Source organism: Papio anubis, chromosome 2, assembly GCF_008728515.1.
Source record: "Papio anubis isolate 15944 chromosome 2, Panubis1.0, whole genome shotgun sequence".
Lineage (NCBI taxonomy): Eukaryota > Metazoa > Chordata > Mammalia > Primates > Cercopithecidae > Papio > Papio anubis.
The window spans coordinates 18,835,692-18,979,870 of record NC_044977.1 but is presented as its reverse complement, the minus strand read 5'-3'; the positions used below and the strand labels follow the sequence as shown (position 1 = coordinate 18,979,870).

General features: G+C 37.1%; 2 long non-coding RNA genes across 2 annotated transcripts; one reads left to right on the top strand and one right to left on the bottom strand.

The window, feature by feature from the left end:
• Window positions 1-67,135: 67,135 nt before the first annotated feature.
• Window positions 67,136-142,994, top strand: LOC103881176. Its single transcript, XR_642539.4, has 4 exons — window positions 67,136-67,962; window positions 68,471-68,582; window positions 132,285-132,369; window positions 142,694-142,994. It is a non-coding gene; the product is annotated as an uncharacterized LOC103881176 (long non-coding RNA).
• On the bottom strand, window positions 70,599-73,002 carry LOC116273704. Its single transcript, XR_004182026.1, has 3 exons — window positions 72,701-73,002; window positions 71,728-71,907; window positions 70,599-71,618 (listed from the first exon to the last, which is right to left on the bottom strand). It is a non-coding gene; the product is annotated as an uncharacterized LOC116273704 (long non-coding RNA).
• Window positions 142,995-144,179: the final 1,185 nt, after the last annotated feature.

Genomic DNA, 144,179 nt, shown 5'->3' with positions numbered 1-144,179 from the left:
TGGAAGAAATAGAAGCAGTTTTATTTTTTAATGTATTATTTATGGTTCTTTTGTATCAGAAATTAATTGAGACAGCTTAAAATCAGACATATAAAGTAACATTAAATGAAAAACAGCAGCTTAATTGTCAAATAATGGGAGCAATCAGAAGACTGATCATTCTTAGCAGCAACCTGAAAGAAAGATAAGTTCTGCAATTTAATATGAAACAAAAATCTGAGCTTTCTGGGAGCCAAGGCACAAAGCAAATCATAAACATGATTGGTCTCCACCTTTGATGAACTTTTGCCACACTTCATGCTATTTTCCTCAGAGTTATTTTGTGATTCATATTCTTAATTTCTGTGTTTCTTTGATTAGGGAAGATAAATTTTCCAGGAACTGAAATCTAAGAAGATATCCAAATGATTTTCTTAAGAAACATTATGTTTCAGGGCAAAATGTTTTCAGTAGTTAATTTTATGGAAGTGCATAAATGTCTCTCATGGGAACCTTTTTTATTTACGCCCAGGATTAATTAAAGTTATGAAGGTGTCTATACATCAATGATTCTCGGCTACATGAGGGGCTGCTGGTGTGTGGTGAGGACAGGGGGTTTTCAAACCGTGTTCATGCCCTCCTGCACTAGCCCCCCAGCACTCCTGACAGTAGACTCACTCATGGAGCCAGTGAGACAGTTGTCTCTCATCGGTAAGTGCTTGTCACTAGATATCCTGTTGGAGAAATAAGGGGAAGGGTTGGAATGGGGATGAGGGGAGTGAGTAGGGAGCTATGAAGGGATTGGCAGTATGAAGAATTCTCTTTCCACCTGCTTGTACAGTTCTAAACAAATATTTTCTTAATAAACTCAGAGGTGATTTTTCTAATTTGCCTCTGGATTTTACATCGGATTGACTGTAGTGTAATAGGTGATGCGACTGATCAGTAGTCATCCCTTTTCCCTACTTCACCAAGGGTTTATGACAATCCTTGATCCAAAGAAACAATTAAAGCTATTAAGTAGAATCATTACTAATATAGATCAAGCTATGATGTAACAGAAAATAAGTATCTTAGATATTTCAAAACCCATGACAATGAATGGCACACTCAGATCAATATGTTCAAAGAAGAATCATCAACAATTTCATGAGCTGATTTTTAGTATTAATCAGGCCAACTGAACGTTATAGTAATCACCTGAAAACAACCTAAAATCATTTCTAACTATAGATTTGGGATTTGGGATTTGGGACAAATGTGGATTTGGGACAAAAATTTTTCCCTTAAAACATCTCTAAAATTAGTGTACTCCCATTCTATAATCTGAATATTGGCTGGCACATTGCTGACATTTAGAAAGAATGCAACTGCTAAATACCATGTGCGATTTCTCAAATCACAAATTTGAAGGATGGTTTGCATCATGTCCCAAGAGGACATTTTTGGGAAAATAAAGTGTTCTTTCTTCATAACTATTGCAGCTAATAAAATTCTAAGCCAGCTAGATAATTTTCTTTCGTTGGTTAAATGCATTGTCACTAGGTATTTTGTTGGAGAATCTTGTTAAGAAGAAGGGCTGGGGAAAGGGGTGAGCTGGGAGCATGTGTGGGGGTGTGGTACAGAGAACTCTCTTTCCACCAGCTTATACAGTTCTAAATCACATATTTTCTTATTAAACTCAGATGTTATTTTTCTAATTTGCCTCTGGGTTTTTAATGACATTTACTCCAAACACAACATTTAATAGCTCTGTGAAATTAATAACAAAATTGAACAGAAGGGAAGTGTTTAGTACGAAAAAGTTGGATTTAAATTCATTTTCCCAGTTCTGTTCTTCCCTTTCCCCTTTCGTGTTTTGCCATTGACAATAATTCCAGTGTCAACAATGTGAACCTTAGGGATAAGTCAAAATATAAACGATCTATATTTATTTGGGTAACTGCTGGAGGAAAGACAACATCCCGTTTGAAGTTCATTATTAATTGAGATTAGATCTAAACCCTCCCAGTTAAAATGGATTTATGTGGACTATTCTGGCTTCCAAAATCAGCTTGGCAAATTTATGACACTATTGTCTGAAAGGAGAGACATAATTTATTGAAACATTTTATTTTAACCCGGGGTTGGGTTCACATACTGTTGTGTGCTAATTGCTCATTGGTAGTCAATAAAAACATTGAAGCTCAAGAATTAGGCATTGTGGTTTATGGCCTGCCTTGCTGTTACTCAAAGTTCCTGTGTTCAGGACAGACCTAGGTACCCTCCGTGGCTCCAGTGTTTTACTACCTCCTGATAACTATCCTCTCACTGCTGGGGGTCACCTGCCAGGGCCCCCTCCCAAGCCACCCTGCTCTAAGTAGTATTGCATATTCCAAGTGACATCATCCATCTTTCTTACCCTCTAGGAAAACTCCTGAGTTGAGTGCAGCCATCTCTCTAGTCCACTTTGTTTTTACAAACCATTCCTTGTAACATGTTACTGACCCTCTCAAATCTATTATAACAACTTGTAAAGTTACCTATAAATGCCATTCCAAACAAGTCTGAATACCTCATTTGAGTAACATTTTACAGGTTTGACCGTTTTCTTTTACCTAATATCATTGCCTTGGCTTTGTTTGCATTATATTTTGTTTCTCTTTCCTCACTAATCAATTAATCTATGTTTCAGTCCTCTTGTTCCTCTACTGTCTTAACTAAGAGTTCACTGACCAACACATCTCCATGGTACTAGTTATTTCGTTACGCTGTTGTCAAATTGATATCCATGTGCCTCTTTAGATGATGAGATATTTGACGAATCATATTCATCCTTGTATCCCCAGCTTTATATAATACCTGGCACATCATAAAGGTTCATTATTTGTGGAAGAAACAAAGCTGAGAAGGAAAGAAAGAAGGAAGAAAGGAAATAAGGAAGGAAGAAAGGATGGAAGAAAAATAAGAAGAAAGAAATGAAGGAAGCAGAGATTCTAAGATAAATACAGTCCTACGTAAATATTTATTAAAATAAAAACAACTGTAGCCACCTTAAAAGAACAAAACCTCAAGAAAGGTTTTATTTTCAAAAGACACTTAGTAAAACAAAAGATAAATTTTTAAAGGTGAAATATCAGGTTCTCTATTACATTGGTAAAACAAATACTTGAAGTCAGGAAGCTTTCCTAATGCTTCTTAAATCACTCCATATTTAGAGCTAAAGTAAATGGGTCTCAGTAAATGGGACCCTGCCTGTGTTCCCCATTTATACCTGTTTGCAATGGAATTTTCAAAGGTTTGGAGAAGAGGACATTAAGGGTGTTCACCATCATACAGTGGATGAACCAGCAAAGTCCCAAATAAAGGTTAACAAGGAGATGAGCAAGTGAATATTGGAAAGCCAATACTTCAAATCAGTGGAACTACTCTTGAGTAGTCCTGGAAGCAACCACTCTAAGTTCTCTGACATTGTCTTGCTCAGCTACCCTTGTTTACCTATTTTCATTAACACCCAGTCTCAGAGAAAGAGGCCTCTGTCCTCTGTCCTAAAGATAAGATTTCTGCTTGGTCTCTTAATCCCAAGGGTTCTCATCTCCACACATGTTCTTTTCCCTGCAATTAACAGTTCAGAAAAATTCTTTAGCATTTTCAGCCTCCCTCTCTAAACCAGCCTCTGTCCTTCTGTCTTCAAACATTCTCAGATCTCCCCCATCTAAAAATAAAATATACAAGCAGTTGAACACAGCTCTTCCTCCTATCAATCCAGCCATCTCTCTAGTCCACTTCGTTTTTACAAACCATTCTTTGTAACATGTTACTGACCCTCTAAAATCTATCATAACAACTTGTAAAGTTACCTATAATGTCATTCCAAACAAGTGTGAATACCTCATTTGAGTAACATTTTACAGGTTTGATCGTTTTCTTTTACCTAACACCATTGCCTTGGCTTTGTTTGCATTATATTTTGTTTCTCTTTTCTCACTAATCAATTAATCTGTGTTTCAGTCCTCTTATTCCTCTACCGTCTTAACTAAAATGATGATTTTCAGGCCTCCATTTTTTTTCCTGTATGAATTCCAACATCTTCTACATTTCTAATCTCAATCTCTTGCTCCAACCTTCAATTACTATACATCCTGAGTTGTAGACTTCTTTGTTTTAGACGTTTGGAGAGCTGAAAGTGACGGGAGTGGGGGAAGGCTTAGGGGAAGAGTATAAAGTGATGCATTATGAATGAAAGAGTCATCTATGTGTTAATAATTCACATGGAATTTACATTGATAATAATGTCTCCTTTCCTATATTAAGTGTTACATGACATGTAATGTTATAAATATTTCAATGAAAACTACTTAAATACCCAACGTGGAAATGTTAGATGCCCCCGCAAAGTTCCTCCTTTTGAGTACTCAAATCATTATTGATTCCCCATCAAAGTCAAGAAATTCTATTGATATTTTCTTTCAATGAGCATCAGAATTTTGTTTCTTTTTACTCCCCATGCTTTGATTGGGGCTTTTATTTGCTTCAATTATGTCAATTGTTTCCTCTTTTGTGTCATTTTTTCCTGTTTCTTCATCTCCCATCTATCCTAAGATACAATGACTGCTTTCTCTTTCTTAGATACCTGTCATGTTTTGCTCCATACTAAGAACTGGAAATGACCTATCCCCAATTCTAAGCTGAAGTTATTCCAAAGTAATTTTATTTATAATTTTGAGGAATGAAATTTGTAGATAAGGAAGAATGTCTTAAAACATTTGACAAAATCTTAAAAAACAAAAAACTTATAAAGTGAAGAAACATAAGCTAGGTGTTGGCAGAGTTAAGGGGATTTGTGTCTGACTGAATAGAAAAAATGCTTCTGGGCTTGTATGTGGCCTTGTCCTGTTCCTTATGTTTATCAGTGATTCATGTAAGGAAAAAAGCATGCTTATAAAATCCTTAGGAGACCAATATTTTGGAGATCTACAACAGCAGGACAGAAATTCAAAACATTCTCTCTGGGCTTGAAAATATGACATGAAGTTATATGATAATGAAGTAAACTGTACTTAGAATAAAAGAATCAATTATACAAGTTCATGAAAGGAATCTGGCTTAAGAGCAATTCTTATGAGAATATAAAGACTTTAGTTGACAAAGACCTTAATATTAATGTTAATAATATGACCTATAGAGTGAAATATAAGACTATCCTAAGAGAATATTTATTTTTGTGCAGAAGAGATAAAAAGCTAATTCAATGGCCCCTAAACTAAAAGACGAGGGCTAGCCTGTTACTCTAATGAAAGAGTGCTGACGTTGGTTCTGTAGCTGCCAGCAAAGGAGAAACACCAGAGGTTCCCAGTGTCATCTTTCTTATTATCCCTATCCCAGTTTCCGGCTCTCACTAGAGGTTCAATACATGTTGCTCACATAAACAAATAAACAAACAGATGGTGATGCAGTGACAGACATAAGCCTAATGGGAACATCATTTACATATCTGAAGAAGTTGAAAATATTTATTTATTTATTTATTTATTTATTTATTTTGAGACGGAGTCCTGTGCTGTCACCCAATCTGGAGTGCAGTAGCACAATCATAGTTCACTGCAACCTCAAACTCAAGTAATCCTTCTTCCTTAGCCTCCAAAGTAGCTGGGACTACAGGTATCCACCAACATATCTAGCTATTTTTTAAAAAAAATTTTTGTAGAGATGGGGGTCTTGCTACACTGGCCAGGCCAGTCTCAAACTCCTGGCCTCAAGCAATCTTCCTGCCTCGGCCTTCCAAAGCAGTGGAATTACAGGTGTGAGCCACTGCTCCTGAATGAAAATATTTAAATATTTCATCTATGTGTATATGCAGTAAATGTGTGCATGTAATGAAGAAGGTATTGACTTCCAAAAAATTTCAAAATTAGGCAACTACAGATGACATGTTTACAGAAAAGTTTCTAAGAGAGTTGGGGAAACATGGAAATAATTATAAGCAAGGTATGAGTCTATCTATTTTGGCTAAAGTTACACATTTTATTCTGAAAGAGAGATTTCAATGAAACTGAAGCTGATAAGGGCTCTTTTTCCAAGTACCTAAAAAATCTGGCCTTTGTAAAACCAAACATAATGAAATAGTATAGCATTGTAGACCAGCTGCATAAGAATAATTGTGGCACTAGAGTCTACATCTCACCACTAAAGATGTACTTCCTGAGTTCCCTTTAAAAGCAAAAGAGTAGAATCTTTCATTAAAATGAGAACTGAGTTGTACAGAACTGTACTTTCTGAATATCATTTATCATTGGCGATGATGTAAGGAGTTGGAGCAAATCAAATGAGTAAGTATTTATTGAGTGCTTAGTTCTCTACCTTCAAATAAAGGATTTTTCAAAGTACTATGAAAAAGTGAGATAATGTGCTATATCAGGGAAATGCTTTTAAGCTAGTTAATCTCCAGCCAAGTGTACTCCAAAGTGTATTGCCAAAAGGTGGCACTAACAAAGGAAAAAAAAAAAAACAAAAAAAAACCTGGGTTTGGCAGAATTTTGTGAGCACTACAAAACAGAGATTTCTTAAGGGATACTTCAAGAGTAGTAATAGGTATACCTTTTGGACTCCAACCAAGCAGAGATAAATGAGCTTTTTAAACTGATTTGCCAACACTAGTCATTCGATATTGACTGCTAAAAGTAATGTGATGGGGAGGATTCTGAAGCCAACTCTAAGCTTATCAGAAAAAAAGCACCATGATCAATGATCATGTCTGGAATGGATGGTAAATCAACAGCATATTTGCTCTGGTAGTTCTAAACCTGTAACATGCTGGTAAGTAATAAAATAAACAAACTTCCAAGCATCCAAAAACATCTTCCGTAAGTCTTCCCAACCAGGATAAACCCAGTTTTACAAATGAAAAATAAAAATCCTGAGGAATGATTCAACCTCCATCTATTTTTAATACTTTTACTTGAAATCTTCTCTCCCTTCCCACCTCCACCACCCATTCCTGCTGGCAGACATCTCCAACTTCCAGTAACCCATCTAAAGACCTTTCTAACTGAAGTTCATGCTCCTCGGGTTTCCCACCAGCCTTCACTCAAATGGCTGTACCTCACATGCTCTGTACCACCCTGTGAGGCTGTAAGATGACCAGCCAGGTAATCTAATCCGCCAGGCTTATTTGGTTTTGAGTAATTATAAATTCTTTTTTATTTATTTATTTATTTATTTATTTTTTATTTTTTATTATTTATTTATTTATTATTATTATTATACTTTAAGTTCTAGGGTACATGTGCATAGCGTGCAGGTTTGTTACATATGTACATATTTGGTGACGCTGCGCCCATCAACTTCGATCATGCCATCAACTTCGTCATTTACATCAGGGTATAACTCCCAATGAAAATCCACCACTCCCCTCCCCATGATAGGCCCGTTGTGCTTTGATGAATTGAAGTGATCTCATTGTTCAGTTCCACCTATGAGTGAGAACATCTTGATTGTTTGGTTTTGTTCTTATGATAGTTTACTAAGAATGATGGCCATCAGAAAGTAAAATCAAAACACAGCCGGAATTATATAAATTACGGAATGAATGGTAAAAGTCAGAAACAGGTGCTGGAGGATGTGGAGAATAAGACACTTTACACTGTTATTGGGATTGTAAACTAGTTCAACCATTATGGAAAACAGTATGGCGATTCCTCAAAGATCTAGAACTAGATGTACCATATGACCCAGCCATCCCATTACTGGGTATATACCCAAAGGATTCTAAATCATGCTGCTATAAAGACACATGCACATGTATGTTTATTGCGGCACTATTCACAATAGCAAAGACTTGGAATCAACCCAAATGTCCATCAGTGACAGACTGGATTAAGAAAATGTGGCACATATACACCATGGAATACTATGCAGCCATAAAAGAGGATGAGTTTGTGTCCTTTGTAGGGACATGGATGCAGCTGGAAACCATCATTCTTAGCACCTTAAGGCTTATTTGAATTTAAAGGGAACTTCCATTTTGTGACACTCCCAGAATCCTTTCTTTCTAAGTAACGTTTCTATCTTTTCAGAGACTATGATTTCCCCCACCTGCTCCTCCCAATCTTAGTATTTAACCCAAAGGAGTCAGTCTAATAGTGGAACTTCAGCAGTATTTCAGGGAAAGGAAAGTGTTAGAATAATTCTATTTTCCTTCCTACATCTTCACAACTGTACTTCCCCTGCCACCATAAGCTTTCCAAATAGAATGTTCATACGTTAATTGAAATGCAATAGGTGTACCATAGTATTGCTTCTCTTGCCGAGATCTAAACACGTGCTGCTCTTAGAATGAATATAGACAAATTATGAGGATTATGTCAATGAAGAGAGCTAACCAAACAGAGTTCCTCCTGAGAAGTTACTATCTGTTCCTTCTGTTTAAAGGCCAAGTTACTATTTTAATGTAGCCAGAGGAACCATAATATTAACTCAAAAAGGCTTCTGATACATACATTTGCTTTGTGAACCCATGTATAAAACATGAACCCAAGATGAGATACCTTCAGTTTTCTTTGCCACAAAGAGAAATGACACCAATACACCTATGGTTTTTATCCTTCTCAAGAGACACATCTTCTTAATATGTCTACCGAGTTACCATCATGGTCACTGGAGTGCCTTCCAAGGAGAGACATCACTCTGGCTACCATGGACACAAATATGGCAGGACTCTAAGTCATTCCCTGACATTATTTCTCTGAAAGCCAATTCACTGAAAAACAATTTGCTATGTTTTCCAGTTTTACTGATTTGACCAAAAAAAAATTAATGCTATCATTTTTTAAATATTGAGATATTTGAGTATAAATTTCTTATGAATATGTATTAATGTATTCTAACTGGTAATTCATTTAAGCATATTTGAGAAGATTATTTATTAAAACAACTTTTTATAAATTGAGTAAATGTGCTATTTGATGAATTAGTCATTCAATATTTGATCTTTTGGCAAATGGGATTTTGGTAAAATTGGCTTTTGTCAAATTGATTTTGGGTGGGTCAACTTGCTTCCATATAGTAGAGACCATTCTGTCAAATATAATAGAGTAGTGTAAAACCAAGATTTATTTAAGATAGAACAGTAGTGTCAACCATAAAAAATCATGTCCAATAGTGGACATTTGTCAATGTCTGGAGACATTTTTCGTTGCCACAACTGGAACAGTGGGAAGTTCTATAGGTATCTAGTGGATAAAGGTCAGGGTTGCTGCTAGACATCTTCTAATGTACAGGGCACACCATCCCCACCATCAAAGGATTATCTAACATTAAATGTCAATAGTTCCCAGATTAAAAGGCCCTAAGATACAAAAGACACCTTTCTCAAAATTCTGTCTACATCTCTCCTACATCTCTCTACACCACCTTGGTGTGTGTGTCCCCATCGCTCAATCTTAAAATTATTTTATTTTAGTTAACTGGTTTTGAGCCTAGTAAGTACTTGGCCCTAGGCAATGAATAGAGAATAGGAGCTGAGCAACTGTGTTGTGTTCTTGGGATTGACAGTCTGAAACAGCTTTCAAACACCTAGCTCTAAGGGAATCATATCTGGAGGCAGAGCCAAGGTTATTAAAAGCCAAGATTCTCTGGGATATATTTTGAGTACCCTCTGACTATCTGTGGTTGTTTGGACACATATGTGTATTTGTATTGGATTTGAGAGGGAACTGGGTGTCCCTTTTTACACTCCCCAACACCACCAATGTGTCATTTATGTAAAAATCTCCAAAATAGGGAGGGGACCTGAAACGGAAGTGGAAGTGACTCATTTTCTCTTCTCCTTTCTTTTCTTTTTTCCCTTTCCTTTCTCTACAAAGTCCGCAATTCCTTTCATTAGAAGTAATATCAGACTCTAAAGGGGCTTACAGATTGTTCTAGCAAAAACATAGAACCAAAGACATAAGAGGGAAAAACCAAATAAAACATGTAATTACTGTGGACACAATGTTGAACTATTTAAACAAGCCCTGCAGTCCAAGAAAGAAAGAGCAATTACTAAGAAAAGAAGAATGTCCCAATTCCCAAAGGCAAGAGTGTGTCATAACCCGTAGTCTTCAGAGAGTCCTCAGCAGAGTCTTCAACAGAGCCTGTCTGGTAAGGTCTGGCTGCTGGAGGTAGAAGAAGCTGCCTAGTCCATGTTCTCCAGAGACCAGCTTGTCAATTCCTTCCTGTTTCTTACCAGGACCACACCAGCTGAAAGTGGCCAAAGGAAATAAAGTTTGCAGGGACCTTGGGAGCAGTTTTCTTCACTGCCCATGTGTCAAAGCAAAACTCTAGAAGTGGAAACAGAAAGATGATTTTGTGGTATTGGTGGACGGAACAAACAGCTTGACTGACTAGGAAAAAGTCAAGTCCAATGTCTTCCTTTATAGGATCCAGCTTCTCCAGAATACCAGCTATGATTTCTTAAGCTCGGATTTTAAGATGAAAAGAGAAATGGCCAGATTAGTGTAAGATAAGTCAGTTGAGCAAGAGAGGAGACAGTGATGTTATCCTGACCTGTCTCCAGCCTGTCTGAATAGAGGAACAGAGAATGAAGCAAATGTCAGAGTTGGAAAAGACTTCAAAAGTTTTCTAAATCTAAGCTTCTCATTTTGGAGCTAAGGAAATAGATAACCAGAGGCTAAGACATTCATGTATTGTCACATGTTAATAAAAGTCATAACCAAGTCTCTCCTCGCCACTTCCAAACTGATGTCCTTTCGACCCCATCGCCAGTTTGGGGCAACAAGCCTACAACCCATGTGCTCTTCACTAAGTCACCTCCCCTCTCTCTACCATGGTTGTTTCGTAGGATTGACAATATTTGAGACCTAAGACATGAGAGTGCACAGATGAAACATAAAGTAAGAGATATTGGCAATTTGTACACACAATTTACTGAACAACACTCTATAAAAGCAAATCTAACTTATTAACCTTATGAAAACTTCTGAGAATTTAATATATAAATATTTCAGACTTTTTATAAGCTAGCCTTCAAATTAGTGTATGAGTAGCCTTCAGCACATGATGTTGATACTTACAATTAATTAAAAGAGATTAAGTTTGTAAAATAAAAACTGGTGATGTGAACTGTACAAAACTAATGTGTCCATATGGAATCTATTGTTTAGTTGGGAAACTGATAGTGGTTGCAACATCTAGAATATCGTGAGGATATAATTAAAATTGGGCTAAGCATGGACAATTAGAATTGAGTCAAAGACTTCAATGCATATTTATATAATCTTTGTTTAATTAAGACTCATAAGATTATCCCCAGACTAATATCACATGTTCTCTCGGGGATAATAAATAGTAAACTGCTCTCTTTTTTATCCAATTTCATTCAGCTCTGTGAACAATAAAATAAAATTAAGATATTGGATCCCCAAATTTTCAGCTGTCCTATTAATACATTTTAATGCCATTTCCATCCGCTTTAAGTCAGCCAAAAATGAGTAGGCTAACATAAGTAAATGTGTTTGCCAAATTTTTTCAAAATCAAAATTCCTATAAAAACCTCACAGAAAGGAATGACAAAAAAAGTCACAAATATCCTCAAATACTTTTTAAAATACCAACTGGGTTATTTCCTTTTTGTGCTGAAAAAGTGGCCAATTTACCTGTATGTCATAATTAACATGTGATATTTTAATTTTTTTATTTTTATTAATATATAATAGATGTGTATATTTGGGGAGTATGTGTGATAATTTAATATATTTACATATATTTGATAATTTAATACATTCATATAACTTATAAAGATCAAATCAGTGTAACTGGGAGATTCATCACCTTAAATGTTTGTGTTTTCTTTATGATAGAAACATTTGAATTATTCTCTTCCAGCTACTTTGAAATATACATTAGATTATTGTAAACTATAGTCACTGTACTGATATATCGAATCCTAGGTCTTATTTCTTGTATTAAATTTTATATTCGTACCCATTAATCAGTCTCTCTTCATCTTCCCTTCCCCCTACCTTTCCCAGCTTCTGATAGTTACCAATGTACAGATATCTCTTGGGTACATTGATTTCCTTTCTTTGGGATTTATACCCAGTAGTGAAATTGCTCGATCATATGGAAATTCCATTTGTCATTTTTTTGAGGAACCTCCATACCATTCTCCGTAGTGGTTGTACTAGTTTACATTCCCACCAACAGCATACAATGTTTCCTCTTTCTCCAGATCCTCGCCAGCATCTGTTATTTTCTGTCGTTTTTATAAAAGTGATTTTAACTGGGATGACATGATATCCCATTGTAGTATTGATTTGCATTTCTCTGATGATTAATAGTGTTGAGAATTTTTTCATGTACCTATTGGCCATTTGTGTATCTTTTTTCTTTTTATTTGTAGAAATTTATGGGCTACATGTGCAATTTTGTTACATGCATAGAGTAGTGGTCAAGTCAGTGCTTATAGAGTATCCATCACCTGAATAATGTACATTGTACTCATTAACCAATTGCTCATCATCCTTCTTCCTTCCACCCACTAACCTGCCAAGTCTCCATTATCTATCATTCCACTCTCAATATCCACGTGAGCACATTTTTTGGCACACCCTTATGAGTGAGTACATGTGACATTTGCCTTTTTGTGCCTAGTTTCACTTAAGATAATGAACTCCAGTTCCATCCATGTTGCTGCAAAAGATATGATTTCACTCTTTTATGGCTGAATAGTATTCTATTGTGTATATATACCACATTTTCTTATTAATTCATCCATATCTTTGTGTTTCATAATGTAAAAAGTGCTATGATAAATATACAAGTGCAGATATCTTTTTGATGTATTGACTTATTTCCTTTGGGAAGATAACCAGTAGTGAGATTGCTGATTGAATGCTAGTTCAATTTTAGTTCTTTTTTTTTTTTTTTTTTGAGACAGTTCTTTCTATGCAGGCTGGAGTGCAGTGGCGGATCTCAGCTCACTGCAAGCTCCGCCTCGGGTTTGCTCTCCTCTGCCTCAGCCTCCCGAGTAGCTGGGACTACAGAGCCATGCCACCTGGCCTGGCTAGTTTTTGTATTTTTAGTAGGCGGGGGTTTCACCGTGTTGTAAGATGGTCTCAATCTCCTGAGCTGATCCGCCCGTCTTGGCCTCCCAAGAATGCTGGGATTACAGGCTTGAGCCACTTGACCCAAAAATTCAATTTTTAGTTCTTTAAGAAATATCCATGCTGTTTTCATAGAGGCTGTACATTCCCACCAACAGTGTATAAGAGTTTCCTTGTTCTACATCCTCACCATAATGTGTTATTTCTGAGTTTGTAATAGTAGCCATTCTGACTGGGGTGAGATGGTATCTCATTGTTTTGATTTGCATTTCTCTGATGATTAGTGATGTCGAGTTGTTTTTCTTTTCCATTTATCTGTTGGCCATTTGTATGTCCTTTGAAAAAATGTCTATTCCTGTCATTTGCCCACATCTTAATGGGATTCTTTGGGGGGTTTTGCTGTTGAGTTGCTTGAGTTCCTTGTATATTCTAAATATTAGTCCCCTGCAGATGAATAGTTTGCAAATATTTTCTCCTATTTCTCAGGTTGTCTGTTCTCTCTGTTGATCGTTATTTTGCTGGGCAGAAGCTTTTTAGTTTAATTAAATCTCATTTGTCTGCATTTGTTTTTGTTATCTTTTGTGGTCTTAACCATAAATACTTTGCCCAGACAAATGTCCACAAGAGTTTTCCCTAGGTTGTCTTCTAGTATTTGTTTATTTTCAGGTCTTACATTTAAGTCTTTAATCCACCCTTCATTGATTTTTGTATATGATGAGAGATATGGGTCCAGTTTCATTCTTCTGCATATGGCTATTCATTTTTCCCAGCAGCATTTATTCAGGAAGGTGTCCATTCTCCAAAGTATGTACTTGTTGGCTTTGTGAAAGGTCAGTTTCCTGTAAACATTTGGCTTTATTTCTGGGTTCTCTATTGTGTTCCATTGATATATATGTCTATTTTTATACAAGTACCATCTTACTTTGGTTACTATAGCCTTGTAATATAATTCTAAATCAGATAATGTGATACCTCCAGCTTCGTTTTTGTTGCTCAGAGTTGCTTTGGCTATTCAGATTCTTTTTTGGTTCCATGTGAATTTTAGAATTGTTTTCTAATTAAGTAAAAAACTGAGTTTGGTATTTTGATAGAAATTGCATTGAATCTGTCGATTGCTTTGGGCAGTATGGTCATATTAACAAAATTAATTCTTCTGATCCATTAGTATGAGATGCTTTTCCATTAGTTTGTGTCACCTTTAATTTCTTTCATAAGTGTTTTGTAGTTTTCCTTGTAGAGATCTTCTTTCACTTCCTGTGTTAAATTTATTTCTATGCATTTTACTTTTTTTACCTATGATAAATGGAAATGCCTTCTTGAGTTTTTCTCAGCCAGATTGTTATTGGTGTATGGAAATGCTATTGATTGGTGTACATTGATTTTCTATCTTGAAACTTTACTGAATTCATTTATCAAATACAAGAGGGTTTTTTAGTAAAGTCTTTAGGTTTTTCTAGACATAAAATCATATCATCAGCAAATGAGGATAATTTTAGTTGCTCGTTTCCAATACCTTTTATTTCTTTCTCTTGCCTGATTGCTCTGGCTAGCACATCTAGTACTATGTTGAATAAGAGTGGTAAAAGTGGGCATCCTTGTTGTGTTCTAGTACTTAGAGTAAATGCTTTCAACTTTTTCTCATTATAATGTTAGCTGTAGGTGCGCTTATATACGGACTTTTGTTATTTTGATTAGAGATTAAATTAGGAATAAATTATAAACCTGAACAGATTAATAATGAGTAGTGAGATTGAATCAGTAATGAAAAAGTCTCCCAACACAGTTCATCCATGATTTGCCTCTCTGTTTGTCTGTTACTGGTGTATAAGAATGCTTGTGATTTTTGCACATTAATTTGTATCCTGGAGACTTTGCTGAAGTTGCTTATCAGCTTAAGGAGACTTTGGGCTGAGACAATGGATTTTCTTAAATATACAATCATGTCATCTGCAAAGAGGGACAATTTGACTCTTTCTTTTTCCTAACTGAATAATTCTTGATTTCTCTTGCCTGGATTGCCCTAGCCAGAACTTCCAACACTATGTTGAATAGGGAGTAGGAGAGAGGGCACTCTGTCTTGTGCCAGTTTTCAAAGGAATTTTTCCAGTTTTGGCCCATTCAGTATGATATTGGCTGTGGGTTTGTCATGAATAGCTCTTATTATTTGAGGTACGTTCCATCAATAACAAATTTATTGAGTTGCTTTAGCATGAAGGGCTGTTGAATTTTTGTCAAAAGCCTTTTCTGTATCTATTGAGATAATCATGTGTCTTTGCCCCGTTCTGTCGAGTATGCTGGATTATGTTGATTGATTTTATGCATCGTTGAACCAGCCTTGTATCCCAGGGATGAAGCCCACTTGATCATGGTGGATAAGCTTTTTGATGTGCTGCTGAATCTGGTTTTGCCAGTATTTTATTGGAGGATTTTTGCATCGATGTTCATCAGGGATATTGGTCTAAAATTCTCCTTGTTGTAAGTTCTGCCAGGCCTTTGGTATCAGGATGATGTTGGCCTCATAAAATGAGTTAGGAGGATTCTTTCTATTGATTGAATAGTTTGTGAAGGAATGGTACCAGCTCCTCCTTTGTACCTCTGGTAGAATCTAGCTGTGAATCCATCTGGTCCTGGACTTTTTTATTGGTAGGCTATTAATTATTGCCCCCACCTCAGAGCCTGCTATTGGTCTATTCAGGGATTCACTTTCCTGGTTTAGTCTTGAAGAGTGGCGTCCAGGAAATTATCCATTTCTTCTAGATTTTCCAGTTTATTTTATGAGGTGCTTTATAGCATTCTCTGATGGTAGTTTGTATTTCTGTGGGTCGGTGGTGATATCCCTTTATCATTTTAATTGTGACTGATTTGATCTTTTCTCTTTTCTTTTCTCTTTATTAGTCTTGCTAGTGGTCTGTCAATTTTGTTGATCTTTTTTCAAAGAACCAACCTGATTCATTGATTTTGAGGGTTTTTGTGTCTCTATCTCCTTCCAGTCCTTGCTCTGATCTTAGTTATTATTTCTTTTGCCTCTGCTAGCTTCGAATGTGTTCTTGCTTCTCTAGTTCTGTGACCATGTATGTTAGGATATGTCAATTTTAGATCTTCCTGGCTTTCTCTGTGGGCATTTAGTGCTATAAATTTCCTCTATACACTGCTTAAATGTGTCCCAGAGATTCCGCATGTTGCATCTTTGTTCTCATTGGTTTCAAAGAACATCTTTTATTTCTGCCTTCATTTCGTTATGTACCCAGTAGTCATTCAGGAGCAGTCGTTCCGCTCCTGTAGTTGAGTGGTTTTGACTGAGTTTCTTAGTCCTGAGTTCTAGTTTGATTGCACTGTGGTCTGAGAGACAGTTTGTTATAATTTCTGTTCTTGTACATTTGCTGAGGAGTGCTTTTACTTCCAATTACGCGGGTCAATTTTGAGTAAGTACGATGTGGTGCTGAGAAGAATGTATATTCTGTTGATTTGGGGTGGAGAGTTCTATAGATGTTCATTAGGTCTGCTTGCTGCAGATGAGTTCAATTCCCTGGATATCCTTGTTCACTTTCTGCTTCGTTGATCTGTCTAATGTTGACAGTGGAGTGGCTGAAGTCTCCCATGATTATTGGGCTGGGAGTCTAACTTTTGTGTAAGCCTGCATGACTTGCTTTATGAATCTGGGTGCTCCTGTATTGGGTGCATATATATTTAGGATAGTTAGCCTTTTCCTGTTGGACTGATCCCTTTACTCATTATGTAATGGCCTTCTTTGTCTCTTTTGATCTTCGATGGTTTAAAAGTCTGTTTTATCAGAGACTAGTATTGCAACCTCCTGCTTTTTTTGTTCTCCATTTGCTTGGTAAATCTTCCTCCATCCCTTTATTTTGAGCCTATGTATGTCTCTTCTGCATGTGAGATGGGTCTCCTGGAATACAGCAGACTGATGTGGGTCTTGACTCTTTATCCAGTTTGCCAGTCTGTGTCTTTTAATTGAGCATTTAGTCCATTCACATTTAAGGTTAATATTGTTATGTGTGAACTTGATCCTGCCATTATGATATTAACTGTTATTTTGCTCGTTAGTTGATGCAGTTTCTTCCTAGCCTCGATGGTCTTTACATTTGGCATGTTTTTGCAATGGCTGGTACCCTTTCAGTTGTTCCTTTCCATGTTTAGTGCTTCCCTTCAGGTCCTTTGTAAGGCAGGCCTGGTGGTGACAAAATCTCTAAGCATTTGCTTATCTGTGCTGATTTTATTTCTCCTTCACTTATGAAACTTAGTTTGGCTGATATGAGATTCTGGGTTGAAAATTCTTTTCTTTAAGAATGTTGAATATTGGCCCCTACTCTTCTGGCTTGAGAGTTTCTGCTGAGATCTGCTGTCAGTCTGATGGGCTTCCCTTGTGGGTAACCTGACCTTTCTCTGGCTGCCCTTAAGATTTTTTCCTTCATTTCAACTTCTCTTTGTGAATCTGGTAATTATGTGTCTTGAGTTGCCTTTCTCGAGGAGTATCTTTGTATGCTCTCTGTATTTCCTGGATTTGAATGTTGGCCTGCCCTACCTTCATAGGGTTGGGGAAGTTCTCCCGGATGATATCCCCCAAGAGTGTTTTCCAACTTGGTTCCATTTTCCCTCTCACTTTCAGGCACCCCAATCAGACGTAGATTTCGTCTTTTTACATAATCCCATACTTCTTGCAGGCTTTGTTCAAGAGTGTTTCTCTTAAGTAGCATGTAATTGGATTATTTTTAAAACTCCAGTAATTCTATATATTTTAAGAGGATTATTTAATCCATTTATTTTCAAGGTTATTATTGACATGTGAGGCTTTGTTCCTGTCATATTAATTGTACTCTGGTTATATAATTTCTTTTCTTTCTTTTTCTCTTATACTTTGCCATTTAGGTTTGGTGGGTTTCTGTAGTAAGACCATTTGAGTCCTTTCAGTTTCTCCTTTGTATGATTGCATGACCAGTGAATTTTATATTTTTGTGTGTTCTCATGATGATAAATGTCATTCTTTGGCTTCCAGTTTTAGGACTCTCTTCCTTAAGCATTCTTTGTATGGCTAGCCTAGTGGTAACTAATTCCTTCAGCATTTGTTTATCTGGGAATGACTTTATTTCTTCTTCATTTATGGAGGATAATTTTGTTGAATGTAGACTTCTTACATCACGGCATTACCTTCTGGCCTGTAATATATTCCTCTAGAAACATCATATTTCCTTGCTTTTTCATGTTTCCTTTGGCCTTAAATTGATATCTGTGCATCTGGTATAACAGTTGCTCCTTCTTATTTTTGAATTTAATTAGTAGAGAAGCACTTTATCTGAAGACATATCTATGGTGTTAGTTGGGTAGGGTATTTCTGCTTTAATTCTAGGTGAATACAGTACTATAGTCTCTGTATGATTTCATTGGTTGTAAAAAGCTTTAGTGGTATTTGTGTTTTCTTCAGTGGGTTAGATGTAGCTATTAGTAGAGGCTGTAGTGAAGTTGTTCTGGGACTGGGAAGCTAGATTGGCCAGTCTGCAGGTCACAATTGTGGCAGCAGCGGGCTGAGCATACCTATCTTTGTGCCCCAGGATGGTGCACACTGGCACCCATATTGGCAGTTACTCGCAGGCTGATTCTTCAGCCTCCAGGTGGCATTCTTAAACACCATTATGGTAGTTATGGACCTGTCAGGTGAACAGATTCTCGGGACCCTGGGAATCAGATGTGGTGTGACCAATGGGAATAGCAATGCATAATAATCCATAACCTCGAGCATTTATCCTTTCTTTGTGTTACAAACAATCTAATTATACCCTTTTAGTTATTTGTTTTTACATATTATGCTAACAGTGGGCCTATTGTTGCTACTATTATGCTCTTTTTGCTTTTTTTTTTTTTAACTTTTGTTTTTGATTTAGGGGTACATGACAGGTTTGTCATATAGGTAAATTGCATGCCATGGGAGTTAGGTGTATAGATTATTTTGTTACCCAGGCAATAAACACAGTACCTCATAGGTAGTTTGTCAATCCTTACCCTCCTCCCACACTCCACCCTAAAGTAGTTCCTGGTGTCTGTTATAACCTTCTTTGTGTCTATGTGTACTCAATGTTTAGCTCCCACTTACAAGTGCAGTAAGAACATGCAGTATTTGGTTTTTTGTTCCTGCATTAGTCCACTTAGCATAATGGTTTCCAGCTCCATCCTTATTAGTGCAAAGGACATTATCTCATTCTGTTTTATGGCTGCATAGTATTCCATGGCATATATGTAACACATTTCCTTTATCCAGTTTACCATGGTCATTTAGGTTAATTCCATGTCTTTGCTATTGTGAATAGTGCTGTAATTAACATATGCATACATGTGTCTTTATGATAGAATGATTTATATTCCTTTTGGTAAATAACCAATATTGAAATTGCTGGGTGAAATGGCAATTCTTTCTTATGTTATCTGAATAATAGCCAAACTGTTTTCACAATGGCTAGACTAATTTACATTCCCACCAGCAGTGTATAAAAATTCCTTTTTCTCAGCAGCCTTGCCAGCATTTATTATTTTTTGATGTTTTAATTATAGCCATTCTGGCAGGTATGAGATGGTATCTCATTATGGTTTTGATTTACAATTCTCTAATGATTCATGATGTTGAGCAGTTTTTCATGTGCATATTGACCATGTGTATGCCTTCTTTTGAGAAGTGTCTGTACCTGTCTTTTGCCAAATTTTTTAATGGGGTTGTTTTTTGCTTCTTAATGTGTGTAAGGTTCTTGTAAATTCTGGATATCAGACCTTCGTCAGATACATAACCTGCAAATGTTTTCTCCCACTCTGTAGGTTGTATGTTTACTCCATTGATAGTTTTTTTGTGCAGCTACTTCATTTAATTAGGTCCTATTTGTCCATTTTTATTTTTGCTGCAAATGCTTTTGAGGTCTTTGTTAGGAAATCTTTGCCAAGTCCTATGTATAGAATGGCATTTCCTATGTTATCTCCCAGAGTTTTTATAGTTTTAGCTTTTATATTTAAGTCTTTAATCCAACTTGAGTTGATTTTTGTATATGGTGAAAGAAAAGGGTCCAGTTTCAATCTTCTACTTGTGGCTAACCAGTTATACCAGCACCATTTATTGAATAGACCATTGCTTGTTCTGGTCAACTTTGTTGAAGATCAGATGGCTGTAGGTATGCAGCGTTATTTCTGGACTCTCAGTTCTGTTCAGTTGGTCTTTTTTTGTAACAGTGCCATGCTGTTTTGGTTACTGTAGCCTTCTAGTATAGTTTAAAGTCAGGTAATGTGAGATGTTTAGCTTTGTTCTTTTTGCTTAGATTGCCTTGGATATTTAGGCTCTTTCTTGGTTCCATATAAATTTTAAAATAGTTTTTCCTAACTCTATGAACAATGTCCTTGGTAGTTTGATAGGAATAGCATTGAATCTGTAAATTGCTATGGGCAGTATGGCCATTTTAACAATATTGATTCTAGCGATGCATGAGCATGGAATGTTTCCATTTGTGTCATCTCTGATTTTGTTGAGCAGTGTTTTGTAAAGCTCTTTGTAGAGATCTTTCACCTCCCTGGTTAGCTGAATTCCTAAGGATTTTATTCTTTTTGTGGCTATTGTGAATATAATTGTGTTCTTGATTTGACTCTTGGCTTGGCGTTGTTACTGATTCCTGTACATTGATTTTGTATCTTGAAACTTTGCTAAAGTTGTTTAGCAGATCTAGGAGCTTTTGGACAGAAACTATGTGATTTTCTAGGTGTAGAATAATGTTGCCTGCAAACAGAGATAGCTTGACTTCCTCTCTTCCTATTTGGGTGCCATTTTTTTCTTTGTCTTACCCAACCGTTCTGGCTAAGACTTGCAGTACTTTGTTGAATAAGAGTGGTGAGAGAGTGCATCCTTGTCTTGTTCCAGTTCTCAAAGGGAATGCTTCCAGATTTTGCCCATTCAGTATGATGTTGGCTGTGGGCTTGTTATGGATGGCTCTTATTATTTTGAGGTATATTCCTTCAATGCTTAGTTTATTGAGGATTTTTAACATGAAGCGAAGTTGGATTTTTACCAACAGCCTTTTCTGTATCTATTGAGATAGTTATTTGGTTTTTATTTAGTTCTGTTTATGTGATGAGTAATATTTGTTGATTTGGGTATGTTAAACCAACCAGCATTAAAGCCTACTTGATCATGGTAGATTTTGATGTGCTGCTGGATTCAGTCTGCTAGTATTTTGTTGAGAAATTTTGCATCTATATTCATCAAGGATACTGGCCTGAAGTTTTCTGTTGTTGTTGTGTCCCTGCCAGGTTTGGGTATCAGGGTGATGCTGCCTCATTTAATGATTTAGGTAGGAGTCCCTTCTTCTCAAGTCTTTAGAACAGTTTCAGTAGGAATGGTACCAGGTCATCTTTACATAATACATCTGGTAGAATTCAGTTGTGAATCCATCTGGTCCAGGGTTTTTCTAGTTGATAGGCTTTTTATTACTAATTCAATTTCAGAACGGGTTATTGATCTGTTCAGGTATTCAGTTTCTTCCTGGTTCAATCTTGGGAGGTTTTATATTTCCAGAAATTTATCCGCTTCTTCTATGTTTTCTAGTTTGTGTACTTAGAGGTGTTCATGGCAGTCTTTGAGGGTTTTTTGTATTTCTGTGGGGTCAGTGGCAATGTCCACTTTGTCATTTCTGATTGTGTTTATTTGGATTTTCTCTATTTTTACTCTGTTAATTTGTGTATATAGGTAGGAGTAGGATTCCTGGATCATATGCTAGCTCAATTTTTAGTTTCTGGAGTAAACTCCAAGCTGTTCTCCGTAATGGTTGTACTAGTTTACATTCTCAAAAACAGTGTGTGATACTTCCCTTTTCTCCACATCATCATCAACATGTGTTATTACCTGTCTTTTGGATATAAGCCATTTTAATTGGGGTGAGATTTTATCACGTTGTAATTTTGATTTGCCTTTCTCTGGTGATCAATGACGTCGAGCACCTTTTCATACACCTGTTTGGCATCTGTATGTCTTCTTTTAAGAAATGTCTATTCAGGCCTTTTGGCAAAAGCTTTTTAGCTTCATGTGATCTCACTTGTATACTTTTGTTTGAGTTGCCTGTGCTTTTGGGATCTTATACAAAACAACTTTGCCCTAGAGAAAGGGGGTGGGTTAAAAAAAAACCAAACTACCAATTAGGTACTATGTTCACTACCAGGGTGACAGAATCTGTACTTCAAACCCCACCATCAAATAATATTCCCATGCAACAAATCTGCACATGTACCCTGTATCTAAAATAAAATTTGAAGTTAAAAACATTTGTTTTGCCCAAATCAATGTCCTGGAGCATTTCCCTAATTTTTTTTTTTCTAGTAGTTTTATAGTTCCAGGTCTTCTACTTAAATCTTTAATCCATCTTGATTTGATTTTTTATATGGTGAGAGGTAGGAGTCCAGTTTCATTCTTCTGCATATGGTTATTCCATTTTCCAACACTATTAATTAGGAGGGTGTCTGTTTCTCATTATATGGTCTTAGTGCCTTTGTCAAAGATGAGTTGTTTGCAAATGTGTAGATTTACCTCTGGGTTCTATATTTTGTTCCGTTTGTCTTTACATCTGTTTTTATGCCAGTACCATGCTGATTTGGTTACTGTATCTTTGTAGTACATTTGGAAGTCAGATAGTGTGATGCCTTAAGCTTTGTTCTTTTTGCTCAGGATTCATTTGTGTATTTGGGGTTGTCTCTGATTCCACATACATTTTAGGATTTTTTTTTTTTCTATTTATGTGAAGAATATTGGTATTTTGATAGGGATTACATTGAATCTGTAAATAGCTTTAGGTAGAATTTTCACCTTAACAAAATCAATTCTTCCAATTCATGAGTATAGGATATATTTCTATTACTTTTTTGTCCTGTTCAATTTTTTTATTCATATTTCACAGTTTCCTTGATAGACTTTCACTTCTTTGGCTAAACTGATTCCTGGGTGTTTTATATTCTTTGTAACTATTGTATGTGGGATTGCTTTCTTGATTTCTTTTTCAGATTGTTCATTATTGGAATATATAAATGCCACTGCTTTTTGTATGTTGATTTTTGTATCCTGTAATTTTACTGAATTTTTTATCAGTTCTAAGTTTTTTAATGGTCTTTGGGTTTTTCTAATTATAAGATCATGTTTTCTGCAAATGAGACTTCTTCTTTTCCAGTTTCAATGTTCTTTATGTCTTTCTCTGGCCTAATTGCTCTGGCCAGGACTTCCAGTATTATTTTAATAAAAGTGGTAAAAGTGAGCATCTTTGTCTTGCTCTAGATCTTAGAGGAAAGACTTTCCATTTTTCCTCATTCAATATGATTATGGCTATTGGTTTTTCATATATGGCCTTTATTAATTTGAGGTATGTTTCTTCTATACCCAGTTTGATAAGAGGTTTTTTATGTTTGCTTGTTTGTTTGCTTGCTTGCTTGTTTGTTTTTTGAGATAGAGTCTCATTCTGCCACACAGGTTGGAGTGCAGTGGCGTGATCTCAGCTCACTGCAACTTCCACTCCCTTGATTCAAGCTATTCTCCTGCCTCAGACTCCCAAGTAGCTAGGATTACAGGTGCCCACCACCATACCCAGCAAATTTTTGCATTTTTAGTAGAGAAGGGTTTCACAATGTTGGCCAGGCTAGTCTCAAACTCTTGACCTCAAGTGATCCACCTGCTTTGGCCTCCCAATGTGCTGGGATTACAGGCGTGAGCCACCGAACCTAGCCCTGATAAGAGTTTTTATCATAGAGGGATGTTGAATTTTATCAAATCCTTTTTCACCATCTATTGAAAAAATTATAGATTTTGTTCTTCGTCCTGTTAATGAGATGTATAATGTTTTTTGATGTGTATATATTGAACCGTGCTTGTATCCCTGGAATCAATCCCACTTAATTATGATAAGTGATCTTCTAAATGTGTTCTTAAATTCAGTTTTCTAGAATTTTGTTGGGAATTCTTGCATCTATGTTCATGGGGGATGTTGGCCTGTAGTTTTCATTTCTTTGTCGTATTTGTCTGGTTTGGGTATCAGGGTAATGCTGGCATCATAGGACGAGCTTGAAAGTATTCCCTGCTCTTCAATTTTTTTGAAGAGTTTGAAGAAAATTGGTATTAGTTCTTCCTTAAATGTTTGGTAGAATTCAGCAGTGAAACAATCAGGTTCTGGGCTTTTCTTTGAAGGGAGACTTTTTATTACGGCTTTGATCTCATTATGCACTATTAGTTTGTTCAGGTTTTCTGTTTCTATATCATTCAACTTTGGTAAATTGTGTGTTCAGAAATTTTATCCATTTCTTCTGGATTTTTTTATTTGTTAGTATATAATTATACATAATAGTATCTCATAATTCTCTATATTTCTGTAGTCTCAATTTTCATGTCTCTTTTTTGGATATGGTTTTACTTATTTGAGTGTTCTCTCTTTTATTTGTTAGTCTGGCTAAAGGTTTGTTGATTTTAGCTATCTTTTCCAAAACCCAACTTTTCATTTCATTGATCTTCTGTACTTTTTTGTCTTGACTTCATTTCTTTCTGCTCTGTTCTTTATTATTTCTTTTCATCTACCAATTTGGGGTTCGACTTTTTTTATTTTCTAATTATTTGAGGTACACCATAAGGTTATTTGAAGTCTTTCTACTTTTTTGATATAGGCATTTATTGCTAAATAATTTCCTCTTAATGCTCCTCTTTACTGTATTGAATGGATTTTTTTTATGTTAAATTTCCTTTTTTAATTACTTAAAGAAGTTTTTCAAATTGCCTTCTTAATTTATTCACTGACACATTGGGTCATTCAGGAGTATATGGTTTAATTTATATGTGCTTGTGAATTTTTCAAGTTTCCTCTTCTTATTGATTTCTAGTTTTATCCCATTGTAGTCAGAAAAGATAATATGACTTCTTCTTTTTTGAATTTGTTGAGACTTATTTTGTTGCCTAAGATATTGTCTACCCTGGAGAATGTTCCATATGTTGATGAATAAAATGTGTATTCTGCAATAGTTAGGTGAAATGTTCTCTATGTGTCAGTTAGGCCCATTTGGTCTATTGTGTAATTTAACTGTATTGTTTCTTCATTGATTTTGTTTATGGATGACCTGTTACTGAGAGCTGCGTGCTAAAGTCCCCTACTATTACTGTACTACAGTCTATCTCTCCCTTTAAATCTACTAATGTTTGCCTTATAAGCTTGGGAGCTCCAGTGTTGAGGTCATTCATACATAAAAATGCTATATTGTCTTGTTGATTTGACCTTTTTATCACTGTATAGTGACTTTCTTTTTTCTATTATACTTTAAGTTCTAGGGTACATTTGTACAACGTGCAGATTTGTTACACATGTATACATGTGCCATGTTGGTGTGCTGCACCCATCAACTCGTCATTTACATTAGGTATATCTCCTAATGCTATCCCTCCCCACCCCCCACCCCACAATAGGCCCCAGTGTGTGAAGTTACCCTTCCTGTGTCCAAGTGATCTCATTGCTCAATCCCCACCTATGAGTGAGAACATGCAGTATTTGGTTTTCTGTTCTTGCGGTAGTTTGCTGAGAATGATGGTTTCCAGCTGCATCCATGTCCCTACAAAGGACATGAACTCATCCTTTTTTATGGCTGCATAGTATTCATAGTGACCTTCTTTAGTTTTTACAATCTTTAATTTGTAGACAGTTTTATTTAATATAAGTACAGCTACTCATGCTCTTTTTTTTTATTTCCAGTTGCATACCATCACTTTCAGTCTATTTTTTTTTTTTGTAGGTAGAGTGGGTCTCTTGTAGCATATAGTTGGGTGTTGTTTCTTTATTCATTCAGCCAATGTTTGCCTTTTAATTGAAGAATTGAGTCAATTTACCTCCACTGTTATTATTGGCAAGTAAGGACTAACTACTGCCATTTTGTTTCTTGTTTTCTGGTTGTCTTGTAAGTTCCCTCTTCCTTTATTTCTTGCTGTCATTTGTTGTGGTTATTTTCTCTGACAGTACGTTTTAATTTATTGCTTCTTATTTTCAGTGAATCTATTATAGGTTTTCTCATTGTGATTACCATGAGGTAAAAAAATGTAGATATAACACATTATTTTAAAGAGATGATAACTTATCTTTGATCACACAGAAAAAAGCAGGGACAAACAAACCAAGAAAAAAAATCTTTAACCTCTACACATAAATTTTATCATCCTATGTTTTGACTTTTAGTTACCCCCATTTACATATTTTTATATTTCCTATCTCTTAGCAGGTTGTTGTAAATATTGCTGTTTTTGATAAATTTTTCATTTGGGTTTTATTCTAATGTTATGAATAGATTGCAAACCACAATTACAGTATTAAGGTATTCTGGGTTTTTCTGTGTACTTAATTTTACCAGTAACTTTTATACCTTTAAATGTTTTCTCTATGCACACTTTTTTTTCTTTTAGATGAAAGACCTGAAATTTGTTGTATTCGTTACACATAACTGTCAATTACTGAGAGTGAGGTGTTAAAGTCCCCTACTATTATTATATTGCAGTGCTTGTTGTAAGACAGGTCTGGTGGTGGTGAATTCTCTCAGTTGTTGTTTCTCTGAGAAATAAAGTACTCCATGTTTATAGAATAGCTTTGCTGGATTCAGTATTATTGGATGACGGTTATTTTCTTTCAGCACTTTGAAAATGTCAGACCATTTTCTTCTGGCTTACATGGTTTCTGTTAAGAAGTCTGTTGCCAGATTAATTGAAGCTCCTTTATATGTTATTTTCTTCTTTTTATCTTGCTGCTTTTAGGATACTCTCTTTATTCTTGACCTTTGAGAATCTATTATATGCCTTTGGGTGGTTTTATTTGATCAGATATGTTTGATATTCTCTGACCTTCCTATACCTGAATTATCTCATGCTCAGTGTTGCCAATATTTTTTCTCCTTTTTTTGAGTAAGCTTTCTACACTTTGCTCTGTCTCAACTCCCTCTTGAACACCAGTAATTCTTAATGTTTGTCTTTTTAGATAATTTTTATATTGTGCAAGTGATCTGCATTCCTTTTCCTTTTTTTCTATCTTTCTCCTATGACTATGTATTTTCTAATAGCTTATTTTCAAGGTCATTGATTCTTTCCTCTGAGCCATTTTACTCTTGAGAGTCTAGTGAATTTTTCAGTTCAGCAAATGTATTTCTCAGTTCTAAGACTTCTGTTTGATTTTGTTGTATTATTTCAATCTCTGTTAAATTTCTCTAATAAATTTCTGAATTGTTTTTCTGTTATTTTGGTGATCACTTAGTTTCCTTAACACTCCTATTTTGAATTCTTAGAAAGTTAACATATCACCATTTTGTTAGGGTTAGTCACTGATTCTTTGCTTTGTTCATTTGGGAAGATCAGGGTTCCTTGTTTGCTGTTGTTTCTTGTGGGTGTGCATTTGTGTCTTTGCATTGAAAGATTAGTTATTTATTCCAATATTCTCTGTGTGGCTTATTTGGGTTTTTAAAATATGTCCACTAGGTCACTCCTTCCTTTTTGGTATGAGATGACACCCTAAGCCCAGGTTTGCCTTGGTTCTAGGAAACTGAGTGCCACCTGTCTTGAATTAGAGAGGTCCCAAAGGGGATTTCCCTGTATTGCCTTTGGGACCTCCCTAATTCAAGGGAAGGTGGCTAGGAGTTCATGTTCAGGGGACCCATGGAACAAGGCTCCTATAGGACAGTTCTGCTAAACAGCCAGTCTGATTTGGCACCTTTTTTGGCTGAGTTACAAATCAAAATTTCCAGGGCTGGCAATGGTAGTCCCACCTCCCCTCTTTGTCTTTGGCTCTCCTTAGAGACATTTTTCGCTTCCGGCACTCCTGATGCTTCCCATGATTTGAGCCAGGGACAGGTCTCCCACATGGAATCCCAAATGGCGGGGAAGCTAATTGCTCACCTCGATCTCACTTTTTCCAGTATAGAAACCATAAGTTGGGGGGTAATTTTCCATACACTTGGTGCTGGACAGATTGGGGAACAGGGGCATTGCAGATTTGGAAGTTCAGTTCTCTTACCACCTGCTCAGAGTTTTTTTTACTGATCTGTGGCCATGGGAACTGTCTTATCCTCATATTTGAGTTCTGGTCTATTGCTGGTGATAATATCTGTGCTGCATATTTGTTTTTTGTTTTCTCTGGGGGAAAATGGAGCCCGCTTATTTCTACACCACCACTTTGGGACTGGCACTTCCCGCATCATATGACAATTTTAATTTGTTATTTCCAGTGCTTTGAAAGATGTATTAATAAAAACTGCGTCTTTGCTGTGATTCCAATAGGGTACAGAAAACTTATCATTTCAAACGAAGATAGATTACTTCATACAATTATAGGAAAGGCGCTAATGATGTGTTGAGTAGCAACAATCTAATGCTAGGCAACAGATGGTGTTTTATAAGAAAGGATCAAATAGAGGGCAAATCTTTTTCTTACCAACATTGCCCTGCTCTGCTTCTCATGTCCTCTCTATGATACCAAAATATGAGCTTAGCTGGCTAAATTATAAAGCATTTTACTGACTTATAAGACATTATTACTATCTCCCATACATGCTTTCCTAGATGTAGAAGGGCATTTAGAATTAGGTTTGTCAGATCTTACACCTGTTAAAATGGCCATTATCAAAAAGACAAGGAAGAAAAAGGAACTCTGGCGCACTGCTGGTGGGATTTTAAATTAGTACAGCCATTATGAAAAACAACATAACGACTCCTCAACAAACTAAAAATAGAACTGCCATATTATCCAGCAATCCCATTTCTGGGTACATATTCCAATGAATTGAAATCAGTATGTTGAAGTGATATTTGCACTCACAAGTTTACTGCAGTATTATTCATAATAGCCAAAGCAAGCAATCAGTTTAAGTGTCCATCAACTGATGAATGTGTAAAGAAAATATGGTATACATACACAATGATATGCCATTCAGCCTTAAAAAAGGAGGAAATCCTGTCATTTGCTACAACATGGATGAACCTAGAGGACATTATGCTATGTGAAATAAGCTTGATACAGAAAGACAAATACACATGGTCTAATTTATATGTGGAATCTAGAGAGACCAAATTTATAAAACTAGAGAGTAAAATGGTGGGTATCAAAGGCTAGATATGGGGTGATGGAAGGGGAGGGGAATGATTAAGTGTTAGTCAAAGGGCACAAAATTGTAGTTATGAGAAATAACTTTTAGGACCTATTGCACAGCATGATGACCACAGTTAATAATAATGTATTGTGTATTTCAAAATGACTTTTAAAAAATAGTTTTTAAGTGTTCTCAGTACAAAAAAATGGATATGTGAATTAGCTTAATACAGTCATTCCACAATGTACACATATATCCAAATATCACATTGTACCCCACTAATATATATGATTATTTATCAATTACAAATAAAACAAAACAAAAGGAGGCAAAACAGAACGAGGATTATCACATAGCCACACAGATACCTTAAACAACTGTTGTTATCCTGATGATATAGGGTCATGTAAAGACCAGGTCAAACAAAATAACTTGATATGGCAAATCCAGAAGCACAGGTATGTATCTGAGGTAGATAGAGAGCCTGCCAACATTTTTTGAGTACACTAACTGCTCTTTAATTTTTCTGCGAGAGAGAGTGATGTGAGAGGTAGATTATCTGGTAACAAAGTGAGTAGAAAAACATAGATTATTCTGACTTGTAGCTTAGAGGCTTGTCTCTTCTCATTATATTTCACATTTGGTTGTAATCTTCCTGAGGTTAGAATTGTATATACTAAAACTTAACACAGTGTCTTATATATAGCATATAAATTGCTGAATTCAATCTTCTGCACATTAACTTACGATATTAAAATAATGGACTAAGGATAGCATAATTTTATGAGGATTAAAAAGAGAATATCTGAGAAGGACACACTAACCTGAATAAAAACATTGTAAATAGTAATTTTAAGTAAAATCTGATTCCTTGTTGGCCAATAATGTTGTAGGAGACAAACATAAGTACAGAAATATTCAGGAGAAAATAAGTGGAAAATAATTTGGTATGATATGGCTTCAGATGTCCAGATGCCAGGGCTCAGGAAATAAGAATGCCTTCAAAATCTTTTAAACAATTAAGCCAATACAATCATCTAGAGATCATTCAAAGTTAATAAGATGAGATCTATCCATTGATATTTCTGGTAGAATAGAATATGAAAAGCATTTGAGAGAGAAAGAAAGGATAATGAATAGTAATAATAATATTTAGTCCAAAACATGTTGATACAAGGAGTTTTCCCAAAATCCTATAGAAAACCTCTTGTGATATAGTAGAAATTATTTTTCAGTTCTTTTCACTGATTAAATCAGCAAGAGGCCAAATAACTTCCTAATTCACTCAGCTACCACATGGCACATACAGGACTCTACTCAATATCTTTAACTACAAATTCTCATCTCTTCTGTATACTTCCTATTTAATTTGGAAGGACACCACAGAGGGCCTAACCAGACTGAAGACATGGTCAAATATTGATTTTGAATCTGTTGGATGAGCAATAGAAGTACTGAATAAAGTCAATAAAATAATCTCTGGTTATGTGATTACTTATCACTTTCCAGTCTCACTGTTTAATCCTCGGTTATAGAATTAATTATCCTGGAATCACAGAACTAGTGTGTGGTAGCTGAAAACTGAGATGGAAATTTGCATGCAACGGGCAATTGAGCTGGATTTGAAACTTTGAGAAATACAGCCACCTGTTGGACATAGTCTGGTATCACACTCTGTTCACCGTTTGTTTTTTAATGTTCTTTGAATGCAAAAAACTTTTTTTAATAACCAAAACATAAAAAAAATAAAAGCATAATTTGTCACTATTAGAAAACATAGATGATTAAAAACAGTTTAATGTCTTATTTTGTCTGTTTAAAGAATAAATCTACTAATAATGTGCTTTCCAAGATATAGTCTGAATAAGCTGAAAAGCTTTCATCATAAGAAGAACCAATTAATAAATAATTTTTTTAAAAAAGTTATTTCCCCTCAAAATAGTAAAAGCAGGAATTTTTTATTTGTTCATTCCACTCCAGCACTGGCCTCTAGAGCAGCAGCTGGCAAATATTTTTGTAATGTTTTTCAGATAGTAAATAGTTCGGGCCTTGAAGGCCATAAGCTTCTTTCTCCTTTCCCTTTTATCCTTTTCTTTTGGAAAGTTAAGCATCTTTATTTTACTTAATAAAAATTGTATATATTTAAGGTGTACAACATGGTGTTCTGATATACATATACTTGGTGAACTAATTAATACTGTCAAGCTAATTAACATATCCATCTCCACATATTTACCTTTTTGCGTTTGTAGTGAGAACACTGAAGATCTACTCTCTCAGTAAATTTCAAGTGTACAGTACAGTATTATCAACCATAGTCCCAACATTGTACATTGGATCTCTAGAATTTATTCATCCTACGTAACTGAAATATTGTACCTTTTAAGCAGTATCTTCCCATTTCCCCACCTCCCCAACAACACACAACCCCACCCCATTCCTGCCCCTGGTAACTACCATCTACTCTCTGCTTCTAAGAATTTGATTTTTTTTTAGATTCTACATGTAAGTAAAATCATGTAGTATTTGTGTTTCTGTTCCTGTCTTATTTCACTTAGCATAATGTCCTCCAGGTTTCATCCATGCAGTCACAGGTGGCAGGATTTCACTTTTTTTAAGGTTGAATAATATTCCATTTTATATATACACCACAATTGTTTTTATCCATTGATCCTTGACAGACACTTAGGTTGTTTCCACATCTTGGCTATGGTGGATATGAGTTTCCACTGCAAATATTCAACTCTGCTGATTTAGCACAAAAGAAACCATATGCAAAGGGAAACAAATGTGCATAGCTTCAAGGAGAACTACAAACCACTGCTCAGTGAAATAAAAGAGGACACAAACAAATGGAAGAACATACCATGCTCATGGATAGGAAGAATCAATGTCGTGAAAATGGCCACGCTGCCCAAGGTAATTTATAGATTCAATGCCATCCCCATCAAGCTACCAATGAGTTTCTTCACAGAATTGGAAAAAACTGCTTTAAAGTTCATATGGAACCAAAAAAGACCCCGCATTGCCAAGACAATCCTAAGTCAAAAGAACAAAGCTAGAGGCATCACGCTACCTGACTTCAAACTATACTACAAGGCTACAGTAACCAAAACAGCATGGTACTGGTACCAAAACAGAGATATAGACCAATGGAACAGAACAGAGTCCTCAGAAATAATACCACACATCTACAGCATCTGATCTTTGACAAACCTGAGAAAAACAAGAAATGGGGAAAGGATTCCCTATTTAATAAATGGTACTGGGAAAATTGGCTAGCCATAAGTAGAAAGCTGAAACTGGATCCTTTCCTTACTCCTTATACGAAAATTAATTCAAGATGGATTAGAGACTTAAATGTTAGACCTAATACCGTAAAAACCCTAGAAGAAAACCTAGGTAATACCTTTCAGGACATAGGCATGGGCAAGGACTTCATGTCTGAAACACCAAAAGCAATGGCAACAAAAGCCAAAATTGACAAATGGGATCTAATTAAACTAAAGAGCTTCTGCACAGCAAAAGAAACTACCATCAGAATGAACAGGCAACTTACAGAATGGGAGAAAATTTTTGCAATCTACTCATCTGACAAAGGGCTAATATCCAGAACCTACAAAGAACTCAAACAAATTTACAAGAAAAAAACAAACAACCCCATCAAAAAGTGGGCAAAGGATATGAACAGACATTTCTCAAATGAAGACATGCATACAGCCAACAGACACATGAAAAAATGCTTGTCATCACTGGCCATCAGAGAAATGAAAATCAAAACCACAATGAGACACCATCTCACACCAGTTACAATGGCAATCATTAAAAAGTCAGGAAACAACAGGTGCTGGAGAGGATGTAGAGAAATAGGAACACTTTTACACTGTTGGTGAGATTGTAAACTAGTTCAACCATTATGGAAAACAGTATGGCGATTCCTCAAGGATCTAGAACTAGAAGTACCATATGACCCAGCCATCCCATTACTGGGTATATACCCAAAGGATTATAAATCATGCTACTATAAAGACACATGCACACGTATGTTCATTGTGGCACTTTTCACAATAGCAAAGACTTGGAATCAACCCAAATGTCCATCAGTGACAGATTGGATTAAGAAAATGTGGCACATATACACCATGGAATACTATGCAGCCATAAAAAAAGGATGAGTTTGTGTCCTTTGTAGGGACATGGATGCAGCTGGAAACCATCATTCTCAGCAAACTATCACAAGAACAGAAAACCAAACTCCGCATGTTCTCACTCATAGGTGGGAGCTGAACAATGAGATCACTTGGACTCGGGAAGGGAAATATCACACACCAGGGCCTATCACGGGGAGGGGGGAGAGGGGAGGGATTGCATTGGGAGTTATACCTGATGTAAATGATGAGTTGATGGGTGCTGACGAGTTGATGGGTGCAGCACACCAACATGGCACAAGTATACATATGTAACAAACCTGCACATTATGCACATGTACCCTGGAACTTAAAGTATAATAATAAAACAAAAAACAAAAAAAAACTTTCCTGACAAAAACAGTTGATAGGCCAGATACAGCCCACAGACTGTAGTTTTCTTATACCCACTTGTGATGGTTAATATTGAGTGTCAACTTGATTGGATTGAAGGATGCAAAGTATTGATCCTGGGTGTGTCTGTGAGGGTGTTGCCAAAGGAGATTAACATTTGAGTCAGTGAACTGGGAGAGGCAGACTCACCCTCAGTCCAGCTGGGCACCATCTAATCGGCTGCCAGCACAGCTAGAATAAAGCAGGCAGAAAAGGGTGGAAAGAGCAGACTTGCTGAGTCTTCTTGTCTCCATCTTTGTCCCATGCTGGATGCTTCCTGCCCTCGGACATCGGACTCCAAGTTCTTCAGCTTTTGAACTCTTGGACCCTATACCAGTGCTAGGGGCTCTCAGGCCTTTGGCTGCAGACTGAAGGCTGCACTATCAGCCTCCCTACTTTTGAGGTTTTCGGACTCAGGCTGGCTTCCTTGCTCCTCAGCTTGCAGATGGCGCATTGTGGGACTTCACTTTGTGATCATGTGTCAATACTCCTTTATAAGCTCCCCTTCATATATACACCTATCCTATTAGTTCTGTCCCTCTAGAGAACTCTGACTAATACACTGCTCTAAAGGCCTTTGCATTGGCTATTCCCTCTGCCTGAATCACTCTTCCCTCAAGAATTCACACAGCTTACTCACTCACTTCCACAATGAAGCCTACCCTAACTACTGCACTTAAAATTGCAATCTGCAGCCCTGCACCCCGTCGCAAGGCTGAGAAACAACCTCACAGGCCACTCCCAATGGAAATGCTTCCAGGCCAGCTGAGCAACTGTGCATCCACGCTCCTGGCCAGAGTAATAACCCCAGGACCCCAACCCCAGAGATCCAGACCCCAAGTCAGCTGACCCACCATGTGCACCTGTCCTGAGAAACCTGGTGAGTCCATCAGCAGCAGAGCCACATGCCTGCTGCCACAAGCCCTTGCAGCCCAGGCCACTGAGAAACTCCCGTGTATCATTAGTGTGAATTATAGCTAAAAAACTGATATATAGACTATACTATTGCATCTACCTAGAACCAGAGGCAATGCACCCCATTTAACTGACACCACCGAGTCCCATCCATATGAATAAGTGTTTCTCTACAAAACCTACTCCATAAAATTGGAAGAGGTGACTATTTCACCAGATGCATTGAAATCAAACTAGAAACACATAAACATGAAAAAGCCAGGAAACATGATGCCTCCAAAAGAACACAGTAATTCTCCAGTAACAGTCCCCAATGATAAAGAGACATACAAAATGCCAGAAAAGTAGTTCAAAATAATAATCTTAAGAAAACTCAGTGAGATCCAAATGAATACAGATAGACAATTTGATGAAATAAAATTGCAACCCTCTACTTCTCTTGTTTTATTTTCTTTCATAATAGTTAACTCATTTTAATGTATTACATTATGTTCATTGGAGCCTATCTCTCCCAACCAGAATGTAAGCTCCATGGTCAACACTTAGAGCAGTGCCTGGCATATAATAGATACTCAAGAAATATTTGATGAACCAAAAGATAGTTTGTTCACATTTGCTCCAAAAACAATTAACAACACTAATATTGTTTAAGGATGTGACTCCTGGCCAGATATGGTGGTTCATGCCCATAATCCCAGCACTTTGGGAGGCTGAGGCGAGCGGATCACCTGAGGTCAGGAGTTCGAGACTGGCCTGGTGAACATGTTGAAACCCCATCTCTACTAAAAATACAAAATTAGTTGGGCATGGTGGCACATGCCTGTAACCCCAGCTGCTTGGGAGGCTGAGGCAAGAGAATCACTTGAACCTGGGAGGCTGAGGTTGCAGTGAGCCAGGATCACGCCACTGTACTCCAGCCAGGCTTGCATATAATTTTTAAAGTTTTGTAAATCTCTTTGCTTTACTCACGAAAGTAATAGAAGTGTCATTTTTTTAAATCAGTGATAATATCAATGAATATATTGCCCATTGTAGTCCCCAAAACTATGTATCATTTTATTTAAACCTTACAATATTCTTATTACACAGACAATATTATCACCACTTCATAGATGACAAAACTAATTCTAAAAAATGTCAATAACTTGCTCATAGTCACAAGGTAGTAACAGAATGGCCTAGGATCCATGTATCTTGATTTTAAAGCCAGTTTTCTTTTCCTGACAATGCAACTGTCAGCCAACTTTGCCTCATTCCAAGCCTCTTGAGGACTCCTTTCTCCATAGCTGAATTAGCTTCAGCAACGTCTCAATTCCTAGGACAAATCTGACTTCAGGTTAAAAGGATTTAATAAGCTTTGACCCAAATTTGTAGAGGTCAACATCATTCACTTTGCATTCAAGACACTTACTTATTTTCCTCAGTTTTGATAACTTGACTTCTTATTTGGCTCAACTACTAGATTCCCACTTCTAATTACTGGTTCTGAATACCTTATAAACTCCTGTAGACTCAGTTCCTTGCCTTTGTCTGGAGACAGTACTGGCTCTTAATAGTCTCTCCAAAGATCTACATTCCCACCCACAGGCTGAGACTCTGCTTTCTGATAACCAATTTCCTAAGTGCTGACTGTTTCCTACACCAGATTTCCAAATATCACTCATTCTAACCTTATGCTCTGTTCATGAGCAGGACAATCTCAGTTCTTTGGAGAACCTTTCCCCCAACTATATTTACCAATTCCTTTCCTGTATTTCTTCTGTATACAGTCTGTAGCCTCTATCCTCTTGATATCATGCTCTCTTTTTGTTCAAGTTTAGGTGCCTCCGAAGTACCTCTACCAAAACAGAATTTGGCATATGAGGCATAAAAGCCATATTCTGCTTTCTGCTGAGGAGTATTAGCTAAAATGTGGCCAAAGGCTCTTTTGTGGTTAAGTGCTTTTCTGTAAGGTAAGACTCCCAAGTGGGAATAATGCTGAACATGCTTCCTGCCACACTGTCTCCTGACTTATTACTAAAGAAGACAAGTTCAACATAGATTGATAGCAATGACGATTGAGTGAAACAGTAAAGCTGAGCTGTAACATGGAGGAAGAAATAATGAGGCTTGATAAAAAAACTGGAGAAGTCAGAAAAAAATGAACAGAAAATTAGAATGGTTCTATAAAATCTCCAGCCTATGTGATTAGAGGAATAGTGGTTCCCCTGCATAGAGAAAAGTAGTTGGAAAGTAGAATCAATGTTGGAGTAAAGATAAATTCACTTAACAGATGGAGATTATGTTAGAATATAAATATATACAGATATCAAATTGAATGTAAAGATTAGTGTCTTCCACCACATAGCATTCTAGAATTTCAAAACTTGTTTTCGCATTTATTTAGTGTCACACAATGCAATCTGAGATGAATAAATTTCAACATATTTATCCTTTGACAAGTGAAATTGAGGCCTAACGAAGAAAATAACTAAAATTCCACAGACCTTGTGTATGAACCCAATGCTTGGGACACCTTATGCTTTCTATTTGATCATTTGGCCTTTCAGGCCAACTATAACAATTGATAACTTTATCTGAATATAATTCAGCCAAAGTCATTTAGTCAATAAAATATAGAGGGAATTGGACCAAGTGGCTTGTTAAGAGCAGAACTGATCGTTTATAATAAAATCCAAGGGTTGTAAACTCAAAGTTTAAAAGCTCTGATATTTTCTTTTATGAAAGAGAGAATAAAATAGATGGGATAAAACACAAAGTAAAAATATTCCAGGGGTAATTTGGCCAATCTGTCCTTCTCCAAACATCCACAAATTTCTATTAACTTTATTAAACTCCATGACCAAAAAGCCAGACTCTGTACTTTCCCATCACAGACAACCAAAAAATTCATTTTACATGATTATTTTATTTTGGATGTCAGTGATATGAATTATTATTTTTAAAATGGTCCAGTTAGTTACATTTTAAGCCAATATTTGCTTGTACTTTTGTTTAATTTCCAAAACAACGAAAGTATTTTGCCCTCTGGAATGTTTCTAATAAAGATAATGGTATTTTAGAAATAAATCAATGCTTGGTACTTACATAAAAGTTTTCACCTGAGAAGTGCAGCATGTCTTGGTGTTACATTTTTATTTCACTGACCTCTGCTTATTTTGGCTAATGGGAGACACTGTTCTCACTTTACCATAAGAGAAACCAAAGTCCAGGACCTGTGTAATGAAACAATGAATTAATGACAGTTTTTGGAAGAGGAATCAATACGTTTGATTTCCAAGGTTTAAACAGATTTGTGATGCCAGGATATAATCCCTGTTCAACAAGAAAGGTTGCCTTCCCACCCCAGGGGCCAAAGACACAGGAGAAGTTGGCATTCTTATGACATTTTCTTAAGAAGTGTTTCTTTTACATTATATGATCCCAAGTGTTTACAACTCCAAAGAAAATGATTTCAAGGTACTTCGGATAAGGAAGAAACTCCCATGGCTTGGAAAAGTTTTCACAAAAATTATTTTCTAACCAGAATTTAGTAGATGTTCACTGACAATAATTTTCTGTTTTCACCAGAGTTTAAGATTAGGAGAATGCTACCACAGATAGAAAAAGAAGAAAGGGTTAGTTTGGGGAGAAAGATAATAAACCTTGATTTGAACAAAGCCTCTCCTGATCAAGCCCTCTTTATTCCATTTGAAGTCTCTTCAAAAATCTTTTTTTCCTCTATCATCTTCCTTACCCTTTCTGAAAATAAGGAGTTCAAGGGTATTTGCTGAACTGAGCAAGGTAGGTGTCCATGCCAGAGAGTGGGGAGCAAAGTGGACCTGAGTGTGCAAAAAGGGCATCCATGCAGGGTGTCAACCCATTAGGAGCTATGAGATCCCAAGCAGGATCAAAAGAGCATCTGTGTAGCTGCAGGGAGCCAGGCTGACCTAGGGTCTCAGGTTCCAAGTTGGGATTAAAGGGGCTATTTGTGCAGAATATCAGAGCTTGAGAGAAGTGACAAGGGTGTCCATGTGGGGATTGACCCAGAACGACGTGTCAGAGCCCAAGCAAGGTGAGAAGGTCATCTTGGCTGGAAGACAGACTAGCTCAGGTTATCATCAAACAGCATGAGGAGCGTTTCCAGGCTGGGGTCCCTCAGCATGGGGTGTAAAGCTTGGGCAGAGAGAGAAGGGTGTCTATGCAGAACAGGGGATATCAGAGCCCAGCATATAGGTGAGCCCAGCACAAGGGTGAGGAAGTCAGGCACATCTGGGTTGGGGCATCATTGGTGACAGTGCCAATGAGAGATTGCACACCTAGGAGATTTCACACACACACACACACACACACACACACACACACTTTGAAGAGGGAGCCAGGTTTCTCACTGTCAAAAAAGGGAAGGACAAATGTGGAAAGAAAACGAGAATAAAGTCCTGTGTCGTTGGATTAGAACTGAAGATGATAGATGGGTAAATAGATATATTAATAAAACATTTTACTTGGCATTTTATAAGCTTCCAGTAATTTGTGTTCCCAAATTCATGTAGACTTTTTTGATCACTGAATGTTTAGGTTGTCAACAATGTGCTTAGTAAAGAGAGTATGCTTTTTAGATTCAGGCTCAAATAATATCCTGGGTTCAAAATTTATCTCAACCATTGGGTGATTGTATATCATCATGGTGAAACCTGTGGGACAGAAAATAAACAAACTGCAAAATATCTTTAAGTTTTTCTAAGACAGTAGTTCTCAACCAAGGGTGATTTTGCCAGTACTGTGATCTCAGGGACATTTGACAGTGTCTAGAGATATTTTTGTTTGCTGCAACTGGGGGTTGCTAATGGTATCCAGTGGGTGAAGGTGAGGGATGCTGCTGAACATCTTGCGGTGCACAGGACAGCCCCTGCAACAAAGAATTATTGTTATAGGCTGAATTGCATCCCCTCAAAATTCATGTGTTGAAGCCAAAACTTTAGCACCTCAGAATGTGACTGTATTTGGAAATAGAGCCTTTGGAAAATGGTTAAGTTAAAATGAGGTCATTTGGGAGAGAGGGTCCTAATCCAATCCCATTGATGTCCTTATAAGAAGAGGAAATTTGCACACAGAGACACCAGAAATGTGCTTGCATAGAGGAAAGACATGTGAGGACACAATGAGAAGGTGACTACCTGCAAACCAAGAAGAGAGGCCTCAGAAGAAACCAAACCTGCGGACACCTTTAAACCTCTAGAACTCTTAGAAAATCTATTCCTGTCGTTTAAGCCACCCAGTCTGTGATATTTGGTAATGGCAGCCCTAGCAAACCAATATAATTATTCAGCCCAAAATGCCAAAGCGCCGAGGTTGAGAAACTCTGGTTTAATATATACAGAAATAGTCTTGACAAGAACATTCATGTGGCGGTGATATAGTTTAAATATGTGTCCCAGCCCAAATCTCATGTGGAATTGTAATCCCCAGTGTTGGAGGTGGGGCCCGGTGGGAGGTGACTGGACCATGGGGGCCGTTTCTCCTGAAGGGTTTAACACCATCTACTGGTGCTGTCCTCACAATAGTGAGTGAGTTCTCCCAAAATCTGGTCGTTGACAAGTGGGTAGCACCTCCCCTGCTTGCTTTCTTGCTCCTGCTTTCACCATATGATGTGTCTGCTCTCCCTTCACCTTCTGCCATGACTGTAAGTTTTCTGAGGCCTCCCCAGAAGCCAAGCAGATGCAGTACCTTGCTTCCTGTACAGCCTATGGAACCATGATTCGATTAAACCTCTTTCTGTATAATTACCCCACATCAGGCATTTCTTTATAGCAATGAGAGAACAGACTAATACAGTGGGAAAGACAATCTGGCTAATATTCATCATTAAAATGGCAAACAGAAGGAAAGAGATAAAACAGTTTTGCCTCCACAAAAAATAGAAAAAGAAATAGTGAAAAAAAATCATTCCCCAGGACTTTATGTGAAGGATGGGCCAGTGCAGTTAACATTCTCTTTTTAGACTGTAAAATTATAAAATGGCAATTAAAAATATATAATCAGTCTGATTTCATGATAAGTACATTTTTACTTATTTGACTTTTTTACAATAAAACTAAATTTGGAACACTCAAGAATGTGATTCCTACATGCATTTTCTCAAAATATTTTCACCCAAAAGACTAAGGAAACCCAATCTTGGCTTAATTCCAAAGTTACTTTCCCTTGGTTTACATAGAAGAATATATTCCTTGATACCACATATTTATTAGAGCTTTCATAAAAGTTCAAATGCTTGATACAATCTAATTTCTTCTTTGACAGCACAAAAGTAAACCCTCGAAATATTATAAATAAGTACCCAAAAGCTAAAACTATAAAATGTCTAGAAAAACATATAGAAAAAGTCACTGTGACTTTCAGTTAGGCAAAAATTCTTACTCAGACACAAAAAGCACCACTTTTATAAGTGGTGTTTATAAGAAAGCAATGATTAGCTCAATTCTGAGAAATTTTTATATTTTTGTTTTTTGAAAGACTGTATTGAGAAAATTGAAAGATGAGACACTTGAGATTGGGAGAAAATATTCTTAATACATATGTCTGACAAAGGACTTGCAGCCAGAACATAAAAGCACCCTTATAATTCAATAAGGAAAAGCAAACAGCTTCACTAACATGTCCAAAATGTTTGAACACAACAAAGAAGATGTATTAATGATAAACACATAAAAAATTACCCACATCACTAGTTATCAACACAATGAAAATTAAAACTATAGCAAGACACCACTACATACCCATTCAAATAGTTAAAATTTAAAAGACTGATATTACTGGCTGGGTGCAGTGGTTTATGCCTGTAATCCCAGCATTTTGGGAGGCCGAGGCAGGTGGATCACTTGAGGTCAGGAGTTTGAGACCACCCTGGCCAACATGATGAAACTCCGTCTCTACAAAAAAAACAAAAAAAATTAGCCGGGCATGATGGTTCACCCCTGTAATCCCAGCTACTCGGGAGGCTGAAACAGCAGAATTGCTTGAACCCAGGAAGCAGAGGTTGCAGTGAGCCAAGATCGTGCCATTGCATTCCAGCCTGGGTGACAGAACAAGACTTCATCTCAAAACCAAACAAAGACTGATATTACCAAGTCTCACTGAGTGTGAAGAAACTGAAATTCATACATTGCTGGTAGATGAATAAACTGATAATGCCATTTGGGAGAAGAGTATGGTACTTTCTCATGAAGTTAACATCTCATACGACCAGTACTTCCACTTTTCGGTATTTAGCCAAGAGAAATGAAAACACAGGCCCACAAAAACACTTGTATATATGTATTAATGGCCACTTCACTTAAGATAGCAAAATCTTGACACAACCCAAAACTTTGTCAACAGAAAACGACATAAACACACATAGTTTATTCATACAATTAAATATGATTCAGCTATAAGAAGGAATTATCTACTGATTAGTGCAATAACATGAATAAATCTCAGTGACATTATGCTGAGCCAAGAAGGCCAGATACAAGAGTATATACCATATGATTCTGTTATTATAAAACTTTAGAACTCATTAAACCAACTCATGTGATAGAAATCAGATCAGTATCTGCCTGAGGTCAGGTTGGAAGGAATGACTAGAAAGGAACATGAGCTTTCTGGGGTGATGGAAATGTACTCTATCTTGATTTGGGAGGTAATTGCAAGCTTGTTTTCGTTTATCAAAACTGAGTTAACTGTATACCTAAAATGGGTGAATCTTATGGTATATAAATTATACTTCAATAAATTTTATTTTAAAAATATAGAGAAGTAACTATATTTATATGTGACCACTGAAAAGACCTGCAAACAGCAACACCCCAAATCAATGAGCACACCTAGTACCCAAACTTCAGTGTTTAAATATAATTCTCATGTAAAGGAACCAGGAATTCTTAGGAAAATGGCTGGTTTCAAGGTTGAGGAAAACACAAAATGAACCTAGAATATCTTGTTGTGATAGAAACTCAAGAATTACTCAAAAAATAATGGACAGTGTCAAAAACGACAAAGAAGCCAACTCTAAGGGACTCCTGCTGGCCAACTCTGAGAGAATCTGAGTATCAAAATGTATAAGGATAGTAACAGGTTATTACCCATTAAATTAAACAGGGAACCTAAATAAGAAATACATCTAGTTCTAGATCCTTGAGGAATCGCCATACTGTTTTCCATAATGGTTGAACTAGTTTACAATCCCACCAACAGTGTAAAAGCGTTCCTATTTCTAATATCCAGAACCTACAAAGAACTCAAACAAATTTACAAGAAAAAAACAAACAACCCCATCAAAAAGTGGGCAAAGGATATGAACAGACATTTCTCAAAAGAAGACATTGATACAGCCAACAGACACATGAAAAAATGCTCATCATCACTGGCCATCAGAGAAATGCAAATCAAAACCACAATGAGATACCATCTCACACCAGTTAGAATGGCAATCATTAAAAAGTCAGGAAACAACAGGTGCTGGAGAGGATGTGGAGAAATAGGAACGCTTTTACACTGTTGGTGGGATTGTAAACTAGTTCAACCATTATGGAAAACAGTATGGCGATTCCTCAAGGATCTAGAACTAGATGTACCATATGACCCAGCCATCCCATTACTGGGTATATACCCAAAGGATTATAAATTATGCTGCTATAAAGACACATGCACACGTATGTTTATTGCAGCACTATTCACAATAGCAAAGACTTGGAATCAACCCAAATGTCCATCAGTGACAGATTGGATTAAGAAAATGTGGCACATATACACCATGGAATACTATGCAGCCATAAAAAAGGATGAGTTCGTGTCCTTTGTAGGGACATGGATGCAGCTGGAATCCATCATTCTTAGCAAACTATCACAAGAACAGAAAACCAAACACCGCATGTTCTCACTCATAGGTGGGAACTGAACAATGAGATCACTTGGACTCAGGAAGGGGAACATCACACACCGGGGCCTATCATGGGGAGGGAGGAGGGGGAGGGATTGCACTGGGAGTTATACCTGATGTAAATGACGAGTTGATGGGTGCAGCATACCAACATGGCACAAGTATACATATGTAACAAACCTGCACGTTATGCACATGTACCCTACAACTTAAAGTATAATAATAATAAATAAATTTTTTAAAAAAAGAAATAAATGAATGACTAAATTGAATGTGATGAAGAAAGAGATATTTATTTGGATTTTAAAAGTATCTTCCCTCAAAATACTTTTTAAGTACAAAGGAAAAGGATGTAATGCTAAAGTGAAGAAGCATGGCAGACACCACTTCAATCAAAGGATCAAAGTAAACATAATTAACAATGCAAAAAAATGAAACTGCCACCCAATAGGGCATATGAGGAGACTGCATCAGTTTTGTGACTTTCCTATTAAAGATACATAACCTGAATCTATTCCTAGAGATGTTACCATATGCATCATGCCAACTCTAACTTATAGAAATGCAGCAAAAATCTCAAGTGTTTCCTTCCGGGTCAGCAGATACCCTATACACGATTCATAGCATTGATAACTCTTCTCATTGTACCACTCACCCCTTCCTGCCTTAGAGATATCTCTGATCCATCACCTTAATCTATTTGCTATTATTATATTTTTAGATATACAGCACATTTTTCTAATTAGAGCACTTCTACTTCCTCAGCATTTGGATAAAAACAGATAGCAACATGAATATCTCTAGAAGATTTTATCTGTAGACATATCTCATATCTTTTAAAATACCAGATCTCTGTCAAGGACAAAGCCTCCACGGGACAGTCGATTATAAACATCTGGCACTCAATGGCCAGTGATTCAGTTACTGGCTGACATTTCAACCCTGAACTCATCTAGCTAGTGGTGTCTAAATTATAATTTCTGCTAAGCCTATAAATAAGGAGACAGGAGGCAGCACCTGGAGGCTCCGAAAGCATAAGCTGGGGTCTTTTGTCATGCTTGGTACAGCATAGAAGCTTTGTAGAAAACTTAGTCACCTGGAGGTCAGTGAAAAATGACAGTGGCAGCTGCAATCACTCAAGTACAGAGAGGAAAAAATGTTTCTTTGCTGGACTGCATGGTCGGCTGGGCACTAGCCACTTGTGACGAGAGGAGAATTCAATTCATAACCTCACTGTGTTCCTTGGGCGGCACACGCATACTTCCTGACTTCTGTAAGGGTTACTGGTAGCTCAGCTTCTCAGCTCTTTGTCCTTATTTGAGCATAGAACACTAAATCCCACTTTTAACACCACTGGTAAGAGAACATTAAATCTCCAGTCTCTGGGGCACTCAACAAGCCCGATCTCAACCTGGGAAAGAATAGTTCTCACCTGATGGCGCAAAGGCTGTCATAGAAACAAATACACCATTTGATTTTTAAACTCCAAAATGTGCTTAAATTTTTTAACATTCCATCTCTGCTAATCTATTTAAGAAATGGAGTGACGGAAGTGAATACCTGAAACTGAGATGAGTCTTCTGCCCCAGAGCCAAGCTAACTCACTACTTTAGGAGCAAGGGCTCATGCTTTGTTGTAAATCTAAGAATTCCTTGCAACATTTTTCCATTGTTCATTAAATGAAATGTATACCACTTAATTATTATTCATGTGACAGAATATTTTTATCATAATTATATTTCAACTTAGGCTCATTTCAGAGCTAGAAAACTGGTTAAACAGAAACCCTAATACCTTCAGAATTATTGGGAAGAGAGCCCTGACTATGTAGTCACGCTGCTTCATTCTCTTGTCCTCTTCTGGCGAGACTTCAAAAATGTACCTTCCATTGATCCATTCTCCTCTCCTGATAAGTATGCATATTTAACAACTGAATTCATTACAATCAATGGCCCCTAATATACAAAGGACAGTAGAAATCTTTAAAAACAGGAAAATTGGTGAAATCACGGAAAAGGAAATATAACTGGCCAAAAACACATTAAAAGTGCTAAACCTAACTGATGATTAAGGAAATAAAAATTGAAGAAATTATATTATTAGAATGGCAAAAAAAATTATTCAGTGATAACATCCATTGGTAAAGATGTGAGAAACTAGATAGTTGATGTGAAGCTGATAAAATCTCCTTAGGGAGCAATTTGGCATTATCTTTTAAAATGTAAAACTCATATTCCCTTTGAGCTAGCTCTTCCATTTTCAGAAAGTTATGTTATAAACTCTCATATACACACACTAGTATATATACACATATGTATATATGTGTATAAATACACATGCTAATAGCCATTTTAATTTTTTAATTAAAAGCAACCTAAATGCTCACTCATAAGAAATACGTTAAATATAATATACAGGCAAATATACACACACACATTACAATGTATTGGCATATTTATACATTAAAAAGCTGTGACATCATGAAGACACCAAAGCAATTCTAAATGGAACTGTTTCTCAGGTACACCAAAACAATAAACATATTTTGATAAAAATTAGAGATGTATATATATGTCTCATACAACTACATAAGCTTACATAAGCATACAATGTTTTTGGAAAGATCCGCAAGAAACTCTTTACAGTGGTTGGTCTGGCAAAGAATACAAAGGGTCCAAAATGGAAGGACAGCTTATTTCTGTCATCATGTACCATTTTAAGCTATTTGAATTTTGTTCATGTGAGTGTATTACTTGTTCAACAAAAGAAATGTGTTACATATAATATTTATATTATATATATTTATTTGACCTACAAAAATAGATGTTATATGTAACATGTTTCTAGTTTGGGAATAACCTCATTAAAGTTCTGTGAATATTCTTGTGCAATTTGCTTTGTGGACATATGCACTACTTTTGGCACATCCCAAATATAATATACTCAAAGCTATCTGTATTAACTTCTCCCCTTCATCTTACATCTTCAATTCATTTTCCTGTTCACTAGGATGACAAAAAATTTTTTTAAAAAATATTCAATCCCTAGGATTTTTTTGATTCTTCTCTGCTCTTCACTTTCTGTGCAAAATGACTCTTCAAAGATTATTTCTCTTATAGTTCATATTGGCATATGACAGACTACTCAAAAATGAGTAATGTAAAACAACCACCATTTTATTTTTCTTATAATTATGTGGGTTAGGAATTACAATTGGTTCAACTGGGTAGTTTTCCCTTAGGGCCTCTGATATATTTGCAATCAAACATCAGCTCATACCTCAGTTATCTGAAGGATTAATTAACCTTGACATCCAAGACAGCTCACTCACATTAGCTGACAGCTGGTGATGGCTGATATAGTTTGGATGTTTATCACTTCCAAAACTCATGTTAAAGTATAATCCTCCATGTTGGAGGTGGGGCCTAGTGGGAGGCAACTCCCTCATGGCTTGGTGCTGTCCTGGTGATAGTGAGTGCATTCATGAGAGATCTGGTTGTTTAAATGTGTGTGGCATCTTCCTCCTCTCTTTCTTGCTCCTGCTCTTGCCGTGTGACACACCTGCTCCCCCTTTTCCTTCTGCCATAATTGGAAGATTCCTGAGACCCTCACAAGAAGCAGATGCTAGCACCATGCTTGTATGGTCTGAAGAACTATGAGCCAATTGAACCTCTTTTATTTACCCAGCTGTAGGTATTCCTTTATAGCAATGCAATAAGGGTCTAATACAGAAAATTGATACCAAGGAGTGAGGTCTTTCTATAAGGATACCTAAAATTGTGAAAGCAGCTTTGGAACTGGGTAACAGGCAGAGCTTACAGGGCTCAGAAGAAGACAGGAAGATGAGGAAATGTTTAGAACTTATTTTAGAGACTGGTTAAATGGTTGTGATCAAGATGCTGATAGTGATATGGACAACGAAGGCCAGATGGATGAGGTCTCAGAAGGAAATTAGGAGCTTATTGGGAACTGGAGTAAAAGTTATCCTTGTTTTGCCTTAGGAAAAAAACTTGACTGCGTTATGTTCATGTCCTAGGGATCCATGAAAGCTTGAACTTAAGAGTGATGATTTAGTATATATGATGGAATAAATTTCTAAGCAACAAATGTTTAAGGTATGACCTGTTTCTAACAACCTACACTTTGATGTGGGAGTGAAGAAATGACTTAAAGTTAGAACTTATGTTAAAAGGAAAACAGTGGAAACATGTGCAAAATTTGCAGCCTAGCCATATGGTAGAAAAGAAAAGCCCATTTTCAGGAAATGATTGTATTTTGCAATATGAGAAGGGCATGGTATTTGAAGGGTCAGGGGCAGAATGATATAATTTGGATGTTTGTACCCTCCCGATCTCATGTTGAAATGTAATTCCCAATGTTGGAAGTGGGGTCTGATTGGAAGTGTTTGGGTCATAGGGACAGATCCCTCATGAATGGCTTGGTGCCATTCTCATGACAGTGAGCGAATTATCATGATCTCTGGTGGTTTAAAAGTGTGTGGCACCTCCTAGACTCCTCTCTTGCTCCCACTCTCACTATGTGATATGCCTGCTCCCCTTAGCTTCACCATAATTGGAATCTTCCTGAGGCCTCCTGATGGAGGAGGCCTCTGAAGTAGATGCCAGTGCCATGCTTGTTAGCCTGCAGAACCATGAGCCAATGGGATATTCCTTTCCAGCAATTCAAGAACAATCTAACATAGTAGCTCTACCATATTAGAGAACCTACATGTGTCCTCTTCAGAACGGTGGATTCAAGGTAGTAAGATTTCATAGATGGTGGCAGATTTCCTCCAGGGCAGGCAGGCATTCCAAAAATACCAGGGGGAACTATGCAGTCCTTCTAAACCTAGCCTAAATTGTTAGCCAATTGTTAAACATTGATCAAAACATCACTTAGTTCTTCCTGCTTTGCTTTCTATCTTTGTGAACATGTTGAAAAGCACTTTAGAAAACTATGAAGTGTTTCACAAAAGTTAGAAAATCAATAAAAAATGATTATAGAAAAAAATGGATCTTATGTCTATGACAAGACAGATTGCTGAAATATCAATTAATGTTTTGATCTCATTATATTTTTTACCTTGGATTTTCAAGCAAGGTCATTAGTCTTCTTGTTCTTTTATTCAGAGACATTTATAGGACCAAAGCAAAATTTCATAACAACTTCCCTCCTGTATCTCCTTTTCAAAAGACTAGACTTACTGAAGATTTTGCTAGAGGATGGTAAGAAAAAAGTCAAGTGCCTTTTGAAGGGAGAGTAGGTGAACAGAGAAGAGAGGGATACTAATAGAAAAATCTTCCTTCTCATTCTCTTAGAGGTTTCCAAGGGGGATTACTGCCAGGACATTATAGCATATATCAGGAGTTCACAAACTACAGCCTGCAGGTTGACACCAAGTTTTGTAAATAAAGATTTTTTCAAAGATGACAGATGAGAGGCTTTTAGCATGCCTCAGACACTTGTAAATAGCAAGATAGTACATAAAGATCATCTCTGTGAGTTTTAATTCAAGTAGGAAAATTGGAATCCACAAGAATTGTGAAGGACATCCAAAATCCTGGGGATGAGAGCATGGGCAAACAGCCCCTGTGACAGCATCTGGCTAATCAAAAGATCCTGGTGTAGGGTGGGTTCTCTCCTCTCTACACCCAGGCAGATCACCAGACATTTGGAGCACCTGATCACCTGAATACGCAGCCCTGAGCCAGCCAGTCCTTCCTATACAAAGACTGTGGTGAAGTGGGGTCCTCTTTGCTCCATGCTCAGGCAAATCTCCAGGCATCTGGAGCTCCACTCTCTCACATTAGGAGTTCAGGCTGACTTTCCTCCCCATGGAGAGAACTTGGGGCCAGGGAGGAGGTTTCCCAGTTCCATGCCTAGGCACACCTCTGGGAACCTAGTGGTCACCCATGGGATTCTCCCTCAGCACTAGTGTTTGTGCCTGCCAATTCATATTGCCCCCGTCTCCACCCCCTGGAGCTGAACAGGGAACTCAGACCACTGAGCATTCCACAGATCAACCCATTGTCTGATGCAACAGGGAGTTCCTCCCAGTAAAAAAGGATCAAGTATACACCCAGTTGCACTGGCCACATCTGGGTCTTATCCGTAAGTGCCACTTACAGGTTGAACTGAACAGCCCAATATAAAACCTGCTGACAGAGGTGCATAGGGCTACAGAAATGAAGCCAAAAGACCTTATGCATATTCTCTACAGTCACATCCCCTAGAGAGGGGGAGAAAGGGAAAAGCAAATGAAAAAAAAAACAATAATAATATTATAGGGAAGGAAAGAAAAAGAAAAAATTCCACCCCCACAAAAAAATTACAAAAATTAGAAATTCCAGCATCTTCAAATAATAAGAACCAGCATAAAAATTCTGGCACCATGAAAAATCTTAAGGTAGTGACACCACCAAAGGATCTAACTAGCTCTCCAACAATGATTCCTAACCAAAATGAAAATTCAGAAATGACAGATAAAGAATTTAAAGCATGGATTGCAATGAAGCTTAACAAGATCCAAGACAAGGTTGGAAATCAATACAAAGAAACTTCTAAAGCAATCCAGGAAATGAAGTAAAAGATAAACATCTTTAAAGGAAATCAACCAGAGCTTCCAAAATTGAAACACTCACTAGAACAATTTCAAAATACAATTAGAAGTTTTATCAATAGACTGGACTAAGTGGAAAACAGAATTTCAGAGCATGAAGACTAGTCTTTAAGCTAACCACGTCAGACAAAAAAAAATAATAATTTAAAAAATGAACAAGGTTTTCAAGAAATATGGAATTATGTAAAACCACCAAAACTACAAGTTATTGGCATTCCTGAGAGGGAAAGATAAAATGTAAACAACCAGGAAAACATATTTAAGGGAGTAATTCAAATAAATTTTCCTTATCTTGCTAGAGAGGTAGACACAGACACAAGAAATCCAGAGAACATGTAGGAGATACTATATAATACAAATATCATCAAGGCATATGGTTACCAGACTTTCCAAGGTCAATGCTAAAGAAAAAAATATTAACATCAGCTAGAGAAAAAGATCAGATCATGTACAAAGGGAAACTCATCAGGCTAACACAGGCCTTTCAGTAGAAGCCTTGCTAGCCAAGAGAGATTGAGGACCTATTTTCAGTATCATTAAAGAAAAGAAATTCCCATCAAGGATTTTATATCCCGGTTAACTAAGCTTCATAAGTGAAGGAGAAATCAAATATTTTTCAGACAGGCAAGTTAAAGGAATTTGCTAGCACTAGACCAGCCTTACAAGAGATCCTTAAAAGGGAGTTCTAAACATGGAAACAAAAGAAAAATACCTGCTACACAAAAACACACTTAAGCACACAGCCCACAGGTCCTATAAGGCAACCACGCAGCAGCAACAACACAGTAGCAACCACACAGTAGAAGCTACAAAGAAACCAGCCTACAATTTCATGATAGGATGAAAACCTCAGATATAGATATTAGCTTTCAATGTCAAGGATCTAAATCCCCCCACTTAAATGGCATAGAGTAGTAAGTTGCATAAAGAAGCAAGACCCAACTGTGTAGTACCTTCAAGAGACCCATCTCACAAGTAATGACACTCAAAGGCTCAAAGTAAAATATCGGAGAAAGATTTATCATGCAAATAGAAAATGAAAAAGAGCATGGGTCACTATTCTTGTATCAGATAAAACAGCCTTTAGGCCAAAAACAGGAAAAAAAAAATGGATAAAAAAGGGTAGTATATAATGACAAAGGATTCAATCCAACAAGAAGACTTAAGTATTCTAATTATATGTGCACCCAACATTGGAGCACCTAGATTCATAAAACAAGTACTTCTAGACATACAAAAAGCCATAGATGATGAAACAATAATACAGGAGGATTTCAATACCCAAGTGACAGCATTAGACAGATCATAAAGGCAGAAAACAAAGAAATTCTGGACTAAATTTGACATGTGACCAATTTAACCTAATAGATATCTACAGACTACTTCATCCACCAACCACAGAACATATATTCTTCTCATCTGCACACAGAACATACTGAAAGATCAACCACATGCTCTGCCATTAAGCAAGTATCAATAAATTCAAAAAATTGAAATTATACCAATCATACTATTGAACCACAGTGGTATAAAAATAGAAATCAGTACCAAGAAAATATTTCCAAACCACACAAATACATGGAAAATAAACAACTTGCTCCTGAAAGAACATGTTTGGGTAAACAACAAAATCAAGGCAGAAATGTTAAAAGTTCTTTCAAATAAATGAAGACAGAGACACAACATACCAAAATCTCTGGGACACGGCAAAAGCAGTGTTACGAGGAAAGTTGATAGTACTAAAGTTAGGAACCTCTCAAATTAATGTTATAACAAAAACACCTAGAAAAATTAGAAAATCTAAAACAAACTAACCCTAAAGCTAGCAGAAAAAAGATAACTAAAATTAGAGCAGAACTGAGCAAAATTGAGAACGAAGTATCCATGCATTTTAGCTCAACAAAACCAAATGTTGGCTCTTTAAAATGATGAACAAGATCTATAGACTGCTAGCTAGATTAATAAGGACAAAAAGAGAGGTGATTCAGATAAGCACAATCAGAAATGACAAAGGTAACATTACTACTGATCCCATAACAATACAAAAGATCCTCAGAGACTATTATAAACACCTTTATGCATACAAACTAAAAAAACTAGAGGAAATGAGTAAATTCCTGGAAACACACAACTTTCCAAGAATGAATCAGGAAGAAATCGAAACCCTGAACAGACCAATATCATGCACAGAATTTACTCAGTAATAAAAAACCTAAAAACCAAAAAAAAAACTTCTGGACTAGATGGATTCACAGTCAAATTCTACCAGTTATACAAGGAAGAACTGGTACTAATTCTACTGAAACTATTTCAAAAAAGTGAGGAGGAGAGACTCCTACCTAACTGATACGGTTTGGCTCTGTGCCCCCTCCCAAATCTCATCTTATAGCTCCCATAACTCCCGCATGTTGTGGGAGGTACCCAGTAGGAGATGATTGGATAATGGGGGTGGGCCTTTCCCATGCTGTTCTCATGATAGTGAATGGGTCTCACGTGATCTGATGGTTTTTTAAACAATGGGAGTTTGTCTGCGCAAGTTCTTCTCTTGTCTGTTGGTGTGTGAGACATATCTTTAACCTTCCGCTATGATTGTGAGGATTCCCCAGCCACATGGAACTATAAATTCAATAAGCCTCTTTCTTCTGTAAATTGCCCTGTCTTGAGTATGTCTTTATCAGCAGCATGAAAACAGACTAATACAGTAAATTGGTACCAGTAGAGTGGGGCATTGCTGAAAAGATACCCAAAAATGTGGCAGCGACTTTGGAACTGGGTAACAGGCAAAGTTTGGAACAGTTTGGAGGGCTCAGAAGAAGACAGAAAAATGTGGGAAAGTTTGGAACTTCCTAGAAACTTGTTGAATGGCTTTAACCAAAAGCCTGATAGTGATAAGAACAATAAGGTCCAGGCTGAAGTGGTCTCAAATGTAGATGAGAAACTTGTTGGGAACTGGAGCAAAGGTGGCTCTTGTTATGTTTTAGCAAAGAGACAGGTGGCATTTTGTCCCTTCCCTAGAGATTTGTGAAACTTTGAACTTGAGAGAGATGATTTAGGTTATCTGGCAGCAAAGCATTCAAGAGGTAACTTGGGTGGTGTTAAAGGCATTCAGTTTCCAAGTAACAAAGTATTAAAGAGGTGACTTGGGTGCTGTTAATTGCATTCAGTTTTATAAGGAAAGCAAAGCAGAAAAGTTTGGAAAATTTGCAGCCTGACAATGTGATGGAAAAGAAAATCCCATTTTCTGAGGAGAAATTCAAGCCAGCTGCAAAAATTTGCATAAATAACAAGGAACCAAATGTTAATCACCAACACAATGGGGAAAATGTCTCCAGAACATGTCAGAAGTCTTCACAGCAGCCTCTCTCATCACAGACCTGGAGGCCTAGGAGAAAAAAAAGTGGTTTCATGGGCTGGGCCCAGGGTCCCTGTGCTGTGTACAGCCTACGGACTTGGTGCCTCTCATCCCAGCTCCTCCAACCATGGCTGAAAGAGGTCAGCATAGAGCTCCGGCTGTGGCTTCAGAGGGTGCAAGGCCTCCAGCCTTGGCAGCTTTCACGTGATGTTGAATCCACAAGTGCACAGAAGTCAAGAATTGGGGTTTGGAAACCTCCACCTATATTTCAGAAGATGTATGAAGACACTTGGATGCCCAGGCAAAAGTCTGCCACAGGGGAGGGGCCCCCAAGGAAAACCTCTGCTAGGGTGGTGCAGAAGGGGAATGTAGGGTAGGAGCCCCCACACAGAATCCCTACTGGGGTGCCACCTAGTGGAGCTGTGAGAATATGGTCACTGTGCTCCAGACCCCAGAATGGGTAGGTCCACTGACAGCTTGCAGTGTACACCTGGAAAAGCTGCACACACTCAATGTCAGCCCATAAAGGCAGCCAGGAGGGAACCTATACCCTGTAGAGCCACAGGGGTGGAGCGGCCCAAGACCATGGGAACCCACCTCTTGCATCAGCATGTCCTGGATGTGAGACATGGAGTCAAAAGAGATTATTTTTGGAGCTGTAAGACTGGACGGCCCTGCGGGATTTCGGACTTGAATGTGGCCTGTAGCCCTTTTGTTTCAGCCAATCTCTCCCATTTGGAATGGCTATACTTACCCAATGCCTATACCCCCATTGTATTTAGGACATAACTAACTTGCTTTTGATTTTACAGGCTCATGGGCAGTAGGGATGGGCAGTCTCAGATAAGACATTGGACCATGGATTTTTTAGTTGATGCTGAAATGAGTTGAGACTTTGGCGGACTGTTGGGAAGCCATGACTCATTTTGAAATGTAAAGATACGAGATTTGGGAGGGGCCGGAGTGGAGTGATATGATTTGGCTCTGCATCCGCACCCAAATCTCATCTTGTAGCTCCCACAATTCCACGTGTTGTGGGAGGTATCTGGTGGGAGATGACTGAGTCATGGGGGCAGGTCTTTCCCGTTCTGTTCTCATGATAGTGAATGGGTCTCATGAGATCTGATGGCTTTAAAAAATGGGAGTTTCTCTGCACAATCTCTTTTTTATTGCCTGCTGCCATCCACTAGATGTGACTTGCTTCTCCTTGCCTTCTGCCGTGATTGTGAAGCCTCCCCAGCCATGTGAAACTGTAAGTCCAATTAAACCTCTTTCTTTTGTAAATTGCCCAGTCTCAGGTATGTCTTTATCAGCAGCATGAAAATGGACTAATACACGAACTGATCCTATGAGGCCAGCATCACCCTGATACCAAAACCTGACAGACACAACAGCAATATATACACACACACACACACACACACACACACACATATACACACTGATATCCCTGATGAACATGGACATGAAAATCCTCAACAGAACACTAGCAAACTGAATCCAGCAGCACATCAAAAAGCTAACTTACCACAATCAAGTAAGCTTCATTCCTGGGATACAAAGTTGATTCAACATATGTAAATCAATAAATGTGGTTCACAACATAAACAGATTTAAAAATGAAACCCATATGATCATCTCAAAAGATGCAGAAAATGGTTTTGATAAAATCCAATATTCTTTCATAATAAAAGCCCTCAACAAATTAGGGATCAAAGGAACATACCTCAAAACAGTAAGAGTCATCTTTGACAAACCCACAGCCAACATCACCCTAAATGGGCAAAAACTGGAAGCAGCTGCCTTGAGAACTGAAACATGACACGGATGCCACTCTCACCACTCCTATTCAACATAATACTAAAAGTCCTAGCCAGAGCAGTCAGGCAAGAGGAAGAAGTAAAAGGCATCAAATAGGAAAAGAAGAAGTCAAACTATCTCTCTTTACTGATGACATGAACCTATACCTAGAAAACCCTAACAACTCTGCTAAAAGGTTCCTGGAACTGATAAATAACTTTGGTGAAATTTCAGGACACAAAATCTATGTACAACAATCAGCAGCATTTCTGTATACAAGCATGCCAGCTAAGAGCCAAATCAAGAATGCAATCGCATTAACAATGGCCACCACACGCATACTAACAAGGAATAAATCTAACCAAGGAGGTGAAAGGTTTCTACAAGGAGAACCACAAAGCACTGCTAGAAGAAATTATAGATGACACAAACAAAGGGAAAAACATTCCATGATTATGGATGAGAAGAATCAATATCATTAAAATGGCCATACTGCCCAAAGCAATCTGCAGATTCAATGCTATTACTATCAAATGACCAATTTAATTTTTTACAGAATTAGAAAAAACTATTCAAAAATTCATATGGAAATGAAAAAGAGTTTGAATAATCAGAGCAATCCCAAGCAAAAAGAACAAAGTCAGAAGCATCACATTATCCAACTTCAAACTATATCATGAGCCTACAGTAGCCAAAGTAGCATAGGACTGGTACAAAAAGAGACACATAGACTAATGGAACATAATAAAAGGAATAAAGCAACAGACCCACAGCCATGTGATCTTTCAAAAAGTTGACAAAGATAAGCAATGAGGAAGGATTCCCCATTCATTATATTGTGCTGGGATAGCTGGCTAGCCATATGCAGACAAATAAAACTGGACCATCAGCCTATCATAATACTAGGAGAAAACCTAGGAAACACTATTCTAGACATAAGCCTTGAGAAGAAATGTATGACTAAGTCCTCAAAAGCAATCTCTACAAAAATAAAAATTGACAAGTGGCAAGTAATTAAACTAAAGAGCTTCTGCACAGCAAAAGAAACAATCAACATAGTAAACAAACAGGCCAGAGAATGGGAGAAGATATTTGCAAGCTCTGTATCTAATGAAGGTCAATATCCAGAATCTATATGGAACTTAAACAATTCTACAAGAAAAAAAAAGCAAATAACCATGTTAAAAAGTGGGCAAAATACATGCACAAAGACATTTCTCAAAGGAAGACATATAAGCAGCCAACAAACATATGAAAAAAAGATCAACATAGCTAAACATCAAGAGACATGCAAATCAAAACCACAATGAGATAGCCTCTCACAGTGGTCAGAATGGTTATGATTAAAAGGTCAAAAAACAACAGATGCTGGCAAGGTTGTAGAGAATAGGAAACACCTATATATTGTTGGTGGGAATATAAATTAGTTCAGCCACTGTTAGAGTACTTTAGAGATTTCTCAAAGAACCTAAAACAAAAGTACCATTTGACCCAACAATCCCATTACTGAGTATATATCCAAACGAAAATAAATTGTTCTACCAAAAAGACATGGGCACTCATATGTTTACTTCAGCCCTACTTACATTAGTAAAGACATGGAATCAACACGGAATACTACGCAGCCATATAAAGGAATGAAAATGTGTTCTTTGCAGCAACATTGATGTAGCAGGGGGCCATTATCCTAAGAAAATTAATGCGGAAACAGAAAACCAAATACTACATGTTCACATTTATAAGTGGGAGCTAAACACTGGGTATTCATGGACATAACAATGGCAACAATAAACACTGGAAACTAATAGAGGTGGGAGGAAGGGGCCAAGGTTTGAAAAACTAACCATTTCATATCATGCTCACTACCTGGGTGACAGAACCAATCATACCCCAAACTTAAGCATCATGCAATATAGCCATGTAACAAACCTGTACATGTACCTTCTGAATCTAAAATAAAACTTGAAATTATTTTTAAAATTATAAATCAAAGCCAGATAAAAAATTTTTAAAAATATGTTAGGAACACAGCCAATTCTATTCATTAAGATATTGTGTATGGCTGCTTTTGAGCTACAGTAGTACAGTTTACTAGTTGTGGCATATTTACTATCCACAAAGTTTTGACCATACTCTATGTGAATGGCACCATCTAGAGCTGAGTACTACAAAACTTCCACAATCATGCAGCATCCCCAAAACTACAGATCCCTGGCAAAAATTATCATCCCTACTGTGTCAGGAAAGTGACTTCAAATGACATGTGAGGTTCAATGGGGGCCACGTTAGTGGGACTGTAACAGGATACATTTTAGAAGAGGATAAAATCACAACTGCCAAGATATATTTAACATGTCAAGAGTTTTATTTAACTAAATAATCGAGAGAATCAATAATATATAACAACTAGTTCAAATGAAGATTTGACTTAAAGAGATTTACAGTTTCTATCTCATCAAAGAACACCAGAGCTATACAGTTAAAGGGGTGTATTAGTCCATTTTCACACCGCTGATAAAGACATACCTGAGACTGGGTAATTTATATATAAAGAAAATGAGGTTTAACGGACTCACCATTCCACGTGGCTGGGGAGGCTGCACAATTTATGGCAGAAGGTGAAAGGCATGTCTTACATAGTGGCAAAAAAAAAAGAGAATCAGAATCAAGTGAAAGTGGAAACCCCTTATAAAATCATCAGATCTCATGAGGCTTATTATTCACTACTACAAGAACAGTATGGGGGAAACTGCTGCCATGATTCAATTATGAGAATTATGGGAGCTACAATTCAAGATGAGATTTGGATGGGAACACAGTCAAACCATACCAACGGGCAAAAGCAGATTTTAATCAGGAACTATTGCAATATGGGAAAAGAGACCTCAATATAGAATTGGAATCAATTCTAAATACAACACGGACAACTTGTGGATTTATAGCCAAGGAGCAAGGTCAGGGTTAGTGGATCAAAATTACTAAAAGGAAGATTTAAGTGTAAGGGGGGATTTCTAGCTAAATGGATCCAATAGGATTCTTACTGAAAGCTGGCCAGGATGAATGGATGTCACCTGGGGAACTCAGGGGAATGATAAATTAAATCAGATATCAAGGGTAGGGGTTCTGGTTAAACCAACTTAGCAAGACCATTGCTATGGTTGTGTAATGCATGTCTGATAAGAATAGACACTAAGGTCACAGCCTAGAGGGCTTATAGGCAACTGGCTAGGGTTTGGTCAAGGAGACAGTTTTTGTCCGTTTCTCCTCATGTTTAAGGAAGGAAGAAACATTGTTCTTGAGTAATAAAAGTGCATTACACATTAGGTTGCCTTTTATTCATTAAAGACTAGCTGGGAACTAATAGAGGTGGGAACTAATAGAGGCTGAACCATCTGTTGAGACTTGGTAGTAGAGGATATCTGCTGGATGGTGCAAGTAATCAGGTATTGAAGGAGCAGAGTTTTTAGGAAAACAAAGTAAGACAAAAATTAATGGTTGAAGCAAACTGAAAACCCAGTTTCTGAGTCCAGAGTATAGCCAGTTGACAAGAGTTTATGTTGGGTTCGAAGCATTTTCAGATGGTGGAGTGAGGATGGCAGTGGAGAGCTGACAGATTTCCTGGTTTGCAGTTTGAATGTCTTTGGTGATGATACATGCATCAGTGCTGCAGTTTTGGTTATTTCTCAGAAGAGAGCATGGAAACATCTAGCTTCAAACACAGGGCTTCTTTAGATAGTCCCAAGAAGAACACGGGCAATCAAGTTTTAGTTCTCAGTAATGCCAAGTCAGGAGTGTGGGAGAAAAACTGGAAATGTTCATTTGGAGATATGTAGCCAAATTTCAGGGAAAACTAGAAAAATTGAGCAGGATCCAGTCTAGTTTACAGACAGATAATAAAGCAGAAAGTAAAATGGAGTTACCAGGAGGTGAAAAATAGCAGCTCTAAGACAATGAACACTCAGAAAGGTAGGCTATATAGCTTTCCATGAAAATACAAAATTTCTCACTACAATCACCCTCATTTTGATTAAAGATAACTAAAGTAAGGTTATTCTTGTCTTCAGAATAAGTCTGGTCTCATTAGATCTGGCATGATTGTTTACCTAGGTGCAGCAAGACTATAATTGACCACAAAGACCTTAAAAGTTTGCTTTGCTGAAACTTTTCATAAGGAATCTCGGATTAGACTTCTAAAATCCTCTCAAGACTAGGAAACCAAGCCAAGACCTTGCCATCAGATTTTACCTTCAATACCTATCAATTTGGGTGAATCCCTCTCTCCTTGAAGTCTCCAAAATACTCTAAGTTTCCTAGCCCTGCCTGAATAAAAACTGCATTACTCACATGTAATGCTGCAAACACTGTAAGTTAGCTCCCAGGCCATTTTTTTCTAGAAGGGCTTTTTAAGCATTGATTCCATAAAGTCAACCTTAATTCCTTAAAACTGTCTGGTCATATCTGATTCTATGCCTATTATTCTTAAATATAACATTCCATTCAAGCCTTGGTTAATATAACCAATGTTTCCAGTTATGTCCTAGTAGAATAAAAAAGGTAGATTCTTACTGAACTTATGTAAATATATTTCCATGAAAATAAGAATATTCAATAAGAGCTTTGGAATTCTGAAGGGATCAGGAAGGGGAAAAGATAAATGTTTCATTGCGGTTTGTAAAAGTATAATATACTAAATCATTGTAATTTATGGATAGTTTATGAGAAAAAAGAAAGGGGTTTCTTATATCCAAAAAATAGAGCATTAAAGAACCAACAATGTTCCAAAGAAAAACTATAATCTTCTTTCGCCAGTTCATTCATTCCCATGTTAGTAGTTCTTATTCTACTCAGTCTTGAGTTAATAGTTTCATGAACCCATCAGCTTTTTAATAAAACCCTTGGGACTCACATATGATTCCAAGGAAGATGGGTAATGAATGAGACTAAATTTTCTGCTAAACAGGTGGCTGGGTCTCAGAATCAGAATATATTTGATTTAAAGAAACTAAAGTATGTTGATATGTTTTATATCTCTGAGTATATGAAGGAAAGTTCATATCTGTTGTATTCAAGTTTCTTGAGGACAGAGGCTTTGTCTTCCTTCTATTTTCTTAAAGCTGGTGCTGGATAAGTGATTCAAAAATATTTGTTAAATGGAATTGAAAGAAAAAGTCGATGAACAGAATAAATATAAACTAAGAAACAAAGAAAATTGGATATTTCACATAGTTAAATAAAACTTCATTGGGGGGAAGACTTCTGACTATGGATCATCTCACATGTGAAGTATCCAAATTCTTATCTAACTTCACTGTAGCATGTATGAGAGAAATAACAAGAAGAATCTAATCTAGAAACTTAGGAGCTACGGAGAGAGCCTTACGTCTGCCTGTTTTTCTAAGAAAACTGATGGAGGAAAGAGGATCAAACAGAACATTATTTTCTTCTGCAGGAGAAAAATTACACTGGAAGTTTACACTTTAGAGGACACCTTAAGGATTATCTGATTCAACTATTTTATTGTCTTTAAGCTAGTTTGCAACTCTGTAAATTGAAGATAAGTGGGAATAACAAAATAATTTTTGCCTATTGACATGCAAATTCCATCCTGTTCAATAAAGGTCCAATTGATTTCCCTTCCCTTCTGTAGAAAAACCAATTTGGCCTCCATTTGCACATTCATTTTAATATTTCCGATTTATAAATGTGTCTGGTCTTCAGATTCTCTTCTGAGCCAGCTATAACATCTCCCTGGTTCCCTCACTGGTAAATGAGCAGAATAAAATATTTACCATCTGTTCATTTTTGTTTCCATGACAGTCATGAGTTTCACCTTTTTTGAAAATTAGTTTTTAAGACTCCCCAAAATAGTATTAGTTTTATGAGAAAGTAAATATTCAATTCAAAAAACCCACATAGATAAAAACAGAATCAAAAAGAGGACATTAGAGCTGTCAAAATAAATTGGGAGCTAAGCTTGGAATAATTATCAGTGTGTTTTTAAGGGTACAGGTAAATATTTATGTTCATAATACATCACCTAAGCCCACTGCAGTAGCAACAGCATTCAGGTCATACTCTAAAAGCCATCTATAAATACATTGTTTTAATTATTTACCCCATTGCCTTCATCAAAATGTAGAGATGAATCAAATCCCAAAGCCAATTTCCTTTTTTTCCCTGTATTTACATTTGTTCCTTTCTCTGTTTGCTAAATATCTATGCAAAAATCATACTAGTGTTAAAATGTGTATGTGTTATATGGCTCAGTTATCCTCTTTGAGTCTATTACAAAATCTCCTCTGGGCTATTTCCAGGTAAGGGACTATGACAGCCAAGTTCCTCCAGAACTGTCTGAGTTAACCTTCCTCAGAAGACAGAATTTTGTGGAATAGCTTCAGGTTACAAAAATCACAAGATCTTATTATGTCAATTGAATTTGATGCGAGACACCTATCACTTCCAAACTCTATGGAATACAATCACACCATTAATTCTCTGGAGAGACAAAGAGGAGAGTTCAGGGATAAGCATTAAAAGAGGTTCCCTTCTAAATTATAATTAATTGGGCTCTGAGGAAAGTAAACCACAAGCTGAGAGAGAGATGCCCATTTGGTGAAATAAATGCAATCTCTCCCAGACACCAGAGCATTGTTTGGGAAAGGACATTTTAGAATTGAATATGTGAAAAAATAAGAGGAGATAACACATCATTTCCACTGCGGTTTGTTAGATTCTAAAAACTACACATTATGTGCAAGAGAACACTAAATGATTCCCCCAGAATATGAACTCAAATGACAATCCTGGTTGATGACTTCTTTTAAAGCTACATTAACTGGGGATAAAAAAAAGTTACAGGCTTTCACCAGCAGAGGGAAATACTGTCCTAAGGAAAAACATGGACTCTCACGCCCATTTTTTCCATCTTAATTCTTCCGTGGTATAAGCAAGAAATGAATGCTTCTCCCTTGTTCTTCTCATTTTATGGCATGTTGAACAGCAGAGAATTTGCTACTCGATGCCTAGAGCATAATTTTTTGAGGAAGGATGAAGGAGAATGCAGGAAGCTGTGAGATCAGAGAAGAGTCAACTGAGAGCTGTCAGGCTTTAGGAGACACATGAGGCTGAATTATAAAATAGTTCCATGTGCAAAGGAAATAAGAGCTTTCCTTATATATTCATAACTCACTCCTCCCTCAAACCTTCAAATCCAAAGCTTATTCTGGAATATTGGTGAGTCCTCATTGGCTCCTTTCTATGGGAGACTATTAGCCATCCTCAACCAACAGTAACCTCTAATGTGTAGGTATTCAGCATGTGTCCTTCAGGCACTATATATTTTTAAATGTCTAGCTGTTTTCCACTTAATATCACCATAACCTTACGACTTTATTTTCCAAGGTCCCCAATACTGCCAACAATTAAGCTGATTTCATGAAGGGAAGCTATATCCTCCAGTTGAATTACACAGCAAGTGTCACAGTCCTGAACGAATGGGAGGATCTACGTTCTTGTGATACAGCAGTCCTAAGCAGCCTCCTTCCAAACCAATTTTAAAGCCCCTCCTAGGGTCACAGCAAGCAGAGGTCACTATATATCACAAGAAAAGAAGGAAGAGCATCTTCAGCAGAACACTAGGGTGGCATCCTTGGGTTAGAGAGAGATGATGCAGTGCCACATTATACAGTTGTCTTCAGAGAAGAAAGAAAGAAAATGGGAGCAAGGAAAGCAGGCAGGCAAAATGGTACAGGTCACTGCATAAGACACTTTGGCAATTTCTTTAAAACCTAAACATACTCTTACCACAAGATCCAGTGATAATGCTCCTTGGTATATATCTATAAGTTAACAACCTTTGTCTATGCAAAAAATGCACATAAATATTTATAGCAGTTTTATTCCTAATTTCCCAAACTTGGAAACAACCAAGAAGTCCTTCAATAGGTGAATGGATAAAGAAACCGTGGTACACATGGAATACTATGCAGCCATAAAAAAGAATGAAATCATGTCCTTTGTGGAAGCATGGATGGAGGTGGAAGCCATTATCCAAAGCAAATTAATGCAGGAACAGAAAACCAAATACCACATGTTCTGTCTTGTAAGTGGGAGCTAAACATTGAGTACAGATGGACACAAAGAAGGGAACAATAGATTGAGTGATGAAATAATCTGTATATCAAACCCCCACAACATGCAATTTACCTATATAACAAACCTGCACATGTACCACTGAACCTAAAATAAAAGGTGGAAGTAAAAAAAAATAAGCTATGGTACAACTAGATAATGATGAATTATTTAGCAATAAAAAGAAATGAGGCATGAAGACATGAAAATGCATGGAAGAACCTTAAACATATATTGCTAAGTAAAAGATGTCAATCTGAAAAGGCTATATTCTGTATCAATATAACCATATGACATTCTGGGAAAGGCAAAACTGAAGATAGTACAAAGATCAGTGGTTGTCAGGGGTTCAGGAGGTCAGAAGGAGGGACAAAATTTTTAGGGCAGTGAAACTATTCTGTATGATACAGCAATGCCAGATACATTGCATTATACATTTGAAAAAACACAGAATGTACAACTGGGTGTAAACTATAGACTTTAATAGTAATGCATTAACATTGGCTTATCAATTCTAACAGATGTGCCACACTAATGAAAGATGTTAATAACAGAGGAAACTGAAGGGAGAGGGCAAGGGTCCTATTGAAACTATCTGTATTTTCTGCTCGTTTTTCTGTTCATTTTTCTGTAAGCCTAACTACCAAAAAAAGTTAAGTCTATTATGAATGAAACAAACAAATGAAGAATAACAAGAAAGAGCTATTGGGTTGGAAACTCCTAGTAAAAAAGAAATGGTCTGACACCAGAATCTATTGAATATCTTCTCTATTTTATTGTATATATTTATCATAGAGATGTTCAGGTCCAATCAGGAGTCAGAAATCATATAGTGATTTAAATTGGGGAAGTTTAATATACAGAGTTATTAAACTATGGTCAAAGTGTAGCTAGAAAACATTTTTAAGGTTAAATGTGCTCCCTAGGACTGAGGAGAGCACTAAAGAAAGGCCAGATTTGGAACGTGTAACTTCTCCCCAAGTCTGGGTTGAAAAAAGTAAAATTGCAGTCCAGCGGACAGCAGAGGGTTCACTCTTTGCCTGGACCCGATCTTCTGCAGTCACTGAGCAAGCAGGAAACGACCCTCTGGGGCTCAAGCTTTCTACAGCCAGTGGTCAGCATGCTGGCAGGCAGAGTCAACCTTCCAAGCACGGTGAGAGTATACGTGAGCTTCAGAAAGTGGTTAGAGACATAGGAGTAATAAGAACAAATACCCTGAGGACAAGAGGCCTGGAGTACACAGTGTCTCCTAGTGTCTCTGTCAAGAAGGATGCAGAAAATTGATCACCAGGTCAGGCAGGAGCTGCAAGGTTGTGTATTGGGGTCATATATTCTGGGCTCTTGGCTGGGACACAGCACAACCCTGTCTTCATCATCACACCACTAACTGACCCTACAGTCACTGGAAATAGCATAAGATCCCCTTTTGCCCACTATGTCCTTCTAGTGCCCTCTACTGAAGATGTTGAACATCATCCTCACTATGAAGGAGATGCTTACAAGAATTCCATCCTTTATCACAGACCAAGTATTGGAGAGTAAATTTGGAGCTAAGGGGCAATAAATTGATAACTGTCATATATGAATAAACTGTATGTAATTAAATACAGAATGTGAGTGCAATGATTCTCAAAAAAATTTTTTGTGTTCCTAAAGTTCTAAGATTAAGAACCTTTCCAGGTATTTGTTAAATAAATTCTTCTTAGACTGGATTGACCCTAACTGCCCATTAAAATTAAGATTCTGGAGGTCGTGCCATTGCACTCTAGCCTAGGCAAGAAGAGTGAAACTCCATCTCAAAAAAAAAAAAATTAAGATTCTAGAGTCTAGAGTGTGAAGTAAGCCTCATCACATAAATCTAAATGGGTGAGTTACATTGTGCCTTCACAGTATCTAATGTTACAACAACACTGTGCTGAAGTTGTTGAAATCCAAGTCTATTGAGATCAGGGAAAGTTAAGTCCATGGTGATAGGTCTAGAAAATGTCTCAAACAGGAGAAGTTCAAAGATTTCAAAGATGCTTTTGGCATTTATTTCAGGTTTGTTATAAGAATTGAATACTTTCTAAACATGAAAGGATAAAATGATTCGGGACTAAAGGCATCAATAAAATAATTTACTAAGGGAAAGTCTTGTAAGGTGAGAATAGTAGCATGAGTGGTTAAGCAAGATTTTGGAACCAGACTGCTTGGATTAAAATCAGGGCTCTGCCACTTATTAGTGATACAAGGTACTTAACCTCTCTGTAAGTCAATTTCCTCATTTTTAGGATGGAGATGGTAATCATTAAGGTGGCTCTTAGAGACATTGTGAGGTTAGATGAGTAGATACATGTGAAGCATTCAGAACAGTGCCTGGCACAGAGTCCATGCTATATAAGCATGGCTATTCTTATTATTAAACTTGTACAGGTACTGTATAAGTAGCAGGTAAAATTGAGGGAGGAATTTTAAAGAGTAAAATGAATACCATATAAAAAGATTGGAAAGAAGACCATGAAACATGAAAAAAAATTAGAAATCCCACATCTCTAGACGTTGTGAAGCATGAGACTCCTCCCATAAAAGGTAAGTGCAGATTTTTCAAGGGAGTCATGGCATCCCATACGTCCCACAAAATAAGAAAGGGCTCTAGTAGTTACGAAGAGTCTGTTATTCCCTCCGGAAGATAAGGGTAGACATGGTAGTAGGTGGTTACTGAAGGGCATACCTTTGCTGGGAAAAGTAGTCATCTGCAGTTCTTACCAAATAACCCACCCCTTTCTCAACCTCAGTGATTGTATTATTTATACTCACTTCTGCTTAATACATGGATAACTTACATTCAGATGTTTTCCATCTAGAATTTAGATAATTTATGGTAAATGCACTCATTTCTGAATACTTTCATTCAGTTTAACAAACCAGTTGTTTCGACTGGAAATTTCTTGGTGTATTCCCGACCATAATAAAATACTTTCCTACTTTGAACTTCCGTTGAATGATAGCACAATTGCAAATGCCGCTTGCAAAAAATAATTGGAGTTGGTCATGCTTTCTTTTTAGGCAGCCTCATTTTCTAGGATGCAAATGGATGAAATACAGGTTCTGGCCTTAATTTTCTCACTCATGCATGCTTGAAATGATTTCATTGTCTCATGCTCCACTAGGACAATTCTGCCAACTATTTTATTTCTAAATCTGTAAGAATATTACAGTATAGTATTTATGTCTAGTGTATGCCTGTGCATCTATTTTTGTTCACTTGTGTTTTGCAGTTTTCCGTTAAAACCCCATCCTCTTAAACTTTTAAAACTTCTGTCCACTTATTTTATATCCTAAGAAGATTACATAATTAATAAAATAATAAATATTATACATGTTAAATTAATCTGATTTCTTTCTGCATTGTGAGAAAAATCAACTTGGTTTCATTAAGACTGCTTGCCTCAGGAATCATTCCACTGAGTCATTGCAGGATATCTAGCTCCCTGCACTTGGCTAAAAGCTCTGCTGTGGCATCATGAAATCCTTAATTTTGTAACAAGACGCCTTGCTTTCCCCACCCCCACCACAGAGCCCTGTAAATTATGTAGCTAGTCCTGAGTATAAGCACAGTAGTACTTTTCTAAAATCAGAAGAGTTATGAGCTCTGAAACACATCTGACCTAGGGCTTTGGCTAAGGGACCTATGTTACTACACTACCAGTATTACTTCTGTTTTTACTAACACCATGGATTGAGTGCCTCCTGTAGGCAAATGATTTCCTAAGGACTTGACACATGTTAGCTATAACCCTGTGAGGTACATATTATGTTATTCTTTTTTTTTGTTTGTTTAATTTAGTAAAGTGAGGTTCTAAAAGTTACCCTAAAGTTTTAAGATCACTCAGCTAGTAAATGGCAGAGTTGGAATTCAAACTAAGGTCCACCTGACCCTAGGACTTGTTTAATATTCTAGGAGAGGTACTTTGGAAGTATTAGGACGAACCATGAGATTGCCAATATCCAATCATTTTACACAGAAAAATGGCTATTTCATGTGGCTCAACTTAACACGAACGACTACTTATAAAATACAAGCTCCCTCTATTTCATTTATGGGTGTTTTTTCAGTTTGAAACGATGACCAAACTAATCGTTTTGCTAAAATGTAAATAAAAGGTTGCAGTGAAGTCAGAAGAAAAATTTATGTAGTTCAATTTAAAACAAGTTGCATGTCTCATCCTGTCTCACTAGAGATGACATCACTGCTCCTAAATAGGGAGGATGGATCACATGGGATAACTTGTTTTTATTGTGATCAGCTGCAGGCGATCAGCAAGATGACCTCATCTGCAGCTGAGGGGATCTGACCTTTGCCCCTTTAGGTATGTGAAGCAGAAAAAAAATCCTTCACAGACTGAGGAATGCAAAGCAGACAAGCATCTTCAGCCAGCAGAGTTTATCAAGCATGTGTTCAGTGCAAATGCTCAGACTTGGACATGATGCAAAAGCAATTAAGAGAAAGAACAGTGAGTAGCCTGGGAGTTGGGTGGGTCCTTTGGTGTTTCTCAGTAACACTAGAAAAATATATTTTTTATTTTCGAATAATAAAAGATAAGAAATGGGCCTTTGAAATAAAAAATGCTTCTTGTACTAAGTTACCATAAGCAGATGATAGAACTTAAGTTCTTATCATAATCAGTTTCCTGTGAGAATATCTTAGATGTAATCAAGTAAGATCTAACAACTGATCAATTTAACTGGTTAGTTTTAAAAACAAACTCTAAATAAAACATGTTCTTCGGCTATATTTTTAAATTGATGCAGTGAAAGTGACAGTTCAACAATAAAAGTCCGGCTTAGACACTCACACACGTCTAGGAATGTGTGGAAAATTAACAAGATAAGTTGCTTATTGTGTATTCTTTCCTCATCCTGTTTATATCTACTTAACTCTCAGACTGAAAAGCTTACAGTGTTACAGATTCCCTTCTGTTCAAAAACTCCTTATTAACCAGAAATTGCTTAATATTTTAGGGCTTTGACATGTATTATTTGATGTAGCACTCATGGGCACCATGATGAGGAGCTCTTAAATCAGCTTAACAAGCGTGAACTAAGAAGATCAAAAGAGTGTTCCTGTTTCCTGGTGAGTAATTGTTAATCAATATCTTCCAAATCAAACACCCTGCAAGAAGCAGAGTTTTTGTATTTTACTAGCAACTAATTGGAGAGATGGAAGCCCTCCAAAAGAATTCTTGAATGCTGAAATATGAAACGTAAAAAAGATTTCATCCACGTTAAAAAGGCAGTTTATTATTGTGATTTTCAGCTGCACAGTTACCCAACTTAACAAGCCAAGTCTTTTCACATTTCCTGAGTGATTTTTATCTTACTTACTGCTTCCCACTTCCCAAGTGGGAAGAAATCTCATTCCCTCAAACTGAGAATCTGAGAAGACCAATTGCTTTTAAAAATGTAAGAAAAATGGCTGATGATTCAGGCAGTTAGTAGTATAATTATTTCTTATTTTTTATTCTTTTTGTGATACCAGAAGTAGTCATTTTCATGTTTATCCAATATCTTTCTCTTTGAGGTCCAAAGTGAGGTGTCAAATTTCACAAAAACTACATTTCAGCAATATTTTTGGTGGGTAGATTTTCAAAGAGTTTTGCTTGGTTATCACTCAGTGCACTCAGAAAAAAATAGTCATTTACAAAAGTAAACATCAAGAGATAGTGAAAAACTTTACGAAAGAAAAAGTATTATATCCTAAGTGTCTACTACTAGGTGAATGGATAAATACATTGGGGTTTATCCACACAACAGAATTCTACTGAGTATAAAAATAACTCAACTGTTGATACACTCAGCCACAGGAATACATCTTGAAATAATTATACTGAGTGCAAAAAATTCCCTAAGACATTTTGTATGACTCTTCCAGTTTATAAAATTCTGTTAAAATGCAAACTAATCTATAGTGACAGAAGGCAAATGAGTGGTTGCTTGAGAACAAGGAGAGGAGGCAGGGAGGGACAAGTGGAAGGTATTACAAAGGGGCAAGTGAAGCTTTCGCAGGTGATGAATATGTTCTCTATCTTCATTGTAGGTAATGAATATGTTTGCTATCTTCATTGCGGTGAAGTTTTTTAGTGTATACATATATCCAAACGTATTCAATTGTACACTTTGTGTAATTTATTGTATGTCGGTTATATCGCAATACAGTTTTCAAATCTTTAAATAAAATTAGGCATGAAAAAAAGGTATTGTAATTTGCCTTAAGTCACAGGAGGAACAAGGACTTGTAATTAGCTGTCTGAAACTAAAGCCAGCAAGGAGGAAGAAAAGATCATTCTTCCAAACAATATGTTTGCCAGTTAGAGAGGACTCCTTGACTAAGGAGGTTGCCTACTGATTATGTGAAAGTCAAGAATGTTCGAAGAGGGAAGGCTTTTAGAGGAGTGTTACTAGTTTGGATGATTTAAGGTGAGGACCAGTCTTACATTTTGACCAATTTTCTTTGCAGAGCATCTAAAAACATGATGACCTTGATTAATCAGAGAAAAATAAATATGATTTCATATTTATTTTGATACTGGCTTTCCTCAACCAGCTTGTGGGTACTTAGTAAGTCTTCAAGGATTATAAAATAAATAGGTACTTAGAATATCTTGAAAAATTCTGGAGAATTCTTCACATTCTTCCCAGCTACTTGAAAAACAAAATACACCAGGATGATGATTCCTTAGACCAGGGTTTTTCATCTGCAGCATTATTGACATTTGGAGTTGGATACTTCTTTGTTGTGAGTGACACCCTGTCCATTATAGGATGTTTAGCAGCACTCTTGTCCTCTAACCACTAAATGCCCAGAACACAGTCCTCTTAGTTCTGACAACCAAAAATGTCTCCAGACATTGCCAGAATGTCCCTTGGAGTACAAAACTACCCCTGATTGAGAACTACTGCATCAGAATCACTGTCATGTTAGAGAAAAATTCAGAAATTTTAAATAAGCAAACAACTAATTTAGAGAAGAAGGGTTGATATCATTACTAATAAAAGAGCTCTTACAAGCCAGTGAAAAACTATACTGCTAGAGAGAGAAGCATAAAACAAATAATAACTTCTAATATTTCAAATTAGCTTACCACTGGTAAAGAGCTTTAAAATTTACATTACTTCTAAGCTGGGTCCTCTTTGCTGCTTGGGTTTGGCAAATATTCTCTAATTTTATTGCCTACCTTATATAGCATTTCAGCCTGTAGTTTCAGCTGATCATTTCTCAGCCAATATACATCTGGTAGCATTGGATCTTTCCTTAGCTTTCAAACAACAGTAGCCATTGTCTTTAAACAATGGTTATGGCCCATTATGAAGTGGCCGGTTGTAATAAATGTATCTTAAATGTTAGTACAGAAAAAGTGTATCACACTTGAAATCATCTTGTTTCCATTAATCAAATAAACTCAGGTTTCTGTTAATTAAATGAGATGCCATTCTGATTTAAACTAGACAGCGAAAAACCCAGAATTAAAAGAAAAGCTCAATGGTATAATCAAGCTATTTGAATGAATGGTTGTAATAATTATTTTCATTTTGTGATTATAACATATTTAAATATAAAGATTTATTGTGTACATGTATACAATGTACATCACATTAAAACATTTGGGAGAGAATATAAGGGTATAAATAATGAATACATTAATTGATTCATGATCTTTTTTCTTAAAATGACTATAGGTAGAAGTTCTGGTCCCAAGAAAAAGAAACAATGCAAATGTTTGGAGAAGGCCTCTAAATCTGGATTCTTCAAAGTAATATTTGTATTCAAGGGCATTGATAAAAGATACATTGTATATGTGATAATTTCAGACCCTTCCACAATGCAGAGAAAGGGTTTATTTGCATGCTAATGTATGCCAAGGGATAAGTAATTCCTCCCCTTCTTCTCCTGCTAAATACTGGTCACAAAGCTTAGATTCAATGTCAAATAAATCTGAAAGCTGGTACTCGAAGTCACTGCTGGGGAAGAGAAAAGCTTTATGCCTGTAGCTGGGCCCATGGACAAAGCCAAGGATTCAGTAAAGTACTGAGGCTTACATTCCAGCTGTGTAATCATCTCCCTCTGTGACCTCGGACAAATGATTATGCTTCCACATTCTTATTTCTTCATCTGTAAAAAATGACAAGAAAAGTTTGGAAGGGGAGATCTCAGTGTTCATACTCAAACTATAGATCAAATTGTTATAATTAAAACCACAACATAACCCAGTACTACAAACCTATAGCAGATGCCATAATATTATATCATTTGTCAGTAAAAATCTGCTTATATTCCATCTGATACAGACACAAAGGTGATGTATTCCTTAACAGGCGAAATAAATCCCTGTAGAGCATACTACTGGCATTGTTCTTTCCTTGCATTCAGCTCGTTAAAAACAGAATGATCATGTGGGAACCTTGAAAAAAATGACAGAATATACTAAGTGAAGCACTTCTTTAAGAGTACATAATTTTAATTTTAATCAAAATCCCAATTTATTTTTAATATTAGCCTTCATCAAGAATGTGAAAAAACAAAACCAAAAAAATTTACTTTTTTTATTCCTTTAGTTTAATAAGAGCAAACTGTTTCTAGTCTTAGTTCTATGAACAACAAAGTATATGACTTGGACAGATATGGCTAATTTATAGAAAAGAATATTGTATGTAATCATTATGCATTTATATTTAAGAGCCTTTACAGTAATATTGAAGGTAACTATAACATCAAGTAAGAAATTATTTAGAAGAGTTTTTACATTTTTAATCACTTAGAAAAGTGTTCAGAGAATACTAAGTGAACAGACAAAAAAGAAGTAAAACACATACCTATAGTATAATATCAACTACCAAAAAATGCCAGGGGTAGTAGAAAAATCTACCAAAATGTTAGCAATAGTGGTCTTATTTAATGTGGTGAAATTGTAAATGGTATTTTTCTCTTCTTTCAACTTTTATCTTCATTGTAATCTCTAACACCTACATATTATTTTATAATCAGAAAATAATAAACTATTCATGAAAGAAAATATAACTCCCAGGCAATGAGGACTTCAGCTTCCGTCTGTTAATTTCTGCAAACAGTAGTACCCATTATTACTGAGAATGCTCAGATGCTCTTACACACCAATGACGTTTCAGAATCAAAGGATTAGTTATATCCCATGCCATACAAAAAAACAAAAAAATTGATTCCCAGGTATTACTTACTTCCTCTGCTTATTACTGCAGCCAGAGATCAGGGTTGGTAGCGAGGGAATAATTTTCCTTGCCTAGGACCAGGAAGCCTTCAATTCCAGGGGAAGAGATGACAATGTGAAGGAGTAACGCAGCTGGGGAATACCTTATTGATGAAGCCACAAAACAGCTTTCTAAATGACCAGAAGTCATGCCTAGCAAATGTATCAGCAAATCTCTGTGGCTTCATTATCCAAACTTCTTCCTCTAGGAAACCACCTACTTCTCCCACAGAGGAGTCATGAGCAGTTAGTGTCAGCTCAGCAGCAGCCACAACTGCCCACATACTCCCAAGAGCTTCTAGTGTCTTTCTAAAATATACACACAGCTCTCTCTGAGTATAAGTATGACTCATTTCTTCATTTATTCAAGTATGTGTCAAGCCCAGGAGACAAAAATATCTCCTCATTTAAAACAGGTAATTCAAGCATCTTGAGGTTATAATTTGAAGTTTGCCTCAAGGTATTACAGAAAAAGTTTGCATTTTAGAGTAAGGTAGACTTGCGCTTGAACCTCAACAGGAAAATGATATTTACGGTTGGAATTGGATAATTTACTTGGCCTTTCTGAACTCTTATTAATATGCTATAATGGGGCTTGCCATATTGATATTATTTTAAATATCTGGTACATAATTGTGATTCTCAATAAATAATTTTACTTCGTTAGTAACATATATTTATTAACAATTAAACATAAGAGAGGCATATTCTGGAAAAAATCATTACTACTTAAGAAGCATACAGAAAAATAGAATAATCAATACATATAATCAGAGCAGTATGTCCCTGAGGAACTTTGATGGAGAATAGCCCATTAGTCCCTCAATAATTTGAAATAAACTGAAATCCTTCTAGACATTTTAAATATTTTATCTATTTCTGACAGAAGCACTAATTTTAACATAGAATCTCTTCAAGTAAGTTACTAACTGTAAAGTACCCTATTAAAACCATCTCTTTCTGATCTACCCAAACTAAGGAAAACAGAGAGAGGAACATACTGTTAAATGTTGGCTAAAGCCAAAGTCAAATGCTTCAGAAAAAAGGTAACCAGCTCCTCTACTTGGACCAGAATCATCAAGAAAACAAATTAGAAAAGTCACTTTGTATCCTCATTCATTATTTTCTAGGTAGTGGGAAACAACAAAAGTGTTCCTGAATGAAAATAGAAGGGAAAAGTTCTGAACAAGAGTGCCCAGGGGCAATCAAATGTTATTTTGTTTTGCTGAGAGGGAGGATATGTAGAGGAATCACGTGGGAACGGGGCTGAGGGAAAGGTAGGATGTCATTTGGAGAGGTTGTAGATTCCAACCTGAAGTATTGGTATTTATGTCCTCATAATTTCATTTAAAATTCATAACATCTGCATGAACTAAGCATTTTGGAGATGAGGAAACCAATTCCCATTAAGAGATTTGGCCAAGGTCACACAGCAAGAAAGGGGAAGACAGGATTGAAACCCAATTTCCTGATTCCTAGGTCAGAGTTGACTGCATGCTTCCTAATAGACTCCTTAACAATGACCTAAATTCAAAATCTGGAAGACTGGAATAAGGACATCTGCTAATATTGGTTACGTTGTTTTATAACCGTATCCCATAGCATGTAAAATGACAAATTTGTTTTGGTAGCATCCTTAGAATTCATGTAAACAATAGGTGTCAAGAAAGTATCATAATGAAATAGAGACAAAAATCACATATGGGTACTAATTATTAAAAAATCACTTAGGAGGTAAGCAAATCATCAAGATTTTCCTTTCTAGAGAAATGATCTAATAGAGGAAAAACATGTTTGTCTTTCCTCGGATGGCTTCCCACAATTTCAAAAGGATTGTTTTGCTTTTGACATATTTTCTTCCATGACATTCTTTGATCTTCAGATTAACTAAAATGTGTGAAGTATCTGTTTGCTGAGAGCAAAAGAGAACTACAACTGTTCATAGCCCTTCATCTGCTCTCTTCAAGCTATAAGAGGATTCAGAGCAAGGAAATATCTGCCAAGACCTGAAAATGCCATCTCTATGTTCTTGCCTATGCTGTTCCAGAAGAGGCAGGTCTTTATTCCTCCTGACCTCTACAACCTTCCTTTCCCCATAAATAGAATTACTGGATCCCCATTTGCAAACTCCATCCCTTATCCCCCATCTCTAAGACCAATTCTGACATTTGGCAGAAAAGATGTAAATCACGTTGATTCTCTATTCTAGCATTCATCATCCTGTGACTCTTGCTCCTAGACAGGTCTTAAAGTTGTATCCCAGTCTCTAATTGTGAGCAATTAAAGGACAGCAACTATATCTTATTTTATTTTACACCCCAGAACCTAATATATTGGTGGCATACACATAGTCAATAAATGTTTGCTGACTGACTGACTGGTGGAATGGAGCTTCTGCCCTGTTGGTGAAACCCAGTCGCCACCTGTTTGGTAACTGGACCCCTGTTCTACTCTCTGTGTTTAAGTTCTTGCTTTGGTTACCTTCTTAGTAGTCTAGCCCATCTGGGATGTAGGACCATGTCTTACACCTGGAAATGTACTTCACAGGATATGGTTCCTTTCCCTGAGCTCCTACTGATAAATTTTTGATAATGATAGAATTTACCTTGCTTCTTGAATCTCCACACATCATTTCTCCCCAGCTTCACCACAGCCCTGACATACTGACTTGCTGTAACACTGCATCACTCTGGGTAGGTTGGGTTTGTTTAGGCTATCACATTGGTGAGTATAATATATACTACTGGACGTCTTCTGCTAATCTATTTTTCTGGTGGTACATGGATCACTTGTTTTTATAAAAAGTAATTCACATCTTACCACAGACTTACTTCATTAATCTATAAAATCTGTTACTATCCAAATTATATCACGGTTCCATGACGTAATCTGTCAATTGCCAAAAAAAGAGAGATGAGATAGGTAAAATAAATAAATTTATTGACCCACACACTTTGAAACTCCTCATTGTCCTTAACAAAATAGGATGTGTATATTTGTATGTGTTTGTGTGTCTATGTGTGTGTATATTTAATTTTTGTTTGAGTAAGTTAAATAACTGTCTCTGACCTCGGTTTTCCTTCTATTGAAACAATAGGTCTGTAAACACATTACTGCAGATTGAAAGTTTTCATCTTAAGCTCCTGCTTCATCTTATTTCTTTTTTTTTAACCTCCTTTTTTTAAATTTATTTTTTATTATTATTATACTTTAAGTTCTAGGGTACATGTGCATAACGTGCAGGTTTGTTACATATGTATACTTGTGCCATGTTGCTGTGCTGCACCCATCAACTCGTCAGCACCCATCAACTTGTCATTTACATCAGGTATAACTCCCAATGCAATCCCTCCCCCCTCCCCCCTCCCCATGATAGGCCCTGGTGTGTGATATTCCCCTTCCCGAGTCCAAGTGATCTCATTGTTCAGTTCCCACCTATGAGTGAGAACATGCGGTGTTTGGTTTTCTGTTCTTGTGATAGTTTGCTGAGAATGATGGTTTCCAGCTGCATCCATGTCCCTACAAAGGACACAAATTCATCCTTTTTTATGGCTGCATAGTATTCCATGGTGTATATGTGCCACATTTTCTTCATCCAGTCTGTCACTGATGGACATTTGGGTTGATTCCAAGTCTTTGCTATTGTGAATAGTGCCACAATAAACATACGTGTGCATAAAATGCTCATCATCACTGGCCACCAGAGAAATGCAAATCAAAACCACAATGAGATACCATCTCACACCAGTTAGAATGGTGATCATTAAAAAGTCAGGAAACAACAGGTGCTGGAGAGGATGTGGAGAAATAGGAACACTTTTACACTGTTGGTGGGATTGTAAACTAGTTCAACCATTATGGAAAACAGTATGGCGATTCCTCAAGGATCTAGAACTAGATGTACCATATGACCCAGCCATCCCATTACTGGGTATATACCCAAAGGATTATAAATCATGCTGCTATAAAGACACATGCTTCATCTTATTTCTAAAAGAGTTGAACAACCTAACAAGCTGAAGCAAATCACACTCTGGAGAGCTACATTATTTTAATTCACTAATGATTCCATTTTAAGGCATCTGGAGACCCAAGAGTCTTGTCCATGACAATTAAAACCTCACATCCAAGACAACACCCCAACGAAAAAAAAAAAAAAAAACCCTCTGCCAGCTATATGGTCTGAAAAAAACCACAAAGACTTAGAAAAGACCCCTCAAATTTGGAAAAATCAAAGGAGTTTGTTGTCTTCACAAAATAATTGATGGCATTGTTATCAGTTTTTCAAAATTATTTCTGAGCCACTAAGCAATGAGTTGTTTAAGAGCATTTTCACTTTCTAAGAGGAAGGATGAGTCATGGTTTCAAAGACAACTTGGTGCCAAGTTGAGGCAGGGTGGTGATCCCATTTTATCCACTTCAATGCACTTAAACCTTAAACCGATTGTTTAAATAATATGCTTAATTTTTCACAAAGATTCACATTAGCAGAGGGATCATGAGGTCATGTTTGTCCATCTAACACCACATCCTGCCTCCAGTAATGGCTAGAGAATTCCTCAGAGGAAAGAGTGATGTTTATTTCATAATATTTCTCGTTAGCAATGAGATGAAACACTCAAGTGAAAGTATTTTCTTTTAATATTTCTTCACTACATGAGAAAATACAAGATACTAAATTTAATGTTTAAGGACAAAAAGATATTAGGTCGATTTTCTTCAGTCCAACTCCAAGATCTAATTAGGTCACTAAATGTTAGAACTGAGTACTTTTAATAATGACTTTGATTTAAAGTTCACATGAAGTAAACTTTTACGTTCATACGCAATTATGGTAGAATACGGTAATTATATTCAAATTGATCTCCATAGCTGATTTCTATAGAAAGCCACAGGAAGAATCAGGGAGAAGGGATGTAAGACCCCGGAAGCATGCCAACATATAAAACCCCAAGTCAAACCATGAACTTGACTCTCAATTCACCCGCTTGGCCCTCTTCCTTTACTTCCTTTCGTTCCTGCTCTAAAGCTTTTAAATAAATGTTCACTCCTGCTCTGAGAAAATCATAAGAGGAGAAAGGTGAGTCCTATGAACTGAATATCTGTGTCCCCCCACCAAAACTCATGTTGAACCCCTATCCCCCAGTGTGATAATATTAGGAGGTGAGGCCTTTGGAAGGTAATTAGGTTTAGATGAGGTCTTGAAGGTGAGGCCCACATGATGAGATTATTGTCCTTATAAGAAGAGAGAGGGACCAGAGCTCATTCTATCTCTGCCATGTGAGGACACAGAAAGAAGGCAACCATCTGCATGCTAGGAAGTGGTCCTCACCAGAACCCAATCACTTGGGTACCCTGATCTCAGACATCCACCCTCCACAACTGTGAGAAATTGTTCTTGTTTAAGACACTAGTCTATGGTATTTTGTTATGGCAGCCCAGGCTGACTAAAACAGTGGGTATAGTTCAGTAATCAGTTGTCTACTTATAATTCCCATAAGCCTTCCTTCCAGAGTAGATCAGACCTTTTTCTCAGAGGTGGGGAAGGGAAAAAGCCCATTTTGTTTTTTGTCTGTGAGTGCGAAGTGTCCATCCCTGGACTGAGTTTAGGGAAATATTCTGAAACACTTAGTTGTGGCTGCCTATGACCCACAACGCACAGGAACTAAACAACCACAATGTATAATGCTTTGCCTCTGCACAGATTTTTCAACAGTATTGTATTATTATATATTTTTAAATACCTCATATTGGTCATTCAGAGCAGCACAATTTTTTTTTAAGTTCTGGAGTACATGTGCAGGATGTGCAGGTTTGCTACATAGATAAATATGTGCCATGGTGGTTTGCTGCACCTATGAACCCATCACTTAGGTATTAAGCCCAACATGCATTAGCTATTTTTCCTAATGCACTCCTTCCCCTGATTCCACCCTCCCAACAGGCCCCAGTGTGTGTTGTTCCCCTCCCTGTGTCCACGTGTTCTCGTTGTTCAGCTCCCACTTATAAGTGAGATTAAATGGTGTTTGGTTTTCTGCTCCTGCATTAGTTTGCTAAGGATAATGGATTCCAGCTCCATCCATGTCCCTGCAAAGAACATGATCTCATTCCCTTTTATGGCTGCATAGTATTCCGTGGTGTATATGTACCACATTTTCTTTATCCAGTCTATCATTGATGGGCATTTGAGTTGATTCCACATCTTTGCTATTGTGAATAGTCCTGCAGTGAACATAAGTGTGCATGTATCTTTGTAATCGAATGATTTCTATTCCTTTAGGTATATACCCAGCAATTGGATTGCTGGGTCAAATGGTATTTCTGGTTCTAGATCTTTGAGGAATCACCACACCACCTTCCACAATGATTGAACTAATTTACACTCCCACTAACCATGTAAAAGTGTTCCTATTTCTCCACAGCCTCACCAGCATCTGTGGTTTCTTGACTTTTTAATAATCACCATTCTGACTGGTGTGAGATGGTATCTCATTGTGGTTTTAATTTGCATTTCTCTAATGATAGTGATGTTGAACTTTTTTTCATATGTTTGTCAGGAACATGAATGTCTTCTTTTGAGAAGTGCCTGTTTCATGTCCTTTGCCCACTTTTTAATGGGGTTGGGTCTTTTTCTTGTAGATTTGTTTACGTTCCTTATAGATTCTGGATATTAGACCTTTGTCAGATGGACAGAATGCAAAAATCTTCTCCCACTCTGTAGGTTGCCTGTTCTCTCTGATGATAGTTTCTTCTGCTGCACAGAGAACTTCTTTAGTTTATTTAGAACCCACTTGTCAATTTTTGCTTTGGTTGCAATTGCTTTTGGCAATGTCATCATGATATCTTTGCCCGTGCCTATGTCCTTAATGGTATTGCCTAGACTTTCTTCTAGGGTTTTTATAGTTTTGGGTTTTACATGTAAGTCTTTAATCCATCTTGAGTTAATATTTGTATAAGGTGTAAGGAAGGGGTCCAGTTTCAATTTTCTGCAAATGGCTAGCCAGTTCTCCCAGAACGATTTATTAAATAGAAAATCCTTTCCTCATTGCTTGTTTTTAGCAGAATTTTAAAATTATATTTAATGTGATTGATTCTTTCCCTTTGCCTTTGAAAACTGAGCTAACATGTACACTGGCTTCCTGTTTGTAATTATGAGATCAGAGGCAACTCACTAACAAATAGTTGGTAGTCCAGTCCCTCTCCAAAGAAAACGGTTTAAAGTGCTGAACAAACATGACACCAATATCTCTCAACTTCTGTGGGAACAGGAAATGACTGGGTGCCTAAAGGTTAGTTCTCTAAGGACAGATGCAAAAAGGTGGGTCAGGGACTTGATTTTTTTCTGTATCCCACACCCTTTTATTTATTTTTCCAAAAGAAAAGACCTGTTACAAACGGTAGAACGAATTAGGATAAGAGATTATTAAGGCTGAACTTAAAAAAATGGACTTTTGAGAAAATAAAAGCACTAGTTTAATGACAGCACAATAGTCATATGTATTGAGAAGGGGAATATAAATCGAAAAAAGAAAAATATCATGCATAAGATATAACAAAAAAGGATGAGATTTATCCGTAGTAATAGTTAAATTAGTATACTTTGCTACATGCCATTTAAGTACTGCCATTTGAGATCCTCAGAATAACCTCCAGAGGTAGATGCTATGGTTTAAATGTGTTTCCTCCAAAATTCAGGTGTTGCCAAAGTGACAATATTAGAAGGTGGAGCCTAAACCTTAAATAGGTGCTTTAAGATTAGGCCACGAGGGCTCCTTCCTTGTGAATGGGATTAGGTTCCCTTATAAAACGGTCTGACTTGGGGAGTTCATTCTTCTATTAGCCTTCTGCCTTTCTTCATGTGAAGACACAGCAAGAAGGCTCTCATCAAATGCCAGCACCTTGATCTTGGACTTCCCAGCTTCTAAAACTGTGAGAAATACGTTTCTGTTCTTATCAATTAACCAGTTCTTGACCAGATCTTGGGCAAGTTACATAACCTCTCTGTGCCTCATCTTTCTCCATGGTAAAATAAAGATGTCAGTAATTTCTATACCAAGGGATTATTTTGAGGATTAAGTGAGCTACTTTTCCTAAAGTGTTTAAAATGGTGACTAGTCCATAATAAGTATTAAAATGTTTTAGTTAATTAAATTGTAAAAATTCACATAGGTTAAGGCAAAAAAGTTTAAAACTTCAGTATTAATTGACTACTTACTGCTTTATAGTCAATATTGACATTACATGTAGCCCATATTTGCTCTCTGCTAATTATTTTGTAAAAAAATCAATCTCATCCTTAAAAAAAAAAAAAAAAAACTGTTCTGTGAAAGAAATTAAATATGGCCCTTAGCACTCAGTCTTTTTCTTTGCCTCAACAGTGCTTCCTTCTTTTCTGTCTCTATTTTCAGCCTGGTTCTGCCTGTGTGGTGGTTCCCAGTACCTGCAGGCCTCCTTCATCATCCTACAGCTAAAAATCGCAGTGAAAAAGATACTTATTACCTTCATGTATAACTAAGTTTCAGAACGAATTCTCATTGGCCTAAATTAGGTCACATGATAATCCCTGAACCAATCACTGTGACCAGTGGATAGGATGTGTTGATTGGTCAGGCTCACACAGCCAAGGAGGAAGGAGAGTTCGCCCCAGCAATACCACATAAACTGTGAAAGATTATATCTTAAGGAAAATGAAGGTGCTGTTATGAGAAGACAGAGTAACCAAGGCTAGAGAAACAAGACAATAAATCTTTGCTATAATGCCCAATAATATTTTTGTGTCACAAAAAAAAAAATTTTACTGGGAAATAGAAAACTTCAGCTTCATACTTTGAAAAGTTATGACAAACTCGCATTCCAAGGTTAAAAAACGCTAATAATTTTGTTTCTATGGAATTTTCCTTCTGCTAAACTATGCATTATAGTTTTCTTTCCTGTTAAGAAAAGATTCTTTTCATAAACAGAACAAATTTAATGTGTATTTTTTAAATTTTTGTTTTGTTAACCATTTGCAGATCTTATTGGAAATTCCATTAACTTTGTTCCTTTTAGTTCTCTCATAAAGAAAAGTGAAATAATGAACACATACTCAAGGAAACAGAGAATGACAGACTTGCTGAAAGTGCAGTGAAACCAGCCTGTGTGTGTGTGTGTGTGTGTGTGTGTGTGTGTGTGTGTGTGTGTGTGTGTTTAATTTTTCCATGATGACTCCTGGGAAAGAACCTCTGGGATTTATATTCCCTTCCAATCCTTCCCTCCCCCAGAGTGAGATCATAGCTCATTCGGTCCTTTTGTATTTTCTTTACATTGCATTTCAAAACACATTTAATAATGCATCCCGAAAAACTAAAATTAGGGTAACTAGATGAAGAAAATTTAATGTCAAAATTCATATTGGAGAACCGCTGCTTTTTATCTTCTTAAAGTCAGAAAGAACAATGATCAAAAACCAGTTTTAGTTTAATTTCTTAAAATCTTAGTACATATACTTAATCAGAAGCCCAAGATAAAAGTGGTGTCTGGAAACTCCCGATATTCTATTCTGTGGTTAATTTTGTCATGTTATGTTATCTAGGAATTTTTCTGTGCTCATATAAGGTGCCACTCATCACATTTTAAAGTGTTTATCTTTTGTGGTTGCTTACTTCATCCTTTTCCTAATTTGCTGAAATGATTTTTCTAAAGAATTACTTTAGATAAAATTTGGCATTTGCCTTACTCAAAAAAAATGTAGGCCATTTTATAAGCCATGGTGAATTCTTCACAGCGTAAAACTGACATTACATATTAGCTCTGTGTAACGTTACCTCAGGGACCATGAAGTGTACTAAATATTAATTTGCCCATATTTCCCTGACTACCTACTGAGCATGAATTCCCCCATGTGCACACTCGTTGGGCTGTCCTTCTGCTGACTCCCTCTACGTCTTATTCTCAAGTGAGATGTAAGAATTTTTTAGCTCAGAGGTGCCAGTGCCAGTCCCCTGACTCTGACATGTGTGTGTTGTAACCCCTGCCATACATCGTTCCACAGACAGGGTATAACAAACTGATATTTCTATGAATAGAGGGAAAAAAACCTCATATACAAAGTCCCCAAACCTCATTCAATTATGTGGGTGATTCAACCAAGCCCAACCTCCAAGTTCAAATCTTGCAAAAAAAGGCCCATTATCTTTCTTTATGTTAGAGGACATTATGACTAAACATCGTGCTCATCAATGATTATGCTCCTCTGATATGTCAAGAACCTCTGTCTCATAACCATTAGGAAATGTCTCATCTAGTAAATCACCCTAACTTTCTGGGGAGATGAAAGGATCAAAGTAGGAATAATAGTTTGTATGATTCATCGGCATATAATTTAGAGAAGGTGTATTGTTAGGATAATCATTTTTAGTGTTTTGGAAATCTTGCCTCACTTCTTCAAATTTCTTATTCTGAAATTGAAGTCCTCAGATCACTGGTAAGTTCTTCAACAGTGCCTTAAAAATAATGGTGACATTTTCAAAAATTCTATTGCCATGTTCTCAAAGCACTTTTATTTGCAATAGAGGGCTAAAATATGAAAGGTCATTCTAATGTATTCTTTTTTAAAATGAAGCATCAATGGAGATTTGATTCTTTTTTTTTTTTTTTTTTGAGATGGAGTCTCACTCTGTCACCCAGGCTGGAGGGCAGTGGTGTGATCTCAGCTCACTGCAACCTCTGCCTCCCAGGTTCAAACTATTCTTCTGCCTCAGCCTCCCCCATAGCTGGGACTACAGAGGCCCACCACCACGCCCGGCTAATTTTTGTATTTTTAGTAGAGACAGGGTTTCACCATATTGGCCAGGCTGGTCTAGAACTTCTGACCTCATGATCCGCCTGCCTCAGCCTCCCAAAGTGCTGGAATTACAGGCGTAAGCCACCATGCCTGGCCGAGATTTGACTTTATCACCATACAATTAATAACTTGGATGCTACTATGAAAACAAGCAATGTCTCTGAGTGTGCTAATAAATCTCAGTAATGTTTTATGCAAAGGCAACTAAAAAAGTGGGAGTGTATGAATGCTGTAGGAAGTGAAGGAGAAAGAAATAGAGGAAAATGAAGGGAAGGGAAAGGAGGAAATGGCAGTAAGAAGATGTAGTTGTAGCCTACATAAAATATCCTTGACAGGTTAAATAAGCAACTGTTCACAAAGGGAGTAAGTGCCTGACCCATCTACACAGAAAATGTGACAGAGTTCTCAGACCTCTGGATAAATGTGAGGAGCATTTTTCAGTATAGACTAAAGGCAGGGGTTTCTCTAGTCCAAATCTAAGTATTATAAAATCTTCCCATTGCCATAATTCAAAACAAAAAACAGTCATACCTACTTGCCTTCCTTCCTGAATAACTCAATTCAAAAACCATTAGGTGGGGTCTTAGTGAGCTACTAGTCCATATGGGGTAGGAGGGAAGATAGACTACAGTGGCCTACTACTGAGTAAGAGCCCCAGTGAAGGCATAGCAGTAGCTGAGCATAGGACCAGGAGACTGATTAAGAATACAGGTTAAGGCCGGGTGAGGTGGCTAATACCTGTAATCCCAGCACTTTGAGAGGCTGAGACAGGTGGATCACAAGGTCAGGAGATTGAGACCATCCTGGCTAACATGGTGAAACCCTGTCTCTACCAAAAATACAAAAAATCAACCAGGCGTGGTGGCAGGCACCTGTAGTCCCAGCTACTTGGGAGGCTGAGGCAGGAGAATCATGTGAACCCAGGAGGCAGAGCTTGCAGTGAACTGAGATTGCGCCACTGCACTCCAGCCTGGTTGGCAGAGCGAGACTCCATCTCAAAATAAATAAATAAATAAATAAATAAATAAATAAATAAATAAATAAATACAGGTTGAGCACCCCAAATCCAAAAGTAAGAAATCTAAAATGCTCCAGAATTCTAAAGTTTTCAGTGCCAACATGATGCTCAAAAGAAATGCTCATTAGAGGAGTTCAGATTTTGAATTTTCAGACTTCAGATGCTCACCTAGTAAGTATAATGCAAATATTTCACAATCCAAAAAAATCTGAAATCTGAAACACTTCTGGTCCCAGGCATTTTGAATAAGAGATATTCAACCTGTATATGAGCATAATGGGAACCAGCTTTGTCATTGTCATGAAAAAAGAAAAACCTGGAATGAACCTGTGGTGTTGGATTGGATTTCAAGGTATTGATATGAACTCATAGTTTTTATCAATTGATAGATAAGTGCATAGATAGAATGATATCAAAATAGAGATAAAGAAATAAATATAGATATTGTGGTAGCCTGTCTCTAAAATGGTCCCCAATTTTTCTTGCCTCAACGTATTCATACTTCTGTGTAGACACCTCCCATACTAAACAGGGTTGACCTGTGTAAGCAATAGTATACTGTGAAAATGACAAAGTGAGACTTCGAGACCAGGTCATAAAAGACATCTGGCTTCTTCCTGGCTATCCCTCTGGGAGAAACCAGACACCATGTTATGAGACACTCAAGCAGCTCTATGGAGAGGTAATGACATGAGGAAATGAGGCCTCTAACCAATAACCAGCCCTAACTCTTCGGACATGTGAGTGAGCCACCTTGAAAGTGGATCCCCCAGCCTCAGTGAAGCCTTAGGCCACATCTTGACTGAAACTTTATGATAGTCATGGAGCCAGAACCATGCCCCCTAAATTCTGGATAAAACTACGAAGTAATTAATGTCCATTGTTTTAAGCACCACTAAGTTTTGAGGTAGTTCTTTATCTTCCAATAGATAGTTAATGTACTGGTGAATATATGCCTGTATCTAAAACACATGCCTACATATATTACCTAGCTCTATCCATTGACAGACTCTGGATACAATAACACTTCAAAACCAGTGAGCATACCGGTGCCAGATCTTGATTTCTAAAAACAATTCTTTATTAAAAGGAACCACTGCTCCTCAGAGAAATGGCTAACTTCAGGGTGACAGCAGGAAAAATGAAAGATGAGTCTGAATGTTTTATCTAATATATAAAAGAAATGGTGGCCGGGCGCGGTGGCTCAAGCCTGTAATCCCAGCACTTTGGGAGGCCGAGACAGGCGGATCACGAGGTCAGGAGATCGAGACCATCCTGGCTAACCCAGTGAAACCCCGTCTCTACTAAAAAATACAAAAAACTAGCCGGGCGAGGTGGCGGGCGCCTGTAGTCCCAGCTACTCGGGAGGCTGAGGCAGGAGAATGGCGTAAACCCGGAAGGTGGAGCTTGCAGTGAGCTGAGATCCGGCCACTGCACTCCAACCTGGGCGACAGAGCGAGACTCCGTCTAAAAAATAAATAAATAAATAAAAGAAATGGTCAAACAATTATGAAAGCCAGTTTGGAATGGCTCCCACTGGTGAATCTGGGACAATCCAAGCATCAGAATGAATAATAACCTACTGAATAAAACAGGAATTTATACCTCCACACTGATATGAATAAATAAGTGAAAAATAAATTGGAAAGAATAAATTATTGCAGTAGAATGCCAACTAATAAATGCAGAAGAAATGGTTACATTATAAGATAACTAGCTGGCAACCATCATAGTAATAATTAATTCAGCCAAAAGTGTCAACAGATACTAAAGTTATCAAATGTAAGTTTGATGAGAAATGAAATATTACACAGGCTCAACTATTCACAAAATGCTTATTAAATATAAGGAAGAAAAGAGTGACTGTACAGTGGAGAAATCTGGCAGACACCACCTAAACAAATTATTAAAGTTAACATCATCAGTAATGGGACAAATTGAAAGCATGTGCCATCTAATTGGATGCAATAAGAAGAACACAAAATCATTACTGTGGTATTCCAGCCCTAGGAGAAGCACAACTTGAATCTAATAATAAGGAAACATTAGATAAATCAGATTTGGTGACTAATGTGATAAAAAGTCCAGGTCATGAAAGTAAAAAGAGACTGAGGACTGTTCCTGATAAAGAAGACAATAGAAACACAACAGCTGACTGTAACACGTGATCTTGGACTAAATTATTTTTAAGGAAATTATTGGGATAATTAGCAAAATGTTGAATGATATTTGTGATTTAGGTCATAATAATGAATCCTTCTTAATTTCCTGATTTGATAATGTTACTGTGGTTATACAGAAAACTACTTATTTGTATAAAATACTCACTAAGGTATTTGAAGTTGTGGGGCTTCCTATTAACAGCTTAGCTCAAATAGTTCAGAATCAAAAAGCTCTCAACTCTAGCTTTGCTAATTCTTTGTAGGTTTTTTATTATTTTAAAATAAAAGGAAAAAAGAAACACATGACAAATGTGAAAATTACAGCCCTCATTTGGCAGAGAACATAAAGGCGGAGAACACAAAGACACATAATGCTAAATAGAAAAAATACACAGAAAAGGCATGCATAGCAGACATCATATACCCATAAAGTGCCAACAACAACAGCAACAATAAAAGACAAAGTAGGAACATGGAGAGTAGATCCAAACAGAGACATCCACTGAATTACCATCCCAAGAGAAAACAGATGGTGTAGTTCAAAATAGAATAATTTCATGAGGGTTTATTTACAAGGAGACTATTTGCAAATATGTGGATTATGGGAACCATACATCTAAGGATTAGTAATGGCCTAATACCTAAGCTATTAAGAGGGGCAGACATAGTACGGGAATCCACAGTCATGCGTACTGTCTTACGGGAATCAATATTCTTTTGGAGAGACACAGCCAGCAGGAAGAGACCTTGCAGCAGGGGTGCCAGGGCCTCACTCCCCTTCCCTCCAATCTACTGCCAGGGCTCCCCACTGGCAAACTGGCCAAACTCAGTAGGAAAGAAAAGGGTGTGAGAACCTGTGATGTGGTCCATGTGAGTCAGCCTGTCTGGCAGAAAACAAGATATAGAAGAATTGAGAATGATTGAGGAGGCAAAAGAAGTGATCTGACCTATCCGCCTTGAATTATATGAAATTAAGAACAGCAATGCTTAGTTCTTTAAAAATAACCATACACAAGAACTCCATTTAACATGTTTGAGAAAATTTTGTAAAGACCGAAAAATTCCTTGAAATTGCCAAAAAAAAAAAAAAAAAAAGAAAAGCAAACCAAATCAAAACAACAAAAACCCATTTGGTACACTGGTGGGTCATCAACAGCAAGGATCATAAAACTCATTGGATGATTCAAAATGGCACAACAAAAGAGAAGAGAACCAGGAAAGCAATAAGAAGTAACTACTAGTCACAGTTCTTTCAAGCACACCTGTCTATAAGTTTTGCCAGTTCCCTAGTCAGAAGAATTGAAAGTAAATATCAAAATTATTGGTAAACATGATTTCGCTTGTTATCTGTTTAAACAGATTCAATCCTTTCCATTTTATCTTTTTGTTGCTCTATAAAGTTCAAAAGCTGAAATCTCTCTGGATTGAGTAAATTCTATATTTAAATTTCAGTCAATATGTTTTTTACCCCAAATTGGCAGGTAAAAGTCTGTTCTTAAAAAATGTTGCCTTAATCAACCGTCTTCCTAGATGATTGTGCTTAAACTCCTGTACAGAGCAGACAAGTGTAGAGAACCAACGCAGTTTGAAATCAGATAAGTCTGTCTCATGGGTTTCCTCAAATTCAAAAGCACTTAATAAAAACAAGCAGAAATTATAGAAAAAAATAAAAGTGTTCTATCTAACAGTACCTCTGGTGTTTATGGTGATATTAAAGGAGCCATTACAACCATCATATTTTATCTTCACTATATTTTTATTTTCATAACAACACTGTGAAAGACCCAGCATCTATTAGCCCCATTTTGCAGATGAATAAATTAACTAAATTTCCACAGCTAGTAAGTAGCAGAGACAGAATTTAAACCTAGATTTCCTGAATTCAAGCCTAGTGAATTTTCCATTATAATTCTATCTATAATTAAATCCAAATGTACAATCAAGCCACTTCATATTTCCTAAGAATAATATGCATTGTGCTGTTATCATAATGAAGAAATAATTTTCCTTCCAAAAAAATGAAGGAAGGATAATATTGAGGCAAGAAGGAGAGGAGACAGAAAATGAGAAAGAAAGAGAAGTAATGAATGGGTTTGTATTTGAAGGACATTCTGCTAAAATTCACTTGCAGACAGAAATGCTGCTTTGAAAGTAAGGTTAAGAGGAGCCATGGGTGGCCCTTCTTCATTATAGCTCCAGGTTGTGCATGGCTACTGGCTTGAATTCTATCCAGGGAACTATTAGAAAATTTGTTTATATTGCTTGGGAACATCGTTGCTAATAAGAGATACCAAGGTACACAAGAGAAATAGTAAAGCAAGTAGAGGAGTTACTTAAAAATCCCTTCAACAGTCATTTATTGAGTCCCTAGTATTAAAGAAACAAAGATGAAAACATGTAATATCAGTGACAGTGGAATTAAATCTATTTTGCTGATAAACAGCCATGTACATGCCAGAGACTTGAAACTGGAATTTATTTCACATTCTCACTACATGTCTGTGTGATTTGGCTGAGTTTCTGCTTCCTGTCATGCTCACTTATGTCCCCAGGCTAATGCAGCAACCTCTATGTGGAACACCACTGGTCATTGAGGCAGATGGAAAGATAGTACTCAACAAATTGCTTAGGGAGTCCACCTGGAAGAAATACATTTCATTCTGTTCACATTTCATTGCCCAAAGTATGAATGACCTAAGCACACGACCAATCCATCTCTAGAAAATAGAGTACAACATGCTGGGGAAAAGAGCTGGAAATGTTTGTTGAACATAACTAATTACTACTTGATACTTTCCTTCCAGGATATTCCTGGCTAATGCCTAGTCTTCCTCTTACATCTTTGTATTCCCACAGTAGGTTCCAGGGACAGAGACAGGACTCACCCACTATTTCATATGCTCCCTGTGTTTTCCAACCTCTCTTGCAATTAGGTTACAGCCCAGTGACTAGTTAAGGCAAATAGTCCATGAATAGAAAAGATATTTATTTATAACTCCAGGAGTTGGAAATTAACGTGTAACCTCATCCTTCCCTTCCTGTGCCAGGGAGACCTCAAATGCCAAGTGTTCCCAGTGGTGTAGCTCCATTAGCCTGGTTTCCTGAGTAACTGCGTGGATCATGATGTCCACCAACTCCTCTGAGCATGCAATGTGAACGAGATCAAAGCTTTGTTGTATAAGCACTCAGATTTCAGAATGTCTGTTGTGGCAGATAGCATTAATTATCCTAATAAGAAAACTAGTACCTGAATGTGAGGTGTTGGTATAAAAACAACCTAAAACATAAGAATGTGCTTAGTGGGTAACGAGCAGCAAGGAAACTGATATCAGCAGCTGAAATGACAATGAGATGTGTTTTGCGGGGGTGAAATATTTGACAAAACCATCACATGCAGTGACTTGGAAGTCAGCTCATATGGGTATTGAGCCAGGAGTTTAGAGACAAGGGTAGAAAATAGAACTTTAGTACTGTGCATTGGTGGCTCTTAAATAAACTCAGAAAGAACTGACCGTGGGAAAGCAGACTGGAAGAGAATTTGTAGGGAAAGACCAGAAATTCAGGGACTTTCAAGTTGGAAAGTCAACTGCTTTTATACCTCAAAAGTAAGAAACAGGACTAAAAAGGCTTTGAGTGACAAATACCCAAGAAAAACTTTTAGTTCATTCAAGTGCTTCTAGGCAAATTCAGATTAAGGGTATAATCCCGTTTAAGCTCAGTAGCCCCAAGATAGCCTCAAGAAAGCAAGGCACGTGTATGAAGAAGCACAGAAAAAGCAGATCTGAAAATCCTATTTTCAAAGGAGCTTTAGAGCTTTTACTGGTACATAAAATTTATTTGCGATATACAGATCAGAAAGCCTACTCTTGATAGATTGCATTGCCAAAGATACGGAACGTTGACCAGAAAAGCATTTGATTGAAAATAAGACTTGAACCTCCAAGCTGTTTTCATGTGAATGGTCCAAGAAAGCTATTCAGCACCCAAGGAAGGCATATACTTCCAATATCCACTTCAGATTCACTGAAGAAGAAAGAGAAGGCCGGGCGTGGTGGCTCAAGCCTGTAATCCCAGCACTTTGGGAGGCCGAGACGGGCGGATCACGAGTTCAGGAGATCGAGACCATCCTGGCTAACATGGTGAAACCCCGTCTCTACTAAAATACAAAAAAAAAATTAGCCGGGCGAGGTGGCGGGCGCCTGTACTCCCAGCTACTCTGGAGGCTGAGGCAGGAGAATGGCGTGAACCCGGGAGGCGGGGCTTGCAGTGAGCTGAGATCCGGCCACTGCACTCCAGGCTGGGCAACAGAGCCAGACTCCGTCTCAAAAAAAAAAAAAAAAAAAGAAAGAGAAAAATGATATATCCTGTAAATATCTATAGAAAAAGAGATGCCTACTATAAACAGAATCACAGCCTAAAGAATTAAGGAAGCTGTCTCATTCCAGAGTCTACTCCCAATGTCTACTCAGTTGGATTTCAAAACTTCCACAGCCTAATGACCACTGGCTGTCTCCCTTCTCCCTCTCCCCCTCCCCAAATCAGAGTGGGTACTGCTGTTATCCTGTCCTTTTTGTTCATCATTGTCTACTGGGGAGTGGGGATACTGGGAGAAAACCTGTCTGGTTAAGTGTCTCAATAAGGGAAGCCACATCTGGACCTAATGGGCAGACTACATTAGGATGTATGCACACTCTGGGTCACAGATGAGGTAATATAAAGGAAGAGAAAAAGTCTCTTCATATTTTAGATGATTTGAACTCTTTTGCTATTAGAATTAAAAGCTTTCATTTTTAGATTTTTAATAATTTTGCTGGATTTTGAGAGGAAATTTAGAGATGGTAGAGAACCAAGGTGAATTATTCCTAACTTTGCGTCACCAATGAATAGTGAGGGAAATTTTTGCATAGCATAAAAGCTGATATTTCAGATCCCAGACTACTGCTAGATGACTGCTCCCCTGCATTATTATACCCTTAGGTAAGGGGTAATTCTATTAGTTAAGATTCCTTTGGTTGCATATGACCACAACCCAACAAAAAATAACGGAAAGGAAAAGAGAAACGAGTTGACTCATACAGTTAGGAAGCACACTGAGATAGACCATAAACTTGCAAGAGAAGCTGTCAGGGGCCTTGGGGATACCACAATGCTGTCATTCTCTGGTTCTCTTTGTATTTGGCTTCTTCATTTTCTACTCCATACAGTCTCACTCCATGCATGAAATGATGGCCACTGACAATTCACATCCACATTCTTACAGGCTGCATGCTAAGCATGAGAAAGTCATTCCTATCTACCTCCCACTGTAAAGTTTGGGGGAATAATTCTGATTGGCCTTGTTTAGTTGATATGTACACCTCTGTCTATAATAACTATTCTAGTGGATGTGGTACCGCGATTGGCTCTGCCTGATTCATGTGTTCAACTATGTGCCTGGAAAGGTAGAGGATAGGAATGCAGTGATCAATATGTATACCAGGACCATGTAAAGAAGAGAGGAATCTGCCAAAGGAAAGGAAATATTGCAGCTATGAAAAGGAAGATGGCAAAGTTGAGTGGGCAGAAACAAGAGCTACCAGATTCTTCTAAGATAACCTAGATACAAATACAAATAGCAATGCCCACCATGGAAAGTACCAAAAAAAACAATGCATACCTGGGAGCAGAGGCACATACTCTTCAATCTAGGGCAGCCTGACTTTAATCAGTTCTAATGATTATCCAGACTCTTTGTCAGGGTTTCCCCATTTCTCCATTTTGAACTACTCCCACTCTTCAGTAGAATACATGGATCCCCTGGGACAAGTAGTATGATTATAATGATATTCTACTGCCTCTTTCTCATTCTCTTCCAGGCTTGGGAGTGACCCCAGACTGAGTTCACATGCTCTCTTCAGCACTAAAAACCACAATATTTATATAAGCCCATATACATTTTTATTAAATGACTAAATGCTTTGTAATTACCAAATACTTTCTAATACCTTCACCAGATTAATATTTCTACCATGTCACTTTATGTCACCTCTTAATAGGAAAACACATTCTGTTTTCTCTAAATCCTCCTAAATAAACTACTAAGTCCAGGCTTTGAAAGCATTCAATAATCTAACTCACAAATATCTTTGCAGTCTGATCTTTTACTATTCTTTTATTCATGCCTTCTTTTTCATCGAAAACAGACTATTCCCTGTCTCTAGGATACATATCATTTTTTCATCCCTCCCCATTTATTTAATAAGTCAACATATATTGGTTGCTTATTTATGTGCCAGATACTATGATAAGTAGTGGGGATGCAAAGATGAAAACATGAACCCTTTCTTCAAAGAGTTTGCTCTAACTATAGAAGAAACATACATCATAGATAATTACAATTCTGTGAATTATACTGTAGGTGAGGTATTAAGAAATGGTTAGACCAAATGATTGCATAAACAGTGGGAGCAGGTTTCCCCTTGAATGTGATATTTAAACTAAGGCTTGAAAGATAAGCATCAGTTTGCCAGGTAGAAGAACAGCAAACAGGATATGCAAACGTCCAACAATAGAAAGATAGGTAGTTTGTTCAGGAAAATACAAGTTTAGTAAAAGCTGCCTTAATTAACACCCACTAAAACAACACTCAAGGTTAAACAGGGCACTACATGCCTGTATAAATATATTAGCTAACATGTAGGACATGCTAAATGCTTATAGCTAATAGATTATTCTCCTGCCTACCCATGGGATTATATAGACACTAGTTAAATTTTATGTTTGTTAAGAATCAGTGGTCTCTTCCAAAATCTGTTGTATTTGTTGTTATAATTACACAATTGAATTGTTATATAAACCAAGGTTTCTTAACCTAAGCACTATTGACATTTGGGCCAGATAATTCCTTGTTGTGAGGGGAGGCTATTCTGTGCTTTACAGAATATTTAACAGCATCCCTGACCTCTCCTGTTGGATTCAGGGAGCACCCTCCCCTGAGTTGTGACGATTGAAAATGTCTCCAAATGTTGCATTGTTAATGTTCTCTAGGGTACAAAATCACCACTGGTAGAATTGGGCCAAATTATGGAGGACCTTGTAAATGAACTTGATCAATACAATGAGAAGCTATTGAATGTGTTTTAGTAGTAGAATAACATTTGTGGCAATATATTTCCAAGGATAAATTAGAAGAGGCAAGACAATGAGACTCGTTAAGGAAGCAGTTGCCATAGAACAGGTAAGAAGTAACTAGGGTATTGATGAATACAGTGGCAGTGATAGTCAAAAGCAAATCAAAGAGAGATTTTAGATGCAAACAAGTGTCATTCACTCTATTGAGATTTTCCCTCACTTTGTCTTCCTTTCTGTGTTCACCTATTAAATCCAAACCAACCTCAAGGCACAACCAAAATCTCATGTGCCCAGATCAAGTCACTGGAAATGGCATGTTTTCCTGTGAATCTTGTAGCTCATTATTTGAGCTTCTCTTAGGGCACTTTGTGATATTATTAAGTTAATGCCTACATTATAAACTAGATTTTGAGTCTAGATTATAATTTGAGTCTAGATTATTTACAGGGCCATATTTTGCTCATATTTGCTTTTAAACTCAGTGCCTAATAATATGCTTTTTACATAGCAGATGATGAATATTAGTTATTGAGCATATTGTAGAATTCTAAGCCAAATTGCTTCAATACATTTATGTGTCCCTTGAATTCTTGTAGCTCTAAGCATTGGGGGTGGAGGAGAGTCTGGGCTCAATTTAACCAGCACTGCATTCTTTATAGGTCTGTTTCCCACAGTTTCTATCTGCTCACATCACTGGAGGAAGTTTATATTCATTAGTCTTATAGCTTTTCTTATAAACTGCTCCTTGGAGAAATTCACAAGACAACATCCAAATGCCCCCCACAAAAAAAAAAAAAAAAAAGTAACCAAGGCCTAGATGGTATCAAAGTAGTAAATGATGATATCAAACAATATTAACCACTATGTGAATTAATGTTAAGCAAAAACACCCATCTGGATTTTTCTCAAAGTCAGTGTTTTTTCTGCCCATATAAACCACCTACACCATCATTTGCTGTATTCTCTCAACTATATTTTTATTCATTTGCTCATAGCTATCCTATTAGTTTCTACCAACCAGTGACAGGAAATACTAATTGTGAACAAAGCTTTAATTGCATACTTGAGATATATCTCTTGTGATAGAGGTTGGGACAAATATGTAAAATCAAACTGAACCTCTGTCACATTGTATACCTGAATTGTTTTTATCCATGAAAATGGCTAATTCTATTATGTGTTTCATAATTTATTGACAAAGCAGGAAGTGCAAAAAACGCCAAAGTCTCTGCTAATAAAGATCTTACAGGGGGAGACAAATGAAACAAATGTCACTCTTATCAGTGGCAGCAGGGGGAGATGGGTGGCAGGCTTTTCAGTTACATCTGGTTCCAGCTCCTTGTTCCATTTTAAATTATGGACCATCTTGAGGTTTTATGTATGCTGTCTGTATTCCACACCAGATAACTCAGACATAGTATCTGCGAGATTTTCACAAAATTAACCCCACACATTCAATGCCTTTGTGCATATTGCACAGTGTACCAATGGGTTAAGGTGACAGCAATGCTAAAAACAATTACAAATGAATATTAGATACACAGATTTAAGAGTCTCTTAGCCATTTCCATCAACTTAGCTCACATCTCCAACCTCTAGCATTCCCTTCAATCACCTGGGAGAAACTATCTTATTAGAGTCAACCCTACCATGGGTAGGGAATCTATCTATTATTATTATTCATACTTAAGAAATAAGAGAAAGTGTGGCCAAGGAAGTTAAATGACTTGTCTGAGGTCACAATTGTGACAGACTAGCCTCAAACTCAGGAATTCTGACACCCTATACACCTCTCTCTACCACAACTTCATGTTCTCTAGTTTCATTACATGGTCCTAATGTCAGTTGATCCTCTGGTAAGATCTGCCACTTCTCAACAAAATCTCTTTTTCTTTTCTTGATTTTCTCTGAATGTTCCCAATACCACTGATTCTTCAAATGTCTGGTTTTTACATCTATTACACTAATAAACAGTTCTTCTACAGGCAGTAACTGTTCATCTTGTCAATGTAAATGATCAAATTGGAAATTTCAAAATAAAAATAAAACTTCTAACAAAATAAAATTAACTGGCAAGCTAATATGACTGTCTTCAAAACACCCCACAATTGATGTCATTGAGTATGTAAGATCTTCTGGCAAAACAGCGCTCAAGCCAAAGGCTATTAAAGGACTAGGTCTGTGTAGCACTATACAGTATCCCTTATCTGAGCCCCACTCTGTTTACCTATGGAGAGAGAAGGCTCTGCATGGTACAAATTGTATCAGGAAAAAGCCTTCCCAGCATTTATGTGAACAACATGAAATGCTTCTTCATATTTTTGCAACATCCCTCTGATGGGAAGGACCCCAGATATCAACCCTAAGGAGGCTGTTATATTCCCCAAAGTTACAATGATTATCTCTTCCAAGGGGTCTAAGCAAAAGCATTTTTGCTTTTAAAACTTTTAGGTCAAAAGTCTTTAAAGACATAACACTAGGCAACTTTTGATAAGAAACCTACATACTTTGACTACAAATAGTATTTTGCAAACAATATAAGTAAAAGCAAGCTGGTCAACATTATAATCTAATCTTATTAACAAAAAATGAATATTTTCAGTATTTGACATCTTATTCATTATAAATTTTGGTGAGTTTGCCCTCTTACTCATTTTGGTCTGCTTTTTCAGAATTTGGCAAGAGTAGAGAAAACAAAAGCGTGTTTTACTTTTAATTGACTTTCAAAAAGTATTTCTGCTTTGAACTGTCTTTAATGTGGAAAGTTAGAACATTAATATCAAAAGATTCATATTGTATAAACACAGTAATTATTTGTTTAGTGTAGAGATGAGCCATGCATTCCACCTGACCAAAGACATCCAGTGTTACCCACTCTGGTGTACTGTGGGTCTTTCCCAAACTTTTTCTATGCATTTATTTTAATTTACTTGTACAAAATAATATAAGAGTACACATACTGTTTGTCAATTTTTCATAATTAATTTAATATTATCTGATTGCTCCCATTAATACCTCCTAGTTTATCAAATTAGCCCTCTAATTGCTAGATTAATTTTTTTTCATGATTTTACAGATGAAGAAATTGGAGGCTCAGAGAAGTTAAGCTATTTACTGCTTGTTTGACTTCTGGCAGCTTAACTTCTATAATTTGTTTCCAAGTTATGCTACCTTTTTATATGACTTGTTTCTTGTTGCAATGATGGTATTCACTACACTGTTCCAATCTTGTATCTGTGTTCCATTTAGGTCCTTGTGTGGTGTCCAGCTAAATTTAAAATAATTCCTACTTTGAAACAACATTTTTTTCCAATCGATAAGGTCAACTAGGACATATAAAAATTGATCAATAAGAAACACGTTCTCATTGTCAGAATAGTTCAAAAATGGAACTGACAGAACCAACAGGGAGAAATTTTCCTTTATGGGAAATAATCACTAGAGGGGAACATTGTAAGAAGAATTCAAACTTTAGAAAAATATTCACCTAAATGACTCTTGAACTCAAGAATGTTTAATGTTGATGAGGATAATGTCATGAGTGTGAGGAAGAGAAGAAGGAGGAAGGGAAGAAGGAAAGAGGTACAATAAATGATTTTATTTATTTGTGTTTGTCGCCCAGGCTGGAGTGCAGTGGTACGATCACAGCTCACTGCAGCCCCCACCTACTGGGCTAAAGCAATCCTCCTGGTTCAAGCAATCCTCTTACCTCAGCCTCCCAAGTAGCTGGGACTGCAGGTGCAAGCCACCATGTCTGGCTAATTATTTTTTTCAATTTTTTGTAGAGATGGGGTCTCCCTATGTTGCACAGATTCCTCTCAAACTTCTGGGCTCAAGCAATCCTCCCACCTTGGCCTCCCAAAGTGTTGGGATTACAGGTGTGAGCCACTGTACCCAGCCATAATTCTTTTCTGTTTGTTTGTTTGAGACGGAGTCTTGCTCTGTCACCAGTCTGGAGTGCAGTGCTGTGATCTCCGCTCACTCCAGGGTTCAGGCGATTCTCCTGTCTCAGCCTCATGAGTAGCTGGGACTACACACACGCACCACCACGTCCAGCTAATTTTTGTATTTTCAGTAGAGACGGGGTTTCCCCATGTTGGCCAGGATGGTCTCAACCTCCTGACCTCGTTATCCACCCATCTCGGCCTCCCAAAGTGTTGGAATTACAGGCGTGAGCCACCGCACCCAGCCCATAATCCTTATAAATAACTAACTATATTCTGTGTTGAATGCGATTCCCAAAAATAATGATGTTGAGCAGTGATACAGCAGCCTTGAACTGGAATCAAACTTTGCTTAGTTTGAATAAATTTTCTTAAAATATTTGTTTGCTTTAATAAATGAGGGATTTTATTGCTCCAATTTCTATAACATTGCATTATGCACATGCTTTGGAGCTAGTCACATATAGTTGTAAATAATTACTGTATGACCTTGGGTAAGTCACTCTAACTTTTATAGTCTCAGTTTACTCACCTACAAAATGGGCATAGTAATAACTGCACCTACCTCATGGTATCACTGTGATAATTAAATGAGCAGCATTTCACACAGTGCCTGGTACATGGCATGTGGAATATTAGCACCATGTTTGTTACATAGAAAACACTTTATAAATGAGGTGTATTATTAAAATTTGTTACATTAATTAAAAGCTATCTGCCATACCTTGATTTCCCCCATGAGGCCATTTCTTTCTGATATTCTCTAACAATGAAATTATGCTTCATATGGAACTATTTTACTGTAATATTTCTACTGCAGGATATATTATTTATTCAGTGTTCTGTAGATCCATTAAGCGATGCCTCTCTTCCAGAGTTAGCTTCTGATCATTGATCCATTTTCAGATGGTTTATTAACTTTTTTATTTTAAAAAATACAGAATCATATTTCCCTCTAAGAAATCACCACATGATATTAGATCAAAAACAGAATTTTCATAAACTCCAAACTTTTGCATTTCTAGATAGTCAGTAAAGAAAGATGGGCAATGCAGTATAATTTCCAGAACATTTACATTTGTAATTTAAAAGATTTTAGAAAAAATAATCACTGGAGAAAGTGCCATTGATTCTGATTTATATAGAAGTGTTTCAACTTTCCTTTTTCTTTTTCTCAATAATTTAAGTTGATATGTTTGTATTTCAGGCACCCATTCTCTCATTTTAGTTATTAAAATAAGATGGATGCACACGAGTTCAAAAATTTACTCCTGGGCAAGTGTGTGCACTATTGATGCCAACTAATTCACTCAGTCTTGTTGGAAGTGGGGAATAACTGATTTTCCAGCTTAATATATTTTCCTCATAGAGGTTGGATTTATGCTGGAGGCAACTAGTAACTTCCCTCTACCAGTTTTAAAAAGCACAAAGACAAGAAAACCAAATATCTCCTGTGGGCCTCTCATTCACCAGCAGACACCCTCCCTTGCATATTCCTTGATTCTCCACTAATTTTTCGCCTAGGTCATTTTTTCTCATTCCTATAAATCCAAATGGTCTACAGACACTTCCTATGAGATCTCATCTTGACTAATCACTATATATGACTCACCCCCAGGAGTCCAACACAAGCCTGGGTGTGTAGCTAAATTGTTCAATAAATAAGAATTTCTAACAAAGAAACTTTGTAGAGGCAAATGTTGCATTGTAACTTGCAGCTCTCACTCTGGGCCAGCAAGGCACAAGTGTTTTCATTCATCCCATATAAAATCAGCCCTGAATGTTTGCAAGACTAGTGGGGCAAGCTCCACTTTTGTAGAAATTATTCACATACTTCTGTCATCTTGGACATGCATGTTACTCATCTGGCTTTCTTGGAGCCATTCCCGTAAATAGCTAATCCATCAAGAAAGGCACATCCAGATCAGGAGTTTTTTGTTTTGTTTTTTAAGAAAATTTCTTACACCAGCTTCACACCTTACTAACAAGTTGGTCAGTGAAATTAGCACAATTGAAATGTGTCATGCTGCTTTGCATACTGAGCAGACAATTCATAAATTTAATTTCATATTTTTATGTAAAACAAAGAATTCTATAAATTTATAACATATGAGGGTTTATGCTGAAAACTGATGTACATTTGAATGTACTCAAGAGTTCTAAAAGAGGACACAAATAATGACTTAATGGCATTAACATTATAGTTGGATACCTCAAAGAAACCACAAGAATTAGGCTTTAAACAAGGAATGACAAACTGACATTTACTGCAGTGTGCTCCAAAGCTGTTTAGTATGAGGACAGGGTATACTGGCATATAACATTCTTTTCACAGTTCATTATATGACTTAAACTATAAGAAGAACAAGATGGAATGTATGGCTATTTTGTAAGCAGAAAATTTATCCTCCAGAGAAAACAGACTGGTTAGGATGTATTGATATTGTTTTGATCTTTTTTACATAGAGGAAAAAAGTATGATTTGATTTTACATTATATTTCTGTGATTGACTCTAAAATGGTTTTTAAAATATCCCTTGTGCTCAAATTAGTGAGAAAAAACAGAGATGCAAATGAGCCAGGGGCTGCTCAACTTGCTGAAGTAAAGCCTGCTAACAATCCAATAGCTTTAACTCATAATCTCACATCTCTCAAAGTGTTAAAAGAATACTAAGATTATAATTTTATTAATTTATAAACATAAATACATATATCACAGACTAAAAATAATGTTGAATGTGTTTCCTTAGTCCTGATGTTAATGCCACTTCCTTGGTAGAGATTTGATTAAAAAGCTTAGCCAAGTGTTGCTAAAGAAAATATTCTGATCCCTTATGGATCTCTTCATTTTATCATCTTAGTTTTTATGGTCATTCATTTACTCATGGTAAACTAAAAAAATCTAATAGCAGATTATCCCTCTCCTTCTCCTCTCCGCACATGATCAATATTCAGCTTTGAAGGAAAAATTTTCTGAGGGGAAGTTAGCATAAAGGGATAGGAGACAGGCCAATGTGTGGTCTCCCACTTGGAAGAAGGGTTTAAATGTGAGACGCACACATGTGAAATTTTGCTTCAAGAACCACCTCAGGAACATTCCAGGTATATTAATGTGCTCCTTTAGAAGGAGAGGTAGTTCACAGGAGATAGATAGAGGATAGATAGATAGATAGATAGACAGATGGGAGAGACAGGATAGAATAGAGGTAGGATGGATAGAGTAAATGAAGGATAGATAGATAGATAGATAGATAGATAGATAGATAGATAGATGATAGATAGACAGACATAGTGTAAGTTACACATGTAAAGGGGAGTTTATTAAGTATTAATTTACACAATCACAAGGTCACACAATAGTCTGTCTGCAAGCTGAAGAGCAAGGAGAGTCGGTCTGAGTTCCAAAACTGAAGAACTTGGAGTCTGATGTTCAAGGGTAGGAAGCATCCAGCACAGGAGAAAGATGTAGGCTGGGAGGCTAGATCCATCTCTCCTTTTCACTTTTTTCTGCCTGCTTTATATTCACTGGAAGCTGATTAGATTGTGCCCACCAGATTAAGGGTGGAGCTGCCTTCCCTAGCCCACTGACTCAAATGTTAATCTCTTTTGGCAACACTCACAAAGACATACCCAGGATTAATACTTTATATCCCTCAATCCAATCAAGTTGACATTCAGTATTAACCATTATACCAGGAAAACTGAAAAAATTTCACAAATCCTTGAAAGAAGTGGCACACCACAGCAAATTCTGCAAAACAAACCCAAAAAAGTATAAGACCCCAAAGTCTGAGAGTGGGGAAGCTGCCTCCAAACACACATCGTCATTGGGGAATCTGAAAATCCAGATCATGGGAGAAGGATTTAACCTTACCTAGAGCTGAAACAGATCTAGAGAGCTGCATGAAATATAAAAGTAGAAGCACAATGGGAGGAGCCTCCAGACACTCCCAGTCTCCAGCTCCAGCCCAGGGAAGCCATCCCTGATGGTATCTCACAGGGGCCCTCAGGGAAGGCAGCCAGCAGAATTAGGGAGGGGTCATAGGGTGAAAGAAGCTTCTAACTGAACTTTGCAATAATTTCAACTGGGCACAAACTTTCTTGAGCAGAATCTGAGGAGTGAATGAGAACTGCTACAGATATGAGCAGAAGAGCCACCACCAACATTGTGGGCAGATGGGGAGCGGTGAGGCCTGAAAGCCAGGCTTGCTTTCTCAGTAGGGAAGCCCACAGCCTGGGGTAGGCTGCCTGGATCTAAACTTGATGCTATTAGCACTGTGGGAGTAAACAAGCCTTGCCAACTGCATGGGAGCTGGGTAAGGCCTTTCACTACCAGCTATCCCCAACTTCCCTGGAAAACTATATGGCACAGCAGAGGTAGCCATGATCCCTTCTAGAACATAACCCCATTGACCTGAGAAACACCCTCGCATCCACAACAGTGGCTGCAGCAAGCCCTGCCCAAGGAGACTCTGAACTCAGACCCACCTAACCCTGCCCCACCTGATGGTATTTCTCTACTCACCCTAATAGCTGAACACAAAAGACATAAACTCTTGGAAGCTTATGGCCTCACTCATCACCTGAGAAACCAGACGATTCACCCTGGCCAACACAGGGCAAGCTTATATCCCCCTACTATTACTGCACTGGTGCTCTCTTGAAAGCACTAACTCCTGGCTGGAGGAAACCAACTCAAGCCACTACAACAACTCATTACAGAGTAACCTTGCTCCCAGAAAGGAGAAAAACAACAGGTAATATCACTGACTCCAGCATCCTGGCTAACCAGAGGTCCTGAGTCTGTCAATGTGACAAATTCACTGCTAGCATAACAAGAATTCAAGAAAGCCAGCACACTAAACGAATGTATAACCAAGGATTCTCACAGAGTCTGCTTCATTCCCCTGCTACCTCCACCAGAGCAGGTGCTAGTTTACACACCTGGGAGACCTGAAGATGGATTACATCACAGGACTCTGCAGACATTCCCTAGCACCAGCTCAGATCCTGGTAGCCCCACTGGGTGGCTAGACCCAGAGGAGCATTAACAATCATTGCAGTCCAGCTCTCAGGAAGCCCCATCTCTAGGGAAAGGAGGAGATACCACACTGAGAGATCACCCCATGGGACAAAAGAATCTGAACAGTAGGTCTTGAGTTCCAGACCTTTCCACTGAAATAGTCTACCCAAATGAGAAGGAACTAGAAAAGTAATTCTGGTAATAATGACAAAATAGGGTTCTGTACTACTCCCAAAAGATCACACTAGCTCCCCAGCAGTGAATTCAAACCAAGAACAAATATCTGAATTGCCAAATAAAGAATTCAGAAGGTTGATTATTAATCTACTCAAGGTGATACCAGAGAAAAGTGAAAAGCAACTTAAAGAAGTTTTTTAAATTATAGGTTATGGATGAAAAATTCTCCAGAAAAGTAGATATCTTTAAAAAAAACTCACAACTTCTGGAAATGAAAGACACACTTAGAAAAATACAAAATGCATTGGAAAGTTTCAACAATAGATGAGAACAAGTAGAAAGAAGTTCAGAGTTTGAAGACAAGGCTTTTATTATTATTATTATTACACTTTAAGTTCTGGGATATATGTGCAGAATGTGCAGGTTTGTTACATAGGTATACATGTGCCATGGTAGTTTGCTGAACACATCAACCCGTCATCTACTTCAGGTATTTCTCCTAATGCTATCCCTTTCCCTACCCCCAACCCCCTGACAGGTGCTGGTGTGTAATGGTCCCCTCCCTGTGTCCATGTGTTCTCATTGTTCAACTCCCACTTATGAGTGAGAACATGTGGTGTTTAGTTTTCTGTTCCTGTGTTAGTGTGCTGAGAATGATGGTTTCTAGCTTTATCCATGTCCCTGCAAAGGTCATGAACTCATTCTTTTTTATGGCTGCATAGTATTTCATGGTGTGTATGTGCCACATTTTCTTTATCCAGTCTATCATTGATGGGCATTTGGGTTGGTTCCAGTTCTTTGCTATTATGAATAGTGCTGCAATAAACATACATGTGCATGTGTCTTTATAGGAGAATGATTCATAATCCTTTGGGTATATACCCAGTAGGGGGATTGCTAGGTCAAATGGTATTTCTAGTTCTAGATCCTTGAGGAATTGCCACACTGTCTGTGACAATGGTTGACCTAATTTATACTCCCACCAACAGTGTAAAAGCATTCCTATTTCTCCACATCCTCCCCAGCATCTGTTGTTTCCTGACTTTTTAATGATTGTCATTCTAACTGGCATAAGATGGTATCTCATTGTGGTTTTGATTTGCATTTCTCTAATGATCAGTGATGATAAGGTTTTTTTCATATGTTTTTTGGCCGCATAAATGGAAGACAAGGGTTTTGAATTAATACAATCAGACAACGACAAAGAAAAAAAGAAAAAAAAAAAGAACAAAGCCTCCAAGAAATTTGGAATTATGTTAAATGGCCACAACTAAGAATAATTGATGTTCCTGAGGAAGAAGAGAAATCTAAAAGTTTGGAAAGCTTATTTGAGGGAATAATTGAGAAAAACTGCCCTGGCCTTTCTGGAGATCTAGATATCCAAATACAAGAAGCTCAAAGAACAACTGGAAAATTCATTGCAAAAATACCATCACCTAGGCACACAGTCATTGGGTTATCTAAAGTCAACATGAAGGAAAGAATCTTCAGAGCTGTGAGACAAAAGCATCAGGTAACCTACTAAGGAAAACCTATCAGGTTAACAGCGGGTTTCTCAGCACAAACCCTGCAAGCCAGAAGGAATTGGGGTCCTATCTTCAGCCTCCTGAAATAAAAAAAAAGTGTCAGCCAATAGTTTTGTATACAGCAAAACTAAACTTCATAAATGGAGAGAGATAAAGTCTTTTTTCAGAAAAACAAATGCTGAGATAATTTGGCACTACCAAGTCAGCCTTATGGGAAATGCTAAAAGGAGCTCTAAATCTTAAAACAAAACCTTGAAATACACCAAAATAGAACCTCCTTAAAGCATAAATCTTACAGGGTCTATAAAATGAAAAAAAAATATTAAGGCAATGACTAGCATGATTAATAGAACAGTACTTTACATGTTAATACTAATGCTGAATGTAAATGCCCTAAATGCTCCAGTTAAAAGATACCGAATGGCAGAATGGGTAAAAATTTACCAACCAAGTATCTGCTGTCTTCAAGAGACTCACCTAACACATCAGAACTCACATAAACTTAAGGTAAAGGGGTGAAAAAATATATTCCATGCAAATGGCAACCAAAAGCAAGCAGAAGTAGCTATTCTTATATCAGACAAAACAGACTTTAAAGTAACAGCAGTGGCTGTGCACAGTGGCTCACGCCTGTAATCCCAGCACTTTGGGAGGCCGAGGCAGGTGGATCACCTGAGGTCAGGAGTTTGAGACCAGCCTGACCAACATAGTGGAACCCTGTCTCTACTAAAAATACAAAATTAGCCAGACATGCCTGTAATCCTAGCTACTTGGGAGGCTGATGGCAGAAGAATCACTTTAACCCAGGAGGCAGTGGTTGCAGTGAGCCAAGATCGCACCATTGCACTCCAGACTGGGCAACAAGAGCAAAACTCCATCTCAAAAAATTAAATAAATAAATAAATAAATAAATAAATAAATAAATAACAACAGTAAAAAAAAAAAAAAAAAAAAAAAAAATGACAGAGGGACATTATATAAGGACTTGTCTAATAGGAAAATATCACAATCTTAAATATATACTCCCCTAACACTGGAACTTCTAAATTTATAAGACAATTACTACTAGACCTAAGAAAAGAGATAGACAGCAACACAGTAGCAGTAGGGAACTCCAGTACTCCACTGTACTTCACTGACAGCGCTAGACAGCTCATCAAGACAGAAAGTAAAAAAGAAACAATGGATTTAAACTATACCCTAGAACAAACGGACTTAACAGACATTTACAGAACATTCTACCCAACGACAGCGGAAAATACATTCTGTTCATCAACACATGGAGCAAATGAGTCACAATAAATATAAGAAAAGGCCGGGTGCAGTGGCTCACGCCTGTAATCCCAACACTCTGGGAGGGTGAAGCGGGTGGATCATGAGGTCAGGAGATCAAGACCAGCCTGACCAAGGTGGTGAAACACCGTCTCTACTAAAAATACAAAAATTAGACTGGCACGGTGACAGGCGCCTGTAATTCCAGCTAATCGGGAGGCTGAGGCAGGAGAATAGCTTGAACCCAGGCAGCAGAGGTTGCAGTGAGCCAAGACTGTGCCACTGCACTCCAGCCTGGGTGACACAGTGAGACTCCGTCTCAAAAAAAAAAAAATTGAAATGTTATCAGGTACTCTTGCAGACCACAGGGGAATAGAACTGGAAATCAACTCCAAAAGGAACCCTCAAAACCATGCAAATACATGGAAATTAAATAGCATGCTCCTGAATGATCACTGGATCAACAATGAAATCAAGATGGAAATTTAACAATTCTTTTAACTGAACTATAATAGTTACACAACCTACGAAAACCTCTGGTATACAGCAAGGGCAGTAGTCAGAGGAAAGTTCACAGCATTAAATACCTACATCAAAAAGTCAAAAGAACACAATAGACAATCTAAGGTCACACCTCAAGGAACCAGAGGAACAAGAACAAACCAAACCGAAACCCAGCAGAAGAAAAGAAATAAAGATCAGAGCTGAAAAAACTGAAACAAACAAAAAAATACAAAAGATAAATGAAACAAAAAGCTGATTGTTTGACAAGATAAACAAAATTGATAGACCATTAGCAAGATTAACCAAGAAAAGATGAGAGAGGATCCAAAGAAGCTTAATTAGAAATGAAATTGGAGATACTACAACTGATACCACAGGAATCCAAAAGATAATTCAAGGCTATTATGAACACCTTCACACATACAAACTTAAAAACCTAGAGGAGTTGGATTAATTTCTGGAAATATACTACCCTCCTAGATTAAATCAGGAAAAATAGAAACTCTGAACAGACCAATAACAAGCAGTGAGATTGAAACAGAAATTAAAAAGTTGCCAAGAACAACAACAAAAAATGCCCAGGACCAGATGGATTCACAGCTGAACTCTATCAGACATTCAAAGAAGAATTGGTATGAATCTTACTGTAACTATTCTAAAAGATACAGAAAGAGGCAGTCCTCCCTAAATCATTCTATGAAGCCAGCATCACCCTAATACCAAAACTAGGAAGGGACATAATAAAAAAAGGAAAACTACAGAGCAATACCCTGATGAACATGGATTCAAAAATCCTCAACAAAAAACTAGTTAACTGAATCCAGAAGCATCCTCTGCTCAGAATGACTGACTGACAGACCATGAGACTGGAATCCCTTAGAAAGAGCTTTAAATAATCTAGCCCTTACTATAGGAAAACTGTGGTCCTTTCTGCAACCTTCTCACTTCATTCCCATACTAGCTCCTAACCTCTTGGTCAAATCTTGTCTTTTCTTGGATTCCTTTAGCTTTATCTCTACTTCTCAGCCTCCTTCTTGTCCTTATAACCTGAGAATGGATTTGACTTTTTGATTTTGAGTTCTGGAACTCTTATTTCTTCAGATACATTTGTTCTGACTCCATCTTATTCCAACCACCCTAGGGAAAAGCACTGACATTAGTTAGCTTAACTGACTCCCTGTTAGGAGGCAGAAGAATCCATCGTATTTCATATCTCCTGCTCCATACCAGGGTTTATACACCAGACTCTTTAAGCATTCTCCTAAATTGAAGTCGTTCTTTTCCAATCCATTCTCCATCACTTTGCTACTGCCATCCTAAAACACTTTAACATCTGCATTAATCTGTTCTCGCATTGCTATAAACAAACACCTGAGACCGGGTAATTTATAAAGAAAAGAGGTTTAATTGGTTCATAGTTCTGCAGGCTGTACAAGAACCATAGCAGCTTCTGCTTTGGGGGAGGCCTCAGGAAGCTTCCAATCATGTTGTAAGGCAAAGAGGGAGCGGGTGTCTTACATAGCAGGAGCAGAGGCAAGAGAGAGAGCAGAGAGGTGCTACACACTTTTAAATGGCCGAATTTAATGAGAACTCACTTAGCGTTGTTGTAAGAACAGTACCAAGAGGGACGGTGATAAACCATTCATGAGAAACCCACACCCATGATCCACTTACCTCCCACCAGGCCCTATCTCCAACACTGGGGATTACAATTTGGCATGAGATTTGGTGGGGACACATGCTCAAACTATATCAACATCTCATTAAAGCTCCGCATAATTCCATACTGCTATAAAATGTAGTACAAACTCCTAAGCCTATGACCTAACTTTACCCACTCAGCTATTTTTTACAACTCCTTTGTTCTAGCCACAATTGTCTTTTCACTGTCTCTTAGAACATATCAACCTGATCCTACCTCCCACTTTGTATGCTGGCTTCACCATCCTCTTAAATTTTACCCAGCATTTTATTCCTAGCTCAAGCTCACCTCCTTCATGAAACTTCTAACGCCTGGTCCATGTTGTTCTACCTCTACTTAAATACACCTAGAAAAGTTTAGAGATTGCAAGGGTTTGCTGTGTGTATTATTCATTGTAGTAATTAACAAAATATAATTATGTGATTACATGTTTATCTAATGTATAATGGGAATTTTAGTTTCACTAACAGTATACTTCATGAAGATAAGAACTATATCTTACAATTATTTAAACTGTTTATAATATTCACAAAGAAATACTTATTGAAAAAAAATCCCAATAATTCAAATTAATTTGAAGATTGTCGTTCTAGTCATTGCAGGGGTTGAAGACAAAGAATCTACTAGGTTATCTCATAAAATGTTTTCTGTCTGTGTATTTCTCAGATAGCCTGAGGTGGTTGTTTATGGAAGCTATAATTACAATTCTTGTTTCCAAACAGCCAGATGGATTAATATCTCAAGGCATCTGTTAAATTTCTCATTTTGCATGGGCTTTTAATTTCCATGAGTAATTTGTTTTGAGTCGCACAGATTGCTTTCTTTTTGAATATTTCTAAACTGAGCTCTAATTAAGAGGAAGAAGAGCAGCATGATTAAGATTTGCATTTAAATCCAGCTCTGTCCAATTATGAGCTGCTTAATTCTTAAGCAAGTAGCTTAACCTCACTCTGTCTTTATTACTTCATCTGTAAAATGGAAATATTAATAATAAGTGATATATACTATTAGGTAGTATTAAGCAGTACTTCTATAGAGTAAACATAAAACACATGTTAGATCTTATAGTTATTAATCATTTCTCTCTAGGCAAAGAATCAAACATAAAGAGACAACATACAAGCTTTAATATAATTCCTTTTCTGGAACAGGCATAGCTGTTAGCGCTATGTTTCGTAGTCTAATCTGATTCACAATTTTGGAGCAGACTAAAGATAATGAGCTTGATTCTTTTCTTAGTCACAGACAGGGAAGGAAGTGAATTTTCCTCACCCACATGGTTCCAAAGCACAGAGACAAATGGAGCCAAGCAAAGAGATAAGATGAGAGCAGAGAAGATGGGATTCTGGCATTCTTTTGGAGGTTCCCCTCTCAGTGTTGTGTTCAAACTTACAAATAAAATATTGAGTAGATCAAGCACCAATATTTCTCATTCTTGCCATCTGATTTGATTGTGCTTTTATCTAACTAAACTAGCATGTTGGCCAACTGAATTTAATGAATTTGGCATAACTGACTAGTTGCTTTTGCCCTGAGTTCATTCAGCCACATCATAGAATAACCACAAACTTGTCAAGATAAAAACTAGTTATTTAAAGCCAAATTTTTAGCCAATGTTTAGCAACTTCAGTATTCTCTATAACTCAACTCAAAAAATAAGAATTCATATTTTAAATGTTTTTAAAAATGCATTCATTGTTAGGCCTGGTGGCTCATGCCTGTAATCCCAGCACTTTGGGAGACCAAAGTGGGTGGATCACTTGAGATCAGGAGTTCGAGACGAGCCTGGCCATCATGGTGAAACCCTATCTTTACTAAAAATACAAAAATTAGCCAGGCATGGTGGCGCATGCCTGTAGTCCCAGCTACTCAGGAGGCTGAGGCAGGAGAATCCCTTGAACCTGTAGTCCCAGCTACTTGGGAGGGTAAGGCAGGAGAATCACTTGAACCTGGGAGGCAAAGGTTGCAGTAAGCGGAGATTGCACCACTGTAATCCAGCCTAGGCAACACAGTGAGACTATGTCTCAAAAAAAAATACATTCATTATTATTAATTATATTCAATTGAAAGAACACTAATTTGTCATGAAAATATATTATAATCATCTTGCTAGCATTTGTCCTATGTGTCTTAAGACCACAGTGGAAACAATATAGAATGAAGAAAAATAAAACTCTGAACAACAAACGCAGACATTGAGATACTGAGAATGTTAAATGTTGAGAAAATTATTTTTAAAAAAAAGCTTTTTCCAAACATATTCACATAGACCACCAGATGCGTCTACATTCCAGGTGGGCCACTTATCTCACCTGTGTCTTTATCATCATCCCTTCACTCTGTATTACTTACTTATAGCTCCTCATAAATCAGCAGGAATACATCACTAATAATCAGTTTTTCTTGATTTAAATCAAACATTTTAATGAAGTACTTGGAACTACATCAGTACCTAATTCCTGCAGTGTAGTATTTTCCTTTCCAAAATATGTCTGAATTATAAATTTGTTTAAAAACTCCCATCAAATAGGCCTAAAGGAATTGTAATACTCTGTAGACATTTGGAAATGCTAGGATTTAGTTCATTTTATTTACTATTGACTTTACAAAGTTCCAAGAGGCCTATTTCTATTACTGGCTCAGTCACTAGCTTAGTTGTATGACCTGGAGCAAGTCATCTAACCTCTCTGAATCTCTGACTTTTTTAAAACCTGTAAAACAAAATGGTTAAATCAAATAATTTTTAAACTCCCTCCTCATTTATGTCCTTATCTTTTTCACAGGATATTTAAGATCTCCAACTCATATGGTATATTGCTTCTATAAATTGGGATTATATCTCATCTATCCTTCTGCTATTATCCTGGCTGCAGAGTTAGAGATGGGAAGATGAAAACATTCCACTCAGCTGTGTTTTGTCTGGAAAAAGCTGTACTTCATAGAAATGACAACTTGATGATTAAGGACAAAGCACCAGAATGGATAAACACCAAGTTAAATATTAACAATATGCCATACCTTCCTGAAAGGGAACTGAACCGTTATGAAACCTCATGTATAAACTGATCCTGTAGCTGAAAATTTATTTTTAATCACATATATGAAAATTCAAAGTTCTTGTATTACAAAGACAGGTGAGGAGGTTGGTGGAATCAGGAATAGTAGTTAAAGCAATTCTCATGTTGCTGAAATGTAGCCAAGAAGAATATCTGTAACAGAGGTTTTCTCCAAGAACACTGTGATATAAAGTCAGTTGCATTATGGTCTCTCAGGGATTTAGATGAGGGCATGTGGCTTCGCCCTCTAAAACTGAAAGGAGAGAGGTGTCTGGATACACCAAAGTAGAGACTGGGTCTTATGTGATGCTTCTACCATGGGAATAAGCAAAAGTTTAAATTTAAAGAAACTAGTCTGTTTGGTGAAAATTAGTCCAAGGGCCTAAAAGAAGACTAAGTGGTAACTTTAAAGAAGGGCAATGCAGTCTCTTTCTTGCCATTTCTGTTTCCTTTCAAGTATTTTGCCTAGAACTTTCACTTGGCAGAGTTATCACAAAATGGCAGTGCTATACCTGAAATAACAAGCCGGCTGTACACCAGAACTGTTTATTCTGCCATTCTGTCTGTCCAAAGAGAACGTGACCAAACAAATCTGGACACATGGGACCCAGCAATCTTCGTTTTTAACAAAAGCTCTTCATGTGTTTATGATGCACACTAAACTTTGAAAGCCACAATACTGAGATTTCATAGTTTCACTATGCGTCTTCCTTACCCCCACCCGAAAAAGTAAAAGGCTTAAATTCACTAGAAATATTAGATCCAGTTTCTAATTTCAGTTGCTTCCATTTTATTGAAGGAATCGGCAAGATCTGACACACCTTGATTTTTGTATCATTATTAAAATCCTATAACTCTGAAATTCATTTCTATTAAAATCGACATTCAAGTATCAATTGAGTTGAATAGAATATGTCAATAAATATCTGCTGATCTGAGCAACCCTATCTTTCAATCTCTGAATTAAAGAGAAATGTGATATTAACAAATTTAGTCTTTCATATTTAGAAGAACCCTAGCAATATGTCACCCCAGATATAAAAAGAAGGAAAATCTCTTCGTGTGTTTTCTTCTTTGCTTAGCTAAAAACTGGAGTAACTCTCCAAAAATTATAACTTCCAAACAGATGACAAGAGAGCTATGTGTAACAAAAATAAAATTTTATTTTTCACCTATGGCATAAAGACTAAAAAGAATGATGTGAAAGTAAGAATAAATTTAGCTGCAAGTAGATTTAACAAGTTAGAAATGTATTTCTCTGTCAATATTCTCGAGGCAGAGAGTTCAAACTTCATAGTACAGGTTTGGGTGTCATGGACTTAGGCCCTTTCTCTCTTTGTGGAAACCATGGTCCAAAATGCCTGTTGGATCATCAGACACATTTACATTTTGAGTAGCAGGGACAAATATGGAAGAAAGAGGACATGTCGTTCACTTCGAGAAAACATTCCAGAAACTGCACAGATTGCTTCTTTGTAGATCTCATTGCTAAAGCTTGGTTGTATCGCCACATCTAGCTACAGGAGAGGCAAAGAAGAAATCTTTATTGCAAGCAACCTTGTGTCCAGCTAAAGAAAGAAGAGGGGGAAAAGCGACTACTGAAATTCTATCACAAATGATAATACCCAGTCCTGGCCAAAGTGTGGGAAAATAGGCACTTTCTTTTTAAACATTGCTGTAGGAGTGTAAATTGCTATAGTGTTTCTACAGACACTTGACAACCTGCATCAAACACTTCAAAACATGACCCCAACACTTTAAGGAAGTTACCCTTTAAAAAAAGAAAACAAATAGATATTCTATTAGTCAAGGCTCTCTAGAGAAACAGAACCAATAGAAGATACTTATTAATTATTTAATAATTATTATAAATAATTGGCTCATGCAGTTATGGAAGCTGAGAAGTCTCAAGATCTTCAATCCAAAGACCTTAGAACCCAGGGAGTCCATGATGTAAATTCCAGTCAAGTCCAAGTGTACAGGCAGGAGAAGACCTATGATGTCCCAGCACAAAGACAGGGAGGAAGAGAGAATTAATTATTTTTTTCTCTGCCTTTTGTTCTTTCAGGCCTTCAATGGACTGGATAAGGCCCACCCACATCGGGGAGGACCATCTCCTTTATTCAGTCCATGGAGTCAAATGTTAATCTCATCCACAGGCAGCCTTACAGACAGACAGACTCAGAATAAGATTTAATCAAATATCTGAGCACTCTTTAACCCAGTCAAGTTGACACATAAAATTAACCATCACAGATACATATTACTATGATATTTACCATAGTGGTTTTTTAGCTGTGGTAAAATACATGAAAATGGTTAAGATAATAAATTTTATAAGTGTAGAGTAGTGTTAAGTACATTCACATTGTTGTGCAACCCATCTCCAGAACTTTTCTCATTTTGTAAAACTAAAACTCTATACTCATTAAACAAAAACTCTCCATTTCCCCTCCCTCTTGTTCCTGGCAACTGCTAGTCTATGTTCTGTCTCTATGAATTTGACTACTATAGATAGCTCATATGAGTAAAATCACACAATATTTTTTCTTTTTTCTGGATATTTCACTTAGCATAATGTCTCCGGGTTTATCCATGTTGTAGCATGTATTATAATTTTCTTCCTTTTTAAGGCTGAGTAATATTCCTTTTTATGTATATAACACATTTTGTTTATCTATTTATCTGTCAATGGACACTTACTTGGGTTGCTTCCACTCTTTGGCTATTGTGAATAACGCTGCTATGACCATGGATGCATACCACAGTGATTTTAAGACCATAGGTTTTGCTCTTACTACTATTGGTGGGAATGTACATTGCTATAAAATGACAAAAGTTAAATATTAATTATTTTATTTCTATTAAATATATGTTATCTGTAATAATTAGCCCAAGAGTAGCCATTTGTTTAGATGTGACCATGATCACTCAAATACATCTGTCCAATTATATCTGGATAGCATCTTATCAGGAATGTGTATAAGGATTTATGTGTTTTGCAGGGAATTGGGTAAAATCACCTTCTACTTATGAGATCCTATGAAACTCTTTCTCAGAGAAAGTTACAGCTTGAGCCTGAAGATCATATGAGCATAGAAGTCATGTAGTATTAGAGCTGAAAGTAATTTTAATAGTAAACCAGGACAATGACCTATTTTAAAAATGAAGATGCTGAATCTGAAGATAATTAATGAATTTCCCAAATTCAAGGTAATTTGCATTAGTTCTAGGACCTCTAAATTATATTTGAATGATTTATGGATATGAGAACTTGCTGTAGTAAAGAACCTCTAAATTACAGGAATGAACCTGAACTTCATCTACATTTCTACAGAAACTTATACTAGATCTTCCATATATTCATGTGATAATGTTATACTTGCAATGATTTTTTAAGATTTAAAAATTATTTTAAAATTTATATACAGAAAAATTGATCTTTTTAGATGGAGCTGTATAGGTTTTAACACATGTATAGATTTGTGACCACCATTAGGGCCACAGTCAGGACACAGAACAGTTCCATTACACCAAAAACTTCGGTACTTTCTCTTTCATAGTCAAACTATATGCCATTCCCTAGACCCTGGCAATCACTGTTGTGTTTATATCCATATAGTTTGCTTTTTCTAGAATGTGATATGAGTAAACTCATAAATGTGTTATATTTTATGACTGGCATTTTCACTCAGCATGGCTTTGAGATTCTTCATGTTGTTATAGCAGTAGTTCATTCCTTTTTATGTTGAGTAGCATTCCATTGTATTAATGTAGCTCAGTTAATCTATTCACCTGTTTAAAGGCATCTGGGTTATTTCCCAATTTGGAGTGATTGTGAACACAACTGAACATAACTGCTATAAACATTGAGGTACAGGTTTTTTTTGTAAATGTAAGCTTTTACTTTTATATGTGTTTGCATAAACATAAGTTTTCATTTCTCTCATCCCTAGGAGTAAAATTCTAGGTCATATAGTAAACATATATTTAACTTTTAAAAAACTGCAAAACTCTCTTTCAAAGTGGATGTGCCATTTTACATTCTCATCAATATGTATGAAAGTTGTAATTGTTCTGCATCCTTGTCAGCACTTGAAATTGCCCATTGTTTTTTAAAAATAGTAGTCTTTCTAATACATGTGTAGCTGGATTGCACTGTGGATTTAATTTGGATTATCCTAATGGCTAGTGATACTAACATTTTTCTTGTGGTTATTTGTCACCTATACATCTTTGTTAAAATATCTGTTGACATATTTTGTTCATTTTTAAATTGGGTTGTTTTCTTATTGTTGAGTTTGGATGATTCTTTCTATATTCTGGATGTTAGATATGTAATTTGCAAATATTTTCTTCCAGATTATATCTTGTCTTTTCATTTTCTTAACAGTGTCTTTCACAAAGCAGAAGTTTTTAATTGTTTGGAATCCAATTTATCAATATTTCCTTTTGGAATTAATGCTCCTCTTTTTCTCTTTCCCTTCTCTTTCTCCTTCCTGTTCTTGTTCTTGTTCTTGTTCTTCTTGTTCCAGGGGTACATGTGCAGGTTTGTTGCATGGGTACATTGCATGTTACTGAAACTTGGTGTATAAATGATCTTGTCACCCAAGTAGTGAGCATAGTACACGACAGGTAGCCTTCAGGAAGCACTAAATATGGAAAGGAAAAACCATTACCAGCCACTACAAAAACACACTGAAATACATGAGCCAGTGACACTATGAAGCAACCACATAAACAAGTCTTTAAAATAACCACATAAACAAGTCTTTAAAACAACCAGCTAGCATCATGATGCTAAATATGGAAAGGAAAAACCATTACCAGCCACTACAAAAACACACTGAAATATATGAGCCAGTGACACTATGAAGCAACCCCATAAACAAGTCTTTAAAATAACCACATAAACAAATCTTTAAAACAACCAGCTAGCATCATGATGACAGGATCAAATTCATCCATAATAATACTAAATGTAAATGGGCTAAATGTCCCAATTAAAAGACACAAAATAGCAAGCTGGATAATGAGCCAAGACCCATTGGTATTCTGTCTTCAAGAGATCCATCTCACATGCAAAGCACACATATGCTCAATATAAAGAGATGGAGAAAAATTTACCAAGTAAATGGAAAACAGAGAAAAGCAGGGGTTGCAATACTGCCTTCTGACAAAACAGACTTTAAACCAGCAAAAATTTAAAAAAATGACAAACCGAAGGCCAATATCACACTGAATGTGCAACAGCTGGAAGCATTTCCTTGAAGACTGGCAAAAGACAACAATGCCCTCTCTCACTACTCTTACTCAACATAGTATTGGAATTTCTGGCCAGGGCAATCAAAGAAGAGAAAGAAATGAGGAACACTCAAATAGGAAAAGAGGAATTAAAATTCTCTTTGTTTGCAGATGACATGATTCTATATCTAGAAAACCTTAGTATCTCAGTCCAAAAGCTTCTTAAGCTGATAAGCAGCTTCAGCAAAATCTCAGGATACAAAAATCATTGTGCAAAAATCACTAGCATTCCTATACACCAACAGCAGGTAAGCAGAGAGCTAAATTATGAATGAACTCCCATTCACAATTGCTACAAAAAGTATAAGATACCTAACACAGCTAACAAGGGAAGTGAAGGACCTCTTCAAGGAGAACTACAAACCACTGCTCAAAGGAATCAGAGATGATACAAACAAATGGAGAAACATTTTGTGCCCATGGAAAGGAAGGATCAATATCATGAAAATGACCATACTGACCAAAGCAATTTATAGATTCACAACTATTTCCATTAAACTACCATTGACATTCCTCACAGAATTAGAAAAAAAAAGCTATTTTAAAATATATATGGAACGCAAAAGAAGACCAATAGCCAAGACAATCCTAAGCAAAAAAGGTCAGCATCACGCTACCCAACTTTGAACTATACTACAAGGCTAGAGTAACCAAAACAGCATGGTACTAGTACAAGAACAGACACATAGACAAATGGAACAGAATAGATAACTCCGAAATTAGACCACACACCTCCAACTATCTGATCTTCAACAAACTTGACCAAAACAAGTAATAGGGAAAGGACTTCATATTTAATAAATGGTGCTGGTGAGTGCTGGCTAGCCATATGCAGAAAATTGAAAAAGGACTCCTTCTTTACCATATCCAAAAGTTAACTCAACATGGTTTAAAGACCTAACTGTAAAACCCAAACCTATGAAAACTATAAGAAAATCTAGGCAATACCATTCAGGACACAGGCATGGGCAAAGATTTCATGATGAAGATGCCAAAAGCAATTGCAACAAAAGCAAAAATTGACAAATGTGATCTAATTAAACTAAACAGCTTCTGCAAAGCAAAAGAAACTATTATCGAAGTGGACAGACAACCTACAGAATGGGAGAACGTTTTTGCAATCTACCCATTTGACAAAGGTCTAATATCCAGAGTCTACAAGGAACTTAAACAAATTTACAATTAAAAAAAACTTCATTAAAAAATGGGCAAAAGACATGAAGAGACATTTCTCAGAAGAAGACATTCATGCACCCAACAAACGTATATAAAAATCTCAACATCATTGATCATTAGAGAAATGCAAATCAAAACCACAGTGAGATACTTTTTCACACCAGTCAGAATGGCTATTACAAAAAAGTCAAAAACAACAGATACCAGCAAGGTTGCAGAGAGCAAAAGGAATGCTTTACACTGTTGGTGGGAGTGTAAATTAGTTCAGCCCTTGTGGAAGACAGTGTGACTATTCCTCGAAGACCTAAAGCCAGAAATACCATTTTATCCAGCGATCCCATTACTGGCTACATACCTAAAGGATTAGAAAGCACTGTATCATAAAGATACATGCACATGTATGTACACAGGAACACATGAGGGGAGGAACAACACACACTGGGGCTTGTTGGAGGGTGGGGATAGGAGGAGGGAGAGCATCAGGAAGAATACCTAAAGGATGTTGGGCTTAATATCTAGGTCGTGGGATGACCTGTGCAGCAAATCACCATGGCACATGTTTACCTGTGTAACAAACCTGAACATCCTGCACATGTATCCCTGAACTTCGAAGTTGGAAAAAAAAATAAAGCATGAAGATTGGAAATGAAGCAATAAAACTCATTCTATTTATAGGTGACGTGGTTATCTATGTAGAAAATCTAAAGGAAACTATATGTGAAAAACTGCTTCTAGGATGAATGGGTGAGTTTAGCAAGGTTACAAGTCAGAAAAGCAACATATGAATACCAATTATATTTCTAAATACTAGCAGTGAATGATCAGAAACCAACATTAGAAAGCAATACCATATTAACAGCTCTATGAAAATAAACTACTTAGGTATAAATCTAACAAGATGTATAGGATCTGTATGCTGAAAAGTATAAATGTTGATGAAATAACTTTTTAAAAAATCTAAATAAATGAAGAGACACACCGTGTTTATAGATTAGAAGACTCAATATACCTAAGATATCTGTTCTCCTCAAATTGACCTATAGATGTAACATAATTCTAATTAAAATTCTGGCAGGATATTTGTAGATTTAGACAAGCTGATTTTAAAACTTACATGGAAAGGCAAAAGAACTGGAATGCTTCAAACAGTGACAAAGAAGAATAAAGTAGAAGACTCACACTACCCAATTTTAATCTCACTATAAAGTTACGGTAATCAGGAGACTGTTAGATTAACAAATAAATAAACACATAGATCAATGGAAAAGAATAGAGAGTCCAGGAATTTACTCACACAAATATGGCTTGACTTTTTACAAAGTTGAAAAGGCAGCCTCAATGGAGCAAGCATAATCCTTTTAACAATTAGTGTTAAAACAATTGGACAACTATAGGCAAAGAATTGAACCTTGGCCTAAATCTCATACCTTATAAAAACAATTAACTCAAAATAGATCATATATATATATATGAATATAAAACAAAAACTATAAAACTTTTAGAATAAAACAGGAAAAACATCTTTATGGCTTTGAGTTAGCCTAAGAATTCTTAGATATGACACCAAAAGCATGATTTCAGCCACCCAGCACATGGTCCTGTGTTCACTGCTAGTTTCCTATGATCTGAGAAACCCCAAGATGCTTTGCCAGCCCTGTATCATAAAGGTAAGTGGGAGATCCACAGGGAGGATGTCCAGACACCCCAGAGTCTGGGAAATGGTGCCTACATGTTAGGAATTTAAGATCAGGGGACAAGATGGCCCACTAGACACAGCCAAGAAAACTCCCACTGAGACAGACCAGAATATTGAGTAGATTAGCATAATCTGAACAGATCTTCTGAGAGAATGCACTGAAAGCTGATAGATAACCCAGTTGCCAGACTTAAAGGGGGTGGAAGCTAGGAACCCCACACCAGGTCCAGGAATGGCTGCAGTGGAACAAAGCCATAGAGCACATCATCCAAGGTTCTCCATATTCCTCTAGGTAGCTCTGACCTGAACAGTCAGCCAGACCTGGAGAGAGCAGGGCTGTGTTTCTCATAGAACCACAGCTAGTCTGATCTGCTTGCTTCTGTCTGCCAGCATCTCCTATAGTCTCTGCCTGGCTGTGCCAGCAGACAGAGCCTACCTCTCGAATGAGCCTACCTCAGCTACCCTACTCAAATGCTTTTGCTAGCAGCCACTGCCATACTGCTTTCTCTAGAGGCCCCTGCCACTCTGTTGGAGCACCTTCTGCCTTCAGCTCTCCCACCACCCCTGCGGGAGCACTTCCCACGTGTGCCCCCCACCCCACACTGCACCTGATGGGGCACTGTTGCCAGTGGTTTGGGAGCAGCCTGGCCCCTCCAGCCCAGCCAGGGCTTGACCTCAAGGGATCAGAGGACAAAGCCATGGGCCTGGTTCCAGCCACTCAAGGTTAGGGCACACAAACCAGGAATGTGGAACTGAGTCCTGACCCTCAGAAAGCATACAAAAATGAGGCCATTCAACTATACCCAACTTGCACCACACAGTCAAACTCTCAAGGGCAATAAAGAACACAAAAATAAAAAGGCCCATTCAAAGGACAGCAACTTCAAAGGATAAAGGAACATTAGCCCTCAAAGATGAGAAAGAACCAGCACAGAAACTGTGGTAAGTCAAAAAGCCAGAGTGTTTTCTTACTGCCAAACAGTCACACTAGCTCCCGCTCCCCAGTGGTGGTTTTTAACCTCCCCAGTGGTGGTCCTTAACCTGATTGAAGTGGCTGAAATGTCAGACATAGAATTCAGAACCTGGATGGCAAGGAAGCTCATCAAAATACAGGAGAAAGTTGAACAAGTAACAAGTTCAAGGAAAACAGTAAAATTCTCCATGATTTGAAAGGTAATATAACCATTTTAAGAAAAAAACCAAACTGAACTTCTGAAAGTGAAAAATTTGCTACAAGAATTTCAAAATACAATTCGAAGCATTAACAACAGACCAAGCTGAAGAAAGAATTTCAGCATGTGAAGACTGCTTCTTTGAAACAACACAGGCAGATGAAAATAGAGAAAAAAAAAAAAAAGAATAAAATAAAGAGAACAAAATATCTGAGGAACATGGGGTTATATAAAAAAATCAAATCTATGACTCACTGGCATTCCTGAAAGAGGAGAAAGAGCAAGCAATGTGGAAAACATACTTGAGGATATGAAAATTTTTTAATGAAAAAAATTTTTTTAATGAAAAATTTTTCATATTTTACTGGAGACATTGGCATGAAAATTTAAGAAATTCAGAACCCCTGTGAGATACTATACAAGACAGCCATCTCCAAGACACATAGTCATCAGATTCTCCAAGGTCACCATGAAAGAAAAAAATCTTGAAGGCAACTATGAAGAAGGGGCAGGTCACTTACAAAGGGAACCCCATCAGGTTAACAATGGACCTTAGAAATTCCAACCAAGAATTTCATACCTGGCCAAACTAAGCTTCATAAGTAAAGGAGAAATGAAATCCTTTTCAGACAAGCAAATGTTAAGGGAATTCATTACCACTAGACCTGCCTGAAAAGAAGTCCTAAAGGGAGTGCAAAACAGAAATTAAAGAACAATACCTGCCACCACAAAACACCCTTAAGTACATAGCCCATTGACACTACAAAGGAATTCGGCAATCAAGTCTACATAACAACCAGCTAACAGCATGATGACAGAATCAAATCCTCACGTATCAATATTGACCTTGACTGTAAAGTGGCTAAATATCTAATTTAAAAGGCATAGAGTGGCAAGTTGAGTAAAGAAGTAAGACCCAACTGTCTGCTGTATTCAAGAGGCTCATCTCACAAGTAACAACACCCATAGGCTCAAAGAAAAGGGATGGAGAAAGATCTATCAGGCAAACTGAAAACAAAATAGAGCAGGCCAAGCATTGCTATTCTTATATCAGATAAAACAGGCTTTAAACCAATAATGATCAAAAAGGACAAAGAAGAATATTGCAAAAATATAAAGGGTTCAATACAACAAGAAGATTTTACTAGCCTAAATATATAAACACCCAATATTAGAGCAATCAGATTTATAAAACAAGTTCTTAAAGATATACAAAAGGATTTAGACAAACACACAATAATAGTGGGGAATTTCAACACCCCACTGACAGTGTCAGATCATTGAGGCAGAAAACTAACAAAGATATTTGGAACTTAAACTCAACATTGACCAGTTGGACCTGGAAATTTACAGAACACTCCATCCAAAAAAAAAAACAGAATATACATTATTCTCATCTGCACATGGCACATTACTTTAAGATTGACCAAATGGTCAGCCATAAAGCAAGTGTCAACAAATTTTTAAAAAGCACTGAAATCATACCAACTACAGTCCTGGATCACAGCTGAAAAAAAAAACAGAGATCAATACTAAGAAATCTATTAAAACTATACAATTATTTGGAAGTTAAGCAACCTGCTTCTAAATGACTTTTGGGTAACGAACAAAATTAAGGAAGAAATCAAAACATTTTTGGAAACTAATGAAAATAGACACAATATATCAGACTATTTGAGACACAGCTGACACAAATAACACAGTGTTAAGAAGAAAGTTCATAGCTCTAAACATCTACATTAAGAAGTTACAAAGATCTCAGGAAAAGAAAACAAGAGCAAACCAACCCCAAAGTGAGCAGAATATATGAAATAACAAAAGTCAGAGCTGAACTCAATAAAACTGAAATGCAAAAATTTATATAAAAGATCAATACAACCAAAAGTTGGTTATTCTAAACATTAAACACGATTGATAGACGGTTAGTTTGATTAATGAAGACAAAAAGAGAGAAGATCCCTTAGCAAAAACTCTACAAGCCAGAAGAGATTGGGGGCCAATATTCACCATTCTTAAAGAAAAGAATTTTCAACCAAGAATTTCATATCCCACCAAACTAAGCTTCATAAGTGAAGGAGAAATAAAATCCTTTACAGACAAGCAAATGCTGAGAGATTTCATCACCACCAGGCCTGCCCTACAAGAGCTCCTGAAGGAAGCACTAAACATGAAAAGGAACAACTGGTACCAGCCACTGCAAAAACATGCTGAACTGTAAAGACCACTGATTCTAGGAGGAAACTGCATCAACTAATGAGCAAAATAACCAGCTAACATAACAATGACAGTATCAAATTCACACATAACAATATTAACCTTAAATGTAAATGGGTTAAATGCTCCAATTAAAAGACAGACTGGCAAATTGGATAAAGAGTCAAACCCATCAGTGTGCTGTATTCAGGAGAACCATTTCATGTGCAGAGACACATATAGGCTCAAAATAAAGGGATAGAGGAAGATCTACCAAGCAAATGGAAAACAAAAAAAGGCAGGGTTTGCAATCCTAGTCTCTGATAAAACAGACTTTAAACCAATAAAGATCAAAAGAGACAAAGAAGGCCATTACATAATGGTAAAGTGATCAATTCAACAAGAAGAGCTAACTATCCTAAATATATATGCACCCAATACAGGAGCACCCAGATTCATAAAGCAAGTCCTTAGAGACCTACAAAGAGACTTAGACTCCCACGCAATAATAATGAGAGACTTTAACACCCCACTGTCAACATTAGACAGATCAACGAGACAGAAAGTTAACAAGAATATCCAGGAATTGAACTCAGCTCTGCACCAAGTGGACTTAATAGACATCTACAGAACTCTCCACCCCAAACCAACAGAATATACATTCTTCCCAGCACCACATCGCACTTATTCTAAAATTGACCACATAGTTGGAAGTAAAGCACTCCTCAGCAAATATAAAAGAACAGAAATTATAACAAACTGTCTCTCAGACCACAGTGCAATCAAACTAGAACTCAGGACTAAGAAACTCACTCAAAACCACTCAACTACATGGAAACCGAACAACCTGCTCCTGAATGACTACTGGGTACATAACGAAATGAAGGCAGAAATAAAGATGTTCTTTGAAACTAATGAGAACAAAGACACAACATACCAGAATCTCTGGGACACATTCAAAGCAATGTGTAGAGGGAAATTTATAGCACTAAATGCCCACAAGAGAAAGTAGGAAAGATCTAAAATTGACACCCTAACATCACAATTAAAAGAACTAGAGAAGCAAGAGCAAACACATTCTAAAGCTAGCAGAAGGCAAGAAATAACTAAGATCACAGCAGAACTGATGGAGATAGAGACACAAAAAACCCTTCAAAAAATCAGTGAATCCAGGAGCTGGTTTTTTGAAAAGATCAACAAAATTGATAGACCACTAGCAAGACTAATAAAGAAGAAAAGAGAGAAGAATCAAAGAGACACGATAAAAAATGATAAAGGGGATATCACCACCGACCCGACAGAAATACAAACTACCATCAGAGAATACTATAAACATCTCTATGCAAATAAACTCGAAAATCTAGAAGAAATGGATAAATCCCTGGACATATACACCCTCCCAAGACTAAACCAGGAAGAAGTTGAATCCCCAAATAGACCAATGACAGGCTCTGAAATTGAGGCAAAAACTAATAGCCTGCCAACCAAAAAAAGTCCAGGACCAGACGAATTCACAGCTGAATTCTACCAGAGGTACAAGGAGGAGCATTCTTACACACTAATAACAGACAAACAGAGAGCCAAATCATGAGTAAACTCCCATTCACAATTGCTTCAAAGAGAATAAAATACCTAGGAATCCAACTTACAAGGGATGTGAAGGACTTTTTCAAGGAGAACTACAAATTACTGCTCAACGAAATAAAAGAGGACACAAACAAATGGAAGAACATTCCATGCTCATGGATAGGAAGAATCAATATCGTGAAAATGGCCATACTGCCCAAGGTAGTTTATAGATTCAATGCCATCCCCATCAAGCTACCAATGACTTTCTTCACAGAATTGGAAAAAACTACTTTAAAGTTCATATGGAACCAAAAAAGATCCTGCGTTGCCAAGACAATCGTAAGTCAAAAGAACAAAGCTGGATGCATCACGCTACCTGACTTCAAACTATACTACAAGGCTACAGTAACCAAAACAGCATGGTACTGGTACCAAAACAGATATACAGACCAATGGAACAGAACAGAGCCCTCGGAAATAATACCACACATCTAATACCACACATCTACAACCATCTGATCTTTGACAAACCTGAGAAAAACAAGAAATGGGGAAAGGATTCCCTATTTAATAAATGATGCTGGGAAAACTGGCTAGCAATACGTAGAAAGTTGAAACTGGATCTCTTCCTTACACCTTATACAAAAATTAATTCAAGATGGATTAAAGACTTAAATGTTAGACCTAAAACCATAAAAACCCTAGAAGAAAACCTAGGCAATACCATTTAGGACATAGGCATGGGCAAGGACTTCATGACTAAAACACCAAAAGCAATGGCAACAAAAGCCAAAGCTGACAAATAGGCCCTAATTAAACCAAAGAGCTTCTGCACAGCAAAAGAAACTACCATCAGAGTGAACAGGCAACCTACAGAACGGGAGAAAATTTTTGCAATCTACTCATCTGACAAAGGGTTAATATCCAGAATCTACAAATAACTTAAACAAATTTACAAGAAAAAAACAAACAACCCCATCAAAAAGTGGGCAAAGGATATGAACAGAAACTTCTCAAAAGAAGACATTTATGCAGCCAACAGATACATTAAAAAATGCTTATCATCACTGGCCATCAGAGAAATGCAAATCAAAACCACAATGAGATACCATCTCACACCAGTTAGAATGGTGATCATTAAAAAGTCAGGAAACAACAGGTGCTAGAGAGGATGTGGAGAAATAGGAACACTTTTACAGTGTTGGTGGGATTGTATACTAGTTCAACCATTGTGGAAGACAGTGTGGCAATTCCTCAAGGATCTAGAACTAGAAATATCATTTGACCCTGCCATCCCATTACTAGGTATATACCCAAAGCATTATAAATCATGCTGCTATAAAGACACATGCACATGTATGTTTATTGCAGCACTATTCACAATAGCAAAGACTTGGAACCAACCCAAATGTCCATCAATGATAGACTGGATTAAGAAAATGTGGCACATATACACCATGGAATACTATGCAGCCATAAAAAAGGATGAGTTCATGTCCTTTGTAGGGACATGGATGAAGCTGGAAACCATCATTCTCAGCAAACTATCCCAAGGACGAAAAACCAAACACCGCATGTTCTCACTCATAGGTGGGAATTGAACAATGAGAACACTTGGACACAGGAAGGGAAATATCACACACTGGGGCCTGTTGTGGGGTGGCGGGAGGGGGCAAGGATAGCATTAGGAGATATACCTAATGTAAATGATGAGTTAATGGGTGCAGTACACCAACATGGCACATGTATACATATGTAACAAACGTGCACATGTACCCTAGAACTTAAAGTAGAATATAAATAAATAAATAAGTACATACATAATTTAAAAAAAAGAAAAGAAAAATTTAGCCAGGCTCTTGCAAGGCAGGCCCAGTGGTGACAAATTCCCTCAGCATTTGCTTATCTAAAAAAAAATCGTATTTCTCCTTTGCTTATGTAGTGTTGTTCAGCTAGATATTAAATTTTGGGTTGGAAATTCTTTTCTTTAAGAATGTTGAATATTGCTCCCCAATCCTTTTGGCTTGTAGGGTTTCCACTGAGAGTTCTGCCTTTAGTATGAAGAGTTTCCCTTTGTAGGTGAACAGTCCTTTCTCTCTGTCTGTTCTTAACATTTTTTCTTTCATTTCAACCTTGGAGAGTCTGATGGTTGTATGTCTTGGGGTTAATCTTCTCATGGAGTATCTGACTGAGGTTCTCTGCATTTTCTGAATTTGAATGTTGCCCTGTCTTGCTAAATTGGGGAAATTCTCTTGGATGATATCCTGAAGTATGTTCTTCAACTTGTTTTCATTTTCCCTGTCTCTTTCAGGTACCCCAATCAGCCATAGGTTCAGTCTCTTATGTAATCTCATATTTCTCAGAGGTTTTGTTCATTCCTTTTCATTCTTTTTTCTCTATTCTTGTCTATCATATTTCAGAAAGATAACCTTCAATCTCTGAGATTCTTTTCTCTGCTTGGTCTATTCTGCTATTGATGCTTGTGATTGCATTATGAATTTCTCGTGTTGTGTTTTTCAGCTCTATCAGGTTGGTTATGTTTCTCTCTAAACTGGTTATTCTGGCTATCAGCTTCTGTAATGTTTTATCATGATTCTTAGCTTGTTTGCATTACATTACAACATGCTCCTTTAGCTTAGCAGTTTGTTATTACTTACCTTCTGAAGTCTACTTCTGTCAATTCAGCCATCTCAGCCTCAGTCTAGTTCTGTGCCCTTCTTGGAGAGGTGTTGCAGTCATTTTGAGAAGAAGCATACTGCTTTTTTGAGTTTTCAGCATTTTTGCGTTGATTATTTCTCATCTTTGTAGGCTTATCTACCTTCAACCTTTGAGGTTGCTCACATTTGAATAAGGTTTTTGTGGTTGTTTTTTTTTTAATGTTGTTTTTTGTTTGTTTTTCTTTTATAATAACAGTCAGGCCATTCTACCATAGGTCTGCTGAAGTTTGCTGGAAGTCTGGTCCAGATCCCAGTTGCCTTGTTTTTTTCCCATACCTGGACTTTTCACCAGTGAAGCCTGCAAAACAGCAAAGATAGCAGCCAGCTCCTTCCTGTGGAAGTTCCATCCCAGGGTGGGTTCTGACCTCTTGCCAACCCACATGCATCAGGAGGTTGCTGGAGACCCCCCATTGGGAGGTCTTACCCAGTCAGGAGGAACAGAATCAGTGACTTACCCAAAGAAGCAATCTGACTGCTTTTTGGTAGGGCAGTCCCAATGCAAGAACCTGGATATTTCAGTTGAAGGTGCTGAATTCACTCTCCTCTTTCATCATTCCTCTCTGTGAATGCCACAGACCACAGCTGCTTCTAATTGGCTATCTTGGCTCAATTGGCCTAATTTCTTTTACTTGTCTTATTGCAATAACTAGAACTTTTAGTACATTGTTGAATACAAGAGTTGAGATTAAATGTTCTTACTTTTTTTTCTGGAAAGCATTTCATCTTTCACAATTAAATATTAAATTAGGTTTGCCATTTTTATAGTCACCTTTTATCAGGTTAAGTATATTCCCTTATAGTCTCAGTTTGCTGAGTTTTTACAAAACTCATAAATATTGAAAATTAATTTTTTAAAGTATAAAACTCATGAATGTGAATATTAAATTTTTCAAATGCTTTTGCTGTGTCAATTGTTATGATCATGTGGTTTTCCTTTTTAATCTCTAACATAATGAATTAAATTGATTTATTTTCAAACATTAAATCAACTTGGCACTCATGTAATTAACCTCACTCAGTAATTAACCTCACTCATGAAATTAACCTCACTATTTTACATATGGCTGAATTCAATTTACTAATATTTTATTGAGCATTGTGTATATGTTCATGTGGAATATTGCTCAATAGTTTACTTTCTTTCTTGTAATGTCTTTACCAGATTTTGGCATCAAATTAGTGCTGATCACATAAAATGAATTGGAAAGTGTTCTCTCTTCTATTTTCTGGAAGAGGTTTTATAGAATTAGTATTAGTTATCCTTTAAAAGCCTGGAAGAATTCACCAGTGCAGCTGTCTGTGCCTGGAGGTTTTTTTGGGGGGGAAGGAGAAGGTTAAATTATAATTACAAATTCTTTAATAGTTATGGAGCTATTCAGATTATATATTTCATATTGAGTGAGTTGTGGTAGTTCATGCTTTTTGAGGCATTTATTCATTTCAACAAACTGTCAAGTTTACGTGTAGAATTGTTTGTAATATTTACTTACTACTCTTATGATGTCTGAAAGGTCTATAATCACATGCCCTGTTTCATTCCTAATGTGAGTAATTTAAATTTTCTCTTTTTAAATGTTTTTAGTCGTTTAGAGGTATATTAATTTTGTTGACCTTTACAAATAACCAGTTCTTTGCTTCACTGATTTTCTCTATTGTTTTTCTGTTTTCTTTTTCTTTTCTTTTTTTTTTTTTTTTGAGACGGAGTCTTGCTCTGTCGCCCAGCCTGGAGTGCAGTGGCTGGATCTCAGCTCACTGCAAGCTCCTCCTCTCGGGTTCACGCCATTCTCCTGCCTCAGCCTCCCGAGTAGCTGGGACTACAGGCGCCCGCCACCTCACCTGGCTAGTTTTTTGTATTTTTTAGTAGAGACGGGGTTTCACCATGTTAGCCAGGATAGTCTCGATCTCCTGACCTCGTGATCCGCCCGTCTCGGCTTCCCAAAGTGCTGGGATTACAGGCTTGAGCCACCGCGCCCGGCCTGTTTTTCTGTTTACAAGATTGTTGATTCTGTTTTATTACTTCCATCTTCTGCTTGTCTGGGGAGTATCTCGCTATTGTTTTTCCAGTTTCTTTAGATAGAAAGTTCAGTTATTAATTTGAGACTTTTTATTTTCTAAAGTAAGCATTTAGTACTATAAATTTCCCTCTCAGCACTGATTTCATGCATTCCATAGATTTAGATATATTATAATTTTATTTTCATGGAACTCATTGTATTTTTTAAGTTTCCTTTACGATGTAGCAGCATGGCAGACGCTAGCTGCCAGGGCTGTTTGATTCACACTTATGACTTATATAAGAAATAAAATTATGTAAAACATCCTGGTAATTTTTCCTTGATATTAAGATTATGTTTACCTTAAAAAGTTTATTCTCTATAATTATTTTTACGTAAGTTGTGGAAATAAAAATGAAGAGTATAAAACTTAAATGATGTTAACCCATATGAAATTATACTGTTTTACTTATTTAATATACAAAAGCATTAGTCTTCTGTGGTTCAATCTAATAATTCTTAGAATTTGATACATATGGTTCTCCTTTAATTATTGCTTCTCAATATCTCATTTTAGGAATTAGGGTAACAAAGAAAGACAAAAATTTGTGGTGTATATCAGAGTCAGGGCTAGATGAGGCCTTGTGACTCTTCTAAGACTTCTAGATTAAAAAAAAAAAAAATTGAATTATTGGCTTAGCACAGTAGCTCACACCTATAATCTCAGCACTTTGGGAGGCCAAAGTGGGAGAATTGCTAGAGCTCAGGAGTTCAAGACCAGCCCGGCCAACATAGGGAGATGCCCAAATCTACAAAAAATATAAAAATTATCCAGGTATGGTGGTACACACCTGTAGCCCCAGCTACATGGGAGGCTGAGGTAGGAGGGTAGCTTGATCTTAGGAGGTCGAGGCTGCAGTGAGCCATGATCATACCAGTCCACTTCAGCCTAGATGATAGAATGAGATCCTGACTCACATAAATAAATAAATAAATAAATAAATAAATAAATAAATCTTTTTTTCCTCTCTCTCTTTTTTTTTTTTTTTTTTTTTTTTTGAGATGGAGTCTTGCCATGTTGCCCACATTTGTGCGATCTCTGCTCACTGTGACCTCTGCCTCCTGGGTTCAAGCAGTTCTGCCTCAGCCTCCAGAGTAACTGTGATTATAGATGCGCACCACCATTCCCAGCTAATTTTTGTATTTTTACTAGAGATGGGGTTTCCCCATGTTGGCCAGGCTGGTCTCAAACTCCTGACATTAGATGATCCGCCCACCTTGGCCTCCCAAAGTGCTGGCATTACCGGCATGAACCACCTTGGCCAGTCAATAAATTCTTAAGACCAGGTTAAAGGAGACAGATGCAGCCTCGACTAGCTAGTTCAAGTTTTCTAGAGTGTCCAAGAAGTTATTTAGACACAAATATCAGAATAAGCATGAAGACAATGCCAAAGATGAGGCCTCAGGCAAAGGCTACTTGTTGCATCTCTAGTTACAGGCCATACTCTAGTATGTTCTAAAGAGGGTAACTTACAGAATCAGCTACATGAAAATCTGTTTTTGTGCCTCACAGTTAAAAACATTGGACAATGTTTTTAACTGTGTTTGTAAAGCAGAGATAATAGTGCCTAACTTGTAGTATTGTTGCAGAGATCTAGCAATATAACACCTGGGAAGGCCTGGGGCAAATTAGGGAACCAGTATACGTTAATTTCCTTCTTCCTTAGTCTCTAAGGAAATTGCTGCTCTGGAAGACCCTAGAGTTAGAGGAGTGGTGCATATTAATGGTTCAGGCATGGACTTTCAATCACAGTGCTATGTTCAGACCTTGTATTAGTCCGTTCTCATGCTGCTATGAAGAAATACCTGAGACTGGGTAATTTATAAAGGAAAGAAGTTGAATTAACTCGCAGTGCCGCATGGCTGGGGAGGACTCAGGAAACTTACAATTATGGCAGAAGGCACCTCTTCACAAGGCAGCAGCAGAGACAATGAGAGTGTAATGGAGGGGAAAGCCCCTTTTAAATCCATCAGATCTCATGAGAACTCACTCAGTATCATGAGAACAGCCTGGGGAAAACTGCCCCCATGATTCAATTATCTCCAACTGATCCCACCGTTAAAACATGGGGATTATTACAATTCAAGGTGAGATTTGGGTAGGGACACGGAGCCAAATCATATCAGACCTCATTAGCCATGTGACCAATGGCAAATTATGTAACTACTTGATATTTCAGTTTTTCTTCTATGAAAGGATTTATCAGTACTGCGTATCTCCTAGGTTGTTGAGAAGATTAAATGAGTCAATATATGTAATGCGCTTAGAACACTGCTCTGCAAATAGCAAGCACTAGTGTACATGCTATTTTATTAGTGGCATCGCAAAACTGATTTGGATCAAAAATTTCATTTTGAAGGTAATCATGGAGTTGGGAGAGGAAGGAGAAGGTGGATGAGAAAGAGAAGGAGGAGGGAAAAGGAGAAAGAAGAGGAGGGGCAAGCAGGAAGAGAAGAAGAAGAAAAGGAGAAGAGAAAAGAAGGAGGAAGAGGAGAGAGGCATGAGGAGAAGAGGAGGAGGAAGGGGGAGAGAGGAGATGTAAAAGAGAAGAGAGAGAAGATAAAATAAATATATATTTAAAACAGCCCCTTTCTTTTTCTAAGAAGCTGGGAAGAATAGTACTAACACTGTGGCAGACAGGACACTTGCTACATCAAATATTTCTAGTAATGAAATCTTAAAGCTTCTTTTTTGTTTGTTTTGTTTTTTGAGACAGGATCTTGCTCTGTCACCCAGACTGGAGTGCAGTGGTGCAATCTCAGCTCACTGCAGCCTCCACCTCCCAGACCTGGGTTATCCTCCCACCTCAGCTTCCTGAGTAGCTGGGACCACAGGCACATGCCACCATGCCCAGCTAATTTTTGTATTGTTTGCAGAGACAGGGTTTGGCCATGTTTCCCAGGCCGGTCTCAAACTCCTGGGCTCAAATCATCCTCTCACCGTGGACTCCCAAAGTGCTAGGATTACAGGCATGAATCACACCTGGCCTCTGAGAATATTTTTATTGTTTGCTTTTGAAGAATAAAAGCAGGTAATAAGGAACGTCCAGAGAAATTAACCAATGAGAATACAGGTAAAATGGTGAGAAAAAAGAGAGAGGGAAGTTGCTCTGCAGCAATGCCACGGCCATTGTGGATTTCATTTCAGGGAGGATAAACTATGAATGACAGATAATCACTTCATTTACTTTAGGTCTCTGAAGATAAGATAATCCTTCATGCAAAAGTATCTTTGAGGAGCTTAGTGATTTTTCCCCTTAATGGATTAATGTCTGCATAGTACACATTGTAATAATTGGTTTTGCTTTGTCTTCTAAATGTATGACCTTATGACTTTCTTTTTAATAATTGTTGGCAGCTAGCTCTGCATGACAGCATTGAACACAAATACCACTGATGATGATGAATGGATTGAGGAATGCGGAATGCATTGTACCAAAAGGGTAAGACATTATGTCTATGTAATTGCTTCATCTCCGTTAGGATATACAAAGTTCAAAGAAATGTGAACATAGATGACTCACAAGACATGTTCTTTAGGGTGACCCAGAATGCATTTCTCTGATTACATTAACCTTTTCTCCCTTCTGCACTTATCACAGGTGCACTTGCTGTACAGGGCATCTTGACAGGGTGCACAGCCACTTAGCTTTCCCACTTTTATTTATTACAATATTTTCCCAAAGACAGCACTCAAAAACACTAAAGTGGCAGGAAAACATTCATTCGAAATTGAGTTTCCAACATTTTTTCAAAACACATATTAAGCAGTTTATATGTTTCATCATAAATATTATTCTTTCATATTTTGTTTGCAATATTGCCCATCAGTGTGTACTAATAAGAGTTTTGAAAAGCCTATGCTAATTTGGTATTTTCTAGTTAAAAACTGTGTGAGAGACATTTTGGGGGGCGGGGGGGCTAACCTGTCTTTGTAAAGCCAGATTCTTAAAACGGTCTTGTTGGAATGGTATTCTAATTGATATAATTTTCCAACAAAAAGAGTATTCAACAAATGGTGATTCAAATACTTGAAACTTTTCTATTGCCTGAGAGCTCACTACTTAATGACGTAGCCCTGACTATTGTCTTTGAACATTTTGAAGACTTTGAATATTTAGATGATTCTCTCTGGTCTTAAGATATTAACTCTGTAATCTCACAATCTATGCCTCTTCCTTGTGATGATCCTTGGAATATCTGAAAGCTGGCATTACAAGCCCTCTTTGCCAAGCTTTTGTCTCCCCTCATGAGAAGTGGTCACTGGACTGAAGAAAATGTTGGCAAATGTCCTAGACATCTTGAGCCTGACAAAATTCGTCATGAACTCTGACACGAGACTTAAAGTATTCCAGCATAGTCCTATGGGTCAAAGTAATTAGAGTATGATAAAATATTCACTTTCTGTCTCCTGAACCATAGTTTTTTTTGTCAGAAGACTGCTTCCTTTTTAGAAGCAGCTTACTTATCTGCTGTTCAAATCCAGATTATGACCAACTAAAATGCCTTGTTCTTTTTTATATAGACCATTATATAGTCACAGCCTTCCCGCTGTCATTTTCTATCCCTTGTTTTAGCAAACTAAAGAGTCCATTCTATTATATCATGCTAAAGGCCTTCAATACATAATGATTAAGAGCAAGTACTTTAGATCCAGTCTACTCAGGCTCAAAACTTAACTCTATCATTTCCTTGCTATGTGGCCTTGGGCAAGTGACTTGATGTCTGGATGCACCACTCCTCATCTGTGAAATAAGAATCAAATGAACTAATTTATGTAAATCACATAGAAGAGTGGATATAGTGAGCACTAGATAAGTGTTTCCGGCTATTATTTTGTGTTCCGCTATTTCCCCCAGCATTGCGTCTTCTGCAGACTAGAATACTATGCTCTCTATGCAGTAACCCAAGGGATTGATAAAAAGGCAAACAGTATAGTAGCAAGGACAGACTCACAGAATTACTCTCAGGTTTCTCTTTGAGTTCCAAGAGTAGACATTTTCCTATCTTTCTGTCTGAAATGTTGGAAGAAGCACCTTCACATAGTCATAGCGGGGTCTATAGAGATAGCAGGACAGCAGATCTCGCCATGAGAGGGCTACAGATTATCCTCCTCATCCTCCCAAGTTGTTCAGAACCTAAAGTGGTATAGAGAGCATTTGAAAGTACCTGTGGGTTCTCAGTGGGGTTTCAGGAGAGTCCTCTGGAGAGAAAGCAAGATGATATGCCTATTTAGGGCTGTGCAGTCTGGACAAAGAATGCATGTCAGTAAGAGCCAGGGTACATAGTGCACCACTAAAGTTTGGACTTGGATTTATTTGTGTCTTTGCAGGTTGTAGAGGCAGGGGTGGAGCATGAGTTGGGTTGTTGTCCACACATACCATTGCCAACGCAGCTGGAGCACTATAGTCACCAATGCAAACACCAAAACAGAACGATCACTTCTAGATCAAAAGGCTAGCCAGTGGCACCATAGATCAAGACCTAAAAGCAGACATCTCCCTCCCTAGTGATGTCTTGAGACAGCTGCATTACAGACCTTCTCAATTACATTTTTTGTATGCTTCAGCTTTTCTAAACTATTGTGATTCCATAAAATGTATACACTGCATAACTAAAAACCTCACACATACACACTCTAGCTTTCCCACCCCTCCTTCTTTTTATATGGTAGTGCTCTTTTATTCTCTTACCACTATGAAAGGGTTTGGGGCACTCCTACAACTACCTCAGAGAGAAAAGCTAGTTACTTAAGCACTATAGATGAGGTAAAGTACACAAATACATCATATTATCTAGTTATGCTGAAATACTTTTTAAACCCTAATTAGGTCATTTAAGCATTCGCTAAGATGTCTCTTTTTTAATGCAGTGTAAACCACTGCCTTCCAAACTTTTGGAGCTATTTGGATATGTTTGGTTGCAAGTGACATAAAACCTTACTCAAGCTTATTTAAATAAGAACACTTATTAGCTCGCAGGAGAGGATGCCCAGACATAGTCCAGGCTTCAGAACATTGTTGAACCAGTGGCTCAACAATGTCATGAAGATTCTAGTTATTTTCCTCTCTTTGCTTTTCCATCCATAGTGTCAGATTCCTCATCTCATATTGTAGGTTGGTTTCCAGACTGGGCCACATGCTTCCTCAGACACATGCATTTGGAGGAAGGGCAGCTTTTCTCTCTCAAGGGTGAGGGGGAAAAGCTGAGTGATGGGTACATCAGGTTTATTCTTCTATTCTTTCTGAATTTGAAGCAATTTTTGCAAAAGAGCATGGAGTTACCCTTAGATCAAGTATGCTCCCCCAAAACTGATATTAATTCTCAAAACTATATTGCTGACATACGATGTGCAAGCCATGAAATGAGTACTGGGCAGTTAACTACCAGAACCAGAAGAATCAGACACTCTTGTTGAATCTGAAAAAATCAATGGAATCTGCTCCCAGAAAATACAAATATGTACCAAATTTTGCACTCAACTTCAGGGGGTTCAAAAAGCCTCCTAAAGCACACTTAGAGCTCCCCCCAGAGTCTATGAACTTCAAGGCTATAAACCCAACAAGGCTATAAACTGACCCACGGGGCACAATAATTCTAACAGTATGCCTTTCTTTTCACTCTAGGTCCAGACATTGTCACAAGTCTCACTTTGAGTCTCAGAGGAGCAAGGCCATCATGTATAAGCCAGGTTGCTCTTTGATCTTAACCTGATCAATGAAATCAGCTGCTGATATCTCTTCAGCAGGCCCCAGCTTTATTCTTTCTGCTTCCTGTATTGTGTACTCTTCTTTTAGCTCTCCACACACTCCACGGACCTCAACATATACAGACCCATCCAATTTTCAGGTCACACTGACCCTTCCTTTCTCTTTGCCTTAGCCTACTCCTTAGTTTCTGCAGCTTGCATCAAAATATTCTAGATTCTAAAGTACAGATTTATTAAGTGTTTACTATGGAGTAGGGTTGCTAGTAGGTATTTTGCCTACATTAAATTGCCAAATATTGACAACAGCTTCATAGGGAAAGGAATATTTACATTGTTCTAAGATGAGGAAGTCATTCTACACAGACATTAGTTACCAAAAGATAGAATTGGGATTTGAACCCAGGCCCTCCTGACTCTAGATTATAATGCTCTTTCCACAGTTTCACCACATCCCTAGACTTTCTGTCTTTCCCTTATTTACTTCTGTGCATTACAAAAAAGATACCAACTTTCCAAAGAAGTTTTTGTCAACTGCCTCTTAGCATTTAAAAAATTTCAGATCTCACATTTATATAAAGCCATGAAAATATCAACTTTTGATATAGAGCTCATCCTTCAATTCACACTTGCCCTATGGGAGGGGAGCATTTCATCCTTTTTTTTAAATTAATGCTCCTAAAAACGGGAGTTTTTTGTTTCATCTCATTTTTTTTTTTCCTCTCTTGCTTCTGGGAAGATCTTAATTTGACCCAATAACTGAAAATATTTTGGCATATGATTTTTAAGCAAAAGACACAATAGTTTTCTACCTTCTTTTTAGTTATCTAAACATTATCTGTTTTAGTGCCTCTTTGAAACACTCCTCTAGTTTTTCTAATCTTATTTATATAAACTAGTCATCTTCTCCACATTCCAGTCAGGGGAGTAGAATCACAGACAGAAACAATCTTCTACAATGCTGTGATTGTGACAAGAGACAGAGCTCTTTTTTCAAAGCTGCTTGCTTAAAGTAAATTTAATCATACTGCAGTTCTGTGATGTTGATAACAAAATCAAATACCTTCTCCTTGCATCAAAAATAGCTTGGTATTTATTACATGTATACAAATAACACCTAGAAAATTAGATATGGCACACATGTATGTAGGAATGAAATAGCAAACTAAAGCTTGAGTGTCTTCACAGTCCTGGGACTAGACCTTAATAGAATGACAAAGTTACAGAGAAAAGCGGGGCTTTGTAGATAGATAGAAAATGGCTAGGGTAATATCAAGATTAGTTAGTAACTGGTATAGCACAGGTCCTTATCAGATGCCAACCTCAGTCCCTGTGCAGGGGCCTAGAATCCTCCAACCATGCTATAGGTTGCCAGATTAGATGCTAGACAATAAGGAGATCTGTAGAGGAAGAGCCACAGTGGTGAGGGCACACTCGGGGAAAACAGAACAATGACTACTTACTGAATGAAAATATTCCAAAACTCTAGTATCTGCCCTTTATGATATAAATCTACTGCATAACAGTTGTAAGAAAAAGGGTCAGAGATTAGATGCCCCAAAGTCCCCAGAAAAGTCTCAGTTTATACTTGATATTCCAGTGCTATTAGCAAAAGCTCCTTTTTAGACAACCACGTTTGCTTTTTGTGCCTTTATATTAGGATGACCATATATCTCAAAGTGTCTCTGATTGGACAATATATTATATAGTCACCCTAATACAAGGACAAAAAGACAAAATATGATTCTCCCTGAATAAAAACACATAGACAGGGGAAGACCTTGACATCCAGAAGAATAAAAAAATGGCAACACAGAGAAACTTTCCCTACTAATTCTTAACAAAGACTGTGGGTATATGAATGCCATTGTTCAGTGTAATCTAGGGAGTCAAGGACACAGTTGAAGACAGCCCAAGGTAACACAGCTGCCAAGGAATCCCATTGCCATGCTCCAGGAAAAGTAAGAGCCAGAGGAAAGACAGAAGACAAACACAGGGAAACTTGGCAAAGAGACTCTTCAGCCACAATAAGCAAAACAAAAGACAACCCAAAGAATGGACAGGACTGCCTTGTATGGCCATGGAAGTTATGCACTACCCAGCAACAGAAATTTTATTTCCTCCATTAGACTATGACACGAATGCCATTCTCTAGAACTGAGCAGTGCATTAGCATGTGTGGCAGTCTCAAAATTAGCATTGTCTCAGCTCCCATGTGCCTGCACATTGACCTAATTTTTTATACAAATTTTCCATTAACTAAATTTCTTTTCTGAAACCCATCTATACAATAATTCAGATGATATGTTCAGGATTGTTATTCAGAGTTATGTGCAAACAATTCCATGGTATTAATTACTTGGTAATTTTGAAGAAGAGTAATCACTTCATCCCACAGTCAAAGAAAAAAGTAAGTCATAGAGTGCATTTTCAAAATAAGTCAGATAAAGCAGTGAACAAAGATTCATTAAGGATTCTTCCACACTGTGGAACTATTCACAAAGTTCCTACACTTACCAGTTCACTCTATCTCTATCACTTCCTTTGTATGATACTTTTTTGCTTGACCAGGAGTGCAATTAAGGACCATTACATGTTATATAGTGGGCAAAGATAATCAAAGAGATTGCAGTTATTATGATCTTTATATCATTAAAATAGAGATCTTTTAAGTCACTATGGAAAATAAAGATGTCTTAGTATATTCCAAACTCTTTCACAGAAAGTAAGTACAAATAAAAAATTCACATTTACATTATACTCCCAAATTGCAATGTCTTCAAGTTTTACCTTCCTTGCTGGAACTAAATGGAGAAATAAAATGTTTCTCTGACAGAAAGGTCAGAGGTGGTTGAATTAAAATGCAAATGAGGAATCAAAGCAACCTAAATAATATTGTGACAGCTGTTTGAAGTTGAAAAAATTAATATAGTTTTCATGGTAGCTAGTAACTCCTAAGACAATACTTTGTATGTGTCTACCTTCATGCCTTTGTCCATGCCATTTGCTTCTTTGATGGTGTCCTAAACTTTCAACTTGCTAAAATCCTGTCCATTCTTCATGGCCTCCTCTGTGAAGATTTCCAGATCCTTCCAATAAAATGCAATTATCTCCATCCATTACATCTATACCTATTTCATGGTATGCACTGGACTCTACTTTGTATTATATATATTTGGATGCTTATCTAATCATCTCTCATAAGTTTCTTCAGGGAAGAGTCATTACTTATTCATGTTTATTTTCTACTACAGTATTGAAGACAATATGTTAGACATTTAAAAAATTGCTTAACATTTATTTAATTAGATTAGGGAATAGGGAATAACAGTCATACCATAACTCTATACTCAGTATCCATGAAAGAGACTATTGTACCAACTCATAACAAAGTCTTTTCAATAAAAAGTTATTTTAAAGTCTCCTACCATCTTCCACAAGATGTTCTGGACCCTTGTGGTTTTCTCCGTGGCTCTGAGGGGTCTGGGGTTGGATTTTGTGTCCCTGAAGATGATGGTGTGCTGCCAGAGGGTAGTTGTGTGCTTCCAGAGCAGAGACAGTAGATTCACAAAAAGGTGAAGATGTTAGCTTGCCATATCCAAAGCAATCGTTGAGCCTACTGCCTAGAGTGAACAAGATTTGGGTGATACTGTCTCCTCTAGAAGCTATCAATTACTGGGTGCTATTGGAAGGTTTGGTCCAATTTTCATGGGGTGGTGGGGGAGGGAGAGCTGTAATTCCAGAGTCATCTATGTGGTTCCAAAAGCAAGGAAAATTAATACATCTCTGATCTTCAGAATTTAGCAACTGTCATGAAGTAAAAACTATGCTGCGGCCCCTAAAGTTGCCAGAAGTGAAACGTTATACTAAGATCCACCAGTGGTTGAGAAGAAATGCCGTCAGGACCCAGTTCACTTTGTTGTAACATTCTAGTATTATTACTCAGAAAACTGCATGTTTTTATGTGGACAAACTGGCTTAGTAAAAATGAGCCTGCTGTTTCTTGACTAGCTTGGCACCAAGTCAGTACATGCTCTTGCCCCACCAAGAAGGTAGCTGTTAAAAGGCAAATGGGGTCTTCAGACTACAGGGATACAGGATGGAAGTATCCACTGATCAAGTCTGGCACACTGAGACTCATGGCAGGCTCAAGACCAAAATTAAGCAGTGTGAATAGTATGGCATGCAGGATGTTCCAGAATCTCAGTGAAATTTCAGAACAGCCTATTATTTTTTAAGTACACACTATGCCTTGGTCTTTGAAATTGTGAAAGCAGGATGGAAAAAGTTTAATATATAGACATTCATTTATTTGCTTCCCAGTCTCATTTTCAGCTCTGATTCTCAAATTCTAGCTCTTCTGCCCGATGTTCCCTCAACTTATAAAACTGTAGCCCTTGTCCTTATTGACAGATACCATTTTAATTCTTCTAATGTCACTTTAACATCATTTTTAGGGAAGGAAGAGGGAATAAACATTTGTAGTTAATCCCCCATAATTAGCTAGAAATTAATGTCTCAGATTCTTTGAAGCTTGGGAGTCTACATTAGGTAAATTTGAGGAATGCTGATACATTCTCTAAATACAAAATTCAACCCCAGCTAAACTCCGGGACCTGGGCTTGTATGTCTTTCAAAATATTCAAGACATTAATTTTTAAATGAAAGATTAGAAAATACAAGAAATAAAATGAGTATTCACTAACATCATTTTGAAAACAGCCATTTGTACCAAATGACAATTTTATGACCACAAAAATGCACTTGTATTAGGTATTTACCTTGTTACCTGTTGGTAGCAAGCTTTGGAAAGAACCTTGACTGATGCAAGCAAAATTTCCAAAACAACCCAGTTGAGACCTAGCCTAATCACTGAACCAGTGCCCATAGTTGTGAGTAATTATACTCGCCTCACTGAGATGCCATGAGACATCAATAATACATGTTGGGGAAATATCCAGCAGAGGTTGATGCTCACTAATCATGAAGCCCCTTCTCCTTCTCTTCTGGCCAAGGTTGCTGAGCTTGGGAAGTGACCCAGTATTAGAGTATATGATTCTTCATTTGCTACAAGAGAATACCTCATCTAGGTCACCAACAGCCTTCTGAGGAATCCTGAGGAAACTGTGTGCAACTAATTCCTGCAACAAGAATCCCATACCCACTGTGACAGGCGATCTTTTTGCCCAAGACAGAGGAGCCCATTAAGCAAGCATCACGTTTGACCTGTTCCCGGGGTTTAGACACTATCTGCAGCCTGGCTTGCTGCCCGTTGCTCCTTCTGGCTGTGAATCAACATTGTGACAGAGAGGGCACTGGGTCAGCTACATTCCATTAATGGATCAAAGTGTTTCATTTAGATTCCTACAGCAAAGGAGAAGGAATATGGATGATATGCAGCCTGGGATGGACAAAAGCCTTGTTGGTCAAAACAGACATATAGAATTTTTAAATGTAAATCTGACAAAGCCAAAGCCCCTGATGAATTTACACAATATGGTTGCCATAATTAAATCTTCCAACCAATTGGTTCTCAATATTTTTCCCCCCACTATTCAAGGAGGCCACAGGGGCTATCAGGGGCTATCAGGACTTATAAAATCCCCATCAGGTGATTCTGTTGGTACTTACCATCTCAGTAGAGCAGCTCATTTTACTCTACAGGCCAAAAACTTTACCATAATAATTTTAATGCAGCTTGTTTTTAATCAGTTTGGAAACCTGATTTTTAAAATTAACATTCATTGTTCAGGATGTAGAATTTTCAGCTGCTTTGTTTTTTTTCCAAAGACATTTTACATTCTCAATATATCCATAGTGACATAGTGACAATTCATATTATATTCTCCAAAATACAGTTTCTTATTGTTTATTAACTACATCAAGTCCATAAAGGCAATTTTTAATAGAAGATATTTAGCAGCTACTCACTCTACCTTTCATTAATGTTATCTACCTCTGGTATCATCTGGGTTGGAAAAATAAAGGTGGGGTTTATTTTACACAATAGAATGAAATTAGACTCACAATTATGAAAATATAATTATAAGACCAGGAAAAAAATCTTGATAAAGAACAACTTACATTTTTTATATGCATAACATACATAATATATAAGAGTTGAGAAATAACTTTTAGAAGAGAAAATTTGATCACAGATGGGATTTGAGTGTAATATTTTAGCATATATTCAAACATGGCTTGTTCGTTTCATTTTTCTCCATTAGGCCACAGATGGTGTTAAACGTTTCATCCTGGCCATGTATAACTATAATTTGTCTAAATTGATGGCTGCCATAAGAATGCATGAATGATTGTGTGAGTTTGTTCACTTGGAGAGAATTTCAATTATATACAGTGTTGTAGTTATTATTAAAATAAAATCTGAGGGCTGATTCAGCCTGGCTTTCTGGTGAGCATACTGTTTTGTAGGTGATTTAATTAATTGCATGTATATATGATTAACAGTATCTAGAGTGAATATATTTTCGGGTGAATATATTGATGTTATGATAATGACGTACTTTCTTAATGTTAGTTATTAATATGAGAATAATAGTAAATGACAAAAAGACTAAAGTGAATCCTGAATTAACTTTTGTCTGGTAATTGATCTTAGGGGGAAAAAATCTTAATATTTCAAATCAAACAGCTAAACAAATAGATTTTGTCATTAAGATGGGGCTGTTAATAACTGAGTATCTTCCAAATAAGTCCCAAATAAGAAGGAAATCCATGAATTTTGTTACTAGATGCCTTTTTGTGACTCAGTAATTTATGATTTTTATGAAGGTCATGTTCTTACCCTCCACTTAGGTCAACTCAGTAGGAAAAGCAATGAGCATCAAACATACTGATTACGTTCACAAAATGAATCTACATATCTTTGGAACCAAGCATTGATTTAGAGAGATCACCAATAAATAATGCCAGATATGTGGTTTAAAAAGCGCTCTTTTTAATTCAGAATTGTATAAGCACTAGGCATGTAGAGTTCTTTACAACTAAAAGAAAAAATAGCTAAGTCAGGGAAATTATATTCTCCTTTGTTTCTCTTCTAGGAATTATTTTGGTCTGCAATCAATCCATCTGAAGAATCTTTCACATCTTCACTTTTGTGCAGTATGTTAAGTATGAACAAAATGATAGTGTATGTCAGTCAAATGTAATCCTTATATTAAAACCTGATTATTAATGCAGAAGCTCATGGGAAGTTAGGTTAATCTGAATAATATATTATTTCTCTTAGTTCACAATCTATCATTTCACAAACCATGGTTAATAGAATGACAAAAATAAAAAGCTTTGTTTAAATGAAAATGCATAATATATTCTTCATCTGATTTATGTCTTATTGTGTTAGTAGGCTAACATAGCTAGTCTGTGAATGTGATACAAAGAAGATGATACATTTCTTTGTTTTAAAAATCTTAAGTATTCCTGCTAAACAGTGAGTTTCCAAAGGCTTGCTATTATTTAAAATATTGCTTCCTATTCTATTAACTTATGAAACAAATATTTTAAAGTTCAAAGGATTCAAAAAAGGTAGTTAAAAGAAGAGATCTATGCATTAAAAAATCCCAATTTCTATTTTTTAATATTAAAAACATTCCTTTTAAATATCTTTTTTCCAATTTTTATTTTAAGTTCAGGGGTACCTGTGCAGGATATGCAGATTTGTTACATAGGTAAATGTGTGCCACGGTGGTTTGCTGCACAGACAGTCACATCACCTAGGTGTTAAGCGCAGCATCCATTAGCTATTCTTCCTGACCCTCTTCCTCCTCCCATCCCCCATCCTCCAACAGGCCCCCAGTATGTGTTGTTCCCCACTATGTGTTCATGTGTTCTCATCATTCAGTTCCCACTTATAAGTGAGAACATTTGGTTTTCTGTTCCTGCGTTAGTTTGCTGAGGATAATGGCTTCCAGCTCCATCCATGTCCCTGCAAAGAACATGATCTCATTCCTTTTTATGGCTGCACAGTATTCCATGGTATATATGTAACCACATTTTCTTTATCTAGTCTATCATTGTTGGACATATAGGTTGATTACAAGTCTTTGCTATTATGAATAAAGCTGCAGTGAACATATACACACATGTATCTTTATAACAGAATGATCTATTCCTTTGGGTATATATACGCAGTAATGAGATTACTGGGTGAAGTGATATTTCTGCCTCTAGGTCTTTGAGGAATCACCACACTGTCTACCACAACAGTTGAACTAATTTACACTCCCACCAACAGTGTAAAAGTATTCCTTTTTCTCCACAACCTCGCCAGTATCTGTTGTTTCCTGACTTTTTAATGATAACCATTCTGACATGCATAAGATGGTATCTCATTATGGTTCTGATTTCCATTTCTCTAATGATCAGTAATGTTGAGCTTTTTTACATATGTTTATTGGGCACATGCATGTCTTTCTTTTCTTTTCTTTTTGAGACGGAGTCTTGCTGTGTTGTCCAGGCTGGAGTGCAGTGGCACGATCTCAGCTCACTGCAAGCTCCGCCTCCCGGGTTCACGCCATTCTCCTGCCT